The 144,179-nt window shown below is 44.1% G+C and overlaps 1 pseudogene; it reads left to right on the forward strand.

Annotated features, from left to right (window-relative positions):
* The first annotated feature begins 10,524 nt into the window (after positions 1-10,524).
* LOC147709253 (uncharacterized) lies at positions 10,525-61,325 on the forward strand (annotated as a pseudogene).
* The last annotated feature ends 82,854 nt before the right edge of the window (positions 61,326-144,179 follow it).

A 144,179-nucleotide genomic window follows, 5' to 3' on the forward strand; every position in this document is an offset into this window, starting at 1 on the left:
TCTTACAGGTGATGCCCTACTACCCAACCTCATCCCTGATGAAGACCGCACTACAAAAGTAGATCTAGTCCTAAGGATAAGACGGTCGAAACGCGTTGGAATTTTCTAGTGGATGGAGAACTTTATGCTCGAATACTACACGTATATATGTATATATAAGAAAAAAACTTATACCGAAGAGCATAATTGTTGAGAGGAACCCTCTCCTACACTAACTGGGACTATTAATTCAATCTAGAATCTGAGGGCTACATATCTCTACCCCAGACTCATAGCTTGTTAAAGTATAGTAGGATGACTAGAAATGATTACGGTGTACTGAAGTGTACAGTCAGAAAATCTCTTTTGATTTTCTTGTGAATGTTTACATGTTTTTGTGTAAAGTCATATGATTTTTGTGATATAAACACGTCTTGTTATGGTAATAACCCTTTATAATTTTGTGTATATAAGGAGAGCTTTTGAAAAATTGCAGATACCAATGTAAAAATGATATAAAGAAAATTGAATGAACAATAACGCAGAGTCAATAAAAGGGACTTCTGTGAAAAAATTCATTTCTCATCTATGGTGTCAGAGGTACTATTGTTGGTAAATATTGTCTAAAGATTCCACCTCTGATCCCCTTATCTGAATCAACCCCTTTTTCATTATAAGATTCATATCAGACACCACTTTATCTTTGACCTACCGGGCACTCTGGACTTTGCTGGACTTTGCTCTGGGGACCGAGACTGCAACTGAAAAGACTACCACTGCTCCTGGTCTCATCGTCCTGCAAGCCTGCTGCAACATCTGTGCCTGTGCTCCATACAGGATCCTTCTAAGGCATTTGGACATCCAAGACACCTGAAGGAATGTCCCTGAAGTGAAGGAGTCCCTTCCCTGTATCTGCAGGCACTGCAATGCAGCTGACTGGTCTGCTGATCCTGGGCTCCCTCAGATTCTAAAAGGCTCAGTGACACAGGTGGTAGTTCTGCAACTCCGTGAAGGCCTGCTCTGTGTTCTCACCAGGTTTGAGGCCAGTATGCCTTATCAGAACTACTGAAACAGAACCCCTGTGCACCATGTTGACTTGCTATTGAAAAAGGCTTGTTGGCTCTCTTCCTCAGAGATCTTTGGGCTCCTTCAACCAAGATCTTTGTCCTCAACACATCTCTTGCACCATGGGCCTTCATCTTTGTTGAGCTGCTTGAGGTCCTCTTGTGACAAATGTGCCTCCAGCTTGTGAGTCCTCTTAAGGGTCTTATTTGATTCCAGTGAGCTCCCCTAATTGCTTGAGGCCTACTTTGACTCCCCTGCTTGTGGTGAATCACTTGGATTTTGCTGGTCCCGAGACTGCACTTTTCTGCTTGCCACATAGTTTGCCATTGCCAAGGCTTGTTGGAGCTTCCAACAGACACCGACCCCTCAACTCTCGATATCCGACATGGGACAGCTCAAAAATGGCTCCTGGTTGTCCACAACATTGCCTGGTCTACACAGCAGCAGCTCCAATCAACCCTGAGGAAAAGTGTTCTTCTGTTCGGCATCATTTGTACCAGGACTCCATTGTTTTTTCATTGCCATCTCGTGTCAAACACTTCCACACGACCCACCTGGTCGTTTCTGCTGATGCCTGAAGAAAATCTAACTAACACAACAACAGCCATCTTGCAGCCTGCATTTCTGCCCAGGAACTGTTGCACACCCAACCCCCCCTGTTCTTTGCAGTTCAACAGAAACCCATGAGACACTCACACCCTGTGTAAATGATTTTTTTTCCATCTCCTGCTCTCAGCCTGGTAAACATTATTGACGCCGTGATCAGGTTATCTGGACAATGGTCTGACTGCTGGGCCTTGATCAGGGTGATTAAACAATGACCTGAAAGACTGGGCTTTGATCAAGCTGAGTGAACAATGACCTGAAAGACTGAGCCTTGATCAAGCAGAGTGAACAATGATTTGTGTACCAAGCCTTGACCAGATCACCATCTACAAACATCATCTGGATCTGGTTATCAACTGCAAACACTGCCCTGCTTGAACAATGAACTAGCAGCCAAAAGACTAGAATGGAAAAGTATAAAAGGCTTGTAAGCTGCGGAGTAAAGCAGCAGCCTCCTCTGTCTTGTTTCCAATGAGCTTGGGACTCTGTTCCATAGCCCGGGCTATTTGAATAAATCTAGGTTCCTCCTGCAGACGAAGGCTCCCGTGTCTCCTTTTACTACGGATGAAAGGTATGAAAGACTTGGGTGGTTCCCCCGCCGCCGAGACCCAGTAAGTGGGTTATTCCAGTTTTTCAAATGGTGTCTGAACAGGGACTCCACGAGCACGAAGGTCAGGCCCGGTGGATGTGAGGAGGTGCACCGAGAGACTTCGACGGAGGCGCCCTACCCAAGGGATTCTTGCAATCCGGTAAAACGAATGACTCGCGCGCTGTTCCTCCCCACCCGGTCTGGGCCACATGACCACGTTCTCGCTGGAGTCCCCTAGCAAATAATTTCTGGAGCAGGACACAGCCCTACGTTTGCAGAAGAGAACTACCCCTGTAAGGTTAGAGTGGACCGATCACCCACCAAGTCCGTATGGTTCTGTTATTGACTTTTGCAAAAGCCAAGCTGTTATTGACTTTTGCAAAAGCCAAGCAAGTGAGGTGAGTTTTTTAAAACCCGCTGGTGTCTGTTATCTGTTTCTGTATGATTCTGATGTTATTGACTTTTGCAAAAGCCAAGCAAGCGAGGTGAGTTTTAAAAACCCGCTGGTGTCTGTTAGCTGTTTTCAAGCATGCCAGTCAGTAGTAAGTTCAAGAAATTATGTTGTTGTATGTGTACGCAGGACTTCCAGCTGGAGGCGGCTTGTCCGCTTCCTCCAGAAGGGACCCCATGCCATACGATGTATGCTAAACCTGCCCATCTGCCATAATGTTTTCCTCATTCTGGGTAAAATATATGAAACAAAGTAACGCGGAATTACAGTGGCCACTTTATGGCTCCTTTAATTTCCAAGTTCTCGCCAACTTAGAGGAATAATTAATGAAAAGAAAAACGCTTCTGTCTATGTTTGAATCTGTCCAATTTTGGAGGAAAGAGATAGAGCAGAGAGCTAGAAAGCAGAAGGCTCAAGAAAGAAAACAGGAACGTATGTCAATGGCCGGCCACGCCAGAGAAAATTTTCAAAATCACATGACAAAATCAGTAGAAATAGCTGATAGGGAGCATGGGGCCCAGGTACAAAAATGTTAACCAGCTTGTGCGGAGAAAGGAAAGGGCCATATAAAAGGGGGAGAAGAAGGTGATTCCTTGCTTGATACAATGCTAGAAAGCCCTCCTGCATATGCCCCAATGTATTCTGCCCTGACGCCTCACACCCCGCATGTCCCCCCGCCACCGCCCACTCCTGCCCCCACTGCCCTTCTTACTGTTTTCCCTGTCATACCATCCCTCCCGATTTTTCCTATGACACCGACCACGCCTGCTAACTCTGTCCTCGCTGCGGGAATGACAACAAGTCCCCCCCCACCCAACCTCTGCCGCTTTACCCCTACACACCCTTGTCCTACTTCGCTGTGGTCTACAGTTAAGCAGGATTTATATAAATTGTTGAATTCCCCCCGACTGGCCTCCTTGAGCTCTGCAGTCAGCTTTTCATCCCTTCGAGAAAATGACCTACAGAGGCAACAGTGTGAATGTAGCTTAGGTCGCAAATAAAAAGAGGCGATGTTCAGGGAGAGGGGATGTTTGGTGATATGTCTGCTTTAATGGCTTCCCATGATATGACCGCTTTTCCCAACACCCCTCTAGAAACAGCAATGCCGATGAAGAGGCGGCCCCTGTCTTTGTTTATGCACTTACCGATACCCATAATAGTGGCCAAGGGGCTATTGAGGCACACTGGCACAGACTTTGGGTTCATGTTCCTTGGAATAGGTCAGAAGTAATGCAGTTAAAAGGACAATTACCAGATCTCCGGAAGAATCTGGCTGTCTTTTACAGAGAATTAGGTCAGATTATATCTGCAGGTACTATCGTTCTTGAGGATATAGATGTACTTTTTGGTACGGTTGTCCCCACTGAAATTTGGGACAAGATTCGACATACTGACCATGAAGTGGCGTTGGGAGGTAAATGGGCTGACCTAGAGGCTATGGAAGAAGCAAGGGTAGGAGGGATTAAACCAGAAGCTGCCATCCTGACTTTGCTGGGTAAAATAATGACGTTTATGAAAACACTTTAGCCGGAAACTGTCATTAACCGGGATAAAATAAACGCCTGTAGGCAGCGAAAAGATGAGAATGTTGCTGACTTCTTTACCCGTTTTGAGACAGAATACAAGGGACATAGTGGTTTGGATCCCCGGACCCCAGGTTCTGGCCCAGTATTTGTCGATAAGTTTGTCAGCATCTTGCTTCCTGAGATCTCCGCCAGGCTTAAGAAAGTTGAAAGTGCGTGGTCTGCCCAAACTATGACTGGTATCTTGGCTATGGCACAATATCACGAGAATAGGGAGAATGAAGATAGAGACAAGGAAGGCAAGAAGGTTAGAGATCTTAAGACTAAGGCACTTCTGCATAAGGCTTACCCTCTATGAGGTACCGATGCCCGCAGGAATTTCAGACCTCAACACCAACCCACTCCGAGGGCTCGCCAGTCTACCCCCTCCAGCCCTCAATGTACGGGAGCCCTCCAAACAGATCAGTGTGCTTATTGTAAGGGGTACAGCCATTGGATATATGAGTGTCCTGTGTTAGCTGATAACATCCGAACAGGGAAGACTCGGCCTCACGCTCCCAAGGAGGGGAGGCCGACTGGGGGCATGGCCCACTCCTTCCACAGGATAAAGAACGTAGGCCCAGGGATGTCGCTCCCGTCCGTCAGCACCCGGCCAATAGGTTTGATGGGTACGAAGCAACACGCACTTATTACAATGATGATTATGATGAAGTTGATGAGACAGGGTCCTACCAAGCATAGGACAGCCAGGAAAGGGGTATTAACAGAGTGCAAATTCCAGTGGATCAAAGGGGCCCGTATGTTCAAATGTCAATTGTGGGGAACGATCAGAATTTTCTTTTGGATACTGGGGCCACCAGGTCTTCTATTGCACATCTGTCCGTCCCGGAGGCACCCCTTCCTGGCAATATGAATGTCTCCGTGGGTTTTGCAGGAACACCTGTGACCAGCCCTATCTCTGAACTCCTCCCTCTCGATATTGGCCCTGCACATGTTGACGCTCCCTTGGTCCTTACTACAGGTTGCAGTGAAAACCTGTTAGGCATGGATTTACTGAAAGCACTGTATTCAACCATATCATGTAGTCCCCAAGGTGTATCCCTAACAATTTCCCCCACCGCAGCTTCCTATATGTATCTATCAGGTCCCCTCCCACCAGAGTTGCAGTCTTTACCTTCCTCCCTCTGGGCATCATCAGACACTGATGTAGGGTGTCTCAACACATCTCCTCATGTGGTACACATCCAGCCAGGTGCACTTCTCCCCCGCCTCCGGCAGTATCGACTGCCCGCGGAAGGAGAAATGGCCCTTTTACCAATAATATCTGAATTAATGGACAAGGGCGTAGTGGAGGAAACACAGGGCAATATCTGTAACAGTCCCATTATTCCCGTTCTTAAAGAGACCAATGGAGATGCTCTCTCCCCTAAAATATATAGATTTGTGATTGACCTGAGAGCCCTTAACAAAATAACTACCTCACAATATCCTGTTGTCCCCGACATTACAGCCCTCTTAACGATGGTCCCTTCTGACGCAACACACTTCTCTGTCATAAACCTGAAGAATGCTTTTTTCAGCATTCCTATACATCCGGACAGCAGACATTTTTTGGGTTTCTCCCTTGGTGGCGGAGCTTTAGATTCTGCCGCGCCCCTCAAGGTTTCACCGAGAGCCCCAGTATCTATAGTCAAGTCCTAAAAAGTCAAATAGATTCCTTGGAACTCCCTGAGAATTCCACACTATTACAATATGTAGATGAACTCCTCATTGCTGCAAATTCTGCCCCAGCATGTAAAGAAGCTACTCTCTGTTTGTTACGCCACCTTGCCCTCTATAATCACAAAGTCTCTTTGAAAAAGCTTCAGTTTTGTCAAGAGAAGGTGACCTATTTAGGTCATCTCCTCTCGAAGGAGGAAAGGCAGCTCACCGCTGATCATGTAGCCATTATCAATGCTATGACGGCCCCACGAACACAAAAGCAGGTGCGAGCCTTCATAGGCCTAACCTCATACTGTAGACAGTGGATTTCCAATTTTTCAGCCATGGTCAAACCTCTTCTTGCCCTCACCACTAACGACATATCAGACAGTTCCTTTCCTTGGACTAGAGAGCATGCGCAGGCCTTCCAAGATTTAAAGAGGGCTCTGTGTACTGCTCCAGTCCTCGGTACTCGTGATTATAACAAAAAAAAATTATTTTTGTACATGAGACAGATGGCTGTGCATTCGCTGTCTTGAACTAAATGTTCGGAGGTCACCATCGGCCATGTGCCTATTTTTCAGTCACCTTAGATCCTGTTGCAATGGCTCTCCTAGGATGCCTACGGGCGACCGCTGCGGCTGCCTTCAAGGTCCATCAGAGTGCGGGGATCGTCATGAACTCCCCCCTGACTCTGATGGTCCCCCATTCTGTAGATACCCTCCTTAATAACACCAACACACAGTACCTCACTAGTGCACGACTCACAGGATATGAACTGGCACTCTTTGCCAGCCACATTAACATCAAAAGATGCACTGTACTAAACCCTGCCATATTACTCCCACTGGATACTCAGGATGCCCGCTTAGACCCACATGACTGCATATTAGGGACAGAGGAGGAGACGTAGGGACGGGTTGACTTACAGGACACCCCGATAGAAGAACCAGAAGGTACACTGTATGTGGACGGATCATGTCTCAGAGGGTCAGATGGTAACACCTCAGACGTCTATGCCCTCACGACATTAGGGCGAGTAGTAGAAACAGCTCAGATTCTGCAGTGCTCTGCTCAAGCAGCTGAATTAGTGGCCCTCACTAGAGCCTGTGAGTTAAGCAAAGGGATGACGGTAAATATTTATACTGACAGCCAATATTCCTTTGAGGTGGCCCACAACTTCGGGAGGTTATGGAAAGAAGGGAATTTCCTTACTTCCCATGGGACCAAGATTCAACATGGCCCCCTAATTCACTGATTGTTAGACTCCCTGACACTTCCCAGAAAGGTGGCCATTATAAAATGTAGAGCACATAAGAAAGTGACAGATGAATTTGGCAAAGGTAATGCCCTGGCTGACCGGACGGCCAGACAAACCGCTCTTAGGAAAAGGGAAGGAATGTATGTAGGAGGTCCCGCTAGGTGGGTGGCAGACGAGAGCATGGTTGAAAACACAGTACAGAGTGTGATTGATATTCAGTCCCATACTACTCCTGAGGAACTAAGGGTGCGAAGGAGCAATTAGCAAAGGAGGGAATTGATGGTTGTTGGGTCCGTACGACTATGGAAAGACAATGGATGTTACCTGACAGTCACGTGCCACCAGTAGTTACGATGGCCCATGGTCCTGCTCACATCAGTGCAAAAGGGATATGTAAACTGTTGGAACCTACATGGTACAACTCTACGATACCAGCATATTCTGACATGCTGGTCAAAAAATGCATGATTTGCCTAATGTATAACCCAGGAAAAGGCACAGTTACTCCTAAGGGAGGATTCTCTCCTCCTACCTTCCCTTTTGAAGTCCTCCTAATGAATTACATCCAGATGGACAGATGTAATAATTTGAAATACGTCCTGGTAGTGGTCTGTACCTTCAGCCGATGGGTGGAGGCCTACCCCGTCAAAGACTGTACACCTATCACCACCGCCAAAGTGTTGTTAAAGGAGTACCTCCCTCGATTCGGTTTGCCCCGCTTGGTCTGGAGTGACAACGGGACACACTTTACGGCTCAAATTGTGGAATATGTCTGCACAGCATGGGGTATAAAACAAAAATGTCATGCAGCTAACCACCCCCAGTCTGCAGGTCTAGTGGAGGTGTACAATGGCATCCTAAAAACTAAAATGGCCAAAATAGTAGCCGAGACAGGTGTCACTTGGGTTGATGCTAAGTATGAGCGGAAAATCCGTTCCGCTCGCGGATTTTGCGAATTTTCGGTAAATTCGCGATCCGCGAACTCCCGCGAATTTACCGAGAATTCGCAAATCCGCGAGCGGCGGATTATTCCGGGGGCAAAAGTTGAACCTGTTGTAACTATTTTAGGATGGCGCCGGCAAGCTGCCAGCGCCATCCTAAAATAGTTACTAAGTTAGCTTCAACAGGAAGCTCTAATAGATAAAATCGAGCAGGTGCTGGATTTTATCTATTAGAGCTTCCTGTTGAAGCTAATTTAGTAAGTATTTTAGGATGGCGCTGGCAGCTTGCCGGCGCCATCCTAAAATAGTTACAACATGCCCTTCCTGTAGCGTCGTCGATGCAGATGTGCCTTCTTCACAAATCAACCGTGGAAAATCAGCTGTGATGCTGGATAGAGGCTTTTGCATCCTTGACTTTCACGAGCACAATACCCGTGCTGTTCTTGTGACCAGGGGTTTCTTTCTCTTCATCTGCTGAACTGATCTTTCTCTGACCTTTTATGCACACAAGAGGCATGTGAACTCGCATGGTAGCCCTGCCCGTTTGGCCCCGCCCACACACTCGCGGTTTGCACCCTCTGCCCGCCATTCACCCACTATGATGGACAGCTCACTCAAGGGACCCCTGCGCCCGTCGGGGCGATTGCATAGTAACACACACATGGTCGCTCGAACTAGTTGATGCTCAAATTCAGTGACTCATTCATTAGCCCAAAAACAATCGTGAGCGTCGTCGAGGCTGGACAGGTGTGCCTTCTTCCCAACTCGGGTTTCTTTCTCTTCATCTGCTGAACTGATCTTTCTCTGACCTTTTATACACACAAGAGGCATGTGAACTCGCATGGTAGCCCTGCCCGTTTGGCCCCGCCCACACACTCGCGGTTTGCACCCTCTGCCCGCCATTCACCCACTATGATGGACAGCTCACTCAAGGGACCCCTGCGCCCGTCGGGGCGATTGCATAGTAACACACACATGGTCGCTCGAACTAGTTGATGCTCAAATTCAGTGACTCATTCATTAGCCCAAAAACAATCGTGAGCGTCGTCGAGGCTGGACAGGTGTGCCTTCTTCCCAACTCGGGTTTCTTTCTCTTCATCTGCTGAACTGATCTTTCTCTGACCTTTTATACACACAAGAGGCATGTGAACTCGCATGGTAGCCCTGCCCGTTTGGCCCCGCCCACACACTCGCGGTTTGCACCCTCTGCCCGCCATTCACCCACTATGATGGACAGCTCACTCAAGGGACCCCTGCGTCCGTCGGGGCGATTGCATAGTAACACACACATGGTCGCTCGAACTAGTTGATGCTCAAATTCAGTGACTCATTCATTAGCCCAAAAACAATCGTGAGCGTCGTCGAGGCTGGACAGGTGTGCCTTCTTCCCAACTCTACCATGGAAAATAAGCTGCGATGCTGGATAGAGGCCTCACAAGAGGCATGTGCACTCGCATGGAAGCCCCGCCCCCGCCCCAAATCCGCGGATCCGCAAATCCGCAAAATCCGCGGATTTTGCGGATCCACGATCCGCAAATCCGCAAAATCCGCGGATCGTGGATCCGCAAAATCCGCCCATGCTTAGTTGATGCCCTGCCTTTGGCCCTACTGTCCACAAGAACAACAGCCCACACCAGAATAGGGCTATCCCCCCATGAGATTGTGTTCGAGAGGCCTGTCAATGTATGGGGTATCCCACGGCCTAAGAAACTGTCTGATTTTGAATACCCTGTATTAACTGATTATTTGCACAGTCTAACTAATACCTTTCGTACTCTTTATCACCAGGTGCATGAGGCAATACCTGACAAAAGCAAGGGCCCAGGGCACGTCATCCAACCTGGTGATTGGGTCTTAGTGAAAAATTTTCAACTGACTAAAAGCCTCGAGCCCCTCTGGACACAGCCCCGTCAGGTGTTGCTGGCCACCCGCACCGCAGTGAAAGTAGAAGGTCGGAAGAATTAGGTGCATTCGTCTCACTGCTGGCGTGTGCCTCTGCCCCTCCCTTATGATCAGTGGGTGAGGGAAGGACAAGGAGACTCAGAAACAGAAACAGTCCCGATGTTTGTCCCATTCAGCGATGCCAGACTGCATTCTACATCTATGGAAGCAGAGAGTGACAGCCTACTGAAAGGAAGGGTGGAACCCTCCCTTAACTCTGCTCAACACTAGGAACAATTGTTTCCCAACCATACTGACCCTACTTCCGACCGATATAACTTGCGCCCCCGAGGGAAGGCTTGCCTTTGACTTCGCCAAGTGCCTATAGGCTGTAGGGCTGTGATCTTCCCCGGCTGATAGTAGTGCTGGTGTGTCAGACTAAGGTACGCCATAGGGCCCTTGGCACCTGCGCCCAGTGAAGCAACCACCAATCACAGACAGCCACTAGTGGTCCCTGGCTTAGCACAATGGCTGCCATCCAAAACACCCGAATCCAGAAACAATATGTCAGTCTCCGACATAGTAAATGCTTCATGGCCACCGTGGTGACGTTGTTTGTCTCCCTCATCCTGTCTATCCTTGGTTGGCTGTTACTAATCTACCATCCTGTTACCTCACCAACTCCTACCCCGACTCCTGCAGAGCACAATTATTACACGTTACCAGCCCACAAATTACCCCGCCGTGCAGAATTCTTCAATAACACCTTCTTCCAAATGTTGCATCATCACCAGCTGATCATGAACACTTCCAACTGCTGGGTTTGTGGACTGATGCCGCATTCCATGATACACCCTGTCCCATTCTTTTCCTACCCCTTTTCCATCTCTGGATCTTGTCTTGCATGGTGGATGTGGATGCAGGAGGCCTACACTGTCAATGGCACTGACAATTCTTTCCTTGGAACATTTCAGGATGACCTCTTGCGGAACAGATCCGGCCATGCCAATGCTCTTTTTTGCCCGACCAGCTCATCCACATCGCTACTATCACCAGATGTACTCGGTGAGATGGTAGTATTTAACTCAACCCCTCAACAAACATTTTATAGATTCCGCACAAGAAGGATACTGCCTGATGAACGAGACACTGTGAATGTCATAAATGTGCAAGGCCGTGTCTGCATCCATGGCTTAGGGACTAAGAAAGTTGATACCAGCACATGTGATATCACAAAAGCTTTAAACTCTACATCTCCTCCGAAGGTGGTGGCATCCCCCAACACCTATTTCATCTGTGGCACTGCCGCCTACACTTGGCTCCCCCGTAACTGGTCTGGTCCCTGCTATCTGGCTTCCTCCTTCCACCAACGTATTCTACCCATGGAGGTTACCACCTGTTAATGAAGGGCGCTCTGCGCCGCTCATGTAGGGGCGTCAAATCAGCCGTGGATACAGCAGGCCAGGAAACTGGGGACTTCTTTAAAGGTTTCCTTCCTTTCTGGGGCCCCATGGCCAACAGTCGGGCTGTACGAGGACTGACCAGGGTCCTTAAGGCCACCATCGCACTAACAGCAGGTGCTCTCTGCAACATCACTGCAGAGCTACAGGTGGACCGCCTCATAACGCTTCAGAACCGAATGGTCCTAGATGTCATCCTTGCTGATCGTGGTGGTGTGTGTAAATTGAGCGGCTCCAGCTGCTGCGTGTACATCCCAGACAACGCGCCTACAGTGTACGATGTCATCCAACGTCTGCATCGCCTTTCTTCCGAAATCCATCTGGATGAAGGCAACTGGTCCCTCACAGGCTGGATCTGGGGCCTCCTTTCCCAGTGGAGGTGGAGGGTCCTCATCTTCCTTGCCTTGGGAGTAACTGTCCTGGTCTCCTGCTGTTTGTGCTTTCAATGGCCTGAAAGACTGAGCCTTGATCAAGCCGAGTGAACAATGATTTGTGTACCATCTACAAACATCGTCTGGATCTGGTTATCAACTGCAAACACTGCCCTGATTGAACAATGAACTAACAGCCAAAAGACTAGAATTGAAAAGTATAAAAGGCTTGTAAGCTGCTGAGTAAAGCAGCAGCCTTCTCTGTCTTGTTTCCAACGAGCTTGGGACTCTGTTCCATAGCCCGGGCTATTTGAATAAGCAGACGAAGGCTCCTGTGTCTCCTTTTACTACGGATGAAGGGTATGGAAGACTTGGGCGGTTCTCCCGCCGCCGAGACCCGGTAAGTGGGTTATTCTGGTTCTTCAACTGTCCTGCAACACCTGACATCAGTGGGCATTCGTCTTCTGTGCCTCCTGGTCACTCCTGAGTGGCATAGACTCTGTCCTCTTTGTTTGCAGGTACTTCTCATCTTGAATCCACCTTTGGGTTCCACCGGTCACTTTCACCTTCTTCGCCAGCGGCATCTTCCTGAAGTCCTCCATTGAGTTTGACAGTGGTTTCCAACACCACTTCGCAACTATGCACCTGGCTTCCCTGGTGTAGGGATCCTGGTTCCTAGGGTATCCATGGGTGGGGTGGCTCACCAACCTTCTGTCTTCTGCACGTTTTTTCAGGGTCCACTGGGAAGGGTCCTTCTTCTTTAAAATTGCAACTGCGACTTACCCAGTGACTTGAACAGAGCATGCAGTAGTGTTAACACTCTGCAAACTTCCTCTGTGGCATTCCTGGTTACTTACCTTGGGTGGTTTCTTGGGTCCCCAGCACTTCTTCATCTTCAGGGTATAGTCTTGACTTGAATCGTGGGTTGAATACCATTATTTTAGTATATGGTTTGGTCTCCCCCTGGCGACCACTGTGTATTTGTGCTGCTTACCTGTTTTAAAGTATTGTGTGCATTGAGTTATATCTCCGAAATATAGGGGATATTTGTATGTGTTAGTGAGTGTCTTATAAGAAATACATATCTGTTACACTATGTGGTTCTTTTTCACTTAATCTACACCAATAAGATTATGTTTTGGTAAAACCAGCTGCTTTACACTCCTTCTGGACTAAGCCTGAAGGCTGCTCTCCACGGTTACCACTTAGAGAGCTGTATAAGGTTGTCTAAGACCACTAAAATCACCATAAGGGTTGTCTGGATTAGTGCAGGGTGCTACACTTACATAAGCGAGCACCATATTCTAAGCCAGCCTTCTACAATATCAAAATATCAAACAGACACCAGAAGACATATCTGAGTGAGCACACACAGAGTGGGGAAGTGTGAGGCACTGCCCAGTTTCATAAAGACAGAGAGAAAACCTGTACAGAAACCATATAGACCATGAAGACAGGAAAAATAGAAGAGTAGGATTTATAGTGCGGAAAGACCACAGACACCTTGTCCCGTGAGTCAGGAATAGTGAGGCCAAACACAGGTTCTTAAAGGTTCTGAACATCCAGTACAGATGTGGGATTCCTCAATTTAATAGGTATTGAAAGCTAGAAACACCTAAATATGAATATAAATCGATCAATCATGTGAAGTTTCAAATCATTGTGTTTCACAGATTTATGGGGAGGTCACAAATAGACTGCCACCGTACTGCAAATTAAATGAGGTTCAAAGTAAATTCCTGATGATAGATTCCGATCATTCAGGAGTCATAATGCAAGCCCTCTAATAAGAGTCTTTATGGCGTAAATCCTGGTAGGTAAGTCATACCACACATTTACTGTATGAGTCAATTCTAAGTAAAAGATAAAAGGATCCGTGAACCAATCGAGCCATCGTCGAAGTCGACAAAGAAGCACTTTACTTGTTCCGTACAATTGTGTCCCACTGCCCAAGGAAGGCGACAACGGAAGACTTGGTGCCACAATGGAAGACTTGGTTTAGCTTGTTCTAGCAAATAAGCTATTTCCCGCAAAATCCCCAGAAATTTGGTCATGTTAATTATTAACAAGCCCACATATTCTCACTCATTAATGGCCGGTATTATTAGCTTACCAATCCTATTGTAATCCAACAATTAAGGGAGATTAAATGATGCTCCTGGAGTTGTAAGAGACACAGAAGCTAATGACATGGCATGGCAACAGGTTATCTGTCACAGATGGACCGTATTATTAGCAACCCAAACTTATCAACCGGTTCCAAAAGTCATGTGTAAGAGTAACCTCAAAAGTGTGAGTCTTGTGTGCGTTTCTTCTAAAAACAACTAAAGACCCGCACTTCCAAGACTTATTGCTTTCCAATTCATGCTGCCCTTATATGAGTAAATGAATGATACCTTAGAACCCTCCCACCAAGAGGACAGTATGAATGTCACACTCAATAGCATATGTCATGTAAAACAGATGATCGCGCAAAAGGAATTGTGCATTGTTAAGTACATAGTAGTATAAGTAGTATAAAGCTTTATTCGATTTTCGTAAAATCATAAAAGCACAATACATACATTTAAAACGTCACAATTAATAAATGCTTGCGTATGCGTTTAACAGTTAAAAAACGACAATTGTAATAATCACGTCATTAAAAATTCATTCAAGTACAATACAATATGAAATGCAATTTGTGCTGTCCAACACAATAAGCATAGAGGGACCCAAGCAAGAATGTTTTACCGCATGGTTTTCCGCAACAACATGGCAGATCTTAAAAAACAAGATACCGCAAAAATCACGTGCTCGTCTTCAAGTTTTAACAATCTTAAGAAGGCAGGCCTACAATTTCTTACACCCCAACGGTTTAAAAGGGGTTTTAGGTAGAATTTTCTGGGGGTGGAATAGAAAGAGCAAAAAAACATTAAATGCAAATTAGATTGAAATGCGGTATTGTCACACAAGCATGGCAGTTTCAATGAAGACCAGTTATTCATCTCCGGTACAGATACCATACGAAAGAAAATCCCAAGGCGGAGACGGGACAGAAGCATTCTGTGGTACGGGCTGGGATCCACTTTTAGATACATTTGCATGCCTTCGTTAGGGGTGATTTCTTGAAAGTTTAAGATGGTTTGTTTGTTCTTTTCAACGTTCCATCTCAAAGTTTCCAGATGGGAGGTCAGTGTTTTTTTGAGAACTGATCTAGATACGCCCTCCAGGGTTCTAGGTTTTGCATAATAATCTGGGAGGCCTATCCCACTAAGTACAGATCTTACGTACGACAACCATCGGAAATTTGCAACCCCATCTAGGGCCAGGCAATCCTCCAGGAGGTCCCTGTTAAAACTGGCTTCCCTTGTTGTCCATACCTTGTGCCATAAGAGAATTGGGGCCATCTTAATTATGTCGCTCAAATGCTTAACTCCAGTCTCTATGTGCGTCATAAATGAAGATGAGGTTTTTGGTACACCTAGAAGGTAGCTAATGAATTGGTTCTCACAGCCCTGCAAAGTTTGATCCTTCTCGATGCCCCAAAGTCCCGCCCCGTAGGTGGCTGTGGACACGCACTTCGCCTGATATATTTGTACCAGTTCTTTGATGGGTTTACCACCCACTCTGTTAGTAAAAGCGCGTAAGGCGCCTATGGTGTGAATGAAGGCCAGTTTCCTTGCTTCAATCGCCTGTCTCCAACGGCATTTCCTGTCAAACAGTATGCCCAGGTAGCAGAATTTATCTACAGTGGCTATGTTCTGTTTGTCCAGGGACACATTACATGGCACCCTCCTGCGCTTGTTGGTGCACGGCATGGTGAAAGTCTTCGAAATGTTCACTTTCAGCCCTCTATCCTGCATAAAACCTGCAAATTTAGTCACCGCCCTCTGCAGTCCCACTTGGGTCTGGGACATTATAGCCGCGTCATCGGCATACAAGAGGATTGGCACCGGTGAACCTTTCACGGTAGGGTAATCATTTTGAGAGAGAGAGAGGTATTGGCCCACTGAGTTTATGTAGTAAGTGAATAGCCTGGGGGCCAGGATACACCCTTGTCTAACCCCTCTTGACAGGGCAAATTTGTCAGTACATTCGCCCTGCTTGCCATATCTCACTCTTGCCCCACAGTTATGATACAGCTCTCTAATGAAGGTAATTAAGCGTGCGTCAATGCCCATCTCGGCCAATGTTGACCATAAAAGGGTATGGCCCACGCAATCAAACGCAGAACTTAAATCAACAAAAGTTATAAAAAGTGACCCACCTCTAGCCTGCGTGTATTTAGCACATAAAAGGGCCAGGTTTAAACACTGCTCAGCAGTCCCTATACCCTTCCTGAATCCATATTGGAGATGTGAGACTACGTTGTGTTCTTCCTCCCACTCCTGAAGTCTCTTTAAAATGATCCTCCCTGCTAATTTCATGAGGCCATCCAATAAGGATATTGGCCTATAGCAGGTCGGGTCGTCACGCCTGCCCTTTTTAAAAATGGGGACCACTATTGCATCCGACCAGGTTTCAATAAACCCCTTTTGATTGCCCTTATTCAGCACATTTGTGAGCAGAGGGGCCCAGAAGTCTGGTTCAGCTTTGTACACATCTACCGGGGTACAGTCTGGCCCTGGTGCTTTGCCTGATGCACTATCCCTGATTGCATCCTGCATTTCCCCTACTGTAAAAGTTATATCAATCGGGAATGGGCAGACTGGGGGATGGGTGTCCCTCCTACTATCTATGGTTTGTGGAACGGTTGGAACCAGCCCTATCGAAATGATAGTATCAGCTGGCTTTGTGTCCATATATAATTGCCTAAAGTGTGTAAGCCATCTGTCACCTGTTATTGCCAAATCTATTTTATTACCGCTATGGTTCGGTTGGTACAAAGATTTGACCAGTCTCCAAAACTTGGTGGTATTTTTCTGGGAGGATGCTTCTCTTAGTGTGGCCCAGGCTTGCTTTTTTAAAGCCTGGGTTCTTTCTTTTAATGCGCGTTTATATGCTTGCCTAGCACTACGAATTGTGTGAGGGTCCCTTGGTTTGAGGGCCAAAACTTTTTTAAGGGCTTTTAGAGCTTTCGTGCACTTCCCATCAAACCACCCTTCTCTAGGTGAGTAGTTATTATTCGCTGCCCGGGTCAGCAAGTTTTTTATCCGCTGTTGGATATTGGCAAAAGCAGTCATAACAGGAGAGGGGTCCGCCTGTTCCTCTAGGCAGAGATTAACATCATTTCCGGAATCGGAGAGTAGCTTTTCCAAAAACACACCGGGTACAATCTTCTCCCATTTCACCACGTAGCCATTAGTTTTGGATAGTTCAATCCTATGGGGATACGTGAGATGGGTGGGATTTTTAGCATTTCGCTCCTTTGTTTTTACACTGATGGAAAGGGGGTAGTGGTCACTGAATACGTCCTTGCCGACCACCCACGAGGTCAAGATTCCAGAATTGGCAGTAGATATCAGAATAAAATCAATAGTTGAATTACAATCTCTACCAAAGAAGGTTGGCTCAAACTGCACGGGTGCGGGACAGAACTGGTTGTCAAAGCAAAGATCAAATTTAAGAACAAATGTCTTTAACAGCATCCCCCTCTTTGTGTGCACAAAATGAGTTGGGTTTTCCTCACCAGGATCTGCAATGCCACACAAAGGAGAATCGGACTGTGGGCAAATTGTACAGTTAAAATCCCCTGCCCACATTATTATTGCCCCCTTAAGGTGATCCACAGTATGTGACATCAGACGCGACATATGTGACATGGTGGATTCCAATTCGGTATCAGACATATTATTGTAAAAGTTCAACAGTACAATATTCGCTAACGTGCCCCACTTAAAGAGTAAAATTTGGAAGTGGGTGCTGGAGAAGAATTTGTGGATCTTAACCTTTGCTGTTGTTGAGACATAGACACAGAGCCCCCCCTTGTTGTGGCCCTGGGCTGATAACGTGGCAGGGGAGTGAAAAGTTTGGTACCCCAGAAGATGAACTTCTTCACAACACCAAGTTTCTTGGAAACATAGGATGTCGTGCATGTGAATAACATTTAGCCAAGCTTTGTTGAGGGCCTTACTGGCTAGCCCCGCGACATTCCATGAAAGAAGTGAATTAAAGACAGGAACATTACTGGTGACTCCGCGTGTGCGGCCTAGGTTCACACAAGGTATATCTAGTTGCTGTGTTCTGGTGGTAAGGGTATGGGAAGGGATCAAAGAATTGGAAGTAGAACAGTTGTGCAGGGACTGTTGAGACTGTGAATGGTCAGGTAGCCGGGGTTCACTAGGAGAATCCATCCCCGCCACTATTCTGCCACGCTAGCTCTTGGGCTGCTTTTTAGACGAGCTAGATGACGAGAAGTGGGCAGAGGTACGGTGGCTGGTCTGCGAGCCCACAGAAGGCTTATCTATGTTAATCGACTTGTAAAGTCATTCATTGTCATCTAAGCCTGAGAGCGGGTGGTAGAAATTGGACAGGGGTATATTCCAAAAATCTTTTGGGTTGTGAAGACATGGATCACCCCAATGCACGCTGGGTTGTAAAAATTTCTCGGTGGCAATGGTACCTGACTGGACTGCAACCGGAAATCATTAGTATTTTCAAAGGGATTCTGACCCCTTGGTGTCCTCAAATGAACTAAGGGAGGTCTGTGCGGGAATGGGGGAAAAGTGTGCAAAGGGTAGGGGAGGGAAGTGTTATGGCCCGTATGATATTTATGAGATGTAGGTATGATAAGGCCACCGGGGCATTTTGCTCGACCATGGCTATCGGGATGGTAAAGTCTGGACTGGGCTGGCGGTTGTCTCAGCATAGCCTCAGGATAGAAATAGCTTAAGTTATGAGTTGAGATTCCCCCCTCTCCCGTTCCAGGGTACCAGTCGCTAATATATGTGACCAATCTGTGATCTTTGAAGTTAACTAAGATCACATCGCCTTCAATATCCTTGGGTCTACTGCCTACCCAGTGGCATCGCCTGGCCGAGACGATATCACTATTTAGGTGTGGCGGAAGTGGTCTGTTTCTCCTCAACCAGTAGATAACCTTGTTTTTTAAATTGGCCTGATGTTCAGGGTTACCTTCTGGCGGGGGCGGAACTCCTGTGAGTGCTATAACATAATTTAAGCACTCAGGTGGTAGATCGACGGTGTTCCTTGTTCTTCTATTGGATTGATGTGGGACGGTAGGAGGGGGTTTTGAATTAGTTCTATTGTCGGAATGCGTACTGTGGGGCCTTATAGTGGTATGAAGTTTTTCTGCGGTTGTGGGCTTTTCCAATGCAATGGTATTAATATTGCTATTATTACTATTTTTGGCATAGGATATAGAATTCTGGGAGGGTTTTGGTTTTGGTGGCCCAACTGTTGATGGAACGGTTGCCTTGGGGGTACCAATCGCTGTCTTGGGTGTTTTGGATTCTTTAGTAGGCTGTGTTGAAACTCTAGGGGCGTTCGATTTCGGGCAAGGTACCCCCGTTTGTCCTTGTAAGATTTTTTCAACATTCTCCCCCAATCTTTTGATCCTTTCAGTAAGAGGAAGGATCAACGCCTTGATAAGACAATCAATGTCATCCAATAACCCTGCATAGCTAGGTACCGAGATGGAGCTGGAAGTCATCTCTTTCGCGGGGTCTACAACCCCAACCTTGTTTGGGATGGTAAATATAGTGTGTGACACTTGATTAGGAGGCACGGTTCTCTTTTTAACTATAAGCTTCTTTCTTCGCTTCCTTGGTGGTGAGCCAGAAGGGGTTTTGCTAGAAGGGGTTTTAAGACTCTTGGTGGTAACCCTAAGCGGTGATAATAGAGGCTGGCCCTCCGAAGTACTCTTGGTATGGTGGTCAGGTACAATTGGTGTAAACACGGGAGATGGTATGCCTGTATCATAAAGGAGGGCTGGTTCTACAAAGGGAGTGCTTAGGTCTATGGTCTGGGTGTCAGATACCTGGGAATAAATGGAGTCCGAGATAGTGATAATGTCATTCTGTGCAGGGGGATTAGTCTGGAAAATGAGGGGGATATCTTCTATGGGAGGGGAAATATTAACGTAATCTAATGGTGTGGTTAAATCCATTGGGGATGATAGAGATGTTGTGGTTGCGTCCAAGGGTTGAAGAGGTCTTAATTTTAACTTTTCAATAGAAAGACGTCGACCCGCCTGTTTCTCAGCCAGAGTGAGCTCCCGGTCTACGTCAGTCTTAATTTTGGCAAAAAATTTGTCCAAAGGACCTAACAGGGAAGACCCTTGTATGGCCGGTGCCTGAGTTGCCTCAGAGGTAGACATCACTGAGGGCGAAAGAGGGCGTGTAAGGCAGGGAGCAGGAGTGGAACACTAATGAATTGCAAGGGCAAAGAGAGCAAAGAGAGTGGGCCCGGCCCGGCCTCTGTCGGCCACGGACGGCCACAGACGGTCCCGCCCTTGTCCCGGGCTTCTCCCGGCGCCCCCCCCGCACGCTCCCGCGCAGCGGGAAAGGTACTTCTTCTATGTAGCTATTCAATTGGCCACCGGGAGGGCGGGGCCGGCAGGGAGAGCAGCCCAGCTGGACAAGGGCGCGCGGGGACTCCTGGTCCTTGGAGTCCGCCGCTCTCGCTCGCAGCCCTGCCGGTCAGTACAGGTGAGGCCCCCTACTCAGTCTTGCAGGCCGCTACAGACCGCGAAGCGGGACCCGCGAAGAGGGTCCGGCGAGGCGTGGCGGCTGTAGCAGGCTTTCACCAAAATCCTCAATTGCGTGGGTTATGCCTTGAAAGGGCTCGGCGTTTGTGGAAGCTGTCCGCTGGAGGCCAGGAAACGACGATGTTTAACGCTGTGGAGGAGAGGGCGGGGCCGGCAGGGAGAGCAGCCCAGCTGGACAAGGGCGAGCGGGGACTCCTGGTCCTTGGAGTCCACCGCTCTCGCTCGCAGCCCTGCCGGTCAGTACAGGTGAGGCCCCCTACTCAGTCTTGCAGGCCGCTACAGACCGCGAAGCGGGACCCGCGAAGCGGGTCTGGCGAGGCGTGGCGGCTGTAGTAGGCTTTCACCAAAATCCTCAATTGCGTGGGTTATGCCTTGAAAGGGCTCGGCGTTTGTGGAAGCTGTCCGCTGGAGGCCAGGAAACGACGATGTTTAACGCTGTGGAGGAGAGGGCGGGGCCGGCAGGGAGAGCAGCCCAGCTGGACAAGGGCGCGCGGGGACTCCTGGTCCTTGGAGTCCGCCGCTCTCGCTCGCAGCCCTGCCGGTCAGTACAGGTGAGGCCCCCTACTCAGTCTTGCAGGCCGCTACAGACCGCGAAGCGGGACCCGCAAAGCGGGTCCGGCGAGGCGTGGCGGCTGTAGCAGGCTTTCACCAAAATCCTCAATTGCGTGGGTTATGCCTCGAAAGGGCTCGGCGTTTGTGGAAGCTGTCCGCTGGAGGCCAGGAAACGACGATGTTTAACGCTGTGGAGGAGAGGGCGGGGCCGGCAGGGAGAGCAGCCCAGCTGGACAAGGGCGCGCGGGGACTCCTGGTCCTTGGAGAACTCCGCTCTCGCTCGCAGCCCTGCCGGTCAGTACAGGTGAGGCCCCTACTCAGTCTTGCAGGCCGCTACAGACCGCGAAGCGGGACCCGCGAAGCGGGTCCGGCGAGGCATGGCGGCTGTAGCAGGCTTTCACCAAAATCCTCAATTGCGTGGGTTATGCCATGAAAGGGCTCGGCGTTTGTGGAAGCTGTCCGCTGGAGGCCAGGAAACGACGATGTTTAACGCTGTGGAGGAGAGGGCGGGGCCGGCAGGGAGAGCAGCCCAGCTGGACAAGGGCGCGCGGGGACTCCTGGTCCTTGGAGTCCGCCGCTCTCGCTCGCAGCCCTGCCGGTCAGTACAGGTGAGGCCACCTACTCAGTCTTGCAGGCCGCTACAGACCGCGAAGCGTGACCCGCGAAGCGTGACCCGCGAAGCGGGTCCGGCGAGGCGTGGCGGCTGTAGCAGGCTTTCACCAAAATCCTCAATTGCGTGGGTTATGCCTTGAAAGGGCTCGGCGTTTGTGGAAGCTAAGTACATTTAATTTCTGAGCCTCAGCACACGTAATATATAAATGACATAAGTTGCATTTGTTAGTCACATAACATTTTCAAAAATAATCAGTCCAAGTTATTAATTTGCCCTTTTATTCTTTCTCCGAGCTGTTCTTTGTGAAAAGATTCCAAGCCAACATGTGTTTTGTCACCTCAGTATGGTTCTACATGTAACTTTTTCAAGGCTAGGTAAAGACATGATACACAGTCACTGTGTTGGTACATGCATATAAGTGCAGCCATGTTTTGCAAATCAAACAAAAGTGAGGTCACACCAAAAAGGTCTAAGGATGCTCCATTCCTGCACATCTAATAAAGAAACCCTTGTGATAGGATATGTGCTTGAATATAATTCTATTTCTATATTAGCTAATCATCAGTTACGCACCAATGTGTTACAACCAAATCCACTTGTGAAAAGCAAGTCACACATAAATGAGATACGGAAATCAACCAACCTTCAATATTCACTGTTACAACGTCTGTAATCAAAACCAAGAGAACAGAAACAGATCATTATACATAGACCAAATTAAATCCTTCCCATAGGTCTTAAGCCATTTTCATTATAAATATAGAACTTCCAAAATTAACCTAGTTGGAGTGTGGTGATAATTTCAACCCACACTATCCTGCGGCGTGGGGTAATTCGTATAGCTGCTAGACTTCAGGTAAAAAATCTTGTCCCTCAATATTCTGGTTCAGTGAATGTAGGAGTAAATCATTCACAAGACGTCTAACTTTTGGCTTACACTTAAAAGGACTACTTATTTTTGCACTGTTCTAGAATCTATTAAAGTTTAAATCATAATATACAATCCTAAACATGTCATTATGCCTCATCACTCTGATTTATTAGGCCATTATTGATTTGCTTCCAACCCACAATTCCCCGGATGGTGTGTATATCCCCATCATCAGGTTACCAACTAAATCTGGCAGCACTACCAGCCATCCCACCTTACATCAATATGAATGGTTGCTGCTGTGCATGGAAAACTAAGCTCTCAATTGTCCCAAGTAGGGGTCCCAGTACCTCTCCCGCCCTTACCTTCATCAGAGTTGCCAGTAAGCTTCCTCTACCCTCACGCTGGATTTCTCGAGTATAAGATCCAATGTTCCGTGATTGGTGCTCTTATGCTGCCGTCATGATCACGTGACTGATCATAGTATTCTCTTCAAGCCTGCTAACCCTAATTTCTGTGCCATCTTAGAATGTACAATGGTGTTACCAAACACAATATATATGGCTATTCCTGTGTTCCATAAACCAGAGTAGTAATCCCAACATATTCTAAATACCAATTTATAATTAAAGGCCATGTTACTCGCTGCCATTTTTACCCGACTATATAATACCATATTATTAAATATTATTCCTATTCCACATCGTCAATGCTGTCCATAATATTAAGCACACTGTGCTCGTCTTATACTCAATGCCACCTGGGTCAACTAAAATATCTTACAACCTAAATAAACCTCTCAGTTCCGATCGCCTCAAACATACTACATTATCCTCACTTGACGTAGGGCCACCATTTTGAAAAGTAAGACATTTTCACCAAGTGTTTTCTTGGGCAAAAATTATTTAAATACTCATAACAGTAACGTATAGATATACAACTAAGCCGTCTCAATCATTCAAATTACGATCCTATTGAATGTCATAGTCATTCTAACGGCGGTCGCACCTCGGATTCACAAAACTCCCACTCTGTGAACATAGGCGCATGTCAATAATATCTAGGAAATGTATTCCCTCATTATTACTATGCAGTAATGTATATAAATGACCATCTATGTAAGATTGCCCTACATAATTTTCCAAATTATGACCTACTAAGCTATTCATGTCAGTGACTAGAGTTACATCTATTGGTACCACATTGAAGCCGCTGCTGCCACTGTGCGAGCGCTTGCATTTTTAGCTTGCTTTATAGAAACCTGATGATATTGTTTTTATTGTGACAAGAATTTTAAAAACTATTGCTTATTTTGCACAATCTGATCCTTTGCACAGAGGACAGCGAGTTAGGCTGCTCCTCCTATTTTAGATTGATATTGTGAACCTTGTCACACGCTCTGTTCATTGGTTAAATCTGCGAGGACGTCAGCGAGTCAGGCTGCTCCTCTGTTTCACTAGCTCTTTGGTCGCCGAATCCCGAGCTTCGTTCCACCACGGCTGTGTGCCGATTGAGTGGAGAGCTCATGGGGAGGTAGGCGGACCAATCAGGGACATACCAGCAAGCCGGAGGGCGGAAACAGGAGCCCGCGCCTCCCGCTACCCCCTTATTTATCATCATATGTTGGCCGAGGCGCAGCGGTCGGGCACAGCGGGTGCGACGATGGTGCGCCGAAGGTGCCCCTAAGGTAAGCCCGTATGCGCCTGGACCGTGCCCAGGGCTGGTCAGGCTGCCCATTCAGACCCAGGCATCTCGAGCTCACTTATCTATAGTCGTGAAACCCTGCTTTCCCTGAACCCAAGCTCACATATGGGTCTGAAAAGGTGCACTCCGTGCTCCGATATGGTGTGGGAATGCCAGGATTGTAACTTCCATCTCCCCCCCTCCTAACACATCCACCGCCCAAAGGCCAGAACGAGCTTTCGGTTAAGGCAGCTCTCATCAATGCCCGTTCGATGGTGAAACATGCCGATAACATCCTTGAGCTCATTGGGGACAACAACCTGGACATTCTGTTTGTCACTGAAATGTGGCTTAGCGATTCCTGTGCTCCAGTGGTAGAACTGGCGGTCCCAGGTGGTTACCGCCTGGCTAGGGCAGATCGCACCTCAGGTAGAGGGGCGGCACTGCAGTAGTATTCAGGGAAGCCTGGGCCTTCTCCTGTGACAAGTCTTTGAGCGTGTTGGAGGGAGAAGCCTTCGACTTCTCCTTTATCCTTTCCCCTCATTTCACCTTAGGGGGGACTCTGATCTATAGACCGCCGGGGCCGATTGGTTCCTTTCTAAGTTCCTTAGGAGATGCACTGGCGCAACACGTGTTACGCTTTCCGAAATTTCTCCTTCTTGGAGACTTCAACATACATTTAGACTCTCCCAGTTCCCCAGATACACTGGGCCTTCAAGACCTTTTTGGAATAACGCAGCTAACACAGTGGATCTCCAAACCAACGCACTTCCGCGGGCATGTGTTGGATCTGGTATGTTCCAATTTTGCACTGGTCATTAAAGACCCCCAGCCGGTCACTTGGTCTGACCACGCTGTGATCAACTTCTCCTGGGCCATGGCACTGCCATCTCGCCACCCCCCTCCTCTGTCAGGCCCCCTAGTACGGAAAATTAACATTCCTGGGCTGGCAGAAGCCCTCACGCACTCCCAGATGGCTCTCGCTAGCAATCTAGAGGGCCAAGTTGACCTCTTTAATGCCTGGGTCAGTCTGGGGGTTTAGGCTATTTCCAGACCTGCCTCAAAAATCCCCCGGCGCGTGTTGCCTTCTCAACCTTGGTACACGCCAGCGCTTAAAGAGCTAAAGAGGTCATGCAAGAAGTTTGAGCGGCTTTGGAGGGCTGCATACTCTCCACAAGCTAAAGCTGACCTCCGCTCAGTCCAAAGAGAATACTATACCGCAGTTAAGACTGCGAAAGGCGCCTACTTTGCGACTAGAATCTTAAAGGCGGATAATAATGATAAGGAGATCTTCGCTATAGTCCAAAGTTTCCTGTCGCCTCTGGCGGAGCAAAGAAAGATCCCGGTTTCCGCTGGCTGGTGTGAGTAGCTCTCCTCTTTTTTAATTAATAAGATCAAGCTCATTGAGGAGGGATTAGCCTTGAGCAATGTTGCCTCACGCCCTTTGGCGGAGACGTCCGGTACTCTTTCTAGCAGTTGCCTTGCCTAATTTGCTATAGTTGATCAATCGGACATTCTTGCTCTGCTGAAATCTCTTAAATCGGGCTCCCCTTCGGACCCCTGCCCGGCAAGAGTTTTGGCAGGAGTAGCAGATTGTGTTGGGCCTGAAGTTACAGCTATGGTAAATTGGTCACTACAATCTGCAGTGGTGCCTAGGCAGTGGAAGCCAGCTAAACTTCTGCCTCTCCTGAAGAAGCCATCAGCGGACCCCCTTATTGCAGCCAACTACTGCCCCATCTCCCTGCTTCCGGCACTGGCTAAAGTCTGCGAAAAGGTTGTTTTTCGGCAGTTGAACCCCTTTGTGGAAGAGTCCGGGGCACTTCACCCAGCCCAGTCTGGTTTCAGGGCCTCCTTTAGCACGGAGACAGCCTTGGTGGAGGTTGTGGAGGCCATTAGGGATTGTACGGACTGTAGTGTAGTTCCTATTTTCCCTATAGGCCCTGCGCATTGGAATAACATAAACAACAGTATGGACGTAGAAGTGCGGTCTTCCAGGTCTCTACTGACTATGCTAAACTTAATTGGGTTTGTTACCAACTAGCTCAGAGGTCACTGGAAACTTTCTTGACTGAATAGGAAGTGATCAGCTTCCTTGGTACAGACAAGAAGGGATTCAGTTTTCCAACAACCGCATAAACATGACAAATTTGCTCCTTAGAATAAGAGTCAATCTCTAGAGTCGTGTGAAACAATAGACAGTTATTTTACTCAGTCAGTTGTGCAGATTACTTTTGCCAAGATGCAGAGAACAGAGAGACGGGCGTTTTCAATAAAAGGTATTATTTATTGAACAGTCTTTCTTCTCATGCAAGAGAAATGAATTGCCACAATTGCAAGACTAGTTATTATAAAAAGTGCGTACAGTAAAACGAGGATTGCGAAATAATACTGTAAAAGCATTGATATGGTTACTTAGCCATACAATGGTTAAAATGAATAAAATATATACATTCATATATACATTTAACTAACGTACTCAACTGGTGCTTCTAACTACGCCTACCCCAGTGTACCTGACCTAAGCCTAATACTTGGGAGGGAGTAAGTAAGTAGCAGTTTTAGTTAAGTTGGTTTTGCCAAGGTTTGCTTCAAGAATTCTCTCTAAGGGTTTAGTCAACACCATACCTCTGAAATAGAATGTTGGAGGTCTTGTATCTCCTTCCAGGACTCGATATCCCAGTTACTCGCAAGAGTAGGCTGGAAACGCCGGAGCTGGATTTTCTCGGCAGGAGAAAAGACAGCGTCTCTCTCAGCACATCGAGGAGGAGGAGGGGCAGCGTCCGTGGGCAGCTTGCATCTGCTGGGCTCTGCAGGGGACAGCTGATCTGCTCCTGTGTTCACCACACCATCGCTATCATCGATGTCGTTGAGGCAGCGTTTGCTTAAGGCAACGTTAGTAATATTTATACCTGAAAGGTGCCTGGTTTGACGTAAGTTTTTGGACATAAGACGTCAATAAAGATGTCACTAGGAAGTGATCGTCTCTCAGTGCTCATTAGAGTTCTATTACTAATCAAAACATAGAAAGCGGGGTTTTCCCAGGTTGCTGAGTTTTATCTTGTTGAATAACTCGGAGTGTAATCTAGGAATCTTAGATAGTGGCTTCTGCTGTGTCATTTGCTCCAATGAGCTGCAGAGGAAGAGATTCTGAAATGTGGCTCTGATCGTGTTAGGCCAGAGACGAGTTTCTGAAATATCGCTCTTGATCGTTTATGCCATTATAGGGGAAGAAATGGATTATAGCCCTATAGGGGCATAAGGTCACAGTATTGATCGGGGTCCTAGATTAGAACGCGACACCCACTCCACGAATTTATGTCCATCAAATTACTAAAAACTATAGCAAAAAGATGCATGTGTAACATTACCCTCCCCAAAATACATATTTGCATTTGAAATGGCGTATTTGAAATACATGGATTGTACTGTACGTCTTTAAGCATAGAAATCATTCAAAATTATAGCACATGTAATCAGTGAACGATTTTGCGAAAAATTACACATGAAATATCTCTTTATACAGAAAGAAAGGCGAGATAATTTCATCACATATAAATGCATTGCTGTAAAATGTGCTAGAGGCTGATGCAAAGTTATTATGTCTCTAGAAGTACCTAAAAATAGAAGTTCTGTTCCTTATGAATAGGTCTACATTAAGCAAAGAATTTTCGTGCCAGAAAAAAGGTAAATATTTTGAAAAATGTTCAATTCAAAAAAATAATTTTGGTGAACGGGGGAATAGAGTTCCAACGCTTTTCAGAAGTTTTTGTTGATCAAAACTGAAGGCCGAATTCAGAGTTCATGGGAACGCTGTGTGTCGGAATGCTTTTCAAAATTATTGTTTCTGTTCAGGGGAGGACATCATATCAGACAGGCTCTCAAAAAATTGGTCTACAAAATCAGGTGACAGTTCGACCAAGTTCGATAGTGCTGTAACTTGGCAGGTGTGAGAATGATTGCTATCATCAAAGTCTGGATCAGCAATGCTCACAGAAGGTCGTACCTAGGTGATGTTGCTTTTATTTCTCGCTCCACTGTCACCACCTAGTCGTAGCACAGGAGTCTCAACGAATGCCGTCATCAGGATTGGTAGCCGCTGGGGACAACACAATGCGTGAGCGGTTATAGGACTTAGCAAAGTATCGATATCCATTGGTACTGCTGATGGAAGTGCAAGACAGATGTCCAACACGCACTCATCTCCGCATAGCATACATCGAAGCACAGGTAAGATGCAGGTCTGCCATATAGGTCTGAATGAAAGAAACCAGGTCATGTTCAGATCTCTCAGCCTGGCCATCCAAGGACTCTAGTTATTCGGTCCCGGTAGCGTATTGCTAGGATCGTTTCTTCCATTCCTGCTGGAGTCATGTCTGAGTTTTGGCTTGCCATATCGGAGCGGGAGGGTCAAAAATAAAATGCCTGCTACAAGTCTCAAAAATAGGGGTATGCCGCCAAAGACTGAATGGACAAAATTAGGAATGATTCCTAGAATTGCTTTGAATGGTGTTAACAGTCCCGTAAAAATGGTCTTAAATACGCCTGGGATGCCTATAGCACTAGACATGTTAAGAATTTGGCTAAGCATTTCTGTGAAATGCACGGGGCAATTTGTTGATAAAAGGTCATGAATCTCTGATGTTGTCCTTGCAACTAGGAGATCATACGTCTCTTTTGATGACGTTATGGGCACTGTTGTCTGCAAAAGCACAGACTTCATTCTGCTTAAAGTATCAATTCGTATAGAAGAGACGTTCAAACGAGGCCATATGGGAGTCTCAGTGTCTCCAGGGCCGTTTGGAAACAATGCTTGCATACAGCATTTGACCATGGAAGTTACGCTTACGAGATATGCTTTCCCTGGCAAAAGGCCACAACAGCTGTGATCCGTTTTTAGAATGTAACTCCCATTCGAGAGCTGCTTAAAGAAAGGCTCTATCTGTGTTGCAGGTGTGACATATTGGTGGCATGAATGGTTGTTAGAATTTCCTTCACAGGCTCCGGGTAAATTAATACCTTGGCACAAAAGTATACCACTTAGTGAATGTTTGCAGTTTTCACCACTAACAAAAAAACATTTTTGTTGCTGTCACTATAGCATGTGTGTGTGTATGGTAATTTCCATGTTGACTTAATCTATCCTTTACCCAATCGTTCATACTGAACAGTAGGTATGTATTCATGTCATTTTTTAAATCGGAAAGTTGTTATCGGAATTGTGATAATCCCGTGTATTATCCATTCAATGACAGGACTTTCTGACATCGTCAAAGGTAATCTCTCAAGTTTTTCGATGCTCAGGATTGTATAGTCTGCTCCTTTCTGTGCCAAGCTGATTTGTTTATCAGTAAGGTTAAAGATGGAAAACAATGACATTGTGTTGATTAAACGCCATAGCACATAGCCTGAACGAAGATTTTGCAGCGTCCAGCCTAATTGTACAATAGAACGCAATTGTGACTGGCCATGCTGTAACATTAGCAAGTCTTTGTCTATTATATCTATGGCAGATGATACAATACTGTCCAGTGAATATATTCTGGAGGACAGAGTCATTAACCCATTGTCCACTACAGAAAGTGATTTTTCCAAATTAATACGATCAATTTCTCGTATTTTTTCAGCTGTTTCAATTTGTGTGACTTTCCAAGCCTCGTTGTAAGTCGCATATATACTGGTCGCTATGAAACGTTTTTGACGCTGTTTGCGTGGTCCCAGAATGAAATTGCGCAAATCAGCACCATCTTTAAGTAAAGATACGTGTTGCTTAATTTCAGCCAGTGTGGATGATTCTAGCCATTCAAGGCACAGCTTCCCTACACTGTATGTTGTTACTATCCCTGGATGTTGTCTCTGGGAGTATCTAGGGTCTGGTCTGGTCATTAATAACCCCTGTGTTTTATTCAGGAATCTATCTTGACAGATATTCGTGTCAATAGGCCAGATTAACCACTTTTTCTAATCAGGATGTGTTCTGTTTAGATGTAAAATTTTAGATACGTCTATTTCAATATCTGTAGTTGCATTATCAGGAATTGGCTTTGGAATAGACGATTTGTTAAGGTCTTTAATCTTAGCTAGGCCAAGACAGGTTGTTTGGTGAATTGTGTCATTTAAGAACATTATTTGTTCTGGGATCATGCAGGCTCGAAATAATGCTTCTATGCCTTGTACCTGCCAATCTTTTGTACCCCAGATTGATTTTGTTTCAATGTTATTTCTCCAATAATCAAAACCAAATGTCATCATTTTTTCATAAAATGCTTTTGAATATATCAATTTAGTATTTGTCAGCATTGTTTTCAACCCTGCTTTATCTAACAGTTTATAATAAAACGTTTCTGCATCACTGGTGTTAAACCCTGAGAAGTACTGGAATTTCTCATAGAATGTTTTAGAACTGCTTTTAGGTGGAGTAGCACAATGTTCCCATTGGTTATATTTAAAAACATTTCTAGGTTGTGCAGATTTATGCAAGTAATGATCTCCATAATGTGAGAAGCAGTACATCTGTTCATAACTAGACGAACCTTGTAAATAATCATGATCTTTAAATCTTGCTGACAATACTAAATCAGACATCATATTATTAATACTTTCAAAATCCCAATCGTCAGAAAATGTACTTGGTTTTACAAAGTCACTTAAGGAAACCTTGAACTGATGAGGATACTTCAGGATTTTGACCAGACCATAGATTTCATAGTCAGTTTTGTCCCATACTACCCCCCCCCCCCCCGGGTATTGGAATGGCTGTGACATTTACTGTTGACAGTTCTCTTTTCTTCACGTGGGATGATCTGTGTGGTTTGAGGACTAAGTTGATGTTCTGACTTGCTGTGTCCATTGAATTGTAATAAACTTTCCTAAAATTAAAACTAAAATTAGGCATAGTAGGAGTATAAATACCCCTGAAATAATCCAATGCTCAATCAATGGTGCATCCAGATATACTTCTTTGATTTGATGAAAGAATTCTGTTGCTTTTTCTTTGAAAGTCTTTGTTTCTGGCATCACTTCAGGGTTGTTTTGATCCTCAGAAAAGTTATCGAAATTGATGAAGTAGCCAGAGGCAGTTCTGTCAATTGCTGGGATTGTTCTCTCAATTTGTCTTTCGGTAGCACATTCTGATGCCACATCATTGTAGACTGGTGTTTCATGACGAACTGTTTCAATCTGTGTTTCAAGAGGCACGAGTTCCATGGCATTATTGCGTAGTCCCTCTCTGTGCACTGCAGGTTTATCAAATGTGATTAGTCTTTCAGTTTGAACCTCTTGGATTGTTGCAAGTTTGGGTATTCTGTTGTTTCTCGGGAGTCCACTGGGCCTACTGTTGATTATAGGCCACATGCTTGTTGTTTTACCAGGTCGATTGATACAACTCTGTTCTCCTTTTTACCAGCAAGGGGCGGTAGTACTACTGATCTTGTTCCGTTGATTGCTAAGACAGGTACTGCTTTTCTGTAAGAAGGCCCAAATTCCTTCTTCACCGTTATTTTTTCTCTGACTAGATCCCCAATCTTTGGAATCCAGACAGGCCTTGCTGGGGCTGGTGGTGCCTCGTCAGTGGTAATTGGCTGTTGCTTTAACTATATGTCGCTTAAGGATTTTCTTGTTTCATTCAAGTCCTGTAAAACAGCCAAACAATCTTTGATGTCAAAGTCTGTATTCTTATCTTTTACCACTGATACCTGACTATCTAAGTCCTGAATGTACATTCTAGTTCCAAACAATATTTCGTATGGGCTGAAACCTTTTAGAGAATTTCTTGGCAAATTGTTAAGACTTAACTGGACACTTATTAAATGTTTGACCCACCCATCACCCGAACCTAATACCTTTGCTGTTATAGATTGCTTTATGTCCCGGTTTTTTCTTTCTACCACACTGTTCCCTTCGGGGTGTGACGGACAAGAGTATCGCAAGCCAACGCCCATGCTGGCCATGGCCTCCTTATAGGCTCGAGAGCTGAAAGCAGGACCCTGGTCTGAATGGAACATGGCAATTGCGTATGTGCCGATAAAGACTTGCAGATCTTTTATAACCGTTCTAGCGTCAGCCGAGCGCTGGGGCCACATCCATATGAATCTCGTACAGGAATCCACTGCGACCATGATATATTTATAGTTGCCGTCCCTTTGTAGGGGACCACAGTGGTCCAGGTAAACACATGCAAATGGTTTATCTGAGATGAGAAGGGGCGTCTGCGCTGGTCTTTTTACTGTTGATACTTTCATTCTTTGACATATTTCGCATTCTAATGCATACTTCTTAGTTTGTATTCTCATGCGAGGCCACCAATATCTCTGTTTTAATAGTGATATTGTTGCGGAAACGCCAGCATGTGCAGAAGCAAGCCCTTCGTGTGCCGCTTTGATTAGTCCTAACCTGTGTTCCATGTTTGGAATTACTCTATCCCCCACTCCAGGGATTCGAGCAAAAGGAACATTATTCGTATCTGTTAAATTTAAATACTTTTCTGGAAAGCCTCTTGGGAGGGTTTTCTTATCATCTTTTACTGACGCGCTGACAGCTTGTAGAATGTCGCTGTCTATTTTTGTTAGTGACCTAGTAATCGCAGCTACGGAAGCCGTTTGTACAGCTGCCTTCACGGCTTCATCAGCCAATGAATTCCCTGCAACGTGAACGCCATCATGTTGATGACTCAGAGTGTGTATCACGTGAGTCTTTTGTAGTTCTTTCTGTAAAAGAACTACTTGTTCCCAAAGCATTTTATGCTTGATTGTGCCACCTTTTGCATCTTTGAAACCATTTACCACCCAATTCTGCAAGTATTCATTATAAGATTGTACGCAATAATATGAATCGCACACTATTAGTGTGGGGAATTCGCGATCTGTATTTTCTAGCGCCATCTTAAATGCTATCTCCTAGAGATTGTGTTTTAGTGACCATTGGTCTAAATTTTCCTTTGTGCCAACGACCTTTAACAATTGCGCATGCAGCACTGTAAGCTTGTTTGCCCCCAACTGCGGGTTGTGCTGATCCGTCAGTATATATAATACTTCCGTATTCTTCTAGAGGCAGGATTTCAATTGGCAGAGGACATTCATATTCATATTGTAAAAATTCCTGTGTCTTTAAGTTAGGATCAAATTCGTAAACTACGTCTGTTGCAGCAAGAGAATTAACCCATTGGATCCATCTTGGATGTAAAGCTTTAGCATTGGGAATGCTTGCTTTAGTTACCGCTTCTAAAACCGGTATGGGTGTAACGATTATTATTCGTTTACCTTGTGCTAGGGCCCTTTCTTTTGCTACAGCAGTCTGAACCGCAGTTAGAATTTTCTCAGTTGAACTGAATTTTATTTCAGCCTTTGTGTACAAATGTGATTTGTAAGCAATTGGTACCTTTTCTTCCTCATTAGAGGTCAGGTACGTGAATCTGCATCTTCCTGGGTTGACTCGGATTACCAAATTTCATGTGTTGTCACGTGTATCTAATTTTCTTTTTGCTAACATGTCTGTTTGCAGTGATCTCAAAATTTCTGTGTGTTTTTGAGTCCAAGTGATTGGTTTAAAATCAGGTTTAATTAGTTCGTAGAGAGGTTTAACCCTCACCGCATAATTTAGAATGTAAGTTCTTCCGAAATTCATGAAACCTAGAATTGATTTTAAATTCTTCAGCGTTTTTGGTGCTTGGAGTACAGCGCACTTCTCTAAGAAGTTGTCCGCTAGGCTTTTTCCTTCACTTGACAATTCGTATCCCAAATATAATACTGTCAGATGGGCAATTCTTGACTTTTTAAAGTTGAATTTGTAACCCTCTGCTGCGAACCCAAGTATAATGGTGTTCACTCTTTTCAAGTGAGTCTCCAAGTCGTCGTCTGTGAGATAGATGTCATCGACATAAGATAATGCCTCATCATCATATATTTGTAGTAACTCTGTTACTCTGGCTGAGAATAGTCCTGGGCTGTTCTTGAATTCCTGTGGGAGCCTACAGAAATTTTTCTGTGACCCCATTACTGAGAAAGCGGTCAAGTATCTGCTTTCTGGTGCAATATTTTGACAAAATAAACCATTAGATATGTCTAATGTCGTTTTATATTTTTTCCTAACTATGTTATTCATTAGTGCAGTACTATGCAAATTTTGTACTGCAAATGTTTTGCAACATGCATTAAGGTGTCTGTAATCCAAAACTAGACGATATGAATTGTCTGGTTTGGAGACAGGAAACAAAGGATTGTTCATTTGAGAGGTGCATGTTTCAATCACCCCCTGGTATTCAAGTTGATCTAAAATCTCCCTGACTTGTTTTTAGCTTCTTGCTTAATGGGATACTGCCTTTGTGTAGTCGGTTGTCTTTTTAACTGGATTTTGTGAGGAGGAGAGTCCTCATCCCATCCTACATGATTTTTATATAATGCTGGTGCCTGGGCTACTGCCCATTTCCTTGCATATATATATATTTGGTGTGAATCGGAATGTGATTCGAGAAGGCAGGCATAATAATTTCTTCGCCATGAGGGCACTCCCTGACAAACTCTGGGGGCCCATCTTTTTCAGCAAACAGAATGTCATAGCCTTTTGAGAGTTTATCCCAAAATAGACCCCTTATTTTCCTAGTCTTATCACCCTCTATACGCAGTGTTATTTCGTATATAGTATGGGGCTCGCTAACTCTGGTGTTGGCAGTTTCTACTTGAATGTATTCATTCGTGTCCACTGTCTCCAGATGACTCATCAGGATCGTGCGAGCTATGGTGATTTCTGCTGCACTGTCTAGCATTGTCTGTGCCCACTCCCCGTTTTTCAACTGTGTCCTCAGTATTCTCGGCATGTTCGATTACTCTAATACTGGCTACCTTCTTTCTTGGAAATGAGATTTTTTACTCTTAGCAGGTTCCTTGTCTTTGGACTTGGTGTGCTCTCCTGGGTCTGACCGTCCTCTTCTTTCCGATTTCTGTGAAAAAGATCGAGAGGGACGTGTATCAATACTTTGATATCTATCAGGCTTCTTCAAATTATCCCTATTTCTAAGGTTATATCTTTTCTCAGAGGGCTCCTTCTGGGGAGACTGGTGTTCTCGAGCGGAGTTCTTTCCCTCCGTCGAGGAGACCTTCCTCTGGACTGGAAAACTTTTTCTTTGGGAGTGGATTGTTTATTTCCATCCCAGCTCTTTTTAGGAGTGTTTGAATTATTTTTAATAAATAATTTTTCAGGATTTTCGAGCAGTTGGGGCTTTACTGGTTTTCCACCCAAGCTGTCTCTACCTAGTTCTTCATAACATTTTTCTATAATTCTGGCAAGCTCAATTGGTTGATCTGTTATATCTGTTTCCTTCAACTTCTGGCGGATCGCCACAGATGCTGCTTCTCCTTTTATGTTGGCTAGTAATATAGCCGAGACCTGCTTGAAGTCTTTCAGTAATTTCATACCAAGAGTTAAGGCAGGTTCTGGACCGTATTCATTCTGAATCTGTTTTAGCACTTCTGGTATTACCGCCATTGACGGAACACCATGTGTTTTTGTGTAAATGGAAGCAAAGACTGTACCCCAAGTGTCACAGTCCTCCACGTGTGGTGCGACCCCCATTGGAAGGCAGATGGTCAGAATTCTGTGTTTCTCAATAGGGGTAGTATTCGGAAATACTGCCTCTATTTGAGTGATTTTCTGCGCTAACCAGAATGGAATTTGTTTGTTCCCGTTTTATGGGTGTTTTACCAAGACATGATTGTATGTTCTGTGGTGTAATTTTATTGGTGTTCCCCTTATGAGGGGTCAGCTGTGGAACATTGACAGCTGTTTGGACTGTAGCAGTCCGCATTACATATTGGACTAATTGTCTATGTATTTTAATAAATGTTTTTAGCTGTATTAACACCTCATCTCTTGACATTTTTGCAATGTCCGGATGTGGTGTGTAGCTGGCTAGAACCGGCCACGTTGCTCCTGGTCTACCTAGTGGACCGAGCCTGGTAATATGATCATTATGTTTTAGGGCGCCTTTAAACCAGAGCAGGTGCTCTTGGAATTTTAATGGGATTTCAATCTCCTCGAAAGGAGCGTACTCTTCCGGTGGATCCCCTATTTTGTAATAGTGGAACTCGTGTGTTGCGGCGTTTGCCGCTGGAAATTTTATCCAAGAATAGAATACCTCTGTCTGCCGATATTCGTGTGCCTCTATCACGAAGACGACTGTGCCACCTTGTGTGGTCAGTCCATTTTCTATAAGTTTTGACGTTATAGATTTTCTTATGTTGACCGGGATGATTATTGCACCCGGTTCAGTAACACCGTCGGGACCCTGCTCAGTCGCATTTACTGCGGGTGCAGCGGTTCCGTTTTCTCCTGGCATTGTATAAAATGCAGGTGTTTTGCAGAGCAGGTCTCCAAGGAGACAAAGATTAGGTGCACAATATTTTGGAACACTGTATCCTTCAACGTTGAATAAACCAGAGCTTTACATAGGAATCTCTTCCTACTACGTTCGGGCGGATTTTAACCTTTCACCCACTCCAGACGTCTATTGGAGTATTTACGGGAGAAAGGGGTCTGTGTGAAAAATGCACGACTGAGTTACTCTAACGTCTTGCGTTAGTTTTATCGCCTTACCAAACGTTGGGCGCCATGTAGTGTAGTTCCTATTTTCCCTATAGGCCCTGCGCATTGGAATAACATAAACAATAGTATGGACGTAGAAGTGCGGTCTTCCAGGTCTCTACTGACTATGCTAAACTTAATTGGGTTTGTTACCAACTAGCTCAGAGGTCACTGGAAACTTTCTTGACTGAATAGGAAGTGATCAGCTTCCTTGGTACAGACAAGAAGGGATTCAGTTTTCCAACAAACGCATAAACATGACAACTTTGCTCCTTAGAATAAGAGTCAATCTCTAGAGTCGTGTGAAACAATAGACAGTTATTTTACTCAGTCAGTTGTGCAGATTACTTTCACCAAGATGCAGAGAACAGAGAGATGGGCGTTTTCAATAAAAGGTATTATTTATTGAACAGTCTTTCTTCTCATGCAAGAGAAATGAATTGCCACAATTGCAAGACTAGTTATTATAAAAAGTGCCTACAGTAAAACGAGGATTGCGAAATAATACTGTAAAAGCATTGATATGGTTTCTTAGCCATACAATGGTTAAAATGAATAAAATATATACATTCATATATACATTTAACTAACGTACTCAACTGTTGCTTCTAACTACGCCTACCCCAGTGTACCTGACCTAAGCCTAATACTTGGGAGGGAGTAAGTAAGTAGCAGTTTTAGTTAAGTTGGTTTTGCCAAGGTTTGCTTCAAGAATTCTCTCTAAGGGTTTAGTCAACACCATACCTCTGAAATAGAATGTTGGAGGTCTTGTATCTCCTTCCAGGACTCGATATCCCAGTTACTCGCAAGAGTAGGCTGGAAACGCCGTAATGGGGTTTCTCGGCAGGAGAAAAGACAGCGTCTCTCTCAGTGCGTCGAGGAGGAGGAGGGGCAGCGTCCGTGGGCAGCTTGCATCTGCTTGGCTCTGCAGGGGACAGCTGATCTGCTCCTGTGTTCACCACACCATCGCTATCATCGATGTCGTTGAGGCAGCGTTTGCTTAAGGCAACGTTGGTAATATTTATACCTGAAAGGTGCCTGGTTTGACGTAAGTTTTTGGACATAAGACGTCAATAAAGATGTCACTAGGAAGTGATCGTCTCTCAGTGCTCATAGAGTTCTATTACTAATCAAAACATAGCAAGCGGGGTTTTCCGAGGTTGCTGAGTTTTATCTTGTTGAAGAACTCGGAGTGTAATCTAGGAATCTTAGATAGTGGCTTCTGCTGTGTCATTTCCTCTAATGAGCTGCAGAGGAAGAGATTCTGAAATGTGGCTCTGATTGTGTTAGGCCAGAGACGAGTTTCTGAAATATCGCTCTTGATCGTTTATGCCATTATAGGGGAATATATGGATTATAGACGTATAGGGGCATAAGGTCACAGTATTGATCGGGGTCCTAGATTAGAACGCGACAGGACAAGGGTGGCAGAGCGGCGCTAATTTTATTGGACCTCTCTGCCGCCTTTGATACGGTCCCTCATCAACTCCTCCTGGCCCGCCTCACCGCTATCGGCCTCACTGGGGCTGTGTGGTCATGGCTGGAGTCTTTTCTGGACTCCCATTCCCAGCAAGTCTTGATGCCCCCGTACTCCTCCTCAGCCAGGTTAGTTCAGACAGGGGTCCCACAGGGCTCAACATTGAGCCCACTTCTTTTCAACATTTATATGACCCCGCTGATCTACCTGGCCGAGGAGCTGGGTGCAAAAATTATGGCTTACGCCGACGACACCCAGCTCCTGTTTACCTGGGATAACTCGAAAGTAGAAATGCCTGCGGCACAAAAGTGCCTGGCGGCCGTATTTACCTGGCTGGCCCATGCCAAACTTAAATGTAATGAGGGAAAATCGGAGATCATACTATATGGCCAATTTCCAAACCAATTTACTGAATTAGTGTGGCCTCCTGATTTCCCCCGTCCCCTCTCTGAAGGTGGCCTAGCCAAGAATCTGGGCATCTGGTTCAATGAAGATTTAAGGTTCTCAGAGCATATTAAAAGACTGACGGGTGCTTGCTTTGGGACCCTTAAATCTCTGGGCAGATTCTTCCCTCTATTGCCCCAGCCGGCCAAAGAGACGGTCGCTAGAGCCCTCATATTGTCCCGCCTGGACTATGCTAACGCTCTTTATTTGGGCTCCCCCTCCTTTCTGTTAAACAAGTTGCAACTCATCCAGAATGCGGCCGCGAGACTTCTGCTAGGCATTCCCAGACGCATCAGCATAAGATCGCAAATGGCCACACTCCACTGGCTGCCGGTGGCCCAAAGAGTTCAATTTAAGGCTCTGGTTCTCACTCATAGAGCCTTACATGATATCGGCCCGCTTATCTCAGGAAGAGAGTGGCTTTTCATGTCCCCAGTCGATACCTCAGGTCGGCTTCCCAACGTCGGCTGGTAATTCCCCGCTTCTGGCGAACCAGGTTGGGCGGTTAATCGTTCTCGGTTAAAGCGGCTACCCTTTGGAATTCCCTTCCATTCACACTCAGGGATACCAGAGATCTTAGCTGCTTCAAAAAGCTCCTTAAAACTCACTTATTCAATCAAGCTTACTAAAAATGCCGTTTCTCTCGATTTCTTTGTGGTTCTGTTCCGCGCCAGGATACTCAAGAGTAGTTGCGCGCATAATAAATACCCATATAACCTAACATACTACACATTATTCAAAAACAGACACCTCATTAAGAACATAGTATAATGGAATCTTATATAGCAGTTTATACATAAGATACTGATTTCTAGCAGAATTCATGTGCTCATTCTGACACATATGTTCCCAGAAAGTAGTGCATTTCATGATCCACATTCAGACCCAGGTCAGTCGTACGTAATTTGAGAATCCATGAGGCTTCATTTCTCCATTGCCTCAACTCTCTTTTGCCTCCCCGGGGATGTCTTAATGTCTGTTCTATCCCATAAAATATAAAGTCTTTGTTCTTTCCTTGGGAAGGGCATTCTGAAATGTGTGTTGGGATTGGATATCAGAGGTCACCCTGTTTCACAGCCCTCATGTGTTCCCCAATACTTTCGCGTAATGTTCTAATTGTCCTCCCCGCATATTTTTGTTGCATCTACATTCAATTATGTACAGCACAAATTTTGTATTGCAGTTGATGCTGGTCACAATCTTGTATAGTCTGTTTTCTGGACCTCTGAAATCAATTTTCTTGTTGCTTGCCTGTTTACAGGCTGTACAATGACCACAACCATAAAACCCCACCATATGTGATGTAAGCCAATTCATGTCAGTTCTGGGTGTAGGGTAACTAGGACTCAACATATTTCTGAGACACATGCCTTTCCTATATGTTATTTCAGGTCTCCTATTGATTGATCCAATCAATAACATATCCTCTATCAGGATGTGCCAATGTCTGTTAAGACGTTTGGCAAGTACACTAGATAGATTATTGTAGTTAGTTACCAGCCTTATTTTGCTATCAATTGCCTTTTGGTTTGTCCAATCTTTCAAAGTTTCTTGTCTACTGATTTTCCTGATCCTTGGTCTAACTCTCTCTAGGATATGTCTGTCATAACCACTCTTTTTAATGGGTGCCATCATGGTTTCTGCACATTCTTCAAATTCAGGGTCGTAACTACTGTTACGTCTTGCTCTAATTAGCTCCCCATATGAGATTGCAATAATCTGGTGTGCGGGGTGCGAGCTAGATGCATGTAGGATTGAGTTACAAGAGGTAGTCTTGCGGAATAGCCGAACTATGAATCTGATTGTCAATTATGTTAAGTTCTGTATCTAGAAATGCAATTTTCTCTTTGCTGGATTCATAACTAAATCTGATATGAAAAACATTACAATTCAAATGTTTGAAAAACTCAACCAGTTTACCAGTGTCTCCTGTCCATACCATAAGGCAGTCATCTATATATATCGCTCCAAAAACAGGATGGAATCATTCCATTTCATGCAAATGGAACACCAGATCCACATCTCCTCAAGCCAACCCATAAACAGGTTGGCATATGAGGGAGAAAATCTGAAGCCCATGGCCACTCCCTGTATCTGCCGGTACCATTTGTCTTTGAATAAAAAGACGTTGTTGTCCAAAATTTGTTCTATCATATTGACCAACATCCCAGTATGTTCCCACATGCTTGTTGACCTTGTGCTGAGAATCTTTCTAATGGCTCTCAGTCCACAATCTTTCCTAATGCTTGTATACAAAGCTGTTACATCCAACGTCACTAAAATCATGTTATTATCCCTCGTGAGGTCAAACAAAAGTCCTAAAAAATGTTTTGTGTCTATTATAAAGCAAAAGGGATCAGCACCAGACGGCAAGTGGTGCTCGCCTGCCTGAACCCATTAAACACCAAACTAAACTGCAGATATGTGAAATTTCTCACAACGGCCGAGCAAAGAATGCCAAGACTGCCAAAATCGGGGGACAATATCTTAGACTCAAGCCAACAAGCAGACGGATAACAGTACGCAAGGACAAACACACTGCACATGTCCGTCTAGCACCAGAGGGTCACCCTTGCGGAAAGCAAAACGCTAGCGGAAAAAATAGCACATGCATGAGCCAGGACGGAAACAATCCAACACGGGGATCAGAACTGCTCACTGCTCAATGTAAAAAGTGTGTTTTGAGCAGCTGCATTGAGTTATCTTTGGTGCAAATAGTAATTAACTTCCAATTTTATGTTTTATTTTAATGGTTTTAAATAATGACGTCTTAAGCATTTTTTGTAACATGTATTGCAATGGTTTTAATTAACTATGCATAATAAATCTTTACCTTACCGTACCTATTATAAATGAAGGTAGATTGCTCACCATCGGTTTTAGAAAACTGTCCACATATTCAGATATTCTTTCAGTGAGACCCTCATTGCCCGAAATTATGGGCTTCCCTGGTGGGAAGGGGAGATTCTTGTGAATCTTAGGGAGCATGTAGATGCATGGGTATCTAAACATGTCTACTTTTACATAAAACTCTTCCTCATCCAGTATGCCCATCCCATGCCACTGTTTCAGATGTCGGTTAATGTGATCGGTTAGTTTCCAGATTGGATTTGCAGCAATGGGTTCCTAACATTCAGTGTCGCTCAATTGTGATAGTATTTGATTTTCATAGTCTAGGCTGGACATAATGACAATGTTTCTCCCCTTATCAGCCTCTTTGAAAGTTATATTGTCGGCCCTCCTCAAGTTTCTCAAAGCTTGTCTCTCCCCATATGTTAAGTTGTCAGTAACATGAAGGGGTTACTGTTTTGTATGGTTACATTTGTCAAGATCTGCAAGCACTGACTTGTGGAATATGTCAATGTTGTTCCCTGTGTGTAGAGTGGGTGTCCATTTTGATTTTTCCTTGAGGCAGCTTGCAATTGGTACATCACTCATCACATTCAGGTCCCTCATAATAATATCAGCAGTAACCACTTCATCTTCACAATCAGTCAGTGACATTAACAGTCTAGTATCCATTATCTCCTGATAATTTCACTCAGTTGATACCTTTGATACTGTTTGTTAGTTTCTTTATTCACTTCATTATACATCATGAAATGTTTCTTAATTTTCATTCGTCTCACAAATTTGTAAAGATCAATCTTTAATTCAAATATGTTACCATTAATTCTGGGACAAAAGCTAAGGGCCAGATGTAGGTGGCTAAATACCAGTCGGTAACGCCGAAATGTAGGTAAGGAATCGGTAAATAAGGAATCGGTAAATATCGATTCCTTAATACCGATTCCGTATTGCTCTTGCATTTAAGGAATCGGTCATAAAGTTTCCTTTAGGAAGCACATTAAAGAGTGCATTTGAGCCTTAAGAAATGGTTAATTACTACCAGTGGCGGCTGGTGACATTTGAAAGTGGTGGGGCGTACATTTTATGTAACTGTGCACTGTGGCAAGCCTTCATAATAACCATCTACATTAATAAAGAAGAGGCACAAACTAACATATGCCTAACAAACACCTTCGCAAATCCAAGCCGCGTCTAAGTCCAAGCAGTAACCGACCCCCTCAAGAAGTGCTCTGTGACGTGTCTGCCACGCAACGCGACCCGCATCAAACAATCAGTCGCATGAGCCCAGCAGCTCTCACACGACTAGTCAGCCGAACAAGTTGCAAACCGAAATCTATTCAAACCGTCCATTCGACTAATTAACCACCGAAAACAGAAACACCCACACGACCGACCACTGGTCTGGATGAAGCTGCCGCCATCCCCTCGATCTGCGCGTTCTCTGGCGTTCAAATGCAGTCACTTGTTAGAGGTGTGGGTAAAGGTGCGTGCGTGTAAAAGCCTTCACGTTCCATTCACCAAGCAATTCCTTAGACACACAGATTCTGTTCTTTCAAACATTAGAGGTAGATTTTGCCCATGACACTGATCTGCATTTAATAGCTGCTTGTTCGCAGATCAAGGCCTCTTAAGCAGTTTACAACTCCACGGACCTCAAATATCAACCACAGACGGCAAAGTACGACCTCTTTCTCAGGGATGTTTAGAAAGGGATTGTGCGGCGTTATTAATGTCACTCGGCCTGTTTGCCATAAATCCCAGCCCCACGATGAAAGCTCCACTTATATTTCTCTAGGAACCGAAATCAGGGAGAAGGTACCCGGCTCGACTATAAATAACTTTCCTTGAATTATTATGTATTTTTCACATATGCTGCGTTATCCTTGCGTCAGAGTTCAGATAATGGGTAATTAAAAAAATATAATCTGTGCAATAACATGTGACATTGCCAACATCTGGGCGACACACATAATGAATGGGAAAGGCAGCCCAAGAAGGAGAAAGTGCATCTGAAAACAATGAAACAATGTTCTGTGTGTAAATGCAATTGTGATTTCGATCCATATCTGCTAGGCCGAACTACTGGTTCACATGGATTGTGGGTAGCCGAGGTGACACGCCACGCACCCCTACCTTACACCCCTATCCTTGTGACTGGGCGATATCTGTAAGCAACTATTCCAAAGAAAAGCTGATCTTTTTTATGCCCATTCAGTTTTCTGGCCCCTTACTGCGATGTCTCAAAGTGATTCTGGTTGTGACTGAATTGAAAGGGGCGTGTATGCTATCCCACGTACGCCATCACCCCAAAAATGTTAAGAAATTACTTTGATCACCATCAAAATATGTCGGATTCAACAGTGCAACCTAGGGGTGAACGATTCTATCAAACTCGTGAAATTATTGACCCTGTCTGTCCTCGAAAATCTCTTTCCCATTGAAGAAAATTGTAGCTTTTAAGCAAAAAAATCTGAACTGCTGTTCAGTTCTGAATCCTATCGCACAGGGCTCTGATAAGAAGCTCCTTCGAACCATGCAAATATTGTGCCCTTTGAATCAGTGCGCTGGGAAGATTTTGTTGAAGCCGGGCCTTTTGTGGCTATTGCTATGAAGTGTGCATTTCATTCAATGTAACAGAGAAAAACAATTTTTAAGCTAATAGTAAGCTTTCCATCAGTAGCAGAGGAATTGTATGGGATGATGATGCTAGCTGTCTTTGAAGGCACTCAAGTAGATATTAGTATTCTCCTCACGCGCCACCCTGCAGCTCGCCACGCGGGAAAGAATTTAAAAAATGATGAATTCACACGTGTCACCTGAGGCACTTTCAAACCTGGAGATCTGCGCGAAGCTCCGCATAATGCTCTGCTGCAATATCACTCGCTGTTTTAAAGTCTACTCGAGTTTTATTCTTCGCTGCCCATAACGATAAAATGCACCGTGCGCGCCTTGTTGCAAAGTGTGCCATCCGCACTTAATCAGAACTAGAATTAAAAGCAAATGCAATTACATGCTGTACCGGGAATTTAAGAAAGAAAACTTACCTGACCGCCGGTCAGCGTCGCATCTTCTGGGACCTTGGCGCCTTCAACTGCTGGAGCGGAAACCCCGACCTCCGTCCTCAACCAATCCTGGGGCTGCTCCGCGCCAGGATTGACACAGGGCATGGCTGCTTTCTGCCCGCCTGCACATTAGGAGAGCGAGGTTTCGCTCTTCTAATGGGCATGCGTCAGCCGAGCAGGCACAAGTACGCATGCGTGGGGAAGGGTGAAAAATGTGCCTCCGTCCCCACATATGCGTACCTGTGTGTTGCTGCCTGCCCCCAGACAATGCCTTATGCCTGTCAGTCAACATGACACAGGACCGCCCACCCCCTTCAGACTCTGAAGGGGGTGGGCGGTCTGCATCATGCTGACTGACAGGCACTGTCCCTCGGCGTCTTTGAACTGAAATAAACTGAGAGTTTACTTCAGTTCAGAGCAGTACGTCAAGGGTGCGGGCGGGGGGGCAACGCCCCAACGCCCCCAATGGACGCACCGCCACTGATTACTACCAACTTCAAGTTGGTGTTAATTACTGATTTCCCTTAAAGAAGCACTTTTTAGCATTTTCTAAAGTGCCATGTGGCACACATCCATGCCCTTGGGGCATGTATGTGCACCACATGTGAACACATGCTCATTTCAGGGGTACAACAGGTTGTCCTTTTTGGACACCCTGGCACCCTTGAAATACCTTGTAAGAAGAGAGAGGAACCCCTTGAGTTAGTCAAGGGAAGTGGGGTGTTGGACCCAGAAATAAGACTAGTTCCCTTGAGACATATACAGGATAAGCTAAAACTTAGCTTTAAAGCAACTAACGATAAAATCATGAACTACTACAATTCTAAACATAAAGTACACATCAATTTATTAAAGTAACAGAAATAAAAACAGTTTACATTTATACATCATACAATTGCTAAAACACAATTAAAATGTCAACTAATAATACAATCTATTGTGACCTGCACAATGCAACAGACAGACAAAAATTTGTTGTAAAACGTAAAGAATTGTAAAATACAAGTGGTACATTCAATACTACAATTTCATCACTCCCTAGTTTTATGGCCACAAATTTTTATATCAACAGGGTAGGAGAGGACTTGAATTGTACAGGAGTTTGGCGTCGACGCGTTTCGGTGGTTCTGAAGCGAATATGTTCCACCTTTATCAAGACTAAAGTTCGATGTCTGTCTTGTTTCAGGGTCTGTACAATTCCCCGGTGTGTTTCTGTGCGATGTGATTAGCTGATGGGTCTGTTCTCTACCACGTTTTTAAGAAGTAAAATAGGATAGATTCCTGTATAATCTCTTCAGAATGTTGAATGATGTCACTTTATAGATTACGACAGTGTACAAATTACAATGGTTCCTGAAGGAGATCAATCAATATTGAGGGAGAAAATCTGAATTGTGGCCATAAAACTAGGGAGTGATGAAATTGTAGTATTGAATGTACCACTTGTATTTTACAATTCTTTACGTTTTACAACAAATTTTTGTCTGTCTGTTGCATTGTGCAGGTCACAATAGATTGTATTATTAGTTGAAATTTTAATTGTTTTTTAGCAATTGTATGATGTATAAATGTAAACTGTTTTTATTTCTGTTACTTTAATAAATTGATGTGTACTTTATGTTTAGAATTGTAGTAGTTCATGATTTTATCGTTAGTTGCTTTAAAGCTAAGTTTTAGCTTATCCTGTATATGTCTCAAGGGAACTAGTCTTATTTCTGGACCCTTGAAATACCTCCCGGTATTACCGATTCAGTAATACCGAATGGCTAATACTTAATGTCTTCACATTCCTTCCTATGGGCCTCCAAGCCCATAGAAATGAATGGGTAGGTATTCCTTATTACCGAATCTCAATTACCGATTAGGTAATAAGGAATATTAAAGATTCTGTATTTTTTACTGAATCTTTACCTACATAGGAAATACTGATTTCTTAATAGCGAATCGGTAAAATTTGCTATTAAGAAATCGGTATTTCTGATTTACCTACATCTGGCCCTTATCTTTTTTTCCAGAAGAGAAAGATCATCATCAGACAGGCTTTTTGTTGACAGATTTACTATACTAACATCATCTATTTTTTCTGGTTCCATGGCCTTGTTCTCATTCCAGGTCTTTCTTCCCCTGCTGCCCCCTCTTTTCCCCCTTCTTGTCTTGGGCCTGGTGTGGTACGCCTGTTTTGTTCCCTGTTGCCTCTCTTGAGCCTTTGGACCTCCCTTAAAAACGTTTTTCACTACTGGCTCGGTCTATTGAGCTATCTCCTTGCTCATATTCCCCTCTACTGTAACTGGTGTATCGATGGATGTGGAACTTGAGCTAACAGATGCTCCTTCCTTGGCTTTATTCTGATCATCTATTGCTGCTACATAATCATATTTTTTTGCCAATGTAAAGATTCTACCATTTAGGTAGTCAAATTCATCCCTCCTTAGCATTTGTGTCTTTCTTACTTTAATCTCAGATAGATGGCGCTTCATTACATCATTTAAGATACAATAGTTTTTTCGGTTGCTCATGAAAGATTTAGTGCTTTGATTTCCAGCTCTAGACTGAGCCTCTGTCTCCTTCTGGAGTCTTGCTGTCTTCCTATCACAATTTTCTATAAGTATCCCCATGAGGTTGTTGGAATTATTGGTGAGTTCCTGTTCCCACTCAACCAGTAAATCTGTGTCTAGGTCATCATAGGTTGGTATAATTTACGTAATCTTTCTAAACGTATGAATTTATCCCTTAGACCCTCTTGTCTATTGGTATTTCTACCTAGGAATATGGATGTCGATGCCATATTGCAAGTCATATTATTGAATAAATCATCAGCCTCTTTATTCCTGTTGCTTCTCTCATCAATAAACGTAGTCAGGGTGTACCCTGGCTGCCCCCTATTTGGTCAGTAAAATACAAAAAGGAATGGTGGTATAATTGATAGGGAATGGGCGCCTAAAAGAGTAATCCCACTTAATATTATAATTGTTTCTACAATTGTTACAGTGCTGTAAGGTAGAGAGAACCACCAGCCTCTCTAGACAAAGTGGTCTGAGCAACAAACAAGGTAATTTCTGATCCCCAGCACACGTAATATATAAATGACATAAGTTGCTTTTGTTAATCACATAACATTTTCAAAAATAATCAATGCAAGTTATTCATTTGCCCTTTTATTCTTTCTCTGAGCTTTTCTTTGTGAATAGATTCCAAGCCAACATGTGTTTCGTCACCTCAGTATGGTTCTACATGTAACTTTTTCAAGGCTAGGTAAAGACATAATACACAGTCACTGTGTTGGTACATGCATATAAGTGCAGCCATGTTTTGCAAATCAAACAAAAGTGAGGTCACACCGAAAAGGTCTGAGGATGCTCCATTCCTGGACATCTAATAAAGAAACCCTTGTGATAGGATAAGTGCTTGAATATAATTCTATTTGTATATTAGCTAATCATCAGTTATGCACCAATGTGTCACAACGCGACAGAAGACAGAACCAAATCTACTCGTGAAAAGCAAGTCACACATAAGTGAGATACGGAAATCAACCGACCTTAAATATTCACTGGTACAACGTCAGCGAGCATGTGGGACCATACTGAGATGCTGGTCAATATGATAGAACTAATTTTGGACAACATTGTCTTTTTATTGAAACACAAGTGGTACCATTTTAATATTGTTTTATGTTATTCCCTTGGGCCAGCCCCCGGGACTCTGATGAGTTTTGGGGGTGGATACAGGGGTGGCACTGCTGGTCATGGAGTGCTGGGCATTCCCTTCACTGCGGATGAGGGTTTGGCCGGCTGTCTCAAGCTGGCCAAATCATCATGCACAGTGAAGCTCTCACCAGCCCCAGCTGTGTTGTTTGGGATGGAGAGAACAGGTACTGGCTCCCAGTCTACCTGGGAGCTCAAATTACCAGCGCTCAGACCAATCCTGAAACTGCTCTCATGCGAGAGAAGCTACAGGATAGGCTGCAGTGTAGACTGGGAGCCTGTGCACAGGGCCAGAAGCAGGAAGAGAGTGATACAGCGAGGGAGGGCAGCGGCACTAAGGTAAGTTTATTTTATTTATTATTTTTTTTATTTTTGTTCCCGAACCATCCCCGCCTCCCTCCGCCCTCCTCCGCATTTCCGTCCTCCGGCACGCCCCGACTTTGGCAGGGGATGGGCCACTACTGCCAACGTTTTTTGAGCAATGAGCAAGGTTTGTGTAACAGTCCAAATGGTGAGCAACATCTCAATTATAACAGTACATATATGCTTTGAAATGTTATGAAAGGACGGAAACATTATTTTGTATGGCAATAATCTATTATGCATAAATAATGCACTTACATTTGCAGTATTCAACAGTATTTGGGGCTAGGAAAAAAGGCTACTACATTGTACATTTAAAGCTTAAAATTATACTATGTTTATGACCACAATTCCATTGGATCTAAAGGGCAATTTACCAAATGTGTGGGTTCTTCTAAAGAAATAGTTTAACCACAGAGGCAAATTGTAAATAACATTGTGACAGGGAACCTGGTGTTCGATCTGGTTGTCATAAGAGATATCAGATGCACTAGCCTGTTTTCCAAATTCGGCAGAAGCGACGCACTGCTGTACTGACTGCCTATGCCCAACTGCGTTCTCTAGGAAGAGGCTAAGTGGAATAACACTCGCCCCAAGAGAACACCAAGATGTTAGCGGGGAAACAAGGAATATGTGATTTGTGCTGAAGTCCTGACTAATCAGCTCTAACTGCCACTCAGCCCCTGGGTCTGTCTGTTCCATGTTACTCTTTCAGCAGTTTTTAGAAAAAGAATGATATGATGACTATCAAGCTTGCACACAAACTCTTCAATTCATACATTAACCTTTTTTGTCTTTGTGATTACTATTACACTCTTTACTTAAAAGTAAGTCAAATGGGTTCTGTATGTCCCAGAGTTCAATCTTTTGCTCATATGAATCGGTTTACTTATTCCAAATTGTTGCACAATCACTGTTCATTAATTGCTCTACGGTGGGTTCAAATCCTGGTTCCTGTCACCCAGCCTCAAATTTGAATCTTTACTGATAACTGAGCTATTAAAAATGCTTGCGCAATGTGCAAACATCATGTGCATGCACACACTCAAACAAAACAGTTTTCACTAATCTGTTCTCTTTTTCTCTTGACAGGGTCTGCCGAATCTTCATCCAAACTGAAAGTGTTGTGGCAGGAAACAGAACAGAACTGGTCATTGAGGAGTCTCTGGAGTCATTATGTGTTTCAGGTGAGTCTCGAGGAGAGATGATATGTGGCATCTCTTGTCAAGAAGATTCTGATTGCCAATCAAGGGCGTGGTACTGGGCGTGGCCTTTTATTCTCTGGTTTCCATGTTGGCCACCGGGATTCCACATCTCGCATGACCTGAAAAGAATGTTCTAGAATGTTCTGAGCAGGCTGTGTCAGCATGCTGTACCAAGTCTGTATGTGCCACTTGTGACTGGAGTGTATGAATAACTGAGCTTCCCTCAAATAACTGTTTGCAGAGTCTCATTAAGGGCCCACTTGAATGATTTCTTGTGCTCTACCAAATAGAATTCTTACAATGTTTAATTTTCTCAGAGTACCGTTGCCTTCACCATTGCCCAGCTGATGGGAGTACATATGTTCCCAATAAACATCGATGAGAGAATAACCACTTGTTTAGTAGAGGTCATGACACCTGGTCAATGCTAAAATAATTTATAGACTACTCTGCAAGGTAGTTGGCTGCTCTCCCATATAGATTGTTTGGATATTTGTGACAAATGGTACATTTTGACCCACATTAGGCCATTAACAGTGGGTCAAAAATGTAAGATTTAAAAACAATTCAAAAAGAATCTTGGGCAGTGCTTAATTTGGAAACAAATATGAGCTGGGCCCTCGTCAGGAGGCTACTGCAGTTTGCACCACACATTGCCACTGTACTTACACAACTACTAACCATCACACTGCTACAAGTGTGACAACTTAGGCTGTTCGAGGCTGACAAATCTTTAAGAATGACTTGGGTGACAGGTATTTGTTGTTTTAAATGTATATTGAATTAAAATACAACAGTTTTTTTGCTCAACTTTAAATTACAAAAAAACAGGAACACTATGTGACAGGTGTCATAAATGCAGGTTCCAGCAATTAAGTGCTGTGCTGGCCCAATGTTATGGGTGCTGACTGTTTGGTCGGCCCCAGGAACGACCAAACCAGTCATAGCACTATCCGTTTTCTTCATGTACATGTACAGTGAAAAAAACTGGACTGGATAACCACACGGGCTCCGTGCAACATGGCATGTTTGCTAAATCACTGGCACTTAGAGGTTAGTCGTGAACTGTTGAAACTCTTCGTTGAGTTCCGCTTCCTGCACGTTGAGCTGCACGGAGGCCCTGTGGTTATCCGGTACAGGTTTTTTTGCCGTAACTGTATGGTTTCTTGCTTGGAGACTCCCCTGACGATGGGCTATTGTTTAAAGTGTGAAATACATTGGGATTAACATCTATTTGCGCAAGAAAGTTGAGATCTTTTTTTCTGCTTAATAAATGCATAGATCAGCTACCAGCGGAGTCTGGTTTCTACTTGTTGAAGAATGAACTCTTGTGAAGATGGACATGTACAATAATGCAATACTCAGTCTACTCTATTTCGTATGTTGTATACATTGTTGATTGTAATTTGTTTACACTCCCTGAGTGTTTTTTGTAGTGCATCCGATGTCTAGGACATACTCCCAGATTTTGTTTTCTCACTATGAATTAGGAGGTTCGGCGCAGACCCTCTTCTGAGTGTGCACACAGTACCATTTTATTTTTTGGTTCACAATGTTTACTTATAATTCTTCAGAAATACGAGTTCATTAGGCTGTTTTCATTTTTCCCAACTTTCTAAAAGTGGCATTTACAGAATTGTGATTGAAAATCAAACTTTACCATTAAGAGGACTTTTCATTACAATTCTTTAAACACCAAATTTGATCTGTCTACCTCCTCACAATTAGAAGTAACAGCAATATTATCCTATAGGAGAAGTAGGCCATGCAGTAGTTGAAAATAGGGTTTTCACTACTAGGAAATTTTAAATTGTAAAGCACATGTACTCATTTTTAAATACACTGCACCCTGCCCTGGGGGCTACTAAGGGCCTATCCGAGGGGTGACATATGTATTAAAAAGGAAGGTTTGGGCCTGCAAAAGCTGTGTTTTGTCAGTTTGAAATGGCAGTTTAAAACTGCACACACAGACTGAAATGGCAGGCCTGAGGCATATTTCAAGGGGTACTTAAGTGGGTGGCACAATCAGTGCTGCAGGCCCACTAGTAGCATTTAATTTACAGACCTGCGTACATGTGTAATACTTTACTTGGGACTTAAAGTAAATTAAATGTGTTAATTAGATGTAAACCACTTCTACCACATTGTAAGGAGAGAGCACTGGTTAGCCGTGGTAAATAGAGCAGAGTCCTAAAAACAGCAGAAACATAGTCAACAAAACAGGAGGTTTGAAGGCAAACAGTTAAGGGAGAACCACTCCAAGGATGCCAGGTCTAACACATACTATATCGAGGAGCATGCATATGTGACAGAGTTCTGTTTAGCAGACTTCAACCCACAGAAGAGGCCAACATTTTAGTGGTGGAAAATGAAATAAACAGGTAATAATCAATGTACCTGGAGTCTCAGACTGCTTCAAGTAGCAGTTTCCATTATGCTCCAATTACCACTCCCAGCTATCACTTTACATGGTTCCATAATTCTGCTATTACTTCACTTCATCACCTTTCATGGTGTCATATGCATACATAAGCAAACACCTACCTGGAAGTTGCCGCCACCGCCAGGAGTCATTCTGAGGCAGCGAGGAAGCCCTGCAGCACGCCGCCACCGCCAAGAGTCAAAATCCAGCTGACTCCACGCGCCGCCGCTCCGGGACTACAATTCCCGGCAGCCTACGCGGCGGCGCGCGTTTCTGACGACGCGAGGGCGCCAGGAGGCGCACTTAAGCGCCGCAGCTACCGGCGGAGCGGGGGAGACAAGCAAACACCTACCTGGAAGTTGCCGCCACCGCCAGGAGTCATTCTGAGGCAGCGAGGAAGCCCTGCAGCACGCCGCCACCGCCAAGAGTCAAAATCCAGCTGACTCCACGCGCCGCCGCTCCGGGACTACAATTCCCGGCAGCCTACGCGGCGGCGCGCGCTTCTGACGACGCGAGGGCGCCAGGAGGCGCACTTAAGCGCCGCAGCTACCGGCGGAGCGGGGGAGACAAGCAAACACCTACCTGGAAGTTGCCGCCACCGCCAGGAGTCATTCTGAGGCAGCGAGGAAGCCCTGCAGCACGCCGCCACCGCCAAGAGTCAAAATCCAGCTGACTCCACGCGCCGCCGCTCCGGGACTACAATTCCCGGCAGCCTACGCGGCGGCGCGCGTTTCTGACGACGCGAGGGCGCCAGGAGGCGCACTTAAGCGCCGCAGCTACCGGCGGAGCGGGGGAGACAAGCAAACACCTACCTGGAAGTTGCCGCCACCGCCAGGAGTCAATCTGAGGCAGCGAGGAAGCCCTGCAGCACGCCGCCACCGCCAAGAGTCAAAATCCAGCTGACTCCACGCCGCCGCGTAGGCTGCCGGGAATTGTAGTCCCGGAGCGGCGGCGCGCGTTTCTGACGACGCGAGGGCGCCAGGAGGCGCACTTAAGCGCCGCAGCTACCCGCTTCGCGGGACGCGAGCGGGACGCCCGGGGCGAAGCCCGGGCAAAGGGCGGGCCCTCTACGGCCCTCATCGGCACGAAGAGGCAGGAGCAGGGCCAAGAACGCTGTCCAATCTTATCTAAGTAAGTGCTGTCACCCTTTTACTCCTGTATACGTCTGGATCTTCACATCGTCTGTCACCCCAAGGACTACCCTTGCTGATACCAATATGTCTAAAGCCAAAGCATCCTCTGCACCAATTAACACAATAGAAAACTACATGGTACAGAAAGTTGCCAAAATCAACCAGGATAGGAGGTCTTCTTTGGGTCTTAGCTATTCTCCAGACATGCTTATTGGTAACACACCTCCACCAGTCTCAGTTCTTGATATTAGTAATGAGGTCTTTCAAACTCCTGATACTAACTCACTGACCCAACTACTAGTTGAAATTAATGAAGTAGCCCCTGAGTGCACTAATGACGCTGAAAGTCACACCCTAGAGGAGGAAGCCCCAACACCGGTGCCAGCCCCTAGAGTAACGAAGAACAAGGGTAAAAATATACCTAAAAGGGGCGGACTTAGATCAGGTAAAAAGTGTCTTGAGGCCTCCTCAGAGGATAAACATGGGGACGATAGTGGGAATAATGGGGGAGGTGGAATCCATCTAGACGAAGATCAATTCAAAAAGTTACTGAATGCCATAGATAACAAAATTAAAACGATTACCAAACCACTTTTAAGCAAAATTGATTCGCTCACAGCAGAGGTCACTAGATTGGGATCGCTTCTGCAAAAAACTATAACAGAAACACCTAGGCCTGCCCAAACTAATTTGACAATGACAGTCCCTAAAAATACTAAAACCATAATCTGCCCAGATGGTGCCGCAAGCACTTCCCAAAACAACATGTACCAATCTGGTCAAGGGGGAGAAGGGATAGGAACTACAAGTCCAGCCCAGAGGGTTGAGGACTCAACAGGGCCTGCTACCAGATATACCAACGAGCTAGAGAACTTGGATAGGGGTCCTGTAGAATTAATAGTAGAAGCTTCCCCACTAATTCTGGTTCTAGCAAACGTCCCTCAATTAGAACCAGGACAAGAGGAGAATATCCCTTCATTGATAAACAAATCACTCCATTGGTTATCCAAGAATATGGCTTTTAAACTAGGAGGCAGGGATCAGTTGGCACAGGAAATTGTAAAAGCTAGAAGGGTCGAATGGATCGGAGGTGGCATTAAAAAGTTTAGGGGGGATTGCGTGGTGTTGCACCTCTCAGATCCCGAAGCCCTACCAAATATACTAGCTAACATATACCCCCCTCAGCGAAGATCTACAGAAATAGTGCCATTAACGCTGGATTTCTTTTATACAAAAAAGGGAAATGCCATAAATCCAACGTTGTTAAAAACTAAGTGGAACCCCGTTATAAGAAAAGCTAAATACCCGCCAAACAAAAGTAACTGGGGAATTACGTTAGAAAATAGGTTTTCCGCCATTTCAGGACTAAGCCAATGTGATTGACTGGATAATCAGAGGAGTACAGGGCAACCAAAGATTATAGAGGTTCATCATGGGAATCCTAGTCTTACTATGTTAGAAGAAACAGACCATAGGATACTTGACCCTAGAGGCTGTACCACTAAGCTAGTGGAGAACAGCTCATTAACTGCCCAATCAGATATTAAATTGATTGAAGTAAGGTCCCTATCTGGTGAGCCTTCCCCTAACCTGACTACTCCCTTAAATAAGACGAGTATGGAAAGAGGAAGTCCCATCAAGATCATCTCTTGGAATATTGCAGGTATCCAACAAAAAATTGAGACCCCGGAATGGTGTGACTTTATAGATTCTTATGACATTGTACTGTTACAAGAGACCTGGTCAGTGTCACCAGTATTTCGCTTGGGATTCTTAAACTTTTATGTGCCCGCGAAGAAGAATCCAAAGGGACGCCCTTCAGGGGGTTTAATCATTTGGATACGGCAAACTCTGCAATGTACTACTAAGCAGAATCCTATCTCCAACAGTGACCTACTTTCTATCCTGCTTACTTGCAACGATGGTTGCAAGCTGGCAATATATAACATCTATGCTAGGGGGACTCTAGGGGGTATACCCTCAGATATAGTAATAGATCTAGATGCGGACCTAGAGAAGTTATCTACCCAGTATAACATCTTAATAGGAGGAGACCTAAATACAACATTTGAACCTCTAGGTTGTGAGGATAATGATCTGACTTATGAAGAAGACACCAAATGGGGAATTCCTCAGTTAGACATTCCAGTGGTTAAAAAATGGTCACAAGTAGCTATTCAGGTGAAAAGCTTATGCCTATCCAGAGGATTGAGGGCAGTAAATGGCCGCACTCCTTCTGATGCTCAGGGTAGGCATACCTTTGATAACCTAAGATCAAGTAGTAGAATTGATTATATCCTGATAGACGTTAGAGTCTGGAACAAAGTGATCGACATGAAGGTCATATCCAGGTTGGAGAGTGATCACAACCCTCTGTCTTTAATATTTAACCTTGAACAAAAAATTATGACAGAAAATTTAGCTAGGAACTTTATGACCTCAGACGCTGTTTTATCAAACAACGTTCGTCATGTTAGATGGGCAACTTTAGTAGCCAATGCAGAGGATAGGCAGGTCCTTGAGGGGCTAGTTATTGATGAAGTTGCCAGACTGCAGGTTTTAATGAATGATGGAAATTTTAAAATGATAATTGAAGAGTCACAGCCAAAGTTCTTTGCCAACCTCCAGAAGTTATTCTTGAAAGCTGGTAAGAAGAAGAAGGGTAACGGACAACCTATAAAAAAGGGTTGGTATGACCAATCATGTAGAATAGCAAGGCATAACCTTAGTAATGCCCTTAGATCTAAAACGGGAGTTCTGAAAGCCAGGGACGAATACAGAAAAACCCAGGCAAAGGCAAAAAAGCAATGGGATGAGAATCTCTGGTTAGAACTGAAGAAGGCATGTGCTGACAAACATCAGAAAGAGTTTTGGGCCATATTAAAATGGGGTTCAGGGGGTGTAGCGGAATGCCCAAAAAATCACGTCCCGAAAGAGTCTTGGGTTGACTTCTTCAAACCCCAATACGCTGACAATGTAGGCCCCCAGGTAGTCCCCCCTCCTGATAGGGTCTTCTTTGCCAATGGACCATTCACACTAAAAGATGCACATGAGGCAATGGATGGAGTGACCAGAGGCAGGGCACCAGGCATTGATGGTATACCGGCTGACGTTTTCTTACTAGACAGAGATAGCTGGTGTAAATATTTCGTATGGCTTGGGAATGCTATCGCACAGGGGGCAAAGATTCCCACAACGTGGAAAGGAGCAGAAATTATTCCAGTTTATAAAAAAGGAGATAAGGCTCTAGCAAGCAACTACAGGCCAATCAGCCTCATCGACTGTGCCCAAAAATTGATGGGTAGGCTGGTTCAAAACAAGTTGCAAGCCTGGATAGTTGACAAGGACATTCTTTCGCCTTATCAAGCTGGATTTCGCCCTTTAACCAGCTCTGTTGACCAAGTGTTTCACTTTTTAACTTTATATTGGAAGAACGTCACCCTGCTAAATGGTCCCCTGTTCGCTGTTTTTGTTGACCTAAAGGCCGCATTTGATTTAGTTCCCCGTCAAAAACTTTGGGATGTCTTAAGGGATTTAGGAATAAGCCCGGAATTACTAACTTTGCTTGAAAGTCTCCACGAGAACAACTATGCCCGGATTAGGTGGGGAACCCAGGGGGAGGTCACGGAAACCTTTCCTGTGGAGAGAGGAGTAAGACAGGGCTGTGTCCTGGCCCCCACGCTATTCTCCCTCTATATAAATGGCATTGTGGATTTCCTGAAGCAAACTCCGACGGATGCCCCATTACTAGATGGAAAGCGAGTTCCAGTACTTATGTTTGCGGACGACACTCTGCTGGTCTCGCGGACCCCTAGTGGTCTACAAAAGACACTAAACGCCTTTGGTGAATTCTGCCGGATCCGAGGCCTAGAAATAAATACATCAAAGACAAAATTTATGAATCTGAATCCCTTTAAGAAATACAAGGGGAAAATGGTTCATAATGGGGCTTTTTTAGAAGAAGTTGACGCCTTTACCTATCTAGGCATCTCTCTGAATGCTAGCATGAATTGGAGATCTCATATGGACTTTGTAATGTTAAAATATAATCAGTTGGCAGGGGCAATAGCCAAGAAGTATAAAACTTCATTTACAAAACCAATACAGCCAACATTGGAGATCTACGGCATGAAAGTGCTGGGTGCATGTCTCTACGGGTCAGAACTTTGGGGCTTCACCAATTTGAATGCTTTATCAGTGGCAGAAAACAAATTCCTCCGAGGCTTAATCGGGGTCCCACAGAGTACCCCTTCCACTCCTCTCCTTTATGATCTGGGGAGGAAAAGGATTGTGGACATGATTAGACTTCGTCCCCTCCTATACTGGAGGCGTATAAAAACTACCCCGGAACTGAGCCATTATGCTGCTGCCTTATTGGATGTTGACAACTCTGATACCTTTCACAAAGTAGTTTGGTTAAAAGAGGTGAGGAAACTACTTCAAAAATTGCACCTTGGACACTTGTGGTCCGTAACTGACCCAGATGACTTTCCTTCCAAGAATACATTAAAAAAGCTATACTGGGAAATGATAAATAATGCCGCATTGGTCTCCAGCCAATCTCTCGCCTTGACATCCCAGTTTCTAGAGATAAAAACTTTCCCTATGTTTGAACTGTACTGGGATTTGATCTCCAAGCCTCTAGATAGGAAATTGTTTTTCCAGTTCAGAGCCGGCACCCTACCCCTAAACGCTTTTACTGTTAAATGGTCCCCTGATAACGTTAGCACATGCTTTTATTGTAAATCCCATGAAGAAGATATTTTGCACTTTTTATTCGTATGTCCATTATACACTGCCCCAAGGAACAGGTGGTTGAAACCGGCATGTAAAAACCTGGGCACAAGGAGATGTCTCGAGGCTTTTAGGGTCCTGAAATCAAATTGTGCCCCTCAACTTGCAATTGCAGTGGCCAAATTCCTGGGATGGGCTTGGATAATACGCACGCGCACTTTAAAACCCCCATGAACTACATGAACTTCCTTTGGTCTGTGATGAAACTTTTTAAAATGTGTAAATTTTAAAGGATTCTTATTCGCCAACAATGCACTATTGAATATTATTTAATATGTTTTTTACTATTAGATTAGTATTTATTATGTTTAGATAGGGATGAAAGCTTTTATGACAATGTTGTCGAATAAAGTATTTAAACTTGAAAACTTGAACTTGCATACTCTTTAATTCTATATTTTTCGAGTTATCACTCTTTGCCAATTCTTATAGTGCTGCAGCCAGCTCACTTTGCTGTTTCCATAAATCTGATAGGGAACATACTTTATAATGATCTTCTAAGCACAGCAATAGGTCCTTGCAGTACTCAGGCCGATTGGGCGATGGCTCAGCAGGTGCAGTTAATTCCCTGAGGTGAAACTTCCTGTAATGTTTATCCTAGTTTAACTACGACTGAGATGTATGCTCACAAAGGAGGCAAGACAGAGGCAGCGCTTCCGACCCAGAGCTCAAAGCAGGAAGGCAGGAGGAGCAGACATTTCATTTCTGTTTTTAGCCATCTTCCTCTGTCTTAACCTCTACAAAGATGGCCTGCATTTGAGCGGTCACTTGATGTCCCCTGCTCTTGACAGTAGTGGGGACTATCGTTAGGTAATCCGTTTTAATGCTACAAACACTGGGATCTTGAGACCTAAGAGCTTGTTCTAGACATTTCATGAGGAAACAAGTGTCAGGGTAGTAGCTGTAAGGAGAACAAATCAATGCAGCCTCTTCTGCATCATAATTAAGGAGAAGACATCATTGCTCTGTGCAGCATTGACAAAAGCAACAGTTGTAAGGATCACTTGGCATGCAAAGCATTTTGGTGTTCTAAGCAACATGTTGCTCGCCAGCTTCACATTGAGCACCACTGAATTGGGTAGACAATACTCCGCTCATTTTCAGAATCACACCATTCTGATCAGAAGAGATTCTCTGACCGGCTCAGTAATAGCTTCTTAAAGATGTATTAAGCAGCGACACAGACCTTCAGTAATCTGGCCGGTTAAGCCTCAAGAAAATACTTGATGCTGATTTCCAAATCTCCACTGGTGTCAAGAACGTTCTTGCCCTTGAAGTTACTCAAATAAATCTTTAGTTAGCTGCAATTCCTAGGAAGAGTGTGGGCCATAAAAGAGTACACCCTGTCCCCACCTGATGAGAAAGCTAGATTTAATTTGCCCTGCTTCCCTTTCTTTTGTCAAACATGCAGCAGCTCCTGAATGAAACAGGTAAATGACTGGTTGTGTCTCTGATAGCACTGCACTGGCTCTGCATACACAAGAGAGTGACATGTAAATCCCTTAGCTTGGTGACGTACTCAACTCAGAATCTTGACTTTCCCTTACTCAGGACGAATTCACACTGATTCATAATAGGTTACACTCTGCAGCTCTCTAGCTACTTTCTATCATGTAGGACCTGGCCTTGTGCCCTTTTCATAGTTGGGTTTAACAGTACTGGCATAAAAAAAATAAAAAGTATAACTGTCAAAGGTATGACTCGGCCACACTAGTTCACTTATTTTCCCTTCTTTCCCGAAAATCCATAACAAAATTGAGACACGTCTCATATTTCCTGACACTGGTTAAGGGAATGGAGGCTACCACTACAGGTTAAGTTTCAATAAATGTTTTTAACAAGAGCAAATCTGTATGTAAGGCAAGCATTTCATCACCCGAAACCCAATGGTATTCTCACCTTGAGGCGGTAATTTCCATGTATTTTGAACTCATTCATGGAGTCATCAGCATTTACGTTTAACGGCCAATGTTAAGCACAAGGTCGCTGCATTGTGCATGTGCTTTTGAGATGTGCTCACAAGTGGGCAGATATTTGCAGACAAATGCAGTATCTGTGAAGTTTGGTTGGTCTGTGCTTTCTGCATGTTATAATCCACCAGTCTTAAAATGACTGAAAGTGAAAATGGCACCCAGTGACCTTACATTTTAAGTAGTGGATCTTTATGTGTCTGACCACGATAAGATGTCTGTATGCAGGTAAATACGTTTTCTTGCCACCTACATATTTGTTAATGCTCCCCATATTTTATGATGTGGACTCACACAGACATTCCTCTCCTCTGCTGGCTTTGTCTCACTTTTTTTTCTTTATGTTGGTAAGTTAAAGTTCTGAATTTGTGGATGAGTTCCCACTTGTGGTGTGAAATAGTTTGTTTTGTGTAAATAAAATAATAAAGATATAACAAAGAAAAGGAAATGTGTGGCATCTCTGGATCTTTGCTTTTCCTGATGTCACACTCCCATGGTTACTGGTGATTATATTTTCAGTCAGTGTATCCCCGGTGATGGAATTGTGTATATTCAATTGACTGATGACTGTTACCTGGATTGGCTGGGACCTTGGAAGGGTTCTTCTCATTCTCCAATAAACCTGATTTTCCTCATTTCAAACTGCCTCCTGCCGGATCCTTTCAGCTGTTATAAGGATCGTACACAGGCGTAGTCGGCAGCCTAAAGGGAAAGAAGAGCTCAACAAGTCTCAACTCATCTATTTTGCAATTCAGCTTTTCAGCAGGTACTGTGACCTTTTATATTCTACACATCTAACGACTGGGAGCTATCGCCGCACTTACTCGACGCGGGCTCGTCTTTTGGGTGGTGTTAGAACAGTGACATTTCTGTCTTGGCATTCAGTACTCTGCGTTTAAAGACAAGAGCATCCAGGAACTTTTTTATGCGTAAGCTGTTACTACGCTGCATTTGTTTAACTAGATCTCTACTTCATATATCTTTCTAAGTCACTACAAGTCCTTACAGCATTATAACACTTTCCAGTGCACCGTCGAGGAAATTTACCGCAGCTTTGTGCGAATTATTGGAATCTTAAAGTGTGACCGCTATTCTGCAGCGTCGGTGGAAATGGGTGTTGCCATGTGCGATTGATGGTCGTTTTTAGGGCTCGGGCCAGCCGTACACTGCGCAGCAGTGTCGCGCAGCGAGTCCTTTTCCGAGGGGAATTGAAAATGGACCTGGAAATTCCACGCATTTGTGCGTGTTATTTCCCCATACTTACCTTATCTAAACATTAAAAAAACATGCTTTTACCATTCATGCATTTACAACGAATTTCGTTGTAAACGTATGCGTGGTAAAAGCATATAAAATGGAATGCCATGCGTTATAATGGCATTGCGGAGTCATGGTACTTTTGTAATGAAAGTATGCGGAGTGATGGTATGCAGAAAGAAAGTTGCAGAATAATGGGTGTTCACCCTCCCCCGGTAAGTACATTGGTGGCACGGCAGCCCACATCTCCAGCAACATACTCATATTTTTCCACCACCCATTTGAAAAACGCTCATTGATGGCCAGCACCGACATACACTTTTAGACTCACCTTCCGCAACAAGTTCTAGAATTACGAACTTTAGAGCTGGGGAGCTACGTTCGAATCTCGGCATCAGCTCAACATCCTGTGATTCCAGGCAAATCGCTTTGTCTCCCCGTGCCTACCACAAATGAATGTGTTCTTCTGTAATGTAAATTGTGCTCATGCCATGTTGTCGAGTTTGCGCTATATAATATTGCAAGGAAAATCAAAGTAGGGAAACTCGAGTTCACAAACTACTGAACGCGCACTCTTAAGTGCATCAGCAGTGCACTGTGACTCTGAGCGTTTCACAGGCCTGTCACAGATAAGAAATGCTATCAAAACAAAATCCTACAAAACAATATACTACTGGCCGGCAGCAATTCGTACCCGGAAAACGTCGGGACGGGCTGCTAGTGAAATAATAAAGATGTAACAAAGAAAAGGAAATGATATGGAACTTCCATTATGACTCTCAGAATGACTACCTTCTGTCCCCAAAAGATTTAGGGGTGAGTATTTGAGGCACAAATGTACCTGACAGTCATGGGTCACCAAAAACAATCACAGATCAGTAGTAGCTATATCCACCCTGGCGTAATTGCAAGAGTCGAATATCTGTAACATTAGAAGATTTCCCACCATTGTCAGTGCACTTTATAATTGTACACTTATATTGATTATGTGGACATAAATAAAAGTTGCCTGAAGTCTGATAACCCACTCCACTTATATGACGACCTGAGATTGATCTCAAGGACAAACAATAGTCAAGTATGCAATAATTGACAAGACCGAATCAAATCACAACTAACCCAAGGAACATCAATGGACTTCCCAGCAAGATTTCAGACCTGGACTTTAACACCTACCAACAATCATTTGACATCATCGCAGTGCAGGAAACCTGGCTGGCAGATCCATCTCACCACCAAGGCTTCTTGCGCTTTTTCACTTCACCATCAGAGGGGCAAAATACAGTCACCTACATGGCGGACTTGCCAGCTTTGTCTCAATCAAAAGCATTATCTCAGCTCACGCAGTAGGTCCGGCCTCCCCAGCAACCAACACAATTAAAATATCTGCGCCGTCTGCAACACCTAAAACAGGATATCCGATATCATACGAATTAAGGTTTCCATTCATTCCAAAAAGGAAAATCAAGGCTGTCCGGCAATTGGTAGATCACCTTGAGACATGCATAAGCGAAGGGGGATCAGCAGATATTATCCTCACTGGTGACTTAAATCTACATCTATTAGGCTCCTCATCAGCAGATGAAGTGTCTACCCAAACTTCACTCTAGGTCATACAAACGCAGGAAAAAAGCAGACTGGGACACTAAGGTAGAACAGGCTGACGCCTTTTGGAGGATCTCAAACACCTCAACCTTAGAGCAATCAATGGATGATATGCTGATGATAACCCCCCGGCAGCCACCCATTACTCCTCAACCACAAGCTTGACATTAGATTACACTTTTGTCTCCCTTTCCCATTTCAAGCAGGTTGTCTTGTTCCACTTAGGCGTTCAACGCAACAGTGACCATCGACCTCAAGAGTTCTCATTAGGAACAACTTCGCCCATGTTTGAGTGGTCACGGGCTGCCCCGGAAACAATTTTCACAATTTTCACAATCAATTATAGGAGGATCAGATTTGCTCAAGCATCAATTGGGAGTCTCTTGCAATCTGCTACACTTCTCCTTGAGACACGGTCTGGAATAGGTGAAATAGAGAGATGGGAGTGCTTTACCAACAATTTAGCAGAGTCCTTTGCTACCCGACTAAACCAAAGGTGCACCGAAACCACAACAGGATGGAGTGCATCCCAAAAGTTCAAAGAGCACAAATTAAGAACATCAAAGTCACGACCTACAACACATTAAGATCTCTGTGCCACAATACAACCGACAAAGCTTCTCATATTCTATTGCAACAGCAAAAAGTATAGTTTAAGAGACTGAAATGGGCAGCCAACAGACATAGAGAGGAGGAGATCTGGACAAACTTACATGCTGACAGCAACCAGAAAGACAGCACAAGATTCTGGGGAACAGTTAATAATCTCATCCGCCCGCCACATGAGGGAGTTTTATCCAACATCTCAGAAGAAGACTGGGCAATATATCTTGGGGGCCACCTCTACCAAGATCACATCACACAGACCACTGGATCAAAACCTACCATACACACAAGAGGGACCCCGCCAGCACTTCACAGTGAGAAGGGAGCATTACAGCACCTCTCCCAACAGAAGAAACACGGTGACTATACCACCTCCATAGCATAACATCCTGCCAATAAAAAGGAAAATTGGGAAAGTCAGGAAGGAGGGGTCCTGGGACCAAATGGAATCACCCTTGCAATTTTCAAACAGGATGTAGAACTCTGGTCCAAAACCCTCCAACCTCTTTTTACTGAGATAAGACAAATGCCCGGTGCCCACCTTTAAATACCCCTTCCTCCCTACCAAATTCCTAACCGTAGTTTTACGGCTGAGCTGGCCCAGCCCTATTATCTTCCTCCCATGGCCTGGTCCTATGTGCCCGGAATGCTTCTGTTGAAACCACTGACGCATGAGCAGTTCGTGGCAATATACTAATGGTACTTGCAGTTTTCATGCACCAGCACTGTTTTACAATGGCTGTGAGCATTTGGGCACATAAAGGCAGTGATGTGCTGCCCAAATGTGTTTTAAGTTAGTGCAGAGATGCGGGGCCACTTAAGAACGCAGTCCCGGATTTGCAATACATCGTGTGAACACACGGCCAGCACATTACTAACTGTGCATGCGTTCAGAATGACGCAAACATATTTTTAAAAGTACAGCTGTGATGCAAAAGGAACAAATGTGGCACTTGCGCAGCTTCCGGCAGACATGCACTGTCTTTGGGTCACACTTCCACAGGGTATACAGACATAATATCGACTCAAAAATATAGAATGGCACAAATATCGAAGTAAAAATATAGAATGGACAAAATATCGAATGGACAGAATATAGTGGTAAAAAATATTGTTTTGATGGGAAATAATTTAATATCGGTTTTTAAAATATAGAAAGTTAAAATATCGAAGTATATAATATAGTAATTAAGATATTTCGAATTTTTAATAATATCGATTTTTTTTAAAGTGTATTTCTTAATGTTATTTAATTTTTGTGAAACTGAATTCTGTAGTGGGTTGTGTGTTTATTGGGGAATAGGGTGGTAAGTAATTTAATTGTAATTAAATTAATCATTTTTATTCATTTATTGGTATTGATTTTTAATTTATTTTTAATTAATTGTTAATTGGCAAATAATTTGTATTTTTACCCCTACGCTATCCAACGCTTTCCCTACTGTTGCACCCTCTGGAGTGGAAATAGTAATTTTTACCCCTACGCTATCCAACGCTTTCCCTACTGTTGCACCCTCTGGAGTGGGAATAGTAATTTTTACCCCTACGCTATCCAACGCTTTCCCTACTGTCGTATCCTCTGGAGTGGGAATAGTAATTTTTATCCCTACGCTATCCAACGCTTTCCCTACTGTTGCACCCTCTGGAGTGGGAATAGTCATTTTACCCCTACGCTATCCAATGCTTTCCCTACTGTTGCACTCTCTGGAGTGAGAATAGTAATTTTTACCCCTACGCTATCCAACTGTTGCAGTTGCTGGAGTGGTAATAGTACATTTTAACCTCTTGCTATGCTACAGTATAAATGTTGTATATTTTTAAAATATATTATGTTAATATATATATGTGTTAAAAAATCAAGTTGTACTTTTATTATTTTTTTACTTAAATTCATTATTTAATAATTTTTAAGTTATTTAAGTATTTTTAAGTATGTTTTATTTAATGATAGTTATTATTTCATTAATTTTTAATTATTTTTAAGTTATTTTAATAAATTCGATATTTTTACTAAGTATATATATTTTTTCGATATTTTTGAATCAATATTTTTGTACTTACCTGTTTGTAGATAGGATTTCGATATTTTGTCTTTCTATATTTTTACTTCGATATTTTTTTGTCTATATTTTTGTATTCTATATTTTTTCAGTGATCCTTCCACAGCAATATAACGCTCTCCCATTATTTTTTTTTAATGCGACGTTACTGGTGGGTGATTCCCAGAGCTGCACTAGCCCTGTGTTTATGAGGTATGTTGAACAGGTTATGAGTGTCTCTGTTGTAATTGTAGCTATAAGTAGTAGTTGAAGGTTTCTGGTGATGCTTTCCTAATTTTGTTCCATTTAATGATGTATGTTCCTTGTCTAGCCAGGGTCCGTTTTTGTAGCCCAAACTCCAAACTAATCAGGGCTGGTAAGGTGTGGTTTGTCAAGCTGAAGATGATTCTGTATGCTCTTACAACTGTGCTATCCAGGATCTTGGAATCCCTGCCCTTCTGTAGTTTACTGCCGTAGGCTATCGTTGGTAAGAGCTTGGCTTGAGTGACTTGGACTAGGTAGAGTAGCAATGGGTTGTTCAGTATTAAGCTGAGTTTCCTTAGTGTGACTGCCAGAACAAGGCCCTTCCTTCTGATCAAATCTTTCAGGGCAACAAAATAGCCTCCCTTGTCTATGATCACGCCTAAGTATTTGTATTCCATCGCTGGTTCCATGCTTATTTTGCCCCAGTACCAGACCGGTGTCCTCTTGAGGTTTTTCCTGATTGTCATTGTCCTTGTTTTATCCAGATTGATATTTAGGCCGTTGGCTTCACAGAATTCCTGTGTGGTGGTGAGCAGGTGCTGCAGTCCCACTTTTCTATGGCTGATCAGGACTATGTCATCAGCAGTAAGAATATTTATGAAAGCAACAGTGGTCCCATGCATGAACAAAATTCTGACAACAATCAATATAGACACAATGGATACTATATTAGTTATGACATGTCCAGCCGGACAGAGGTCTAAATATTTTACTTTTTCAAAAGAATCAAAAAGAATTTCCTTCAGCATTTCTTCGTAGTGGGGCACAAGCCTGTACCCTAACACATACAAATTGGCATGGTGAAGAGAATCACAAACAAACAAAACAAGGCTTTTAGGCAAGAGCTTCAAATTCCTGTAGTTAATAATGCAACATAAATTCAAGTAATACCATTACAAGCATATAACACATGGTATACGTTTTTAGTATATGGTGTTCAGGAAAGTCAACGGCTTTTCGATCCTACTATATAGTCATGGGGATCATCATCAGGACATTGATAATGCCTAAACAATGTAAACCTTTGTAGCCTAGAACGGAAAAGAGAAAGAAAGACATAGAGAAAGCAGATTACTGGAATGGCAAAGAGGTGATAGTTTTCTTACAGTTGTGCAGTAGGTGTGAGTAGGTGGTGGTTCCAGAGGGCCACTAGTGAGAGTTTACGGCGGTGAACGACCATTTGCAGAGACCAAAACATTAGTGGATAGAGACAGAATACAATAATAAAAATGTGGGAGTGAAGGTAACGAACGGCGCAAGGATAGCAAGACAGTGGAGTTGTGCAAAAATAACCTAGGGTATAAGAAGTCAGTACGGCGAATGGATGGGTGAAGGAGACCCTGACCGAAATCTAAATTTACACTTTGGCAGCAGAAGTGTGCAAGACTAAGTGAGTGAAGAAGTTAGGATGGTGCGTGGGAGTGGAGGCGGATAGAATGGACTAAGATACGCCGCATACACCAGGATAATTAAAGTGCGAGTAAAATTAAAAAACGAGGAAACTCGATCGGTAACTAAATGGCAATCACAACCCACGTGTTAGAATAGTGACGCAGTGATACAGGCATTATGGAAGCCAGGGCTTACCGAATAAGCCCACCCTAAGGAGTCAGGGCAGGGCAAGGTGGAGTATTGGGTAAATAAACCCGGCAATCCTACAAATAGAAATACACATTCCGGTTAGGCGGATCCCGTCAATAACAGGAGAACCGGCCCACCCGGGCAGGAAGGATGTCTTACCAGCAATCGGAATCCTAGGGAAGACGCGTCAGTAATGTGCTCAATCGCGTTAGGAGGAGAGAAAGTAATCCTAGATGGGAAATAAGTCAAGAAAGGACATATTAAAACTACGATCCTACTCAGCCTTAAACCGAGCAGTTTCAATTATTTCATGTGGGACAGGCTTACCGGATCAGTCGGCCGTGGTTTCTTACTGGTAATGCAATGGCATGCCAATGCGGAAGTTACATATAAGAAGGCTTTCTATTTGCTGGTGCTGGTATCATGGGGTCATGAAAATAAACGACGGACAAGGTGGGGGCCATCTTGGAGGTGAGATGGAATCATGCTTAGGTGCTGGTATCAAAGGGTCATAGAAATAAATGACAAACAACGTGAAGGCCATCTTTGAAGTGAAGTGGATTCATACAGAGAAAAACAAAAAATGTTGACTTAAGTGCTAATTATGGATCTAAAAAGGGAAAGGTTTAAAAAGGGGTTAAGTTACGTGCTGTACAATTATTATACATGATGGAAGTGAATAGCATATATCACTGAAAATCACATTTACAGAATTTATATCAAATTAGTCCAATCCTCTTGCAGATTCAACCCTGAGTACAGGCTATCAGTTTGCAGGATCCATTTGAGTTCCTCTTTGTTGAGTATTTTAGTCAGGTCTCCTCCTCTTGGGGGTATGGTCACCTGGCTGATTATAGTCCATCTGATATCGTTTTCGCTGTGTCCTTTTTCACTGAAGTGTTCAACCAGAGGAGTGTTAATTGTTCTGCATCTAATTTGACTCCTATGTTGAGGGATCTGTAGTTTGATCTTTTGTTTAGTCTGTCCCACGTAGATCATATCACATGGGCACAAGATTACATAGACCAGGTTGCAGCTGTTACAGTTCGTAAAGGTTTTGAGTACGTTTTTTACATCTTTGAACACAAATTCTTTACTTTCAATGCAGAAATCACAAACCACACAAGTTCCAAATTTAGAATGACCCATCAGGGGAGGAAGTGACCAGAGGTCGTTTACCTTTAAATATATGTCAGCAGTAAGAAGGCATGGGAATGCTGGGCCTCCTAATCTTGGAGCAGGTGAATTGCAGGTGTCCAGCACCAAGTCTGCTAAGAAGAGTTTGAATATAATCAGAGCTAAGACGCATCCTTGTTTAAGCCCCTTATTTGTTGGTATGTGTCTTGACAGAGAAGAGCCATCACCAAGATTTATCTGAACCAATGTATCTGTATGGCGAGTGATTAGCAGGTTCAGCAGAGTCTGTGGGATCTCCCATTGTACCAATTTGCTCCAGAGTCTATTACAGTTCACATGTTAAAAAGTGGCTTTGTAGTTGATAATAAAACATAGATGTAATGCCATTTTTGTTGCTTCCGCCTTGTCGCTCAACAGTGACATGGCCAGGATGTTTGTTGTTGTTCCGAAAGACTATGGAAAAACCTGTCTGACTGAAAGATTTGATTGATCTCTCATTGGTCCATGATAAGGGTGGGCGTAAAATCCGTTTCGCGGGCGAATTTGCGGATTTTCCGCGATTTCGCGATCCGCGAATCTCGCGAAATCGCGGTAAAACCGGGAAACAGCGGGGACGAATTTTCAGCCAAGCAAGGGTTACAGCAGCAGGTGCAAAAGTTGAACCTAATTTCTTTGTAACCTTTTACAAAAGGGTTACAAACAAATTAACTTCAACTTGGACACCTGCTGCTAATTGCTTCCTGGCGCCTCGTTGCCTACTTGCAACTATTCTCTGACCCTGCTCTGACCCTTGAAGCAGGGTCAGAGAATAGTTACAAGTAGGCAACGAGGCACCTGTCCAAGGAATTAAACCTCATCAGGAAGCACTTACAGATATAAAAAACAGGAAGAAGGGAGAGGATGGCAAATACACCCATTTTGAGTTGTCAGGAGGGGTTAAACTAAAAGAGACCTTTACAGCACAATTTTCATATGCATTTTGCTATAAATAAAAAGCTGTATGTTCTGTAGGGGCAACTCAGGAATCTGGCCCTTCAGAGATCCGGCCTCTCTTTCTTTCTCTCGTTCTCTCTCTCCCTCTCTCTTTCCCTCTCTTTCTCTCTCTTTCTATCTATCTATCTATCTATCTATCTATCTATCTATCTATCTATCTCTCTCTCCCTCTCCCATAAACGACTGCATGGGTAACTTCGCTATGCAAGCGGCTCGCGAAGACGCAAAAAACCCCGCGAACACGCAAAAAACCCCGCGAACACGCAAAAAAACAAGAATCCGCAAATTCGCACAAATTCGCAAAGTTTGCGGATCGCGAATTCGCAAATCCGCAAATTCGCGGATCGCAAATTCGCTAAATTCGCCCATGCTTAGTCCATGACTAGAGTTCCTCTAGTAGCATTCCTGCAAAGTATTTAGCCTCATTGTCTAGGAGAGCGACTAGGCAGTAGTTCTTTGGCAGGGACTTGTCGCCGGATTGGAATATCTGGGAGATTATTGAACCCCTCCAGGTGGATGGAAGTGTACTGATTTGTCTTATCTCAGTGAAAAGAGGTTTGAGGGTTTTGGACAAAAGTTCTGCATCCTGTTTGAAATGTCCGGCAATTTTATGAGGTGAGGTGAGGGAGGGGAGGGGGGACGTAGGGGGGCGGGGAACAGTAGGTCTTGGGAGGGATGAGGTGCCGTTAACCAGAGAGAGAGGATAGAAGAGATGCGTGGGGCAGCCGGCAGGGTAGGCTGATGGACCGGGGGTACTGAGGGCATGCATGGAGGGGGGCAGCGTGCAGCACAGTGCCATCAAATTGAGGGGGGGGTTCTTTGCCTCACTCAGGCACAAGATCGGACAGGCCGGTGGGACGAGGGGGGAAGATTGTCAGTCCTCCGCCCTCGAAGTGACTGGTGGTCAGGTGCAACTCGCACAACGAGAGGTGCAGCGGCTACAGAGTGGGAGGTGAGGGGGTATAGGGGGCCTTGGGTGGGCTGAAGTGCGGTAGATAGGAGAGAGAAGGTTGGAAAAAGGCACGGGGCAGCCGGCGGTTTATGTTGCTGAGGGGCGGTAGCACGAGGATTGCGGCGCACTGACGGGGGGATTGTTTTGCTTAGGATCCGCACATTTCTTTGCTCTATGACTGTTCAGATGAACAATGAGATGAACAGGACGTGGGCAGATTGGGCAATCTAAGTACGTAAACACAGTAAATTGTAAAAGAGTGGGTGGGGGAATACACCACAAGCGCAGTATGGTATACCAAGCAGGTCTACGGCAGAAGGGAAACGAAATTTGTGTATACGTCACTCCTGCACAATGAGCTGACTACCAATAGCAGAGGGGGGTTTCGGAGGATTCGGGGAGCCGCTGGTGTACTTGGTTTGCGGTTCGAGGCCCAGACTACATGCCCTCGGCCTTTCGTCCTTCTGAGGCCAGGGGGATCAGTGGCAGTCCATTGTCAGCCATGGTGCTTGTGGGTGCTGGGGGTGGGCTCAATCGGGTGGCTTTGGGGTGTTAAGGGTGGGTTGTTGTCTATGCCTGTCAGGTATCCCCGAGTGCTGGGAACAGGCGGTAGGAGAGGGAAAAAGGTTGTCACTGGAGCGTTGCATGGGCTGTATGTGGTAACGTTGGTGCTTTAACGGATTGCATGGGGAAGCTCTCTGATGGCGATCTATGCTGCTTGCTTGGTGCCCCTAAAAGACATCTGGTGAGAGTAGGCTCAGCTGGGGGATGCAGTGTGTTGAAGGTGTTTCGAATGGTGGCCCTTTGTGAGATCGTACCTTTGCGGCTGAAAGGAAATACTGCGTTGCAATGCCTGTGGGGGGGGGGAGATGTGTGGTTTAACGGTAAATTATGCCCGGCCCCCATCCCAAGAGTAGTCAGATTAAATGGGGGCCCTCAGCCTGCTTCAAGTCCCGCTGGTGGGCTCTGAGAAAGCGATCCTCTGTATGGGAGGCATTGCAAGGAGACCCGGGTGCTGTTAGAGGCTGCCGTATTGGTTGGTTGCTAATAAATGTTGTTACCGTATCCAGTGGCAACATATTGGTCTACAGGTATGAGCATTTGTATTTCCAGAGGGCAAATAATGCAAACAAATTTCGCTGATCATTTCCATGAGAACGGGAACATTCTCAATAACAATTCATTTTTGTCCATAAATGCACATTGCTTTGAAGGTGTCAGTAACAGAGTAAGAGATCTTTACTTTTCACTGAGAGGTACAGCTGCAGGCTCTATCCACCCCGCCCCACACACACACACATTGTAAAAGTTCTAGTAGAGTCCGAGTAGAGTAGAGTAAGAGATCTTTACTTTTCACTGAGAGGTACAGCTGCAGGCTCTATCCACCCCGCCCCCCACACACACACATTGTAAAAGTCCGACATTTATGACGACCTTCAATGACCTGACCTTTTACTTCGTCAGTATACATTTAGTGCATGGAACCCCGTTTTCAGCTCAGGATCTGTTAACCAACCGCACCAATTAAAAACAAGCCGGGTGAAAGTGGCGCCGAACAAAACACGGCTTCTTTCATTTACTTGCTTCCTCGTGAAATGGACCCAAAAAAAGAAGCCCGCAAGTGGTGCACGTGCGCGCGCCACAGCAAACCATGTGGTTTCGATTATCGTGCCTGTGCCTGGGCATGATAATTGAAACCACATGGCCTTAGGTGCGCGTAATAGACACCAAAAGACCGTGGGCGGAGCAATGCGCCCGCCTTTGGCCAATTGCATGCAGTCTTTTATAAAAAGACGCACGCAAAGGCCAATCACGTCGCACAAAAGGAAAAGCACACGCACAAGAGTGTGCCACCTTGGCCAGCTACTCAAACCCTACTTCACCTACTAAAATGCGAGCAGTGCTGCGCACTGCACCTAGGCGTGGGACCTAACTAGTATGGAAAACAATAAAACTCCTATCGCTGATCGAAGACAAAGCTGCACTTTCGAAGAGGGCTCATGGCTGGATGACTTTGAGCTCTAACACAGCATTGGCCGCTCAAAAATACTTCAACCTGAAATACTCAGAAACCGTTGAAATCCAATTTCTGAAATATATCGCCAGGGGCTACTACCTTGCACTCTGCACCTCCGCATTGGCTCAGGGACCACACAGGCTCCCCTTTCGCTTATGCAGTATGGCACCATAGGATCTGTTGCACCTTCTATGCACCTGCAAAGACCTTTGGAAGGAACGGAAGCCGCTCCCGAAATCTTACTTCAACCAAAGAGGGATTCGGACTCAGGGGAAGGCCGTGCTGGCCTGCTTTGCACCAGAGGATCGACAGCTGAGCAGCCAGTTGGTACCATTTGTGACATTGCTGGCCAAAAAGATGCGAGCGCGCTGAAGCAGGGATGCTCGGCCAAAACAGCTCCTAGCGAACTAAAAGCACTCTTGAAGAAATCATCTAATTCACGCTCCAATCTTCTTATATTTATGGCCCTATAGCACAGTAAATCAATCTTCGTCGGAAGAGGGCTCTTTATTAAGTGCTACTCCTCCAAGGATGCACAGTTTTGAACTGACTCACACTCAATAACTCATTTACAATTTACAATGGGTTACCATTTGTCTAAACAATATTTTATTTTTGTAAGAGATTTTAAATGCTGTACCTTTTATGCAATGGTTTCTGTGGGTCGGGATATGGCAAACAGGACCACAAAAAAGTTGAAGCTCATTACGAGTGTCCTGGTAATTGGTGTGATATGTATCTCACCTGATAAAATCCGGCACTGCTGAAACCTATAATTCACAAACTCATAATTGTGATGTGTGCAGTAACAGGAGCTACCACTTTATAATTAACCCGGCAGCTTGTAATGGGAGCCCAAGATGTGAATAAGACTTTTTTTCTTTTTGTGTTTCAATTTTTTATTTAGTTTCTGTTCTTTGGAGAAGCTATTGGCATGCTATGACACGCTGTAAATCCTGTCACACACATACGATTTATTGACATATTGGTACTGTGCATTCCAAATGGATCTGTGTCCACGGTTCACCGTGACCATTGGCTAATAGACACAGCTTCACGTTCTGCAGTCTCCACAAATATACTCTTACGAAGAAGGGATCAAAAGGCGCAGTAAACTATAACAAACAAAAAAAAGCGAACCACCATCACTGCCACGAGTAAACTTAAAACCCTTTGTGATGAACCACGTGAAAAAATTCCAGAGGTTGCACTGGGTCATGGCAGCGAGACGTTTCTTTTCCCTGAGGGAACAATGACTGTGGGTCATGTCAGGGTGCGTGGACCTGCAGTATTGACATTGCATCAGACTTTGACAGTATTTAAGTTAATGCATGTCAAACCTTTCAGAATCTGATGCATTGGAGTCTGTGACATTGAAAAAGGGGTTTATTGTGGAGGAAGACAGGGGTCAGACAAAGAACATTTACTTAGGAAAACGAAAATCTACTAGGGAAAGTGGTGTTTTTTTAACCTTTGTGCAGAGCGATAAATACATATTTTTTCACTAGACTGACCTCAAAGAGTGAATTAATCTTTCATTGAAAAGTTACTATACATTTCTTCGCTGGATATTTTTAGAATGCCTAAAATCCCTCATATCTGAGCACTTTTAAATTGAAAGTGTGATAAATCCCCTCTTCCAGTGCAGTTTCTCTCAACAGAAATGCTTAAAGGAGTGTTCAAAAGTGGTATTTCTTGAATAAAACAATATATAAGAAATAATATCAGTGAGACTTTATTTTTGTTCCTAAATGAAAAAAAAAGTATTGGAAAAAATGAGTGTAAAACAAAGTGATGTGACCCTTTTAAACATTTGAGTGTGGACCCATAATAACATGGAAGTACACGGGGGTCCCCAATAAGTTATAAATATTGTGTCTTTTACTTTATGCTCATCTCTTTGGACCCACCTCCCCCCCCCCTCTTCCCCCCACAACACCCTCTCCTACAAGCTCAGAGCATTTATTTACAATTTGTTACCATATTCATTTTACCAGCAATTATTTTTTCAGTGTGAACTATCACTTCCGGGCCAAACAAAACTAGAGAATTCTTGCCTTGAATTAACTTGAGTGCTATACTTTTTTGACGAAAGATTTTGCTTTTATTTTATAATTTGGATACTGTAGTAGGGCATTAATCTGAGTACCACCATCACTAATAGTGAAGATGTGACTCAATATTGTGCAGTGTGTCATTTTACAAACACAGAGTAAAAACCATGATTGGTTGTATTCTTAATTCGATACTTAAATTATATTAACTAATAAGAGCTAGTGAACGTCAATGAAACGGCCCACATCGAAACTATTGTTTCTGCCAAGTGGATAATTTCTCCAAAACATAAACAACATTGTATGACCTGTATGAAGCAATAGGACATCTTCTAAGACTAGTGACAATCGTGTTTAAAAGTATCATGAGAAACGAGAATTGACAAAGCCAATAAGTCTTGGTATTTGAACCTGTTTGAATTCGCAGTGCTGTTTGCTGATGCTAGCCTCTTTAGCCAAAATAATGCAGGGGGTAGAACACGAGAAACACAGAAAACATCAAGGAGTGTGTGGGTAGTGGGGGTTTGTATGGCAGAGAAATAGACAAGGGAGATAGCAAGATTGAAGGCAGGGATTTGCGTGTAAAGCACATGATGGGGAGAGCAATGCAGAGGGCAGGAAGGGATGTTTTGCAAATGAGTAAGCACACAAGGAAGATATCAACATGGAGTGTGGTGGAGCTGGGGGTTTAGTAAGGACAAAGCATATGAGAGAAAGTGCAAGACAGAGCCTCTGGGGAATATGGTGTTAGGGAGTAGGGGAGGCACAAGAGGGGGAACAACAAGAAGGAGGCTAGGGGCAAGGGGGGTTTGAGTGGGAAAAAAGCAAATGAGGAAGGGATCAAAAGGGAGTACCGGGCAAAGATGAGGTTTCTATGGTAATTAGAAAACAAGGGTGAAAGCACTGCAGAACATTGGGGTTTTGTTCGGGAACAAGTACAGGAGGTAGAGAGTAAAATGCATTATGGGTGACAGCAATGTTTTGCAAGGTTGATCGTTCATGAGGGAGAAAGCAACAGAGAGAACTAGAGGTGTTTTGCATGGGAGTTGAAGCACAGAACCTAGAGAGCAACATTGAGCACAGAAGGGGAAGGAGGTTTATGGGGAAGACATTCATGAAGGGGACAGCGATAGAGAATAAGTGAAAGTGGCAGTGCTGTTTCTGTGGGGAAGAAGCACACAACGGACAGATCTACATGTACACTCTCACGCAGTGCTTTACCAAAATGAAGAAAGTAGTTCCTAAACATGAGCAGTGGAAGGATGCAAGTCAGCCAATCTGTATTGTCTGTATTGTATAAGTTTATTGTTTGATTAATTAAAATCATTACAAACCCCCCCACCATATCCATAAAAAACGTAGTAAAAATTTCATTACATTTATAAATACACCTGATTTTGACATGGTTCCATAATTATATAAAAGGGTGTATATTTCTTTTTAAAAATTTGGGGACCTTTTGGAAAAGATAATTGCATAGTGTATACCCCAGTGTTCCAAATTTTAATGTTCATACACCACTATTTGCGACCTGCAGCTAGTCGCTAGTAAGCATGCTGTCCATTCATTAATGTTGTTGGTCGGCTATTGAAGGTGACTTTGATCCTGCTTATTTTGTTTACTCTCCATCTGCTTGCCGTAGGAGGTTTCTGACCGTTGTCATGAATTTGACGCCCCTGCAGACCAAGATAATGGAAGCGCCTTCCAGCCAGCTTATCACTGCTTGTCTGCATGAACGGATGTTCAACTCATTGAAAATTAATTTTAAATACTGTCTCCTCTGTTCCAGGACTGCTGGACAAGCACATAATAAGTGAGTTACAGATTCTAATTTAAAACCACATAATCGACAGCGGAAAGATAGGGCTTTTTCCAAGTTGGATACAGGTCTTTTGAGTCGTGCAAGCCCATGCGGAAGTTTGTAAAGCTCTTTTTTAAATGCAAGCTGAAGTGAGCGGATAGATAATTTTGGGGCTTTAGGGTTCTGTATGAGTTGATGACTGTCCACCCATGCCGGCGCTTAGAGATTGATTTTTTGTCAGCCAGCAAGGATTTCTTTTTAGCTGCGGCGTTTACGACTTTGCGGAAGCTTACTCTGTCTTCCCCGTTTTCCCACGCTGTTTGTAGTTCCAGCTCGGTCAAAGCTGTTCTCAAAAAGCTTCCCCATGAGCTTGGTATTTCTAAGTTCATCTGGTGCTTAATTTCATCCCAGCATAATTTGTTCAGGGTGTCCGGGTTAGAACAGCGGAATTTTTGACAAAGTTTGACAAAGCTACTCATTACCCGGAATTTCTGGTGCTGTAGGCCGAATTCCAGTCGAACCTGAGAAGGAGAGGCAGATTTTGGCAGCTCAAAAACGGTCTTGTAGATCCTGGTCTGGAGCTCGTTCAGTAGATTTGCTTCTTTTCCACACCAGGTGACTAAGCCATACGATAGGCTGGGCTGGATTTGTGCGGCCATGACTTTCAGCAGATGAGTGTAGTTCGGGCAGTCTAGTTTTTTACGTAGAAGTCTGTAAGCATAGATTAGTGATTGGGCTTTAGCTTTTAAAGCCAATTTTTGTTCCTTGTGGGATATGCCCTGCTCAATTATTATGCCAAGATATTTATATGAACGCTGCTCTTCCACGATTGCCCCTTTTACCGACCATTTAAACTTTGTCTTTTTAGAATCCACTAAGCGAACAATTTTTGTTTTTTCTTTGTTTAGCTCCAGTTGCACCTGATCCAAGTAGGATGCTAAATGATTTATTGCTCTCTGTAAGCCAATGGGAGTCTGGCTCAGCAAGACAATGTCGTCTGCATATTGTAGGATGGCGACTGACTCATTGGCCAAGTTTGGAGGGTGACAATCGGCTTTTTCAATGTGCTGTGCGATATCTGAAAGAAACAAATTAAAGAGGCTGGGAGCTAGCACGCATCCTTGTTTCAATCCTCGCTGGGTAAAAATGCTCGGGGTTGTGCTACACCCGTCGCCCAGCTTTACTCTAGCCCAGGTTTCCGTGTAAAGGGCAGTTATGGCGTTAAGCATTTCTGCTGGCAAGCCCAAGCCCTTGAGTTTGTTCCAGAGAAGACTCCTGCTTACTCGGTCGAATGCGGCTTTGATGTCGACAAAACATGCAAAGAGTCGGGATTTTTTTCTTGACGCTTTTTCAGTTAAGAGTGCTAGGGTGGCCAGATTGGTTGAGGTGCCCATCCCTTGCCTGAAGCCCGTCTGGAACTTGGGGATTATGTTCTTCTCCTCCATCCAATCTTGGAGCTGGGCTAGCAGACAAGAAGCGTACAGCTTGGCCTCCACGTCGATCAGTGAGATCAATCTGTAATTGCCCGGCTTACGGTGGTCACCCTTTTTATATATAGGGTGGATAATATTCCCTTTCCAGGAAGCCGGGACTTTGGACTGTGTGTAGATCTCATTGAAGATGGGTGTAAAGTAGGAGGACCAGAAATCCAGGTCGTTCTTGAAGATGGCTTTGGGGAGGCCATTTGGGCCTGCCGCGCCCTTGGGCTTGAGTTTTAAAATATGACCTCTTAGTTCCTTTGCGGTGGTCAAATTAATCGGCTCTTTACTAGCTGCCTCCGGACTTGTTTCTCTACCTCCCAGATGGTGCGAATTGGGAACTAATTGCATTTCCTCTTGCTCAGGATGCTGCCCTCCAGGCCGTTCTGCCGGGCCTGATGCTATGTTGCTGTACAGAGTTTTCACATGGTAAACCCACGTTTCTTGACCGATTCCCGCTTCTTGCTGTAATTTTGGGCCAGTTGCCAGTTTGTTTATTATGCCCCAGAAGTCGCTGCTATTGGGCTTTTTGCTTGCGGACAGTAATTGTGTCCAGATTGCCCCCTTGTACGCTATTTTTGCTCTGCTCAGGTTCCTCCTATAATTGATCCTTAGTTGGCACAGCTTCCAATTTTTTATTTTACTTCCTTTGTTTGCCGCTCGTGATTGTTGTCGTACCTCTCTTGCAAGCCCTCTTTTTTGATCACGCAGCTCATTATTAAACCAGGGCTCTCTTTTGGTCGCCATCCTTAAAGTCCGACTTAATGTGGCTGGGAACCTTTGGACTAATAGCTGGGCCAGCTGTTCCCACGCTTTGATGCGATCAGCCACGGCTTGTGGGCCCTGTTTGCCCAAATATTCCCTAACTGTCTCCTGGATGGCTTGTGGCACTGCTCCCTGCCATTTTATTTTTTGGAGGCTAAATTTTTCTGGGTACTGTGCTATGGACTTAATTTTTTGGGCAAGCTTTACTTTGATGGCCATTCTTGCAGTAAGCGGCAGATGATCACTTTCGACTCGTGATGTAATTTTAAAAGTGTCAATTTATAAAAGCAGATTGTTGCTGATGATGAAAAAGTCTATTGTTGAAGACACTTTTCCGCTCAAAAATGTAGCAGCCGCTGGGATATCACCCGAGATTTTCCCGTTCAAGATTGTCAGACCGAGAGGTAATAATTCGTCCAATAGGGTTCTGGCTCCCAGATTAACTTGCCTTTTACTTTTGTCAGGGAATTCGCTATGAGGTTGCAATTAAAGTCACCTGAAATAACCAGTTGGCAATGTTGATGACTTTTCTGCAAAGATTTTATTAAATTTGTTAAAGTTGCGTATTTTTCATTCTGCTTTTTTCTTTCGGGATGGATATAAACGTTGATTACTAATAGTTGCCTCTTATTTTCATCAAACGAATGTTTGCCGTTTAGTTTGGTCACTTGGACCCAATTAGTCCCCGTGTCCAGTTCCTCGGTTGACCAGTCCAGATTTTGTTTTACATAGGTTGAAAGGCCCCCTCTTGGGTGCCCGAAGCTCGAAAATTTTTCAGCCAAAATGTGGAATTCTATAAATCCAGGAATTGGAAGTCAGCCAATCAAAAGCATGGTAAACACAAGATGTACAAGATGGGTCAAGGGAATCCATTAAATGAGAATCAAGGACATATTAGTGACAATAAAGCCAACCAATGGTGGACTTTCACAACCAAACTTACTCTACTAGTTGAGTTCATTGTACCATTGCTTTATGAAACTAAATAGGTTAATCTGCAAGGTTACTCATCTCTTTTCGAAATCTAGGTATCAGCAACATGTCTAAAATTGTTGCTTGATACCCAGTGGACAGACTTATCCTTTAAAATTACTCTTAGAATTCATGGAATATTTCTGCTATTTGAAATCACATTTCCCCATGTGGTCTTGCTATGTCCACAAATATCCACATACACTAATCACAAACCAATTAGGGTTGATCTTGGAGATGAGTGTCCAGCATCATGTGCTTTCACAAACAACTAGTTACTCCCTCCACAACTCCCCATCCAACAGTGTATAATAATACATGTATTTATAAACCTGGAGGCAAATTCTGCTACAGTTCAAAAACAGGTTATGTAGGAAAAAGACTCTTGATTCGTATGTATGTTTTTCTGTTAAACTGATATTTGACAAATATCAGAAGAACATAAAATTGAAGGTGTTTCCAAGTTAGTGATTACATATCTTCACACAGCACATTGATGCCTTTTCTTGATTTCCTGCTCCTATTGCAAAAAGCATATGTTTAATCCTAAACAAACCCTAAGCAAATGTATCACTCCTATCTTGTGGACAATATTTATACAATACCAGGTGTTCCTCCTACTTCATGTATTCATCATTTGGGTTCTGTTTATGCTTATTTTCCAAATGTTTGATTCCTTACCTATGCCTACAATTTTGAAGGCAAATTTTAGATCTGGGATTTCAGCCCTTGCTGTCGACTGAATAGAAAGGTGCATTGGATCAGCCTCTTTTAGCCATTGTTTGCTGAAAACATCATTCAACTTTTGACTCAACCAACTGGACAGCATGCAGAGAGTGGGCAATGTGTTAGTTCCATTCAGTCATTAAATTGTCATTGGATTTTGGATTAGCCTACAGCAGGGCCTTTTGGTGATTATAGAGTCAATCAACTTGAAAGAAGGAATTTAGTTTATTCAATTAGAGAGATTCGGGTCTCCGGACCCATATTGGGTCTGCAGACCCGATGTGTACATTGAGGGAAAAGACTCCCTCATCCAAATGGATTTGGTTATTTTTCCAATTTTGAGTCTGCGGATGGTCCATGAACCCACATTAATAGTTCATATCTGGACTAGTTGTCCACATATCTCTATCTTACCAAGTTTGCTTGACAGGGCGGTTCAATTTGAGATCTACAAAAATGACTTTTCTTTGCACCTAACCAAGGAACGTAATTTTCTTGAGCAACATTCCCCATTCATGCCAGGTTTATTTCTTTCAGTCATTTCTTCTGTGGTGCAGTCAGTACGTTTGTATTGGAGCTAAAATGACAAATTTCACTTTTTCCGAACTCCCCTTTTTTGCACACCACTTGGCAGATCTGAACAACACATATGATAACAAACTCAGATTGAATGAGCATTTTTTGGATAGTTTCATGTAGATTTGTTGAATGGTGCAAAATTATTTGCAAAACAAAATATTACTTTTCAATGAAGAGCTAGAACTAAGCAAAACAACATAGATGCTATCACTGCCCCTGGATGGATATACGTATATATATATATCAGAACCAACTCCATTTGGTTGAAACCTACTCCAGGTTTCCGCAAATGTTCATCTTGCAGACCATGCAAATTTGGTGCCAATAAAAACGAATATTGCACGCCTTTCAGCTCTTCTGCAAGTAAAATAGTGGGCAGTTTCAATTGCAAAACTGAATTTGCGGTTTATGTCCTCACGTGCTCCTGTGCCTTGAATTATATCGGAAGTACCAAGTTGCAGGTGCACGTGAGGATTTTGCAACATCTTCGAGCAATATTGCACAGTGACCCCACCTATCCAGTGGCTCGCCATTTTAAGCAAGTCCATAACAACAATGTGAACTGTTTACAATACTTTGTTGTTGCTATAGTGGGACCACTGACAAAGGCAGTAGCCGAAACGCGTCTGGTGCTCAGAGGGTCAGTAATAAAATCCGATTGATCCTCCTCCCGCGAGTGCTTGTTTTCTTTGGGAAATACGGAGAAAAAGGAACTGTAATATATATATATATATAAATATATATATATATATATATATACTTATATATATATATTCACTGAAAAAACCATTGGTTATAGACCATATATAGTTAGGGATTAGCATTTACAAAACCTTAATTTACTCGCACAAAACCATAGAAATTCGCATATATAGTTAGTTGCAATAACTATATATCGCGCACCCGCAATCCACTGCTGATGATGTCACATATTACATCATTCATGACATGTGCAGTGACATCACTGATGACATCACTGATGACATCTCAAATGACATCACTGATGACATCACTGATGACATCTCATTTGACATTACTGATCACATCACTGATGATATCATTTATGTGATAATACAATGAACCTCTTCAGACTCTAATATAACCTTAGATACAATCAGTGTAAACAGACACTCACAGACTGTCACTTATCCATGGAGTTACTCACACACCTAGTCAGTCATGCAAAGAATCAATCACACCTCCATTTCCTCAACTATACAGTTATACACACCTTACTTATTCAAACATATACTAACACATATTTACTCTCTTATACAATCCCTGATACATGTTCACAATGATCCATACAGCCACTCACACATTCACTGGCTCTTATGCACAGTTATTTATATATGTCAACTCTCACATGTACTGTGTTTTACATATGTACTTACTTTGACATGTAGCACTGAGAAATCCATTCACTCACCAATACACTCATGCACACAGTCAACCGCCCATACAGCTGTTTCCACATGCACTTTTGAACCCATACATCTAGTGAATCAACTGCTCACACATCTATGCACCAAGTCACACACCTCACAGCCACCCACACACACACTCAGTCTCCCATACAAATACTTGGGCAACCAATCAACCCAAATAGTTACTTATATAGCTACTGATCAACACAAGCAGCAGTTTACAGAACAGACATAATGATGCACAAATTAAGACAGTTTAGTCACTAACCCATGCACTCAGTGAGACACATTTAATCACTCACTCATACAGTCAGTCATGCACCTACTGAATCCTTCATCCAGACACTTATACATCCACTCATTCTTCAATATGTAAGACATATTTTAACTTTACAGAAACATACAGTCACTGGATGTTGTCATCAGTGATGTCATCAGTGATGTCATTTGAGATGTCATCAGTGATGTCATTTGAGATGTCATCAGTGATGTCATCAGTGATGTCACTGACCATGTCATGAATGATGTAATATGTGACATCATCAGCAGTGGATTGCGGGTGCGCGATATATAGTTATTGCAACTAACTATATATGCGAATTTCTATGGTTTTGTGCGAGTAAATTAAGGTTTTGTAAATGCTAATCCCTAACTATATATGGTCTATAACCAATGGTTTTTTCAGTGAATTTTCATGGTTTTGTAAATGCAAATTCCTAACTATATATGGTCTATAACCTATGGTTTTTTCAGTGAATTTCATTGGTTTTTTAAAAGCTAATATCTATAGCTGTAAAATATATTCTTTATTACGTGACGTATCACGTAGCCACGTGAGACGCCTCATGACGCGTCGCATAACCGTGACGTATCGTCTCTGCAGCGCAAACAAAACCCGTAACGTAAGCGCGCCGGAGCATGCTTACAGATATATATATATTTTTTTAACCTTAATTAGACAAAATCCACACGTGCACACATCTTGAGGCCTTGCAAAGGCACGTCAAACAAACAATCCCTACAATTTTGCCAAGTTTGGTGGAAATCTATTCCTTTAAATTTTATTTTACTGTTTCTCTTGGTTTTCCCCTTGTTACGCTTACCGGAACGCTACCCGGTACGCAAACCGGACGCTCCAAAAACACAAGATGTCGGACTCCCGTTACGCTGCGGGTTAGCTGCCCGGTTGGCGTACCGGGAAGCGCCTCTACCGCGAAAAATCGCAATTTTCTTTTTTTTTCTTTTGCCCCGCGGGGCACTTTAATATCCCCCTCATCAATCCTAGGGGGTCAGGAGGGGTCTACCTTGCCCCCTTTCCTTCATTTCCCCCTTCGTTTTTCACCACCTCTTGTCTCTCGATCCTACCGAGAGACAAGATGGCGGCCGCTCCGGACTGTTTACAATGTTGACAGCCAATCAGCTTCTCCTCAGACTCCCGTTACGCTGCCGGTTAGCTGCCCAGTTAGCTGCCCGGTTCGCGTACCGGGACGCGCCTCTACGACAAAAAATCGCAATTTTTTTATTTATTTTTTTGGCCCCGCGGGGCACTTTAATATCCCCCTCATCAATCCTAGGGGGTCAGAAGAGGTCTACCTTGCCCCCTTTCCTTCATTTCCCCCTTCGTTTTGGCCTCCTCTTGTCTCTCGATCCTACCGAGAGACAAGATGGCGGCCGCTCCGGACTGTTTACAATGTTGACAGCCAATCAGCTTCTCCTCAGACTCCCGTTACGCTGCCAGTTAGCTGCCCAGTTAGCTGCCCGGTTCGCGTACCGGGACGCGCCTCTACGACAAAAAATCGCAATTTTTTTATTTTTTTTTTGGCCCCGCGGGGCACTTTAATATCCCCCTCATCAATCCTAGGGGGTCAGAAGAGGTCTACCTTGCCCCCTTTCCTTCATTTCCCCCTTCGTTTTGGCCTCCTCTTGTCTCTCGATCCTACCGAGAGACAAGATGGCGGCCGCTCCGGACTGTTTAGAATGTTGACAGACACCGGACAGCCAATCAGCTTCGCTTTGCAAAGCTCCGTTACGCGAATAGTACGCGAACTAGTCCGCTATCCAGGACGCTATCACAGATATATCTGTTTTTTAACCCCTTCGAGGCTAATGACGAGCTGGGCTCGTCATGGCGCTTACCTGCCGTGCGCGGATGACAAGGCCAGCTCGTCATAAAACAATGAAAAATAATAAAACCCAGCGCAGGACGGGAAAACGCCTAGCAGCCATGGGGTTAAAACGTTAATTTCTAAAAATCCACTTGAGCACATATATTGAGACCCAGCAAAGGCACATCGGGCTAACAGTCCCTACAATTTTGCCAAGTTTCGTGTAAATCCATTCAGCCGTTCAAGCTAAAAGTGAGGCCAAAAGCCCTATGGAAAAATGAATGGGAAAAACGCGTTTTGGGACCCCCCTTTTTTCTCGGCCCCCCCTTGACGAAACCCCCTCTAATTTTCAGGGGCTGATCAGAAACAAAATGTGCCATTTTCCTGAAAATTTCAGCCGATTCCGTCCACAAACGCCAAAGTTATTAGACATAGAATTTTCAAAAGTTCCATAGAGAAAAAATCCTAACTATATATACCTACTGGCGACCGCCAGTAGGTAATATATATATATATATATATATATATATATATATTTGAATGTACTGAAATTGAACTTTTACGCTCGCATTTTGACTCCATGTCCCATGATGCATTGTGCTTTTTGCAGACGCCCATTGTGAGGCGGACGAAGAAATAAATCAAATCAGCATTGTCAGAAAAGTGAATGCGAGCATCATATGTGAAATTTGCTGCCTTTGAAGAAGGGGTTTCTTACCTTGAAACGCGTTGGCAATCATGCACTCAGTGGAATGGGAGGACAGACTGCATCTTACATGAGCGACGTTGTGTGCTCTCCCAAAGCCGCGGGCCTTTGGTAACCACATATATATATATATATATATATATATATATATATATATATATATATATATATATATATATATATATATATATATACACACAGTCTCTATGTGAACAAGGGCTCTAGAGCCCGAAACGCGTCATCTGCCGTAGCTGTACTGGATGTAAAGGTTGAATAAACATCTTGCCTGAATGAAGTGGTCCGTTTCTCCTTCTTCGCCGCTGCAGTGGAAGTAGCAGTAGTTGCAGTCTTTGTATATATATATATATATACATATATATATATATATATATATATATATGCATTGTGCTTTTTGCAGACGCCCATTGTGAGGCAGACGAAGAAATAAATCAAATCAGCATTGTCAGAAAAGTGAATGCGAGCGTCAAATGTGAAATTTGTTGCCTTTGAAGAAGGGGTTTCTTACCTTGAAACGCGTTGGCAATCATGCACTCAGTGGAATGGGAGGACAGACTGCATCTTACATGAGCGACGTTGTGTGCTCTCCCAAAGCCGCGGGCCTTTGGTAACCACAAATTTCACACGGCAGCCCAGCCGTGGGGAGAGGCACCATTTTCAGTTGGGGGAGAAGTGGCCAAACCAGCTGAGGATGCTGCAGGTATGAACTGTCTAAAACCTGCCTGGCACGTCGTTTGAAATGCTAATGAATCTGCCCAAATGACCCACAACCTACTATAGGTAATACTGTTATTGAAAATGAGCAAATGAACATTTGAATGTACTGAAATTGAACTTTTACGCTCGCATTTTGACTCCATGTCCCATGATGCATTGTGCTTTTTGCAGACGCCCATTGTGAGGCGGACGAAGAAATAATTCAAATTAGAATTGTCAGAAAAGTGAATGCGAGCGTCAAATGTGAAATTTGCTGCCTTTGAAGAAGGGGTTTCTTACCTTGAAACACGTTGACAATCATGCACTCAGCGGAATGGGAGGACAGACTGCATCTTATATGAGCGACGTTGTGTGCTCTCCCAAAGCCGCGGGCCTTTGGTAACCACAAATTTCACACGGCAGCCCAGCCATGGGGAGAGGCACCATTTTCAGTTGGGGTAGAAGTGGCCAAACCAGCTGAGGAGGCTGCAGGTATGAACTGTCTAAAACCTGCCTGGCACGTCGTTCGAAATGCTAATGAATCTGCCCAAATGACCCACAACCTACTATAGGTAATACTGTTATTGAAAATGAGCAAACGAACATTTGAATGTACTGAAATTGAACTTTTACGCTCGCATTTTGACTCCATGTCCCATGATGCATTGTGCTTTTTGCAGACGCCCATTGTGAGGCGGACGAAGAAATAAATCAAATCAGCATTGTCAGAAAAGTGAATGCGAGCGTCAAATGTGAAATTTGCTGCCTTTGAAGAAGGGGTTTCTTACCTTGAAACGCGTTGGCAATCATGCACTCAGTGGAATGGGAGGACAGACTGCATCTTACATGAGCGACGTTGTGTGCTCTCCCAAAGCCGCGGGCCTTTGGTAACCACAAATTTCACACGGCAGCCCAGCCGTAGGGAGAGGCACCATTTTCAGTTGGGGGAGAAGTGGCCAAACCAGCTGAGGAGGCTGCAGGTATGAACTGTCTAAAACCTGCCTGGCACGTCGTTCGAAATGCTAATGAATGTGCCCAAATGACCCACAACCTACTATAGGTAATACTGTTATTGAAAATGAGCAAACGAACATTTGAATGTACTGAAATTGAACTTTTACGCTCGCATTTTGACTCCATGTCCCATGATGCATTGTGCTTTTTGCAGACGCCCATTGTGAGGCGGACGAAGAAATAAATCAAATCAGCATTGTCAGAAAAGTGAATGCGAGCGTCAAATGTGAAATTTGCTGCCTTTGAAGAAGGGGTTTCTTACCTTGAAACGCGTTGGCAATCATGCACTCAGTGGAATGGGAGGACAGACTGCATCTTACATGAGCGACGTTGTGTGCTCTCCCAAAGCCGCGGGCCTTTGGTAACCACAAATTTCACACGGCAGCCCAGCCGTGGGGAGAGGCACCATTTTCAGTTGGGGGAGAAGTGGCCAAACCAGCTGAGGAGGCTGCAGGTATGAACTGTCTGAAACCTGCCTGGCACGTCGTTCGAAATGCTAATGAATCTGCCCAAATGACCCACAACCTACTATAGGTAATACTGTTATTGAAAATGAGCAAACGAACATTTGAATGTACTGAAATTGAACTTTTACGCTCGCATTTTGACTCCATGTCCCATGATGCATTGTGCTTTTTGCAGACACCCATTGTGAGGCGGATGAAGAAATAAATCAAATCAGCATTGTCAGAAAAGTGAATGCGAGCGTCAAATGTGAAATTTGCTGCCTTTGAAGAAGGGGTTTCTTACCTTGAAACGCGTTGGCAATCATGCACTCAGTGGAATGGGAGGACAGACTGCATCTTACATGAGCGACGTTGTGTGCTCTCCCAAAGCCGCGGGCCTTTGGTAACCACATATATATATATGTATATATGATCTATATTTAAACATGCACACTATATATATTAAAAAATAAACAGCAGATGAAACGAAATATATTAAAAAATCAGGGATGAAGAGTTTAAGAAAGATATTTTTGTCAACATAAAATAAAAACAAGGTTTTGCTAAAGATTATTTCAAAAATATATTTTAGGAAATCAAGTTTAACATTTGACACCCAATCAGAGATATAAAACCCGTCCATGTTTGTAAAAGTGCCATGTCATGCATCAAAGCCAGATTATGAGACCCACCCATTAGGGGTTCTTTTATAGTATCAGCCCTATCTGTGCAGTAATGAAAGTGGTGCAGATTTAAATGCATGGATCTGAAAGGCATAACATCTATAACCAATAGATGGATAGGAAAAAGAGTAAAGAAAAGCCCGTCCGCTCAATGTGCCAAAAAACTGCCTATACTCCTATACCAAATTATGATTTATTATAAGGCAGAATCATAATAATTACTACTGCCCAACTGTAAGGGGGTACCCCTGGTGCCCCCAGGTGAGACTGTAACCTGTGACCCCTCCCTCTTGTTTTCACAGCCCCGCCTCCTCCCTCATGGAACAGGTACAAGGAGCGTTACAGCTGTGACGACGAGGATACAGACATCGGCCCCTTTAACTGGTACGGCGGGACTGTGGAGGCGGGGTCCGACTCCGCCTTAAAGGACGAAGGAGAGCAGGTGCAGGTGTGTCTATACACCGGAGGAGCGGTCAGCAGAAGGAGAGGTGCGGCGTGGAGCAAGAGGGAGGACAGCGACGAAACGTGGGAAGAGGACGAGGTGCGGGAGACTTCGCTATCCAGAGGAGAGAGGCGAGACGCATCGGCTACGGAGGAGGAGAGGAGAGAAGCACGGAGATTCGGAGAAGGACAGCGAGAGGCGTCGGCATCGGGAGAGGAGAGGCGAGAACCGTCGGCAGGCGGAAACATCAGAAGCCTATCTCGGTGAGGAGGAGGATCGAGAGAGAACTGAGGAGGAGGTCGGACAGAGAGCGGACGACATACAGAAGCCAGGAGGCCACCGATCCCACGAGCCGCCCAGCTGCTCCCCTGGAGGGGTGTGGCTCACAGAGGTGCGTGCACGTATAGCGGGTTGGGTGGAGAGGAAGGTAAAACGCAAAAGCCATCCCTGAATCCCTTTTTTTTTGTTAAAGAGCACGGAGTTCACATCCATCACCATCACTAGTGTGATTTGAGCACTGGGTTGTCCTCACCTCCCCCCCTGGTTTGCACTAGTATAGAAGGCAGCTGTCCTGATATATACCTCTCTTGTTTTCCATACCGGCGGACCTAAGGGCAAGACGGAGCCAGAAAGCATAGAGAGAAGACGGACGCTAACAAGGAGAAGGGAAGAAGGGGTGATCACCAAGAGCCGCAGGGAAAGAATCCATTCCCCCAGGAGAGCAGTACCAAGGAAAACCTGTACAGACTTTCTTTTGCAACAAATAAAACCTAGCGGTATCGTAACAAAAACACGTCTCCTGCCTATCCCTGTCCCGCCGGTTACACCAACATAACTTGTTTAGGTAATTTAAATTCAAGCTTCTCAATCAGAAATATATGTCTCCTACCTAACAGCAGTACAAAATATCTTTAATCAATATTTTTCATTCATCATACAAAACGTATTTTTAGAAATATCACCAAATTAAAACAAAAAAGCCCAAAAATCCCAGTTACAAATCGACCAAATAGTCCATAATTTGTTACAACCAATGTCGCCGATGTAAACCACGAGTCCCAGTAGCAAGGAAGGTATCACTCATATTCCTGATTCATCATCTAAGGAAAAACAACAGAGGTAGTTGCATTTTTCTATGGATTTAGTTAGATATGTAGTCAATCTTTACCAGAGCCATGAGGTTTACTTCAATGGTGAAACAGTAGGAATCTCAGATCATGCAAAATGGCAAAAGGGGCCCATGGCTTGTGATAAGAGAATAGTCTCTAACAGTATTCCCAGTCTGATTTTAATCACATAATACCTAGGTGATTGTGCTACTGTTTTCTTAAACGAGGCACATTATAGTCCCTACAAATTAGAGTGGTCCTTTTTGTATTACAGAAACGGCGTGGCCTGCGGGGTTGATGACTGACAGCAATTACTTGTGTGAAATTATTGCTCCTTGACTGGCCAACATAACCTGATCAATAAAAGTGACCACCTATATTAGAGGTAGGCCTTCACTTGTGTCACAGAATATGTCAGAGAGCTTAGCCCTGATGAGAACCATATAATGAGGATCGGGTCAAAACTAATCACTGGCTGTTATGTGATTGGGATCAGACTAGGATTTCTGTTTGAGATTATTTGGTCTCCCATGATTTTTTGTATATATTCCTAGTGATTCCTTTGTGTTTCTATGGCAATCTACAAACATTCACACCACAATTAGAAGTGCACCATCTGCTGTCAGTTTATTGATCAATTAATGACTATATGGAATATGCATTGAAAAGAGTGATCTTGTGATTACTTAAGTCAATACATTCAATGTGATACATTATTGAATTTGAAAGGACATCGTATTGCTACCCTGCGGTACAATACACAGATGTTTACCTATGAATAAATTCCACTGGACAATTGCGCACAGAATAATAAGGGTAATGTACTGGACATTGAGCACATATATGTACTGGGATGCTTGAACTGCACATATACATGTACATTCCTGCTACTTCTGTTTAACCCTACAGAGAGAAAGGGGGAATCTAGAACTTGGGAAGAGAACCTGGGAACAGTGAGGATAGAGAGGGATTGGGGTGGGCTTGTCACCTGTATACTTTTAGCACCTAAACACACTAACATATTTATTAGTTGTAGTGTGTAGTGATTTGTTATGTTAATATCGCTTGCTGTGGTGCACAAATCACCCCCGAAGAGGTATCTCGGCGCAAAAGATGGACACTGCTTAGCCAGACCGCAAGATTAAAAAAGACAGTCCTAAGCAGTTTCCTGAATTGGCACATATTTAATAAAGGCAGATTATTCCAATAAAATGGAGATAGATAGGTGAAGCATCTGCAACCTCATCTTGTCAGTTGAAGGTTAGGAAAAGATAGTAGAGCCTTATCCTTGGAACGTACGTTCCTGAAAGGACAGTAATGATTACGTTTCTGTACTAAATAGCTAGGACTGTTGCTCAATAATGATTTTTATGTAAGGATGCTGATTTTAAAAATAGTCCTTTTCTTAATTGGCAGCCAGTGTAAAGCTCTCAGCAGGGCCAACAGGAAAATTGCAAAGAAGCTGCGCAGCTGTGTTTTTACCGCTTGCAGTTTTGCAAATAAAGTCTCATTTGTTGAGGCAATTAAGGCATTGCCATTGTCCAATTTGCTGATGATCAAAGCTTGGACAAAAGACTTCCTGGCAGGAGGTTGAAATTAAGGAAAAGCTTTCTTCAGCATAAGCATCAAGTTAAAACAACTGCTGCTAATGGCAGCAACGTGATCTTTCATAGCTAAAGACATCAATTTTTTGGCCAAGATTCTTAACTACCTGCTTGGGCATAAGGGGCAGGGCCTGATTCTATAGGCCACCAATCTGAGGTCCAGAGGTGCTCAGCTTTGCCAAATAGCATGATCTCAGTTTTGTCAATGTTCAGCCGTAAACAATTTGTAGCCATCGATTCTGCGACTGCTTTCATGCCATTGGAGAGCTCATCCCTAATATCCTCCAGGTCTTTATCAAAAGAGAGCACCCGCTGAGTATCGTCAGCATATGATATTGGCTCTGGCAATGAAAGCAAGAGGGGCTACCTACATAGATATTAAACAATGTGGCACTCCTTGTCAATTAGCATTGTGCAAGGACTGAAGGTGCCCAAAGTGATAGGCTGAGTTCTCTATTTTAAGAAATCTTGAAACCATTGCGAGGCAGTGCCATAAATGCCAATCTCGTACAGCCTTTGAATCAACCTAGAGTGGGACAGAATATCAACAGCTGCAGATAGATCCAATAACTCCAGCATTGATGGAGTCCCTTTGTCTAAAGAGAGTCTTATGCAATACGTAAATGCAACCAACGTAGTTTCAGTACTGTAAGAAAATTTGAACCCAGGTTGAGATGGGTCCAAAATGTTATATTCTGCAAGATAGGCTGAGAGTTGAGTATTTATTAAGTCTTCCTGTGATTTGCCCAGGAGCGAAGCAACAAGATGGGGTGGTAGTTTGCTAAGTTGCTAAGATAAAAGTAGTCCTTTTTTGGTGAAGGTATTACCTGTGCAGATTCCCAAGCACCAGGGATACTTCCTGTGTCCACAGATAGATTAAACATGGCCCACACAGCAGCTGCTGGTGCGAAAGTAAGGCTATAATCAATGTTGTCAACAACAACAAGTACCTAGGGGTCAAGAAAAAAACAAAAGAATTCAACTCACAACTTGATCCTCGAAAAAACCAATATTTAGGCATTAGGCATCAGTCAGCGTCCCTCTGGGCTGACTGGACGCAGTCAGCGCAGAGGGACGCTGGGAGACACCGACGGACAGGGCGGTGCTCCTCTATACCTGAGCTGCAGCCAGGTAGGGTGAAGCGCCATCTCCACAAATACTTGGATTGTGGTGGATTATCTAGCCTGTGATTTCAGGTGATATAAGTTACCTATTTCTTTCACTTTTTCACTACACAGCAGTAGCAACATTCTAGGTCCTGACGAAAGCATAGGCGTAAAAGCCATCAATGCAGAAACATGTTGACCTCCATTGCTGAACAGATAATTTGTTAAAATCTGTTTCTTTTTTTACTTGATATTTAATCTGGAGGAACTGAGAGAAAATATTAAAGTCTAAACCTCTACTCAGCCCTATCCAATTTTATCTTATCACCACTCACACTATTTGCACTGCTTTTTCAGTTGCCTATTTGCATCTATTTAGCATCTGCACCACCTATTTGTTGATTAAAGTAACCACTAGGTTGTCACAGCCTTTCACAACTTTAGACTGTGGACACTCTTTCTCCTGGGTAAGGAGAACCCCAAATAATGCAATAAGGGTGGTACAGATCGGCGACTGATGGGAATAATTAATCTACCCTTGGAGTTGTTTGGCCCACCTGTATTTAGCCACGCACAATAGAGCACCTGGGTGTTTCATGTGTTACCAATAATTATTGCTTTTATCGAGGATCAAGTTGTGAGTTGAGTTCTTTTCTTTTTTTCTTGAGCCCTAGATACTTGTTGTCGTTGATGATATTGGTGGGGGCGTGTATCTAGGTTTGGGTCATTAAACTTGCCCTTGGACCCTTTTTCAAAAATTCTGTGTGGTATAATCAATGTTGAGCAGAGAGCCAAAGGTGAGCCAGATTTTAATTTTCCTATGGATTTTTTTATCTGTTCAAGAGATAAGGGAGCACATTTTTCTAAACTGCAGGAATTGTTTCGAGGAGGGGTGTTATAGTTAGACACCTTAGCAGACTGATCAGGAGCAGTGCTAAATTTCAAATGAATGTGGTTAATTTTGTTCTCAAAATGTTGGCTAAGGAATTAAACAGGTCTTGCGAAGATGGAACAGACTAGGATCAGGTGGAAGGATTTACAAAAGTTGAGGATTTATAATAGTTTTTTAGAAGAGTTTCCAGCTTGCTCAATTTGAGTAACAATATGGGCTTTACAAGCACGTTCAAATTTGCAGTGATAGGAGGACAATGTCAGTCTAAAAGCATCTTTGTCATTTGGGATTTGCTTTTTCACCATCTTCTTTCCAGCTTTTTGAAGGATTTCTCCTGTTACAGCTCCTTGGAGAACGAGGGAGTATGGGGTATAGACAGCATTTGGGATCCTGTTTTTAGAGGGGCAATAATGTCAAGCGCCAAATTTAGGGATTTATTAATTTAATCTAAGGCTAAACTGATGTTTAAATCAGGGGAGGGCCAGAGTACACACAGACATGAGAGAAGGTCACCAATCTATTGTTGCGAAGCTCTATGGTCCCCTGTTTTAGGTTCATTCAGTGTTGTTGAGAGATGAGTATAATTTTTTGATTGAAGTACTTTCTTACCTGCAAAGATAAGCACTGGGCACAACGTTCACTTTACGGGGTCTATTGACTCATTATTGAGCTCCAAGCTCGAGCACATACACTCTTCCTCCCTCAGAAGCCTGTGAATGCTCTCCAGTGCAACTGAGAGTCAAGTGCAGAATGGGTTGTACATGACCCAGTTTGCTGAGCCATAGTAGTACGGGCCAAGGTACATCGGAGACAAATACCCACTGCCACGTTTAAGGCCCAGACGCCACTGCTTCCCCATGCCCCCAAACAGGGTCTGACACACCCAGACACACTGCGCTGTACAGTACACATGTCTCTCTTTTTTGTTACCGTTTATAGTATTCCATATACTATTGTAGGTAATAAATGAGGTAGTGAAGCCTATTTAAATTAGTGTTATCGCCGAGTTTTCTAAATGAACTTGCTTTTCAACCAAAAACTTACTGATATGAAACAGACTATGTATGTCACATGTCTCAGTGTGTTATGTGGTTTGCAATAAGATGTGTGGATATCTGTCATTTTCAAATCTTGCAAAATCCAACTCAGTTACTGAGTTATGTTGAGTTCAATAACTCAATAACCATGTAATTGTGTAGTACATACACAGTAGTTATGCGATAAGCCAATTAAATTTGCCTATGCCTGTTTTCTAATTGAATGCTTTGATCCTCAGTGGGTTTTCCCTCATTAAAGCTCTCACATCTTTCTAAACTAGTTCACATTGTTTACTTTTGTGTTGGCAAGTATAATTTAATTTAAGTACTCTTTCAGTATTGCAAAACAATGTCTTTCAGCATCATATACTACACATACTATACTATGGATTCTTGGCTAGGTGAGGAATAAAAGGAGACCATACTAGACAGCTAAGAGCATGCTCCCTACAATCTCTCAGTATTTATCAAGGGTAGACTATATTAAGACTGTACATACCGATATGCTTCAGTTTACTTTGCAGTGCTGTTTCAATGGCATCTCAAGTGACTTCAACTGTAAAGAATCAATTCCCACTCAAACAATAATGTGCATATGGAATTGGTCAAATAAAATATAAATATTTTACCTGTATGCTTATTAATAGTAATTATGGTATCAATTATAGTAATGATCATCATAATTGATCAAACAGAAGAAATATGTCACAAATTAAGGGATTTGTAGTTCACACATTTTATTGGATTCCAAAATACAATTCGGTCAAAAGAAATGCACAATGCCCTGAGTAAAGCATGTTTCTCTCTTGTCAGCCACCGTCTTCTACACCTTCCTTCTGCTGCTAGAAGCAGCTAAGCTTGTCCGAATCAGAGAAGACAATTCTTCTATAGCCTCTTTGAACTCTTTGGTAGTGTTCACCATTTCTCATGACTCATTGGCCTCCTCTAGTCCAGGCCCTCTGGATTGGCAAGCACAGAACCTTTCTCAATTCCCTCTTATAATGAACCAGAACCTGAGAGAAGACTAATGGCCAAAACCAGTGCTTAATTTGTAAAAAGAAAACCAGTGCTTGTGCCCAAAGCTCTGCTCAGAAGCCCGCTGCCATTGCTATTAAACGTTGGTACGCTAGATACCAAGCCAGCGTAGTCTTTAATCCACCTCATATTCTTTAATCCACTGCTAGATAATCCCTGACCCTTTATGTCACTCTTGCAGGTTCCCTCTTTCTCCCTTTGAGACGGTTTTTACGGCTTCCTCTTCCTTTTTCTATCCTGTTTGTGTGTTTTTCTATCTCTTGGTATCAGTAAAAGCTTGATAAGGAAAAATAAGTGATAGTCCCCAAACATGAATGCTGGTGGCCCCCATTTGCAACCACTGGCTCAAATTACTCACTATATGCCCAAAGCAACAGTTTACCTGGAATTCATTTATATAATCTTTGTACAAAGGCAAATAAATATATTCTCAACATACAATTAATCTAATAAAACCACTCATAGAATCCAATCTTATAGGTGCTCTTAATTAACCAGAAAAATATAGTAACTACACTTGTAGTGTAGTAATTTATGAACCACATAGAAATTGTACAAATGTCACATACAAGGCGCAACAAACAGATCCATGAAAAAATGTGTCCTGTGTCACAAGGCAACAGCTTTCATTTTCTGCTTATAAATGCACACATATTGGAGTCAATGAAAATGTCAAATTCTTTCAAGTCAGTTATAATTAGTGTGCTTTGTTGTCAATGGCGTTTCAAACTCTTTAGAAATGTGGAATTCTCTTCAGGACAATGAGATATCAGGGACACCTGATTAAACAGCTTGCAACTGAGTGCTGTCACCATGGGCAATTGATGTGCGCTTCGACCCAGTGGATCGGTTAGTAGGGGGCAAATGTTCTCCTGTGTAGAGTCCAGGCTGCCTCTGGATAAATCAGTCCACAGGCAGGAAGTAGGAGAACTGGGCACTGCCAGTATCTCGAGCAGTAAATCCACCATTAAGCACTGGCCCAAACTCTTGTTGGCTTATTTGGCACATGAGAACGTTATCTACTCTGCCTCGCCAAAACTGATTCACTATATACACACACCCGGGTGGATACCGGGCAGATACCACTTCTCAGCCCATTTCAATTCAGTATTAAATGGCAGCAGCACAGCAGCAGTAAACGTTCTCTTGCTCCTAATCCAAAGCAAGCCTTGTTTAATAACCTTTGACTCCTTGGAAAACACTGAACGGTTGTCCCAGCCCAAACATGGCTTCCTTACCAAGATAGGTGTCTGCTCACCATCCTCTTAGATACCCCTGTGCCAATTACATCTCTATTCAATCAATAAATACCTCCGAATAGCATGGACATTTTTCAAGAATTTTCAGATGAGGATAGGGTCCAAGCTATTGTGTTAGCAAATCCAATCATTTAGAACTTTAGCATATTTCATTCTCAGAAACACATGATTATTTTTAGGGTGATGGTAAACTAGACTGGAATGGTTACCCACCTCATAGTCAAATTCAAACACCTTTTAAGGAAGTCCAAAATAAATATTTAAGAGAAAAAATGCTCCTACTGCATATAGGTATTTGTGTTATTTAGTTCTGGGACATTTTCAGTGGCATAATTATAATCTAAACTCATGGGGCTTCCCTGAAGAATGTGGTGAGGGGCTGCGAGGGACCCCTGAGCCTCCCAAATTTCACATTCATAGATAGACTTAGCCTGAATGGGGGCCCAAGGGAAGTCAGGTTGCTTCTTTGCAGGATAGGCTTTCGCTACCACCCTAACTATTTCGCGACTATGTCATTGTCATAAAGTCTGCAATGCCATTGTTGGTCCATGCTTGTTCCCAACATTCATTCTTGCACACAAACTTGTGTTTAAAATGAAAAATTATTGAACCTAAAAGTTCAGTAAAAATGTTTTCTAGTGTGATTTCCAGAGATTGAAAGCTTCCACTTGAGATGGCTTAGTGAGATAATGCTCATCTGTGTCCTCTGATGTAATTTTCTGATTGTAAATCCTGCAATGCAAGTTTTGGTATTCAAGCTGCAGAGTTTGAATTGGTAATAGCAAAAGTTTTCATTTCCGCCGCTAAGAAATGGTAGAAGAGCAATCTAAAGCACTATACAAAAGCAGGTTATTACAATATACCCATTAGCATGCATCCTATGCTGTCATTAAAGCATAATATGGCCAAATTAAGCCTGATATTTTAATGCCTCCCAAAATGTAACATTACTCGCTGTTGTTTGCACCATGTGTGTATTCAATTTATATATCTCAAAGAGACACAAACCTCCTCATTTAGAGAATGTTGGAGCTGGGCAAAACATGATGAATTTGCGGTATGCATTTTGGTTCCCATTTTACAATTTTTTTGCAATTATTTGTAAGGAAGATCTTGAGGAAGATCTGCCAGCCATGTTAAGGTGGCTCAAAAATGTTCTTATCAACTAGACTCAACTGTGCTGCTAGAATCCTTCAACGCCCATACCATGACTTTAGATATGGGGATTCCACATGGCTCCCATTGAGCCCTATGCTGTTTAACATATATGTACCCCCTAGCTCAAGTGGCAATATCTTATGGTGTTGAAGTGATCTCAGACGCAGATGATACTCAAGTAACCATCTCAATGGACCCAATTGTGAATCCACCGAAAGCAGATTTGGTGAATGCTTGACGAACATTGTCTCCTGTATGCCTTCGAATTGCAACTGAATGGACATAAGACAGTGATCCTGTAGTTTGGTAAGGACCATGTACGTTGGTTGGATGACTGGTGACTTTCTGAGTTGGTTGTGGCCCCCCACCCTAAAAAGGTGGTGAAAAAACCCTCAACTGGCACTCATTGAAAGCTGTTTTGATTACAGCAATGTCCTCTTGGTTGCAGCAAATTAGTCACTATTTTCTAAGTTGCAGGTGGTTCAGAACACTGCTACCTTCTTGGTTTGCAAAATTCCTCCTCGCTCTCCATCACAGCCTACACAGAAATGGATACCGTTTGGTCTCATGCATGGAGGATGGGCACTTACACCCGTATTGGAAATGTGTTCCCGGGTATGGGGAACCACTGCTCAGTCTAATAAATATAGATATTATGGACCACAAACACATGTCTGCACTCCACTTTAACTTGTTATAATTTATTCCTGCACGTTACGTGGCTCTAATGGAGATCGTATTGTCTTTTGCACCGAGCTTAGGCACTTGGAAGTCCAAGCTTGTATAGGGACTAACCATTCCGGATAAGGGGTAGTACTTCTAGGTACAAAATATGTAGGCAACATGGATCAATAACTTTTGTCCATAAATGATGTGATGTTTAAAAGATTATTCCAATATTGGATGCACCGTGGTTGGACACTCTCATCAAGCACATTATTAGCACAAAAATACAGCACACGTGTACACTGTGGACTCACAAATCAGGCACTTAGAAATTTGCATGATAATGAGCGCTCAATCATTACACATTTGGGCATAAGAACTGGGCAGCACACTGTGGGGTGATGTAATTTGCGAAATGTTCAGGGGGGTATGTCCATACTTTTATAATAGGTATACATAATTTTGCCAAGACAATGAAATAGTGACTTACAAAGACGTGTTGTATGTAGTGATTGAATACAAGACTATGTTAGAGCAATCCTTCGAATACACACACCACAGCCGCTAAAGATAAGCTGAGATATATGTGTAGAATACTGTTGGTTGGTTAACTCTCTTCTGCGCATTAATAATGGAGGTATTATATATATTGTAGGAATGAACTGCCATATATTTGCTGATTTTGACAATAGACACAACTTTGTAGGAATACCAGCCTAGTTTGACTGCTTTGCAATGGCTAGCTGATCACTGGTGACAGCCTCCTTCCACTGCTCATGTGATTTTCAACCTTGACACTTATTGGAAGTATTTAAGCTTCCATCTTCAAGGACAATAGATGGGTTTATGCTACCTGTGGTTAGATCTCTTCATGCACTACAAACTAACAAGCAGGACCTGTCTTAAAAGCTTCCACCAATAATTCTTGAACATGTTGTGAAAGGGCCAGTGTTACCCGGATGACCGCTCTCTGACCACTATGCGCAGGGATTATTCCTAAAGATATGTATGTTTATCATTGAAGCCCTGATGAAGTCTACTGCTAAATCTGCAGCAATGGCGAAACATGTATTGGCAGAGAATTGATAAACACTTTGAGAGGAATTAAGGCTGCTGGTGAATTAAGGCTATTGGTGGTAACACACAATGGAACTCAACGTTGATTAATTGTCAGAGTGCTCAAAGTTCTTTATCTACACAGAACTCGCTCTACTGGCAAAGGTCCTCTCTATCTTCAAAATAAACTCTGGTCATATCTTCCTACTCGGAACTTCAGATCCAAAGTATTGCTTCTGGTAGGCCCTTGACGCGTATGACCAAATATGGTGGGCGATTCTTTTTCGGATCTCGCTCCCTACCATTAGAACAGACTGCCCTTTCAAATTCGGTCCTACTCTGATTTTGCTTGCTTTAACCCCTTCGATGCTCATGACGGAACGGTTCTTTCATGAGCATCGGTTGGCCTGTGCTCATGACGGAACCGTTCCGTCATGAGCCCGTTGGCTCATTAGAGCCTTCAGCACAGCGCGCGAATTCGCGCCGCGCTGAAGGTGTTAAAAAACTACTCAAGACTTGGCTCTTCTCCTTTTCCTAATCCTGTGCTCAAGTGCAGAGAGTCACCTTCAGGAGTGATTCGTTTGCACTATACTAAATTTCAATAACACAACATAACAACAGTGCGTTTTTTTATTTAGTTGCATACACGCCGCAACAGTCAGCCTACTTTACATTGGTCGCACAAGGGATTCTAATGTAATTTGGGGTCTTTGCACTTTCTAAAATAATAAAAAACATATAGCTGCAGTAACAGGTTTAGGGATAAAAGTGATTTCCCATAAATGAACGCCTGCCTAGTGGTGTGAGTTTAGTGCGTTGAGTAATGACACTTAATCTCATGCTTTATGCGTCTAATCCATAAAGAAATTGCAGCGTGCACCACAACACAGACCATCAGCTTCCCTTAATGCCTGATCTAAGCCTAATACCCAGGAGATGGGGGTATCTCAATGTCGGGCTTCCAAAAGTGTGTAATTACTACAAAGGAATGCGGTTGTGAGCTGAGAAAGGAAAACCAGTGTTCGGACTCTCTCAGCAGACATTTCATGTCGGGGCGCTTCATTGTCCGCTTGTCACTCACTGGACTAAATGCTTCTAAATGGTAACCGACACCAGGCCTTGAGTGACTGGAGATGAGGGGTCGCGCGAGAGCGCGTGAGCCAGTCAAAGGATTATCCTTATCAGGACAAAGAGAGACAACATGTCTCAGAGAGGCGGGCAGATAAGCTTAAACGCTGTAAGTGAAATCAAGCTGAGTCAACAGGCCGCGTGTGATCTTTCTTTTCACTTTCCCCGGGCAAGAGGGGCAAGAAAAAAAGCTATGAACATGATCTGGGAAAAGTCGTCTCTTTTCATTCATTTCTTTCAAACCGAAAAATAGAACCCTGTGAGCGCAACAGCGCTTTGTTGTTGACCATCAAAGATAGACTTTTTAAAGAATGGTTAGACAAATTAGTTGTGATCAGTGCCGCTGCTGGACTCACAAACATATGTGAAGGCGACAAAAACAGAGCATTAATTAACCGCTTCAGCTTTCATGTAATACATAGAAACATGTACTACGTTTATAAAACCTGCCTCAAATGTTCTTATTACAGTTTAATTGGGCCATCACCTGTGACCTGTAATAGGAAAATTATGTTTCTTCGTGACTGTAATTACTTACTACAGTTGAGTTGAGACGTCGCCATACCTGCTGCCAGAGACAGGAGGCAATCTGAAAGGCAACTCACGAAGAAGAGTTTCAACATCTGTAATAAAAAAATAAATTGAAGAAATAGCATTCCAGTTATTATGAATTATTTCCCCTCAATCGACTGGGGTCATTATCAGAGAGGAAACATTCATGGCAGTATGTTTGTCTTTTGCAGAACTAGAAAGCAGTACTCTGCGTGTTGCCACACATTCCGATGTACAGCCATTTTAAAGTGACTTTCATTAAACAGGCCATATATAATTGCAGCAGATTAGAAACTGTATGTAGGTGTGCTTATTTTCGCAGTACAGATTGCACGTTTATTCGATTCATCGGCAGCCATACGCCTTTACATGGCACAGCAATAGACTAGCAGTTTGTCTAGACAAACAGATTAAGAGCTCTAGAGAGTTGATACATGCACAGAACAAAGGCATTCTCAAAGTACCCGAGATCAACAATACATATACATTGTATATCGTTTGGAATTGCTTCTTCTGGGATATAAAGGAGGTGCATTCAGGGCCTCGATTATACCTATCTTTATGCTCACAATTTGTATATATACGTAGAGAAAGATAATTAGATACGCAAAAGTGAATATGCTAATTTATGTCTAGAACCGGGGCTCTGTCTAAAATCTGATTTGCTAAAAAAAAATACACTGTCACGTTTACAGCAAGTGTTCCAGACACAATCGTTGTGCATGTGCAATGGAATCAAGAATTGGGGGGCTGGTGCACAGGTACATCAACATCCATCTCGGTATTATAGAATTCGTGTTAGCAACCCAAAAAATACAAGCAGTGGCAAGGTTAAAAGGTCTGGGTTACCCAGAGTGCATGTACAGGCCAACACCACTGCAGGCAGAAATGCCTATATCAAGAACAAGCACTTAAGCAACGCATACATTCACACTTCTACACACAACAGAAACTGGCCTACGTAGATAGACACATGTATATATGTACCACATACAGGTGTTCATGCACACACAGACAAGAACGAACATGTGCTGCCTGCGTAATGATTGTGTACATGCTACCTTTGTGCATATTGACAAGCTGGTGTTTCAACCAAATATTGAGTTGTAAATATCAATAGATAGAAATATCGTAAATAAAATCGTCAAATACAGAGATATTGTGATGCAAAAATATTGTTGACAACAATATCGTTTTTTTAGGTAAGCAATATAATTTTTAAGAATATTGTTTTTTTAATATCATTTTCAGTAACTTACTTGTAACAAATATCGTTTTTTTATTTTTGTTTTAATGTGTTTTTGTCAATATATTAATGTTATGTGTTAACTATTGTTTTTATAATAGGTATTAAGTGATTTAGAATGTTGTATTCAATTGTTAATAGTAAATTATAGTATTGTAGGGAGTTGTGTTTGTATGGGGTAGGGTAAGAAGTTAATTAAGCAGCAATTGATTATTAAGTAATTAATCATTTTCATTGACTAATGTGATTGACAATATTTATGTAAATGATGTAATTCTGATTTATTTAAGTTATATTTTAGCTGCGGGATGCTAGTTTTGCAGTGGTGGGCAGAATGGAAAGTTAATTAAGTAATTAGTGATTAACAATAACTTATTAGTTTAGAATTCATTACTGAATTGATTATCAATCATTTAAATTGTGTAACACTTATATATTCTAGTTATGATTTAGTTGTTGGTTGCTAGGTTTGTAGGCATTTAAGATGGGAAGTTAATTAAGTGATAATGAATTAACAATTAAGTATTAATTAATTATACAATTGATCATCAATTATGTAAATTGTGCTATACATATTTCAGTCTTATTTTTAATGTGGGCTCCCAGGTTTTATAGGGGTGTAGGGAGGGAAGTTAAGTAATAATGAATGAATAAAAGTACATTATTATTAAAATTAATTTTTAAATTGTAAATAATAATTATTAAAATAGTAAATAATTATTTTAAAGGTGATAATTTATTTAATTGATTATTAATTATTTAAATTGTTCTTTTTTTGTTTATTAAATATATATATATATATATATATTAATGCTAATTATTGTGTATATTAAGAGTTTTCATTTTTTTTAAAATAATAGGGCTATTAATTAAAACGTGAAATGTGTTTGAAGAGAAGTTCTTTCCCTTCTGTTGCTTATACTGGAGTGGGAATACTACATTTAACACCTCCGAAGTACAGCGCTTTCCCTACTGTTGCACAAACTGGGGTAGGAATAATATGTTTTACCCCTCCGAAGTCCAACACTGTTCCTAGTATGGCTCTGTTTGGAGTGAGAATAGTAAATACAACCCCTCTGAAGTCCAACACTTTCCCTACTGTTGTGCTGTTTGGAGTGAGAATTGTAAATGTAACCTTTCAAAAGTCCCAAACTTTCCCTAGTGTTACACTGACTGGAGTGGGGATAGTAAATGTAACCCCTGCAAAATTTAACCCTCTACCTACTGTTGGTTTGACTGGAGGGGGAATAGTAAAGCTAAGCCATTCTGAGTCCAACGCTTTCCCTGCTCTTGCTCTTTTGTAATGGGAATAGTAAGTTTAACCCCTCTGCAGTCCAACACTTTCCCTACTATTGCATTGTTTGGAGTGGGAATAGTGAATGTAACCCTTCAGAAGTCCAACACTTTCCCTACGATTTCACTGTTTGGAGTGGGAATAGTATCTTTAAACTCTCTAGAGTCCAACACTTTCCCTACATTTTTTCTGACTGGAGTAGGAAAAGTAAATATAACCCATGCAGAGTTTAACACTTTCCCTACTGTTGCTTAGACTGGAGTAGGAATAATATATTTCACCTACCTAAAGTCCAACACTCTCCCTACTGTTGCACATACACGATTAGGAATAGTAAATGTAACCCCTCCAAAGTCCTACATTCTCCCTTCCTTTGCGATGACTAGAGTAGGAATAGTAAAGTTAACCCATCTGAATTCTAACACTTTCCCTACTGTTGCCTGATTTGGAGTGGGACTAATCTCACCCCTCTGAAATCCAACAATTTGCCTAATGTTGCATTGTTTGGAATGGGAATAGTCAATTTAACCCCTACAAAGTCCAACACTTTCCCTACTGTTACGCTGACTGGAGTGAGAATATTAAAAGTAACCCCTGCAAAAATGAATGCTTTCCCTACTGTTGGTTAGACTGGAGTGGGAATAGTAAATCTAACCCGTTGTCAGTCCAACACTTTTCCTACTGTTACTCTGTTTGGAGTGGGAATAGTGAATTTATCCCCTCTGAAGTCCAACACATTTCCTACTGTTGCACTGTTTGGAGTGTGAATAGTAAATTTCACCCCTCCGAAGTCCAACACTTTCCCTACTTTTTTGCTGTTTGGTGTGGGAATAGTACATTTTAACTCCCGAAGTCCAACCCTATCCCTACCTTTGTGCTGACTGAAGTAGGAGGAGTAAATGTAACTCCTCCAAAGCTTAACACTTTCTGTACGTTTGCTTATACTGGAGTGAGAATAATAGTTTTAACTCTTTTAAAGTCCAACCCTTTCCCAACAGTTTCACAGACAAGATTAGGAATAGTAAATCTAACCCCTCCAAAGTCTTCCATTTTCCTTACTGTTGCTTTGGCTGGAGTAGGAATAGTAAGTTTAACCCATCTGAAGTCTAACACTTTCCCTACTGTTGCGTTGTTTGCAGTGGGAATAGTCATCTCATCCTTCGGAAATCCAACAATTTGCCTACTGTTGTGCTGTTTGGAGTGGGAGTAGTAAATGTAACAAATTTAGTGTATGTCTGTTCTGCCATTTTTTTCTAGATCACATGGCACAGTTTCCTATGGGGATTAACAAGGATATCACATTTTTGCCTCACCTTTTTTTCAAGTGAAGGAGCTGAGGTGGATTAACTTTTTTGGGAAAGTTTTATGCAGACTGTTAATAGCAAAACAAAAAACTCTCTGCCTATCGACATTCACACCTAACTATACATACACTAACATTTCCATTAAATACCTTGTGGTCAGAGTAGGAAAGTAGGATCTGCTTCTTATGGTTACTCCCACTTTTTGCTTGATGTTGCACTGTTTTGACTAGTCTGACTGGGAACCTGCTAATCAGGATCCCGGTCTATCTGTTTTCTCCTTCAATTTGTTCTGCAAGTACTTTGGCACACTCCAGATTGGATCCTGGGGTAGCCTTAGAAGTCCCTAGTATATGGTACCCATGTAGCCAGGACATAGGTACCCCAGAGGCCTTCCATGGGCTGAAGCATGTATTTTGACACCCTTGAGAGGCCATGCAAAATGGAACTACAGGTATGCTACTGCAACATGTGTAAGCTGGTGCTTGCACCACTTACTTTAGACATAGGTTCACTATATCTATAGGTCATTACACTTAAAAATTATGTCACCCTATATCAGGCCTTAACAATCATGAGGGTAGGGTGCTGGGTTATTCGTGAGTCGGTACACCTGCATGAGCAGAGCCCCTCTGCAGCCTTCGGAGAGCATTCTCCTGGGTTGTCTGTGACTCAGCCGGAAATATAAGTAGAGGTGCATTATAACTTTGCGGTAAATGAAATCTCGAGAACGGCTGCATAGAAACATATTGTGTTTGGTATCAAACAACTTGGAATCATACCTCTAAACCGGTAACTGGTGTGGGAGGTATGTTTTTTAAAAAAAAACATTTTTATTGATATTGCAAGAGGCACATAAAATAAATACATTTACAATTCATAACATAATTATATAGTAACTATTTTCCAAAAGAAAAAAGAGAAGCAGGATACGTGAACATTACAGAGGAAAAAATAACCATAAAGCTATAAGAAATTACAATGTGGTCTCAACCATAAAATCTAATCTTGGAAGGTTATTCTGATCCATATACAATGTCCCAAACCCTTTCTTTTTCCCTCAGAGAATTAGGCCCTCTTAGTCTAGCTAAAGCAATCTCCATGGTGTGTATTTCATTCACCTAGGCCCACCATTCCATAACGTGTGGCGGATCTGGCGCTATCCATGCTCTAGCTATGGTTAATCTTCCACAAGCAAATAAAATAGAATTCAGATCTTTATTTGGACTATTCAGTTCCTGAAGGTCTATTAGAATCAGGTGAGCTGAGAGAGGCGGAAACACAATATGTTTCCTTTCTAATACATCTACCACGCCCTTCCAGAACTCTGATAATGCCGGGCATGAATAGAGCATATGGCCGATATCAGCAGCCTCCAATTTACATTTAGGACAGCTTGTGCGTTCATTTTGATAATTATCTGATGCCCAGCTAGAAATTCTCTGAGGGGTATAATATAATTGGCAGATAGTCCTATAAAACTGCAATCTAATACTAGAAGACTGTACTACTTGATTAATCTGAAGAAGAGAAGCAGATATTTGCTTGGAGGTTATATTTAATCCCAGCCTAGATGACCATTTGGATGCTAGTTTTCCACAATCATCTCCCTTTGCCTGATTCAGAAGTCCATAGCTTTCACTAATCAGTGATTTAGTCCGATCTGAGTACAGGCATTGCAAGATGTCCGAGTGTCTTATTTCTTTGACATTCATCTTATGAACAAAGAAGTCTTGGAGTTGCATATATTTAAAATACATCCTATCATTCAGATTATGTGTTAATTTAAGCGAAGTAAACCCTAATAGTCCATCAGAGCCATAAAGATCTCCAAGGGTATTAATACTTTAGCTAGACCATACCGTCCCAGCCCCATCTGAAAAAATTCCAGGAAGTCCTGGATTCCCCCATAGCCTTACTTCGGAGTTAAAAAAAGATATCTTATCAAGAGTCATTATCTGTTTCCAAATTTGTACAATATGCCTAACAGTCTTAAATTTTACTCGTTTGAAGTAATTTGGGTCATTAGTTCGGTCCATAAATTGTTTGCTATCAGGCATTAGCATTAGCTGATGAAAAAATAAGGAGTTATCATTTCTCAATAAACTACGGATCCAACCAAAAAAGGAAGCAAAAAAGTATAATTTGAAATCGGGAAACATTAAACCGCCCTTTTCAGTCGGAAGTTTTAGGAGATTTATTGCTCTCCTAGCTTTTTTGTAGCCCCATATATAACTAGAGCAAACTCCATCAAGTTTAAAAAAAAAAAGAGTTATTAAGACGTAGTAGGATTGATCTAAATAAATAAAGAAATTTGGGTGCGATTTTCAATTTTTATTAGATTTATACGCCCAATCAGGCTAGGCGGTATCTTGTGCCATTTTTTAAGAGACTTAGCAACTTCTTTTAGTAATGGATCATAGTTGAGGGCTATTATTCCAGCAGTCTTTGCAGATATTTTAACCCCCAAATATACAGCATTAGCACATAGGCCCAATACCGTCCTTGAAGGATTATAATTAGCGATGACCTGCATTTTGTTTATATTTAGTTTGTACCCGGATACATTGCCAAAATCTTTTGCTTCTTTTGTTATTGCAGGTATATCCTTAACTTCGTCAGTGGTAAATATCGCTACGTCATCCGCCTATGCGGTAGTTTTTAGACTATTCCCCCTGTGCTGTAGTGGAATAATATCATGCTGTGTTAAAAGTGCGTTCAAAAATGGCTCTAATGATTGCGCAAACAACAGGGTAGAAAGGGGGCACCCCTGCCGTGTTCCTCTTCCTATTTGAAAACGGAGAGAGTTCTTTCCTGCATAGCAAAGCTGTGCCATTGGTTGATGATATAATGCCTGAATCCACCCAAGATATTTACCCCCCATGCCGAATGCTTCCAATACGGCCCATAAATACTCCCACCCCACTCGGTCAAATGCCTTTTCAGCATCTAGCATGACCATACCAAGTGGGGTGGAGTTAGTAGACGCTACGTCAAAAGCCGTAATAGCCATATTTATATGGACAGTAGTGTCTCGTCCTGTAACAAAACCGTGTTGTTGCATATTAACCAATTCAGGCAATAAGGGTGCAAGTCGGTTCGCTAATATTTTGGCGAAGGCCTTAGCGTCCGAGTTAATCAGCGATATGGGTCTATATGACCCACATTCCTCAGCCACCTTTTGTTTCTTTAATAAAAAATACTATCTTGGCTGTTCTCCAAGAAGAGGGAGCTCTCCCAGTTTCTCCAATATAATCTACAACTGATTTAAATAAAGGAAGCAATTCCGTCAAGCAGATTTTATAAAGTTCCATGGGAAGTAGATCCTGCCCTGCTGCCTTACCCGAGGGAAGAGATAAAAATGCTGTCTTGATCTGATGTAATATCTGAGTTTAGAAAATCAACTGCTTCTTTATTTTGTTGTACGTTCATATAAGAGCTAAGGTATGATAATATATCTTCCTTACTAGGCACTTTTTCTGGAGTATACAGTTTACGATAATAATCAGCAAATTGTTCTAGTATCTGATCTGGTTGATTATATGTAACCATATCGCTGCCTTTGATTGCTTTAATATTAGTCCTTGCTCTTTTATCTGCCACTTTGGAAGCGAGCACTCTTCCAATCCTATCCCTGCTTTCATACTGTGTCAGATGGTATTTATGAAGCCTGGCGCTGCTTTTCCCCCTCAGGGTCCTCTTAGTATCTGATTGCAATTTCACTAAATCCATTCTTATCTTATCACTATTCAGCTTCCCCTCCATTAAATCATTTGCTAAATTTAGTTCCAGAGCCAGAATATTAGAAGTAATAGACTTCATCTCCTTCTGGGCTCAGCGTTTTTTTTGAGCACGTATTGTTGGGCAAAGCCTCTTATGCTTGCTTTGCATGTATCCCAGACAGTTGTTACTATTGTAGTGTTTAAATCAATATCTCTGAATTGTGTGGGAGGTATGATTCCACTCTTCTCAAGCGAGCTTCGTGGGGTCACTGGTCCATCCAGTGCCAGCCTTCTCGACCCAGTCATCACAAAATGGATGCTGCCAGCCTGAGATACATTTCTGCTGTCCTGCTGCTGAGCCAAGCTCGAGCAGAGGAAGGCAGCACAATAGGCATACTGTTACAGGGAGGTGTGACCACCTCCCAGGCAGGATTTAGTGTATTGGGACTCGGTGGGTGCACTCTGAGAGTGCCTGAAAGTCTGCACTTGGGGCACATTTGGTGTCCCTGTGCATTGTCCAGCTCAAACCAGTTCTGAGAGCCATTAGCTCCTGCACTGGCGCGAAACTGGACAAAAGACATGGGTGTAACCACACCTCTGTCCTGACATTCCTCTAGGAAGTCCCCCGAATCTGTCCAACCCTCTCCGGTGGGTACAAAAGGGCTTACCTGTAAGTCTTTAGATTTTACATGGACAAGATTCTACAAGAAGAAACCATTTACCTACGACCGTCTGGACACTCTGAACTTTGCTGGACTTCGACTTCCGCCGAGACAAGACCCACGAAAATAAGCAGGCCGGCTGAAAATGAATGGAACGATCCTGCGCTGCTCCACAGAAGAATCAACAGCTCGATCAGGACCCCCTGCAGCACGCCTGGATCCTCCTCAGCAGCCCCACGAGAAACCACCAAGTGAGACCCCAGTTCGACCGAGCACTCAGCCATGAGCACGGACTGCGGATCTTATTTTGGAAGGATTCACATCCGACTTTGCCCCGGAGCAGCACCTGAGGTAGGACGCCTGACCCCAATATGGCCATCACGCGCGACCTCCACAAAAACAAATATAGCTCACCAACTCCCAATGCCCCCAATTTCACTAGACACCCCTGGGAGCATAAAAGGGAACCGTGTAAACAATTAAGCGCGCTGGCTATTGTCCCATCAGCAAGTCTGGATGCACAAAAGAGAATTCTGACTTTAAAATGGCCGCCACGCGTGACCTCCCCAATAACAAATTAAGCTTGCCAACTCCCAATGCCCCCAATCTGACTAGCGGATCGCAGACACCCCTAGGAGCACAAAGGGGAACCCTGTAAATAAATCAATCGCTCCTGCTATCGTCCCGTCAGCTAGTCTGGATGCTCGAAGAGCAACCTGACTTTAAAATGGCCACCAGATTCGACCTCCCCAACACCAACTGAAGCTTGCCGACTCCCAATGCCCCAAATTTGACTAGCGGAGCACAGATACCCCTGGAAGCTCAAAGGGGATCCTTGTAAAAAACGAATTGTCCTTGCTAGCGTTTCATAAGCAAGTCTGGACGCATGAAAAGCAATTCTGTCTCTAAAATGGCCGCCACGTGCGACCTCCCCAATAATCAAATGAAGCTTGCCAATTCCGAATGCCCCCAATTTGACTAGCAGAGCACAGACACCCCGGGGAGCTCAAAGGGGAACCTGTAAAAAACAAATTGCTCCTGCTATTGTCCCGCAACCAAGTATGGACGCACGAAGAGCATTCTGACCTTACAATGGCCGCCTCGCGAGACCTTTCCTTCAAAGAATAGGTCCTGACATCTATTAGTGCACCCACCAGACCAACAGAGGCCACTCGCCCGGCCTCATTAACAAGACTAGCGTGACTGCATTGTACACGCTGGCCTAATCAAGACCTGGCAGTAAGTCTGGTAGTGTGAGTAGCTGGCTAACTGACCCCAAAATCGCCGCCACGTGCGACCTTGCCCTCAAAGAATAGGTCCCGTTGCCCAACAGTGCACCCTCCAGTTCAACAGAGGCCACTCACCCTGCCTCAATATCAAGACTAGCGCTATCACATTTGATCGCGCTAGCCAGATTAAGATCTGATGCCTCCATCTCACATGTTTCCCTCTGCCCCGTTATTAAGACGAAGCCTCTTCCATAGAACCTCCGCTCCAGCAAAAAGCTCTTTGCCCCCTGCCAAGGCTGTTTGACCTTAGGACGCCTACCCCCTAGATCTCCACGAGCCACATCCTTCCATCTGAACAGATCCTCACGCCCTGCCCTAAGAAGACCTCGGGAAGTAGATCACTAAGCCTACCAGGAACTACGACCCCTCCCAGGTCCTTATCCGGTCTGGCTCCTGGCTACACCTAACAACAGGCCCGACCAGTCCCCAACGGGTAAATATTAACACATTCACCCATCCCACTCCCGACTTGTCCGACTCACCCCCTCCCCCTCACAGGCACCCTTCTGCACACAGTACCTCCACGATGGCTCTTGACTCGCCATCCCCCCCCCCCCCACAGACACCCCTCCCCCTCACAGGCACCCCTCTGCACACAGTACCTCCATGATGGCTCCTGACTCGCCATCCCCTCTCACACAATCCTTACCTACCCACCGAAAACCCCATAGCCAGAACTCATTCACCATCATCTTCCCCCCCCTCCTCTCTACAAAAATGAGATGCATCTTCAAACAGAAACAGAAACTAATCAGACAACACAAAGAAACCCTATTCACAGACATCCACCACTCACCTTCCAAAGGTCCGTTTAAGATGGACCTTATCTTCCACAAGGACAGACCTGAAGACTGGATCTTCACGATCAGAAAGCAACTCTATATCGCCAAAACCACATCCACTCCCCACAGTTGCAAACTAACTTCCATACTCCCCAATCGTTCGGCCAGAAGAGGGATCACATCCGTGACCATCTACACGAATGGCACGGTCCTCATTCAGGCAAACAACGAGAACCTTGAAGCTTTCGACTCCCTATTTCCCTCATTACGATCCGATCTCCCGCCCCTATTGCACCCCGCCTCAACCCTTTACCGTCCTACAACTACAGCTAACCTTTAAGCATACGACTCACTCTTCCACCCACTCCAATCCGCTCTGACCCCCAACGCTCCCCCTCATACGCTCTGCCCCGCCGCAACACAACTCCTGCCTACAGCCAACCAGCCACACCATCAAATCCCCCCACCACCCATCCCACTACCCCTACCAATCATATCCCTCAGCTCCTTATGGATAGCACTAACTCGCCTCCCTACTGGATCCACCCTCCGCAACCTCACGGTTGTGACCCGTCAACAGTGACCCCTTTCCTCACTAGTTCCATCACAGCTCTCAGACACTCAAAGCCTGCTCCTGCCTCTACCCATCCCCCTCCTTCTACCTCTCCCTTGATTTCTGAAAAAGGACAAACCGCCCCTCACTACTAATAAGAGATTAGACTCCCTCAACCCGAACCTCACCACTAAAGACGAAGCCCTAGACACCCTCAACTTCTCCCATGACTACTTGGCGCATAGTTTCGCGTCACTTGAAAGCTGGATAGACGTAATCTCCCAGGGCTTAACCGAAATCCTGAATACTGTGCAAAGGGGTTTTTAGAAAATTAGGACAAGAGGGGCGCGCTGCCTGGGTTGAGACGTTACAAAGTGTGTGAGGAGCAAGAGTGTCGTTGTGTAGTGCGTGAAGAGCAGACGGCAAAACACCCTTAACCGTCCAAACAAGTCAAGAGACAAGGCAAATTAACAAAAATAAGCTCTCGCAACTACATGTGTGTTCATCAAAACAAGGTACAATGACCAAAAGTTAAAAAGAAGCGCAGAAGCAGGTTCTTTTGTGTAAATCTTCTTGTCACAGCAAGATGTTTAATTTTCTCCAGACTTGAGAATAATAAAGTCGCCGACACGTGTTTCGTCGTGTGCGGTTGAGTCACACGACTCTTCAGGGCTTCCACTCCAATTCCAATGTGTGGTTGGAGTAAGTCTGGGTCTTTAAAAGCTCAGTTTCAAGCAATGGGTATTCTGTATGTATACGAAACAGTCGACGCTGTTTAACAGAGTAATCAGTTGCAGTGTATGGATAGAATTATCGTATCCCACTGGTAATTTCCATTTGAAAGTATAGCGCTGTGTCTCGCTATGTTGTAGGGCGGGTAGCCGGGAGGGGATTCTTTAAAGCGCCAAATTGAGGAAACGAGTACGTGACCTCTGCGGTGGTGCGCCGCTGCAGGCAATCCCTCCTCTGTTGGTTCCCGGCGGTCGTCTCTCGTGTACGAACCTTAACCGAAAACCTCTCCAACCTAGGTAAAGCTCGGAGACCCCTTAAATCCCCTACCTGGACTCCCCCCACGGTTAACGTAAAAAGCCCCTCCTGGCCCACAGAAACCCTCGGAACCCAGCCCCTTAGTGTCCCCCTATCAGGGTCATGGAACCCTGGCCACAAAAAGCCTCAAGAACCGTATTCCCCCCCCCCCCCCCCCCCCAGGGCCAAGAACCATGCAATGTCCGATATAAAACACCTGACCTCAAGGCCCATTAGAACAGAAGCAGCCATGTCAGCAAAGAAGCAGCCATTCTAGCCTCCTCATACAACCCCCCCCCCCCTCTGGCTCCCCTAAATCCAAAATCCAAGTGATCACAGGCCTCCAGAAAGGCCTTTCCTGCTCAAAACCCCAGAGACAGCCCATCCTCACCGCCATACCTAGGGCGCCCAAAGAAAGGACTGCCAGCAACAAAGAGCTTTTCACCAACTGCCTGCTGACCAACTTCAGGTCGGCCTCACTTCATGCAACTGATCTAGCTAAGGCTATCCTCTCGCATGACATTGACATTGCGTTCCTCACGGAGACCTGGCTCATTAAGATCGCCTCCATGCCTAGACATGCTGGTACCCCCAGGCTTCTCCCTCATCAACAAAGACAGGATAAACCAGCGAGGAGGAGGGGTTGCTATTATCCACAAGGACAATTTGATCATCACGGAAACTAACTCTTTTGTTTACGATTCATTTGACTGTCTCTCCTCCAACATCAAGACCAAAGATAGTGGTTCTTTACTGTGTCACCTGCTCTACCACCCCCAGGTAAAAATGCCGCATTTGGAGAACAACTATCCGACCTGATAGCGCAAGGTGCCCTCGGAGATACCAATAATCTAATTCTCGGTGACCTGAACCTACGGTGGAACGAGACCAACAACCCGCTAATCCAATCGCTATCCAGTGTCCTCTGTGATAACAATCTAATCCAGTACTGCACAGAGGAGACACACTACAAAGGAGCCACACTGGATGCCATCATTGCACAAAAGAACACAATCACGGTCAACCACATACTCCCCGTCGACTGGTCAGACCACCACATGATCCTATTTCATATCAATCACCCCACTCTCTCCCAACCACCCCCTCAAGACCCTCTCAAATGGCTGAGAAATCTCTCCCAAGTTCCCCTGGGAATCCTAGAAGATCAGATAAGCTCACTTCTCCCTGACAACAAAGTCCACCTCTCCACCAACGACCTCACGGACCGGTACAATACTAAGCTAGTGTCCTTACTCGACAAAATAGCTCCTTTAAAGCTCAAAAAGAGCAGAGCCGTCCCATCAAGATCATGGTTCAACTCTGACTTCAACTCCGAGAGAAAGAAAGTGGAGAAACAACCCGACTGCCATCCTTCGTGATCAACTTAAATCAGCCCGTAGGAAGTACAACAACCACATCAAAAACAAGAAATCCAGCTTCTTCTGCGAGGCACTGGACAGTGCCAAAAACAGACCTAAGGAGCTCTATAGTATCATTAGACAACAAACCTCCAAGCCAGTGTCCTCATCTGTAAAGGCGTCCAAGGAACTCTGTGACAACTTCGCCCATTTCTTCAACGACAAGATATCAAAAATCAAATCATCATTAGGCATCAACAAATCACACCTCATGAAGAGCATCACAGGTGTGCCACATGTTCTCTCTCCTGGCTCTTCTCCCAACCCATGGCTCAGCTTTCGTCCCGTGCAAGAAACTGAGATAATCATGTTGATCTCCACCTCCAAACCCTCAGCACATGTCCTAGACCCCATTCCTCCCCAACTCTTCAACATCTACATGGAACCTCTTTCCAAACTTCTCAGAAAAGCCAACATCTGCTTCGACCTCTAAGCGGATGATACGCAGATCTATCTGGAAACTACCTCTCTCAAAGAAATTCAAAGCCTTAATGATGTCCTGAAAGCCTGAAAGATGTACAAGACTGGCTGACAAGCAACCACCTGAAACTAAATCCAGACAAGACCAAGACACTCCTCATCTCGAATAAGGAGGATAACCCCCAAATCAACAAATGGTTAAAAGCTATTGATGCGCTCAAAGGGAATCTCACTCTAGCAGATTCTGTCAAATCTCTTGGCATCACCTTAGACCCCAAACTGAACATGATGATCAATCAATCAATCATAGACATTTATAGAGCGCTCTACTTACCCGGAGGGTCTCAAGGCGCTAGGCGGGGGGGGGGGGGGGGCTGCTACTACCCGAACAGCCAGGTCTTGAGCTTCTTCCTGAAGGCGAGGTGGTCTTGGGTCAGGCGCAGGTCGGTCGGGAGGGAGTTCCAGGTCTTGGCGGCCAGGTAGGAGAAGGACCTTCCTCCTGTTGTCGTTCTTCGGATGCAGGGGACGGCGGCGAGGGCGTGACTGGCTGATCGGAGGTGTCGTTTGGGAGCGTAGAAGTTGATGCGGTTGTTGAGGTAGCTCGGGCCTTGATCGTGAAGAGCTTTGTGTGCGTGGGTAAGGAGACGGAAGGTGATTCTCTTGTTGACCAGGAGCCAGTGCAGGTCTCCTAGGTGTCCGGAGATGTGGCTGTGTCGTGGGATGTTGAGGATGAGTCTGGCTGAGGCGTCCTGGATCCGTTGGAGTCTCTTCTGGAGCTTGGCGGTGGTTCCGGCGTAGAGGGCGTTGCCGTAGTCCAGTCGGCTGGTGACGAGTGCCTGGGTGACAGTCTTCCTGGTCTCGGTGGGGATCCACCGGAAGATCTTCCGTAGCATGCGCAGGATGTTGAAGCACGACGAGGAGACGGCGTTGACTTGCTTGGTCATGGAGAGGGAGGAGTCCAGGATGAAGCCCAGGTTGCGTGCGTGGTCTGTCGGTTTGGGTGCGGTTCCCAGGGCGGGGGGCCACCAGGAGTCGTCCCAGGCGGAGGGCGAGGATCCCAGGATGAGGACTTCCGTCTTGTCCGAGTTCAGCTTCAGGCGGCTGGTCGACATCCATTCGGCTACCTCTTTCATTCCTTCGTGAAGGTTGGCTCTGGCGGCGGCGGGGTCGTTGGTAAGGGAGAGGATCAGCTGGGTATCGTCGGCGTAGGAGATGATGTTCAGGTTGTGTTGGCGTGCGATGGCCGCGAGGGGGCTCATGTAGACGTTGAAGAGGGTTGGGCTCAGCGAGGATCCTTGGGGTACGCCGCAGATGACTTCGGTGGCCTTTGATTTGTACGGTGGTAGGCGGACTCTCTGGGTCCTTCCGTCGAGGAAGGAGGTGATCCATTCCAGTGCCTTCTCCTGGATTCCGACGTTGTAGAGGCGCTGCACTAGGGTGCGGTGGCAGACGGTGTCGAAGGCCGCGGAGAGGTCTAGGAGGATGAGGGCCGCTGTTTCTCCGTTGTCTATCAGGGTTCGGATGTCATCGGTGGCAGCGATGAGGGCGGTCTCGGTGCTGTGGTTGGCTCGGAAGCCAGACTGTGAGGGGTCGAGGGATCCGTTCGTCTCGAGGAAGGCGGCCAGTTGCTTGTTGACGGTCTTCTCGATGACTTTGGCCGGAAACGGGAGCAGCGAGATGGGGCGGTAATTCTTGAGTTCGGTGGGGTCCGCTGTTGGTTTCTTGAGTAGAGCGCTGAGTTCGGCGTGCTTCCAGCTCTCAGGGAAGGTGGCGGTGGTGAAGGAGGTGTTGATGATGTCCCGCAGGTGGGGTGCGATGACAGCGTCGGCCTTGTTGAAGATGTGGTGAGGGCAGGGGTCGGTCGGAGATCCGGAGTGGATGGAGTTCATCATGCGGACGGTGTCTTCGGTGCTGGTCGGAGTCCAGGCGCGGAGGGTGGTGGTGGGGGGCGGTGGTCCGGTCGTGTCGGACGTGGCGTTCGTCGGTTGGGTGTTGAAGCTGTTGTGTATGTCCGCGATCTTGTTGTGGAAGTAGGAGGCGCGGGAGTTGCAGAGTTCTTGCGATGGGGTGATGTCGTTGTTTCCGGCGTTGGGGTTGGAGAGCTCTTTCACGATGTTGAAGAGTTCCTTGCTGTTGTGTGCGTTGTTGTCCAGCCGGTCCTTGAATGCAGTTTTCTTGGTGTCGCGGATCAGTTGGTGGTGCTTCCGGGTGGCAAGCTTGAGGGTGGTCATGTTGTCCGGTGTTGGCTCCCCTCTCCAGGCTTTCTCGAGGGCTCGGCAGTTCTTCTTGGAGCTCTTGAGTTCGTCGGTGAACCATGGGGCCTTCTTGCTGCCGGGTCTGCTGGGCGGGGTCCTCAGTGGGGCGAGTTCGTCCGCGCAGTTGCTGATCCACTTCGTGAGGTTGTCGGCGGCCTGGCTGGGGTTCGCTGAGCTGGAGGGAGGGTGCTGGCTCAGGGAAGCGGCGAGCTGGTCGGCTGTGATCTTGTTCCAGCTTCTTCGGGCAACCTGTTGCTGGTGGTGGTGGATCGTCGTTCTTCTGAAGGTGAAGTGGATGCAGCTGTGGTCCGTCCAGTGGAGTCCTGTGGCGTGGCTGAAGGCGATGTCTTTGCTGGATGAGAAGACGGCGTCGAGTGTGTGTCCGGCGAGGTGGGTGGGGGTGGTCACCAGCTGCTTGAGTCCGAGGTTGGCGAGGTTGTCGAGCAGGGTGGTGGTGTTGCGGTCGTTGTTGTTCTCCAGGTGGAAGTTGAGGTCCCCCAGGAGGATGTAGTCAGCGGAGGGGAGGGCATGCGGCCTGACGAAGTCGGCGATGTCCTCGCTGAATTGTGTGCGTGGTCCCGGGGGTCGGTAGATCAGGGTGCCTCTGAGGGTGGTCTTCGGGTCGGTGTGGATCTGGAAGTGTAGGTGTTCGGCGGTAGTCAGGATGTCGTCGGTGTAGGTCGTGATGCGGATGGTGTCCCTGTGGATGATGGCGATGCCTCCTCCTATCTGGTTGGCGGTGCGGTCCCTCCGGGTGATCTTGTAGCCCTCTGGGATGGCGATGGCGATGTCGGGCGCTGAAGAGGCGTTCATCCAGGTCTCCGTGAGGAAGGCAACGTCAGGAGCTGTGGTGTCGAGGAGGTTCCAGAGTTCGATGGCGTGTCTGTGGACTGAGCGGGTGTTGAGCAGGATGCACTTGAGGTGGTTGCTGCTGGTGTTCGTCTTGGCGGGTGCTGGTGCGAGGCAGGTCCGGATGCAGGTGAACTTGCAGGCGGTGCAGCAGAAGGGTCCGTGGGAGCGTCTCGGGGTGGCACGGTAGCATCCCGGGACTCGTCCGTCATTGAGTGCGATGAGGGTGGCGGTGTCGTACGTCCGGCGGGTAGGCTGGGATCTGCGGGGGCCAGGGGTCCTGGCACTGGGCGCGGTCCAGGCACGGACGGGCGCAGACGGGCTTACCTTTGGCGTACCTTCGGCGCTCAGTCGGCACTCCCGCTGCGCGCGTCCGCTGAGCGGTCGCTGAGGGGGCGTCATAAGAAGGGAGCCGGGAGGGCGGGTCAGCTGGGAGGCGGGTAGCGCGTGGTCCTATCGGCAGGCGGGGGCGCGGCAAAAACCAGCGCGAAAATCGAGGCGGGCGGCCCTGCGGCGGCTGGGGCGCCGGGCTGGATCGGCGATCGAGGCGGGCGGCCCCGCGGCGGCTGGGGCGCCGGGCTGGATTGGCGTCAGCAGGCAGCAGGCAGGCAGCAGGTAGGAGGCAGGCAGCAGGCGGGGAGCGTGGGGGCAACCAGGCCGAGGGCACAGTGGTCGCTACTGATCCAAGGTCGGGGTCCCCTTAAGAAGGGAGCCGGGAGTTCGGGTCAGCTGGGAGGCGGGTAGCGCGTGGTCCTATCGGCAGGCGGGGGGGGCGGGGTCGCGGCAAAAACCGGCGCGAAAATCGAGGCGGGCGGCCCTGCGGCAGCTGGGGCGCCGGGCTGGATCGGTGATCGAGGCGGGCGGCCCTGCGGCGGCTGGGGCGCCGGGCTGGATCGGCGTCAGCAGGCAGCAGGCAGGCAGCAGGTAGGAGGCAGGCAGCAGGCGGGGAGCGTGGGGGCAACCAGGCCGAGGGCACAGTGGTCGTGATGAGACACATTAAGAACTCAGCCAAAAGTGCATTCCTTAACCTCAGAGTACTGAACAAAATCAAATCCTACATTCCAACCAAGGATGTTAAACTGACCACCCAATCGCTGGTACTATCAAGACTGGACTATGGGAATGCAGTCCTAACAGGAATCCCTAAATCGAACCTGGCACCCATCAAAACAACATTACATGCAGCATTCAGAATGATCACCGGTATCAAAAAATAAATCTGATCATATCTCCCCTGCACTCAACTAACTCAAATGGCTTCCAGTAGAAATGCGAAGTAGCTTCAGAACAGCCTGCCTACCCCATAAAGCCCTTCACACTGGCAAACCCGAGTACCTGGCGAAAAAACTCAGAAAAGCAGGCCAATCCAGGAATCTGAAAAGCTCTAACTCCCTCCTACTCATCCCACCTAAAACCAGAAGGAAAAGAACAGCGGAATGCTCTTTCACTGGAAGCGCCCCCAAAATTTGGAATTCCATCCCCCGCACATCAGAACCTTGCTTTCTTTTGTGGAATTCAAAAGACAACTCAAATACCTGTTCCTCAACCGCTCCCTAGGAAGTGGATAACCTGGGACAGACAGTAACCATCGAGCTATGCTCCAATCCTAAGACTCCCAAGAATCTTGAAGCCAAAAAGGCTCTGCACTATAACACGCTGCTCTTTATTCTGACACCCGTTGGTTGTTACATTGCTCCTATGTCATGTATCTGATGATTATTTGCTATGCTCCTACTGTAAAGCGCTCCGATACCCTTGGGTCTGGACAGCGCTATAGAAAACTTCTTAAATAAATAAAATAAATACAACTTCATCTCCCGCTCTGTCCAAAGCTTTTTCTGAGCCCTTGTTCCATACAGGCTCCGTGCAGGACCTGTGGTGCACTAAGGACAACTGAAGAATCGCCCTTGTGGTGAAGGAGTCACTGCCCTGCATTCCCAGGCACCTCAATGCAACTGACCGGTCTGCTCCTCCTGAGCTCCTGCAGACTCTGAAGATTTCAGCAACACAGGAGGTGGGTTAAGAAGGTTCCTGAGGTTGATCTGCCCTCTTGGTAAATTTGAGGCCAGTATCCCTCATGGGGACTGCATAGCCGAGCCCCTGTGCACCGCGTCTATTTGCAATTGCATATGCTTGTTGGCAAATCCTTAGCTTATGCATTGGACTCCGTGTAGTCCTGACCCTGAGCAGTATTTGCACCAAAGAACTCCGGCCTCCTCACACCGAGTGCTCCATGGGCTGGTACTTTGCAATCTTGCTCGAGGTCCCCTTGTAACTTCTGGTCATTTGGCCTGTGGGTCCTCCTGAGGGTCATCTTGTTTCTGTTGGGCTTTCCTGGTTGCTCCATATGTGCCCTGACTCCCCATTGCTTGGCGAGCCTCCCAGATCTTGCTGGTCCACACCGTAACCTGCTTGACCTTCCTGAGTGGGTTGCTTTTGCCAAGGCTTATTGGTTCCCCAGACGGACACCGACCACTCAGCACTCAACATCCTTTGTGCGACAGCTCGCATCTGGCTCCTGGTTGTTATCGACATCTCCTGGTCCTCGTGGCTGCAGAGTCAAGCATCCCTTCTTCGCACCTGAAGCACCCGACATCGGTGGGCATTCGTCTCCCGAGCCCCTGGTGACTCTGAAGTGACCCAGACTCTGTACCCCCTGCTTTCAGGTTTCTTCCTTCCAGAATCTAGGCTTGGATTCCACTGGACCATTTTCACCTTCATGGCAGCAGTACTTCCTTGATGCCCTCCATTGAGAACGAGGGCGGTTTCCAACACCACTCCAGACCTACGCACCTGGCTCCTCTGGGACAGGTAACTTGGGTACTACGGTATCCACGGGTGGGGTGGCTCTCCTACCTCTTACGTTCAAAAGGGTTTCCTCAAAGTCCTCCTGGAAGGGTTCTTAAACTGTGAAATTGCAACCGCAATTTCCCCATAGAATTGTACAGAGCACGTGGTTGTGTTAGCACACTGCACACTGTGGGGTCCCTATCTACTCACTTTGGGTGGTTCCTTGGGGTCCCAACGATTCTACACGCTCCAGACCTTGTCTTGACCTGAGTCGTGCTTGTTATACCACTATTTTAGTATATGATTTGGTCTCCCCCTGGAGCCCACTGCGTATTGTGCTACTTACACCTGTTCCATTGATCTTGTATTGTGTGTTTTGTGTTCTCTCCTCCTGTAGAGGATACTAGAGAGTGTTATATTAATAAATACATATTTTTTTATAACTACTGTGTGGTTCTCCTTTCAATTAGTCAACATAGGAATGATATTCTGGTAAAACAAGCTGCTTTACATTCCTTCAAGATTAAGCCTGAAGGCTGTTCTCCACAGCTACCACTAGGATAGCTTTCTAAAGGTTATCTTTGACCTCATACATCATAAGGGTCATATGGACTGGTGCAAGGTGCCCACTTTAATTAGTGAACAGCATATACCAGGCCAACTTCTCACAGTCAGGTTTCCCAAAACTTCTGGGAAACTTATTTTTTTGTTTACTAACTACCTACCTTTATTTGCAACTATAGAGAGGGATCATGCATCTTGGGGGCATTTAATGCTTTAATGACTCAATAAAATGAATGCAATAAAGATCTGTGTTATTTCACACCTCCTACATATATGCTCCAAGTGTTCCCAGTATGGTTGGATGGAACCTATCAGAAAGGAATTTAACAACGACTGTCGAGATTTATTTGGACGGGGAAAGCCCCTAGGATTCCTCAGAAATTACTGATCCATCTCAGATAGGCAGGAGGCCTAGCAGCACCCAGTATTCCTCATTATTATGCGGCCGCTCAATTGAGGGTGGTGATGGATTGATCCATGTTGGAATCTGAGAGGAATTGGAGCAGGTGGATTATGCCATAGTCCAGAGACCTCTTTGGGACATGGTTTGGGTGAATAAAGAACATTGACCCACAAACGCATGCCTTGGCATGCCTTTAAAGCCCGCGTTTAAAACATGGGACATGTTTAGCAAATCTTGGGGTTTGGTGTCACATCCTTCTCCCTAACCCTATACATTATAATGCAGCTATAACCCCCACCCAGGAGGGGCTGGCATTTCATAACTGGAGAGAAGATGCTGCAGAATTATTTCAGACATGTTGAGAATGCAATTCATAAAAAGTTTATGCAATGTAAAGCAACGTTTAACCTCTCAGAGACTGAGCAGCTTCACTATGCCCAGATTCTACATTGGATAACACACCCTTCTATTCACTCAGAGACTACCAGAGACAACACTTAATTAAACGCTCTTTCCATAATTTGGCAGACACCATTGGTTCAGCATCTAGCCTATATAAAATGCCAATAAAACATTATATTCCACCGGTTAGGAAACACAACACAGGTGAAACACATGCTCGGGAAATAATTAATACTGAAACAGTTTGAGAAATTGGGGAGGAATTAGATATACATTTGTCTTGCACGTCGACCCTAGGAAGGGAGATACACTACATCCCTGACACCATACCCCCTACAGATTGCATGGCCTGTACCACAATGTATCTCCGGGACGATGGAAACATTGTGGGACTTTAGTGGAGGCACTGCAATTTAGATGACATTGTCCAATGGTTCACCCCTTTTGGGAAGGTGTGTCATAACTGCTTACGGACATATTGAGTTTTCTGGTCCTTCTGGTCTTTTACAGGAAGTGATGCTTTTGGGTCTAAAACCCACAGATCTGACGGGGATGACAAACTATGATTGGCTTGTGGTGCTTCAGTTTCTGGGGGCAGCCAAATTCACTGTATCCCTCTACCACTAACTTGAGCCACGTTGGACTGCATTGCCCACAACACCCTGCCACCAGGAAGAGACTAGGAACCACAGGCAAGTATTTCATAGTTTGTGCCATTCTCCCACAGCACTGGACATGCCTGGACACTGCTTGGGTGAAGGCTGGGCCAAGTGAGTCAATCTCTGCCCACCAGTGACCAGAAGAGGCTCAGCTGGGCAACATCTCTTTTGTCTATGAAAAAGCATCCAGGCCAAAATGGGTAAGCAGAAAATGTAATGCACCAACAATCACAACAACCAAAAAGAGGGGTGGGGGTCATAAAAGCTCCCAAGATCTCCTTTTTAACAGCTGTGGTGGGGGCCCTGAGCCAAGACATTACCTTGGTAGAAGAGGAGCTAGGACTTGGCAGAGACCCTCATAAAAGAGAAAAAGGTCCGCACAAAAGAGAGTCCATGGGCTATCTCAACATTTTCAATATCCCCCAATAATTCATGTATGTCATTGAGCACCACTTCTACCCTGGTCACTGAGGTCCCTCAAAGTGCTCTTGAATCCTCTCCAAAGAAAGAGCCCCTGGTCTGTAAAAGGAAGAAAAAAGATATAGCAGCGACAAAAAAGGACAAACTATCCCTGTAAGGGTTCCCAGTGGTTTAGGACATGAGGGGGTCATGATACCTCTGGCAGGGGCATGGAAAAGAGGATCTTCTTTTAATAGAATTGAAGATTTAGTGAAGAATACTTTCAATGCATGTAATATGAGACTTACCATAATAGAAGATGAACAAGTAATAGCAGTGGAGCACCTAGATTATCTCACGATCACTCCAAGAGGGTATCTTATTACACCCCCAAATGCAATCAAATGAAACTGCAGTAGTTCTATCTGGGGGTGTTCTGCCTGTAAAGTCTGTGGGGAACAAACATGAAGATGGTTTGGGGGCCTATTCCTGGGGCTTAATAAACTAATTAACTAATGCCTCTAGGGCACCCGTATCAAGGGGTACTGTCCCTATGTCAACCCCTAGTTCATCACATCATGGTAGCCCTTTCCCTTATGGTTATCTAAAGGGTGAAGATGGGATTAAGCCCCCCCCTGCCACTTGAGGGCTTGGTTCTGACATGAAAAACAACACCTGTCTCCAGAATCAACCCCTCTGGTAGTCATTTTATATAATAACCTGTTTTTAAAAGTGGGGGATCTGTAATCTTTTTAGCAGTTGTAAAACAAGGTAACACATTGGTGCAAAGTGCATAGGGGGTGGCACATATTTACGTAACCGCCTCATTATGTCCCAACCTGTTAATTGGGTTGGGCCAAGCCTGAAATTAATGGAAGGGGATTGTGTGGTAATTAATTTTAACAAGCCTGAATTGGTCAGAAGGATTTTGGCGCAATTGGGTCAGGTTCCCCCTCAATCATACAGGTGCGCCTGTTGTATTTTTTGTATCCTCCTGACCCCCACCTTTTGTGAAGATTGATGCTCTCCTTCTGGCTTTGTCATGGCTTTTTACTCAAACTGAATAATGCACTCTTGCTACATTGGCTTCAAGTGCAACAGTTTTGTTGACTTGACTGTCCTCTAGTTAGACACTTTTTAAATTAGGAGTTTGTTTCTCTTTGTTAAGTGATTTTTAAAAATGTGATTGACTAATGATTTAGAGGCTTATTTAACTATTGGCAGACGTAGTAATGACAGTCGCCATGGCAGTTCCTGGAAATGCATTGGTCGTTTGACGGGCAGCTCCGTTAACATAAAATAATCAATTTTTTACAAATTTTTATGAAATAGGATTTCTTTTCGAAATAAGAAGAACAATGTCACCATCGCTATGCGAGAATTCTTCCATGATGTGGTGGTCATTTGAAAGTTTTCACTGCCCCGTTCCACCATGTTTTTCATGGCAGTGATGGGCATTGACAACTGGCCATGTGTCCACCCAATCTAAATACAGCAGGTTGACACAAGGCCATACCTCTGACGGTCCTTACTACACAGGGCCATCAGTGCTGTGTATATGCACAGAGACTGGGTAGTATCTGCCACCTATACACTGAAGGTCTGCTTAGCTCTTAATGAGGCGGCTGACCTTAGGTTGTCTGAAAAGGTACTCAATTGCTTTTGCAATGGCATAGACTTTCCACCAATATTGACCTTTTGAGTATTTTTGCAATGATGGACTCATGTGTCGCTGATGCACCGCCACCACTGGCAGTAGCAGCTACTGTTGCAGAATTTGGTTCAACTGCCGTTTAATTAATAAAGACCGTCCGCCGCTTTTCCGCCGCCGACCGCGGCCGAAAAGCTCTAATATGGTGGCGGTGTCTATCAGACACCGCCAGCCATATTAGGATGTGGTGCAGGACATGCCTTTCCATGGCGGCAATGCCGCCACGGAAAGGCATACGATCTTTTCTTCGGGGGCCTGTTGCGGGCCCCCAGCGTGAAGGGAGGGTGGGGTGTGAACATGGGGGGTACCAATGGTACCCCCCTGCATTTGCATGCACACTGCGGCAGGCACCCCACGGTGCCTGCCGCTTTGTGCATGCAAATGCACATCATGCATATTTAACTTTGCGGCGGGTGCTGTTAAAAGCAGCACCCGCCGCAATGTTAAATATACAGGATGTGATCGCCAGGGTGGCCGTCACATCCTAATTCGCGCGGAGGGACCGCCGCAGACCCTGCGGACGGTCCCTCCACCTCGGGGGTGGCGGACGGACGCAGGTCCGTCCGCCATCCTAATCGGCCCCTTAGTTCATGGCCAGATTTGTGTTTTCTATTCATGTTTTTTCTGTAGAAGTTTAAGAAAATGTATGTTATGGTTTACTTTACAGTATTTGTCCAATAATATTTTCATATCACAATATTTGTGTGGCCAATATTATGTAGTGCAACCCAGGCCAACAAAATAATGACAAAAAACTTAAATACTTGGTGTTTTGCTCTTTCATTTGAGAGAGATGCAAAAGTTGCAGATATGCAAATAAAAGTGGAACCTGTAATGCAAAATTAAACACAATAAAATATAAAGCAGTTTATTGCAAGAACTAAGTAGAGTCAGTTAATGTAAGCCAGATTTAAAACGCTGAACATTTTAAATGGCTGAATGTATCCCGAGACCTGGTCTTCCTATGGCTACCTAGTTTTGTGTCTTGCTAAATAACCAGATGGCTATATAAGGAACCAGAACTCTCACTACGTCTCCCTGGGTGCCCTCGCAGTCCGTCTTTGATGTCTCAAGTATGCAGCACAGGTATTTGAGTAACAGAACCAATAAACAGCCAATGGAGGCGGCATAGAGAAGTGACAGTGTTTAATGGCAGTGTCACGCCCTTCCCAGCTCTGACTGATACAAGCCAGGCCAGGCAGAATTAAAACGCTGCCTATCAGGACAGGCAAGCACAGAGAAAATTCCACTAAATGATTTACTTAATAGGTCAATGTGCAGCCGCTTTGTTCTATAACCTTCACAAAGTCAAAATGTTGTCATTACTGCTTTTTATTTATGTTTAGTTTCCAATGATTTAGTGCTTCACTTTGACAGCGTCTGGACTCTCTATTTTCGTGACTACTAGATGCCCCAAGTGAGGTGACAGATACACATGAACAGCCTTTCAGCACTTTGCACGTGGAAAATGTTAGCCAATCACACCTCATTTTGTTCATGCATCGATGTTCATATGTGATGAAAAACACTTAGCAGCAGTTCTTTAATTAACTGTAGCAACTCTAATGTGAAATTTTCCTCAGAGAACAATGAACCTGTGTTTGCGTCAGGCATCGAAAAGTTTCCAAATTTGCAGAAAAATGTATCAGGATTCTGTGTTCTCAAATAGAAAATATAGCATTAAATGTTACAAAAATAAAGAAGGCAGACTCCAAACAAGTTATTCCCGAAAAGACATAGGAAACACAAAGTCACAGATCCTTCTTTTATACAAGATTTTCACAAGTTTTCAATAGAATACATTTGAGTAAATCGCCCTTTAGTGCATCACTCACAGATGTAAATTAAAAAACATTCTGTACATAGAGCATAAGATAGGGGCGCAGTACAAACGACTGACCATCTTGTAAATTGTGGGAAAGGCCGCTTTATTGAAACAGGTGCACATTGACAGCGTATTCCTGGCAAACTGCCATACAAAACTACCACCTCTCTAAACAGCCAATTAACTATCCAAAGTCCTACCCCAAACCCTACTGTCCCACCCACAATACCCAACCTGCAAGTATCTCATTGCTATTGGAGCGCATTTCACCATTTTCAACTTTAACTTTTTCCTTCCAGCCTACCTATAAGCATTAAATTCTAAGGAACCAGGGGGCATATTACCAAGGCCCTTTTCGCCGCTTTAGCTGAATTTTTCCCGCTAAAGCAGGGAAAATTTCATCGCCCAATTACCAAGCTGTCGCTAACACCAGTTAGCGAAAGCTTATAGACAATAGCGAGCATTTTGGGGCCCGCTTTGCATGTCAGCGATAATTATCGCTAATGACATGCAAAGTGGGCGTGCCAAAATGTTAGCGACTGAAAACAGTCGCTAACATCGCTATACTCTATTACCTACAAAGGCGAAGTGATGGAAATATTCGCGCCAAGCGCGAATATCTCCAAAAGCTAACGCCTGCTAATACCAGTTCTCAGCCATGTTATCCAATGGGAGGTGGATAACTTGGCTAAGAGCTGGTTCACGCTAATGCGTGAATATCTCTGTATTGCCAGCGATATTCACGCATTTCGCCTGATTTTTATCGCTTTTGAGATAAACCTTGCTAATAGCAAGTTATCTCAGCGATAAAAATCGGTGAAGCGCGGCGATAATAATTTTGCCGCTAACCCTACTTAGCGATAAATATCGCTGTTTGTAGGTAATATGCCTCTCAATTCCTTAACCTTGAACTTCCTAGCGACCCTCCCTTTCCCTGTGTTTCCTCAAGGGCAATGCTCTCCAACATCCCTAACTTCCTAGAAAACTTTCCAGGCCACCACTGGGCACCTGTCTCAAGCGACAACATAAAAACCATAACAGCCCCTCTGTGTGCCTGTTCCAACAATGGAACCTGGGAATAAAAAACTGGCAGGACCTAACACACCCCATGAACTCTAAATAAAGGCACTGGAGGACAGGGGGGAAAAGACAGACAGGGATCCCTGCCACCAGGTCACCTGAAACCTAAAACAGTGCAGGGAGCCCAAAATGAGCCCCCTAAATAAATAGCTCAACTGGGCTACTTTGGGCTCCAGTGGAGCCCAACCCTGAGGGCAAACACTTTGAGTACACTTTCTCCCAAAACCCCGGGGGCAGACCTACCTGCCCCAAAAGCCCCACTGGGAGATATGGGCATATACAAAGAATTCCTTGAGGAATTATTCACACTAAATTCTCACAATTATATTGGTCACAGATGCGATCCAGGCAATGAAAGAATAACAACTGTATTCAAGGATGCATGCCAACAGTTGAAAGTCATCCGGGTGACCCGGAAGAAGCCTAAAAGATGACTTCACATCACATTTTGCCATCTGTGCCACTTGCCCTGCTGGCACCACCAGTGACATGGCCACATCCACTGAAGCATAGGATACCGAGACCTTTTCATCTGGAATTAAAGAATGTACTGACCCGCCGCTGGGCCATGACAAATGCTGTATTACACAAAACTGCCCTTGTTCTTTTTTAGGAACCACACCTACAAGTGACACAATCAGGTCTGCCATTGGCCAATCCTCAAAGGGGTCTGCCATCCTCCCCTCCCAAACTTCTTTGTCAAGTTTCTCTTGCACTGCACTTTTGTGTTCCTTGGCGGACTGCAAATTATCTACCCATGACCTAACTTCACGGGACCTCATACCCCAATCGCAAACCCCATCTGAAACCATCCATCAAGATCCTTGCCTCCTCTGACTGATCCTAAAACCCCAGTAAATATTCCAGTCTGTCCAATATAACCAGAGTAGGAGCCTTTTGCCCCAGGTTCTTGTGCCCCTCTTCCTCCTCTGTTGCCAAAATTGTACTTCTGTATACTGACCACCTGCTTAAGGCTGCCACTGTCCTTTTCTCTGTCCCTTGTACCCCCTTGTGATCCCAAAACATTGGATAAGTGCATGACAGCCTGCACACTTGGAGAACTCATGGTAAAATCTGCAGCACTCATGAATAACGATTCCCTTGATGTAGTCCCAAAACACTCCCTGTGATCAACATGCTTACCTCCACACAGCCACTCCCCCCATTGCCATACCCTACATCTATGCCCATAGATACCAGCACTGGACCAGTGTCCACCTCATTGCTCTTACTTGGGTCCAAGGCAGGTGCCCATACAGTTGCTTGCCATCTCACCAGTAGCCTCCGTGTTCCTGATGCAGCACTGTTACTGATACACACATCTCCCATCTGTAGCACACTAGACAGAAATGTGTTAGCAGTACCTCCACTCGTGCCTCCACAGGTTCCTTTCAATCTCTCGCCTAATAATCTTTAAGGCTATCCCCCTCATAATCTACCATTAACACTCCCATAGTGTCCTCTGTTCTGGCCCAACTCAGCTCCACCCCTGCAGACTATCTTGTTACTGTATCTTTCACTTGAACCATGGGCCGGCACCCAGCAGCCAGGGGAGCTGTCTGATCCCCACCATACCAGTCTTCCAATACCACCCATCCCTCTTCTGCTCTGACAGAAACGGAGGTCGCCCAAGACCTACTCGCTGTTGAGCCAACAAGGTTGTCCTGGACCTATGTCTGCTGCCCTGTAATGGGATCATTGCTGCACAGACAATAAATGGAGGGTGGATGGGAGAGAGGACATTTCCTCCTCTGTTTCTGTTCTCTTGGAAGTTCAGTACAAGCTGCTAGGAGGAAAAGCCTGTTGTAGACCAAGATTCAGAAGGTATGTGAACACCCCACTCTTATTTGGTAGCAATTCTCCTGCCTCCCTTTCCCTTTCTCCTTACAATCCTTCACCCACAGCACCTGTTTTTTTGATCCTTCCCCATGACAACACTTTTCCCGCTTCCTTTCCCCATGCCACTCATCCTTCAGTCCCCCAACAAACATATTTCGGTCCCCTTTTCCCCATCACACTTGTTTTTCTCGACCCATCAACCTGCCTCATGCATCATTAGCATTGTGAAATATGGGTCACTGACATAATATCGACAGACAAAATTTCGACCTACCAAAATATCGAGGTAAAAATATAGAATGCCAGAATATCGACTGCCTATCTACAAACAGGTAAGTACAAAAATATCGACTCCAAAATATCGATTGTAAAAAATACAGACTGTCAAAATATCGAATTTTTTAAATGTCTTAAAATTAATTTAAAAGTAATATAATATTAAATATAATTAATTTAAACATACTTAAAATAATTAAATAAATGTAAAATTATTAAATAATTAATGTAACTTTAAAATACAAAAAAAATAAATAATTAAAGGTAAGTAAAGTATGAAGTCTTATATAGCGCGCGATTACCCTGGGGCATCTCGGCGCTTGCATAGGGAACCCGTCCTGGTATTCCCCTGTGCGATAGCCCTGGAAGGGTATCCACAAGGTGAAAGCCAGGCATCCCGCCGCGAGGGGCCGTTGTGGAGATTAAGCAAGCTATTGCCCAGAGTCGCAGAGTGTGAACCCGTGAGCTGAGAAGGCACCGGAGCGAGAATTAACGAGTCCGCGGAATTTTTGAGCCCAAGACCCGCCGAGGCGGGGAATTGAACCCTGGTCCCGGACCGAACTCAAGCTCCAGGTCTGCCGCCTCTAACCCCTGAGCCACACTTCTCCACTTAATACACACATATATATATATATATATATATATATATATATATATATATATATATATATATATATATATATATATATATATATATATATATATATATATATATATATATATATATATATATATATATATATATATATATATATATATATATATATATATATATATATATATATATATATATATATATATATATATATATATATATATATATATATATATATATATATATATATATATATATATATATATATATATATATATATATATATATATATATATATATATATATATATATATATATATATATATATATGTCCAACAAGAGTTCCTTTGCTTTGGGGACGCAACTCAAATGAACAAGCAGGACCCCCTCGATGGCAAACAGAGTCCTTTATTTTGAGCAAAACCGGCATTTCGTTCTCAGTTCATTTTTAAAGAAAGCCCTACGCGTTTCGGTGCTCCTGCACCTTGGTCACGGGCTGGCACTTTATTATCCGGCAGTTGTTACGAGGGCATCAAGTCACCTGATGTTAATACGCCATCTCCTGCCTCCTGATAGGCTGGCTCCGGTGCTGTCAATCCAACTGTATGCTGGGACTTGAAGTGTTCCCCCGTACGTTGATTACCTTCCGTGGGTTTTATGCCGGTAATAAACCTTTTATGCACCTTGTACTACCCTCCAGTGGGTCTTTGAGAAGGATTCCAGTTGAGTTTAGCGCTGACACTTGTTATTCCGCTATGCTGAGATTCCAGTATCTCGCAGCGGCCCATCATACATTTCGATGGCGGTGCATCTCCCCGGCCTAGGAAAGGCCGTATTTATGTCCAACAAGAGTTCCTTTGCTTTGGGGACGCAACTCAAATGAACAAGCAGGACCCCCTCGATGGCAAACAGAGTCCTTTATTTTGAGCAAAACCGGCATTTCGTTCTCAGTTCATTTTTAAAGAAAGCCCTACGCGTTTCGGTGCTCCTGCACCTTGGTCACGGGCTGGCACTTTATTATCCGGCAGTTGTTACGAGGGCATCAAGTCACCTGATGTTAATACGCCATCTCCTGCCTCCTGATAGGCTGGCTCCGGTGCTGTCAATCCAACTGTATGCTGGGACTTGAAGTGTTCCCCCGTACGTTGATTACCTTCCGTGGGTTTTATGCCGGTAATAAACCTTTTATGCACCTTGTACTACCCTCCAGTGGGTCTTTGAGAAGGATTCCAGTTGAGTTTAGCGCTGACACTTGTTATTCCGCTATGCTGAGATTCCAGTATCTCGCAGCGGCCCATCATACATTTCGATGGCGGTGCATCTCCCCGGCCTAGGAAAGGCCGTATTTATGTCCAACAAGAGTTCCTTTGCTTTGGGGACGCAACTCAAATGAACAAGCAGGACCCCCTCGATGGCAAACAGAGTCCTTTATTTTGAGCAAAACCGGCATTTCGTTCTCAGTTCATTTTTAAAGAAAGCCCTACGCGTTTCGGTGCTCCTGCACCTTGGTCACGGGCTGGCACTTTATTATCCGGCAGTTGTTACGAGGGCATCAAGTCACCTGATGTTAATACGCCATCTCCTGCCTCCTGATAGGCTGGCTCCGGTGCTGTCAATCCAACTGTATGCTGGGACTTGAAGTGTTCCCCCGTACGTTGATTACCTTCCGTGGGTTTTATGCCGGTAATAAACCTTTTATGCACCTTGTACTACCCTCCAGTGGGTCTTTGAGAAGGATTCCAGTTGAGTTTAGCGCTGACACTTGTTATTCCGCTATGCTGAGATTCCAGTATCTCGCAGCGGCCCATCATACATTTCGATGGCGGTGCATCTCCCCGGCCTAGGAAAGGCCGTATTTATGTCCAACAAGAGTTCCTTTGCTTTGGGGACGCAACTCAAATGAACAAGCAGGACCCCCTCGATGGCAAACAGAGTCCTTTATTTTGAGCAAAACCGGCATTTCGTTCTCAGTTCATTTTTAAAGAAAGCCCTACGCGTTTCGGTGCTCCTGCACCTTGGTCACGGGCTGGCACTTTATTATCCGGCAGTTGTTACGAGGGCATCAAGTCACCTGATGTTAATACGCCATCTCCTGCCTCCTGATAGGCTGGCTCCGGTGCTGTCAATCCAACTGTATGCTGGGACTTGAAGTGTTCCCCCGTACGTTGATTACCTTCCGTGGGTTTTATGCCGGTAATAAACCTTTTATGCACCTTGTACTACCCTCCAGTGGGTCTTTGAGAAGGATTCCAGTTGAGTTTAGCGCTGACACTTGTTATTCCGCTATGCTGAGATTCCAGTATCTCGCAGCGGCCCATCATACATTTCGATGGCGGTGCATCTCCCCGGCCTAGGAAAGGCCGTATTTATGTCCAACAAGAGTTCCTTTGCTTTGGGGACGCAACTCAAATGAACAAGCAGGACCCCCTCGATGGCAAACAGAGTCCTTTATTTTGAGCAAAACCGGCATTTCGTTCTCAGTTCATTTTTAAAGAAAGCCCTACGCGTTTCGGTGCTCCTGCACCTTGGTCACGGGCTGGCACTTTATTATCCGGCAGTTGTTACGAGGGCATCAAGTCACCTGATGTTAATACGCCATCTCCTGCCTCCTGATAGGCTGGCTCCGGTGCTGTCAATCCAACTGTATGCTGGGACTTGAAGTGTTCCCCCGTACGTTGATTACCTTCCGTGGGTTTTATGCCGGTAATAAACCTTTTATGCACCTTGTACTACCCTCCAGTGGGTCTTTGAGAAGGATTCCAGTTGAGTTTAGCGCTGACACTTGTTATTCCGCTATGCTGAGATTCCAGTATCTCGCAGCGGCCCATCATACATTTCGATGGCGGTGCATCTCCCCGGCCTAGGAAAGGCCGTATTTATGTCCAACAAGAGTTCCTTTGCTTTGGGGACGCAACTCAAATGAACAAGCAGGACCCCCTCGATGGCAAACAGAGTCCTTTATTTTGAGCAAAACCGGCATTTCGTTCTCAGTTCATTTTTAAAGAAAGCCCTACGCGTTTCGGTGCTCCTGCACCTTGGTCACGGGCTGGCACTTTATTATCCGGCAGTTGTTACGAGGGCATCAAGTCACCTGATGTTAATACGCCATCTCCTGCCTCCTGATAGGCTGGCTCCGGTGCTGTCAATCCAACTGTATGCTGGGACTTGAAGTGTTCCCCCGTACGTTGATTACCTTCCGTGGGTTTTATGCCGGTAATAAACCTTTTATGCACCTTGTACTACCCTCCAGTGGGTCTTTGAGAAGGATTCCAGTTGAGTTTAGCGCTGACACTTGTTATTCCGCTATGCTGAGATTCCAGTATCTCGCAGCGGCCCATCATACATTTCGATGGCGGTGCATCTCCCCGGCCTAGGAAAGGCCGTATTTATGTCCAACAAGAGTTCCTTTGCTTTGGGGACGCAACTCAAATGAACAAGCAGGACCCCCTCGATGGCAAACAGAGTCCTTTATTTTGAGCAAAACCGGCATTTCGTTCTCAGTTCATTTTTAAAGAAAGCCCTACGCGTTTCGGTGCTCCTGCACCTTGGTCACGGGCTGGCACTTTATTATCCGGCAGTTGTTACGAGGGCATCAAGTCACCTGATGTTAATACGCCATCTCCTGCCTCCTGATAGGCTGGCTCCGGTGCTGTCAATCCAACTGTATGCTGGGACTTGAAGTGTTCCCCCGTACGTTGATTACCTTCCGTGGGTTTTATGCCGGTAATAAACCTTTTATGCACCTTGTACTACCCTCCAGTGGGTCTTTGAGAAGGATTCCAGTTGAGTTTAGCGCTGACACTTGTTATTCCGCTATGCTGAGATTCCAGTATCTCGCAGCGGCCCATCATACGGCGGTGCATCTCCCCGGCCTAGGAAAGGCCGTATTTATGTCCAACAAGAGTTCCTTTGCTTTGGGGACGCAACTCAAATGAACAAGCAGGACCCCCTCGATGGCAAACAGAGTCCTTTATTTTGAGCAAAACCGGCATTTCGTTCTCAGTTCATTTTTAAAGAAAGCCCTACGCGTTTCGGTGCTCCTGCACCTTGGTCACGGGCTGGCACTTTATTATCCGGCAGTTGTTACGAGGGCATCAAGTCACCTGATGTTAATACGCCATCTCCTGCCTCCTGATAGGCTGGCTCCGGTGCTGTCAATCCAACTGTATGCTGGGACTTGAAGTGTTCCCCCGTACGTTGATTACCTTCCGTGGGTTTTATGCCGGTAATAAACCTTTTATGCACCTTGTACTACCCTCCAGTGGGTCTTTGAGAAGGATTCCAGTTGAGTTTAGCGCTGACACTTGTTATTCCGCTATGCTGAGATTCCAGTATCTCGCAGCGGCCCATCATACATTTCGATGGCGGTGCATCTCCCCGGCCTAGGAAAGGCCGTATTTATGTCCAACAAGAGTTCCTTTGCTTTGGGGACGCAACTCAAATGAACAAGCAGGACCCCCTCGATGGCAAACAGAGTCCTTTATTTTGAGCAAAACCGGCATTTCGTTCTCAGTTCATTTTTAAAGAAAGCCCTACGCGTTTCGGTGCTCCTGCACCTTGGTCACGGGCTGGCACTTTATTATCCGGCAGTTGTTACGAGGGCATCAAGTCACCTGATGTTAATACGCCATCTCCTGCCTCCTGATAGGCTGGCTCCGGTGCTGTCAATCCAACTGTATGCTGGGACTTGAAGTGTTCCCCCGTACGTTGATTACCTTCCGTGGGTTTTATGCCGGTAATAAACCTTTTATGCACCTTGTACTACCCTCCAGTGGGTCTTTGAGAAGGATTCCAGTTGAGTTTAGCGCTGACACTTGTTATTCCGCTATGCTGAGATTCCAGTATCTCGCAGCGGCCCATCATACATTTCGATGGCGGTGCATCTCCCCGGCCTAGGAAAGGCCGTATTTATGTCCAACAAGAGTTCCTTTGCTTTGGGGACGCAACTCAAATGAACAAGCAGGACCCCCTCGATGGCAAACAGAGTCCTTTATTTTGAGCAAAACCGGCATTTCGTTCTCAGTTCATTTTAACATCAGGTGACTTGATGCCCTCGTAACAACTGCCGGATAATAAAGTGCCAGCCCGTGACCAAGGTGCAGGAGCACCGAAACGCGTAGGGCTTTCTTTAAAAATGAACTGAGAACGAAATGCCGGTTTTGCTCAAAATAAAGGACTCTGTTTGCCATCGAGGGGGTCCTGCTTGTTCATTTGAGTTGCGTCCCCAAAGCAAAGGAACTCTTGTTGGACATATATATATATATATATATATATATATATATATATATATATATATATATATATATATATTACTCTCAAACGATCCCGTCGCAGAGGGAACAGCTAGGCAAGTCGGTGCTTGGTTCGGGGCCAGGACCGGGTCCCGATGTTTCTTCTTGCAAAAAAGGAAAACCAGCACTCCGCTCTTTGGAATTGTAGATTTATTAAGACACTGTTACAGCCTACGCGTTTCGAACCAGATGGTTCCTTGTCACGGCAGTGTTACACAGTTGTCCTACTTTCCTTACAACTATATATCTTTTAGTGCTTGTCAAAGTGCATTGTGGGACATGCAGTTTAAGGCTTATTTTGCTTAATTATTATTTTTAACATTTTAGTCATGTTAACATTCTTGTGCATGCTACCATTTTACTAAATTGTAGGCTTAGTGCCATACATCAGTTTCGTTTGTTTGAAAGCACTCAAACTGTGTGTCAAGGCAGTGTCTATGATTGTACAGTTATGGAAATGTGTCCTCCTGGTTTTCGCCATGTGATGATTTATCAGGCTGTGCAAACAGTTTGATTCCTCGGGCTGAGTGCCCTTGTCACTGCCATTAATTAGACACTACAATGTACATTCGCACAAAATAAAGAGAGCAAACAATTTTCAGTCAAAAGTGGATTCCCAAATGTTGAGTTCCCTTCGGCATCGTTCAGAGTACATTTTTAAAGGTGAAAATAAAGTTCTTCGCTCTCGTTCAATCCTAGCGGTTGTTTGGTGTTGAAGCGCATGATTAGTCTTGATTCAAGTCTTCTTAGCTTTTGTTTTTTATTTCCACCACGTTCATGTTGCTGTATTGCAGCCAGGCCAAAGAAGTGGGTATCCTTCCATGTTTTATTGGGATGGGTTGCTATGTGTTTTGCCATAGCATATGTGAAATCTTTATTCTGTATCGCACGGATGTGCTCCAACATTCTTTTCTTCAGGGTGCAAGTGGTACTGCCGATGTATTGCTTTCCGCAATAACATTTTAGCATATAAACTACAAAGCTAGTTTCACACGTGATGTGCTCTCTTATGGTATGAGTCTTGCCTTTGGGATCATTGATTGCTTTCATATTTTTTCCTATTTTGCAGGCTTTACAAGTGGTACATCTTACGAAACCTTTCTTCTTTTCCGTAAGCCAATTGGGCGTTTTCTTTTCTTCGTAGTGGCTGTGTACCAAATGGTCCGCGAGATTGGGAGCTCTTCTATAGGTCATTAGGGGCCTGTCTCCTATGTTTTTGCCTATATCAGGGTCTTTCTGTATCAGATGCCAGTACTTGTTTAGAATCTTGCGTATTTTGTGACATTCCTTGCTATAAGTCACGATCATCCTGGGGGGATCAGTCTTTGTTTGTTCATTAGTCAACTCTATATCCGATGATTTGGGTAATAGTATGTCTGCTCAGGTTTTTGTTCTGGCCTTTATTTCTCCCTGGATGATGTCTTCATGTTTGTATCCGCGTTGTAAGAATCTTTTTTTGGTTTCATCAAAGTTTCTTTCCATTTCTTTTTCTTCTGAGCAGTTTCTCCGCATCCTTAATAGTTCACCGTACGGAATACTTTTCTTCAGTTTTTCAGGATGAAAGCTTTTTCCGTGCAGGATACTATTTGTGGCTGTTTTTTTCCTGAAGGTTGTGGTATGTATCTGATTATCTTGAACATATACTTTTGTATCCAGGAATTCCACCTCTTTGTTGCTTATATTGTAGGTGAATTTTAAGCCAACTTGGTTGTTGTTAAGTTCTTCGAAGAAAATTAGGAATTCAGATCTCGTTCCTTTCCATAGTAGGAAGAGGTCATCAATGTAGCGTAACCATAACACTACATTGATCATATGGTGGTCGTTTTCTTCTCTCCAAGCTACGCTCCTCTCCCACCACCCCATCATGAGGTTAGCATAGCTTGGAGAGAAGGAAACTCCCATCGCGGTACCGCACTTCTGCATGTAGACCTTCTTATTAAAAAGGAAAACATTGTTATATAGACAAGTTCTGATCATCTCTATAAGCATTTTCGAATGATCTCGTTCTGTAATTGGTCGCTGCATTAGGAAATAAAGTACTGCTTGTATGCCAATCTCGTGTTCTATGGATGTATACAACGAGATGACATCAATAGTCACTAGCATATATGTTGATTGCCATTGGGTGTCCATCAAGATACGCAAAAAGTCCCCAGTGTCTTTTATGTACGAACTCAAAGTAGGTACAATAGGGGCAAGGAAATTATCCACATATTCTGCCATATGTTCATATAAACTGCCACAACTAGAGAGGATGGGTCTCCCTGGGGGTTTGTTCAGAGTCTTGTGGATCTTGGGAAGAAAATATATAGTAGGTGTGATGGGATGCTCTACCATGCTCTACCATTAAGAATTTCTTTTCTTCTTCAGTTATTAATCCCTTTTCTCTCCAACCGTGTAGTTTAAAAGCAAATTCAGTTTTAAGTTTTGATGTTGGATCTTGGGTTAGACATATGTAATTTTTGGTGTCACCTAGTTGTCGCATGGCTTCTTCCACATAGTCTGCTCTCTCCATGATTACTATATTTCCACCCTTGTCGGCTGGTTTGATCTCGATTGAGTTGTTGTCTTTTAAGTTTTTTAATGCCAAACGTTCTGATTTAGATAAGTTTTCTTTCTTGATGTTTTCCGTTTGTTTCATTTCTTCCAGGTCAGCCAACACTAAATCATAGAAGGTGTCAATTTTATTCCCAGGGTTTAATGTAGGGCAGAATTTTGACTTGTTTTTGAATTCTGTTGGTCTCCTTTTATCTGTTATCACTTCCATTTCTGATAGTATTTGTGTATCCGTCACTGCTGAGACTTCTGTTTCGTTGGCTAGTTCATACGCCATGCGAAGGCAAGGAATTTCACTAGTTGCGAATTGAGTGGTTGTATCTGTGGGTTCTGGATCCGTCATACTTTTTGTTGATGGTTGTTGCACTTGACGGGAGAATTTGGTAAAGTGTTTTTGGAGTTTTAATTTTCTCACATATTTGTAGAGGTCGATTTTAGTGTCCACAATGTCCTGATGCATCTCCGGACAAAAGGACAAGCCTTTATTAAGAAGTCTACGTTCTTCCTCGGTGGGCGTGTATCTTGAAAGATTTGTTATCAGATCAGGTAGTTTTTTATCAGTTAAGTTCTTATAATTTGTGATTATTTTTTGGAGGCTTTCCGATTCCGCAGATTGTATCCGCTTTTTTGCGTTCCTTCCTCTCCTTGTTTTTCGTTTAGTGCTCTTGACTGATAGGTACCTCTTGCCATTGGTCTTGTCGTCTGGTTCCTGTTTCTGTTTCTTCCCCTTGGGGCCAGTTGTTCCTGGTATGCCAGGGTCAGTTCGTCTAAAAAAGAGAACCTACGGAGATTTCTATTAGTGCGTTGCTCCCCCTCACTGATTTCTGATTCCGGTTCACTGGATGATGGTGTGGTAGTTAATTCGCCTGGTGGTTTCCATTGCTGTTTAAGTGTGTCATATTTTTGGGCGAATGTTAGAATTGTGCCGAATTCATAATCGTCCTCATCTCTGTGGAATTTTCTTTGTTTCCGTAATTGTACCTCCTCCTCATGTTTATCCAGATTTTTCTCCATATCCATGCGCAATTTTTTTACAGTTCCACTGTCTTCTTTTAGAGCTATGATTTGGTTTTCAATGTCTCTTATTTTGTCATGAAATTCCTCTACATCTTTTCTCGCGTATTTTATATACATATTATTAACAAAACATATACAATATTTTTACCGTAGGATAGCAAGAGGGTTAAATTTAATATAACCACTCCAGTGAGTGCAACAGTAGGGAAAACATTGGATAGCGTAGAGGTAACAATTACTATTCTAACTCCAAAGAGCGCAACAGTAGGGAAAACGTTTGATAGCGTAGGGGTAAAAATTACTATTCCCACTCCAGTGAGTGCAACAGTAGGTAAAGCGTTAGATACCGTAGGCGTAAAAATTACTATTCCCACTACAGTGAGTGCAACAGTAGGGAAAGCGTTAGATAGTGGGAGGGTAAAAATTACTATTCCCACTCCAGAGAGCGTAACAGTAGGGAAAGCGTTGGATAGCGTAGGGGTACAAATTACTATTCCCACTCCAGAGAGTGCAACAGTAGGGAAAGCGTTGGATAGTGGGAGGTTAAAAATTACTATTCCCACTCCAGAGAGTGCAACAGTAGGGAAAGCGTTGGATAGTGGGAGGTTAAAAATTACTATTCCCACTCCAGAGAGTGCAACAGTAGGGAAAGCGTTGGATAGGGAAGGGGTAAAAATTACTATTCCCACTCCAGAGAGTGCAACAGTAGGGAAAGCTTTGGAGAGTGGGAGGGTAAAAATTACTATTCCCACTCCAGAGAGTGCAACAGTAGGGAAAGCGTTGGATAGCGTAGGGGTAAAAATTACTATTCCCACTCCAGAGAGTGCAACAGTAGAAAAAACGTTGGATAGCCTAGGGGTAAAAATTACTATTCCCACTCAAGTGAGTACAACAGTAGGGAAAGTGTTGGATAGTGTAGGGGTAAACATTAATATTCCAACTCCAGAGAGTGCAACTGTAGGGAAAGCGTTGGATAGTGGGAGGGTAAAAATTACTAGTCCCACTCCAGTGAGTGCAACAGTAGGGAAAGCGTTGCATAGCGTAGGGGTAAAAATTACTATTCCCACTCCAGTGAGTGCAACAGTAGGGAAAACTTTGGATAGCATAGGGGTAAAAATTACTATTCCCACTCCAGAGAGTGCAACAGTAGGGAAAACATTGGATAGCGTAGGGGTAAAAATTACTATTCCCACTCCAGAGAGTGCAACAGTAGGGAAAACGTTGGATAGCGTACTGGTAAAAATTACTATTCCAACTCCAGAGAGTGCAACAGTAGGGAAAGCGTTGGATAGTGGGAGGGTAAAAATTACTATTCCCACTCCAGAGAGTGCAACAGTAGGGAAAGCGTTGGATAGTGGGAGGGTAAAAATTACTATTCCCACTCCAGAGAGTGCAACAGTAGGGAAAGCGTTGGATAGCATAGAAATTAAAATTACTATTCCCACTCCAGTGAGTGCAACAGTATTGAAAGCGTTAGATAGCATAGGGGTAAAAATTACTATTCCCACTCCAGAGAGTGCAACAGTAGAGAAAGCGTTGGATAGCGTAGGACTAAAAATTGCTATTCCCACTCCAGAGAGTGCAGCAGTAGGGAAAGCGTTGGATAGTGGGAGGGTAAAAATTACTGTTCCCACTCCAGAGAGTGCAACAGTAGGGAAAGCGTTGGATAGTGTAGGGGGAAAAATTACTATTCCCACTCCAGTGAGTGCAACAGTAGGGAAAGTAAATACTTCATATGTATTTATAATACCAATTACAAATTAATTAAAATTAATTCCCAAATTTAAGATATTATAATAATTATTCAATTTAAAATAATAAAATTAATTTAATTACTAAAAATAATTACCTATTAATACAAAATATTTACAAATGACAATTAATTATTAAAACATTTAAAAATAATTAACAAATAATTCAAAATAAATACCAATTTATATATTAATAAATTTAATTAATTACAATTAAATGACTTCCCACCCAATTCCCCTATAAACCCACAACCCACTACAAAAATTATACACATAAAATTAACATAATTATCAATTAATCAATTAATAAAAATTAATTACCAATTAAAGTTAAATAGTTACCGATTACAAGTTAAATTACAATTAAATCTAAATAAATACCTATCCAAAAAAAATGATTACATTATTTATAATTAAATTACTTCCCACCCTATTCCCCTATAAACCCACAACCCACTCCAGAAAATAAATGAATATAATTTACATAATTATCAATTAATAAACATTAATTACCAATTATTTTTTAAATCATTGCCAATTAAAAAATAATAAACAATGAATTGTAAATAAATACAAATAAATTAATATATTTATTTAATTATAATTAAATTACTTCCCACCCTATTCCCCTATAAACCCACAACCCGCTCCAGAAAATAAATAAATAAAATTCACATAATTATCAATTAATCAATTAATAAAAATTAATTAACAATTATTTTTAATTAATTTCCAAACAATAATTAATTACCAATTAATTGTACATAACTACCAATAAATTAAAATATTTAATTAAATATAATTAAATTACTTCCCACCCTATTCCCCTATAAACCCACAACCCACTCCAGAAAATAAATGAATAACATTAACATAATTATCAATTAATAAAAAATAATTACCAATTATTTTTTAATTAATTGCCAATTAAAAAATAATACACAATTAATTGTAAATAAATGCAAATAAATTAATATATTTATTTAATTATAATTAAATTACTTCCCACCCTATTCCCCTATAAACCCACAACCCGCTCCAGAAAATAAATAAATAAAATTCACATAATTATCAATTAATCAATTAATAAAAATGTATTAACAATTATATTTTAATTAATTTCCAAACAATAATTAATTACCAATTAATTATACATAACTACCAATAAATTAAAATATTTCATTAAATATAATTAAATTACTTCCCACCCCATTCCCCTATAAACCCACAACCCGCTCCAGAAAATAAATAAATAAAATTCACATAATTATCAATTAATCAAATAATATAAATTAATTACCAATTATATTTTAATTAATTTTCAATCAATAATTAATTAAAAATTAATTGTACATAAATACCAATAATTTTGAATATTTAATTAATTATAATTTGTAATTTGTGATTTGTAATTTATATTTATATAGCGCATTATCACCAACGGTCTCTAAGCGCTTTGAAAGAGGGGCCTGCTTGAGGTTGATGGTGGGGAGGCGGTACTTTACTGTGAGCCCCAGGCTTCCTTGAACAGAAGGGTTTTGAGTTGTTCCCTAAAAAGTAACAGGGAGTGTTCTTTACGGAGGTTGCCAGGCAGTCTATTCCAGATCTGTGGAATGATGGACGAGAAGGCTCTGCCACCCATGGAAGACAGGCGAGAGCGGGGACAAACTAGCATCCTGGCTTCCGAGGATCGGAGTACTCTGGTTGGGGCGTAGTTGGTTAAGCTGTTTCTGATGTATGTCGGTGCCTTGCCATAGATGGCTTTATGTGCAATGCACAGACCCTTGAACTTAATCCTCTGTCTGATAGGGAGCCAGTGGAGCTGGCGCAGAAGAGGAGAGGCATGAGTGCGACGTGGGACTTTGAACATAAGCCGAGTCGCGTCGTTCATAGTGGTCTGGAGTCTGGCCAATTGGTAGTCTGGGAGTCCTAAATAGAGCGAGTTACCATAATCCCATCGGGATAGGATAAGTGCTACTACCACACGTTTGAGGGTCTCGAAAGTTTTCGCAGCTGCCTTATTATATTAGAGCAGAGCCCGACTATGGTGGATACCTGTGGCACCAAGGTTAATTTGTTGTCAATTTTTATTCCCAAGCTTTTAACTACCGTAGCTGGCTCTGGGTATTTGCCCAACTCGGGTGGCCAAAAAAGACAGTTCCAGGGGTTGGCGTCATTGGTGACAGCCAACACCTCCGTCTTATCTGGATTGATCTTGAGGCGGTTGGCTGACATCCAGTTTATTGTGAATTTTAGGATGTTCTGTACTTTGTGGTGCGCTGGTAGGGAGTTGTCTATCCGAATGATGATTTGGGTATCATCAGCATAGTTGTATATCTGGAAGTCCAGCTGGTTGAGCGCTGAAGGTAAGCATTAAATAGAAGGGGAGACAGAGCGGATCCCAGAGGGACTCCGCATGGGAGGGTGCCCGGCCTGGATACTGCATCACCCAGCTGCACTCTCTGAGCTCGATCTTTCAGAAAGGACGTGAGCCATGTCATTGCTATGCCCTGCATCCCGAAGTCAGACATCCGCGAAAGAAGCAGCTCGTGGTTCAGGGTATCAAAAGAAGCGGATAAGTCTAACAAAATAAAGGGCGCAGGGGTCCTTTGAATCGGCCTTCAGTCTCAGACCATCTAGGACTGCCAACATCACTAGTTCAGTACTGTGATGTGGCCGGAAACCAGCCTGATTGAATTGCAGAAGATCGTTAACCTCTAGATGATGAGCGAGAGAGGCAAGGACGTGCTGTTCAAGGACTTTGGCAAGGAAAGAGAGCTGAGATATAGGCCGAAAATTTTCCTGATTTTTGATGTCGGCCCCGGGTTTTTTCAGGAGGGGAATCACACGCGCCTCCTTGAAATCCCTTGGGACCACTCCTGTTTCCAGAGACATGTTCAGGAGTGATAGAATCTCACCTTCGATCTCGGGGAGGACCATCTTGTAGATCCTGGGTGGCAGGGGTCGGCTGGGGAACCAGACTTCACACGTCCAAAAAGTGGCCCCAAGGCCTCGTGAGTAAGCAGGGGAAAGGAGGTAAGAGCTAGT

The sequence above is a fragment of the Lissotriton vulgaris genome, chromosome 6 (assembly GCF_964263255.1).
Source record: "Lissotriton vulgaris chromosome 6, aLisVul1.2, whole genome shotgun sequence".
In the NCBI taxonomy this organism is placed as follows: domain Eukaryota; kingdom Metazoa; phylum Chordata; class Amphibia; order Caudata; family Salamandridae; genus Lissotriton; species Lissotriton vulgaris.